The sequence below is a fragment of the Onychomys torridus genome, chromosome 19 (genome assembly GCF_903995425.1).
Source record: "Onychomys torridus chromosome 19, mOncTor1.1, whole genome shotgun sequence".
Lineage (NCBI taxonomy): Eukaryota > Metazoa > Chordata > Mammalia > Rodentia > Cricetidae > Onychomys > Onychomys torridus.
Window position 1 is genome coordinate 59,303,018 of NC_050461.1, and position 144,179 is coordinate 59,447,196.

The 144,179-nt window shown below is 47.1% G+C and overlaps 2 protein-coding genes across 2 annotated transcripts; one reads left to right on the forward strand and one right to left on the reverse strand.

The window, feature by feature from the left end:
• Positions 1-882: 882 nt before the first annotated feature.
• Unc93a (unc-93 homolog A) lies at positions 883-13,611 on the reverse strand. Its single transcript, XM_036168703.1, has 4 exons — positions 13,525-13,611; positions 9,985-10,166; positions 9,302-9,531; positions 883-1,313 (listed from the first exon to the last, which is right to left on the reverse strand). The coding sequence occupies exons 1-4, from the start codon at positions 13,609-13,611 to the stop codon at positions 1,048-1,050; spliced, it is 765 nt and encodes a 254-aa protein (XP_036024596.1). The 3' UTR covers positions 883-1,047.
• A 2,986-nt stretch (positions 13,612-16,597) lies between these two features.
• On the forward strand, positions 16,598-106,602 carry LOC118570314 (sperm motility kinase Tcr mutant form-like). The gene is given in 5 exon segments (XM_036168704.1): positions 16,598-16,632; positions 103,050-103,731; positions 103,733-104,173; positions 105,257-105,480; positions 106,419-106,602. Coding segments are annotated over 5 exon segments (1,566 nt in total).
• Positions 106,603-144,179: the final 37,577 nt, after the last annotated feature.

Sequence of the window (144,179 nt, forward strand, 5' to 3'; positions counted from 1 at the left end):
ACCACATGGGAGTCTGGGCAAGGACTCAGAGAAAAAAGTGAGTGTGGAAAAAAAGGTAGCTGTCACTGATAGAGCTGTTCAAGATGAGAAAGAGCGAAGAGAGGCCACTGGGATGATGAATGTGGACGGTGGCTGTAGTGGATGGTGGCTGTAGGACTATGCATGCCCACGTGTGGTATGTAACACATATGCCATGTCTGATTCCACCATGGCCATAGCGTGAGCACCTGGCAGTGTGTGTGTGTGTGTGTGTGTGTGTGTGTGTGTGTGTGTGTGTATGTGGTGTGTGTGTTTGGTATATATGCATGTGTTTGGTGTGTGTATAGGCTAAAGGTTGACAGTGGTGACCCCAGTTGCTGTTAACCTTAGTTTCTAAGACAAGATTTTCACTGAACCAGGAGCTCCTTGGTCTGGCCAGCCAATGAGCCCCATGGATCTTTCTGCTTCTGCCTCCCCAGTGCTAGCATTACCATTACCACCACCACCACCCACCTTTTTTTGTTTTTGTTTTTTCGAGAAAGGTTTTCTCTGTGTAGCTTTGCGCCTTTCCTAGAACTCACTTGGTAGACCAGGCTGGCCTCGAACTCACAGAGATCCACCTGCCTCTGCCTCCCAAGTGCTGGGATTAAAAGTGTGTGCCACCACTGCCTGCCCGCCCCCCCCCTTAACACGTGTGTCAAGGGTTCACACGGATGTCCTCATGCTTGGCCTGGAAAGCTCTTTACAGACTGAGCTATTTCCCTGCCCCTATCCATGGCCACTGCTTTTCTTCTGTAGTACTAGGGACTGAATTTGTATATGCTAAGCAGGCACACCAGCACCAGGCTACATCCCCAGTCCTTTGCATATACTCTTGACCTCTGTGAGTAGAAAAATGGAGTGGAATTTGTTAAATTGAAAAAAAAATACATAGAAAATACATGTGATCATCAGAATGTCCACATATTGCTGAAACAATCATGAATAACCGAGTCTATCTACTGAATGTTGCTTCAGGGAACTATTCTGCTGATCCTGGCTGAGTTTCTGGCCATGACATGGCTGCACTCACTCTTCTGTTTTCATTTCTTCTTTTTCTGCCTGGATTTTCTCTTCTGTACCCACAGACTTGTTAGAGGTCCTGGGTTCCAGGTACTCAACAATCCCGTAGGCCATCATGGTCACAATCAAGATGCCCAAGAGAATGTAGAGCTTGGTGCTCACACAAAGAAACGAGCTGTACCCAAAGGCGATGGCATACCCTAGGGATTCCCCAAGGCGGTAGTTGGCAAAAGCAGCTTCTTTGTTCTTCTCAAACAGGACACCGTAAAGAGCTGTGGAGCAGATAAGAGTGGAAATGCTGTGTAAGATGCCAAACAAGACCCCAAGGGTTAAGTACCTGTGTCCAAGCATGGGAGCCTGAGCTCTGACTCCCAGGAGCCACAGAAAATGCCAGGCACTGCCTATAATCCTAGTGCTGGGAGACAGAAGGGAGGAATTCTGGGCTTGCTAGGCAGCTGACTCAGCTGAACCAAGGAGAGACTCTGAAAAAATAAGATGGAGGGTGATCAAGACAATGCTGACCTCTGGCTGCCACATGCATGCATATACACACATACACACACATACACACACAGGCACACACAGGCACACACAGGCACACACACACACACACACACACACACACACACACACACCACCCATAGACACCCACAGACATACACAAAGACCTCAGACACAGTCCATTAAATTAATCCTGAACATAGAGATGCTTCGCCACTGCCAGTTTTCTTGGAAAAAAAAATCTGGATATTTTTCTTCTTAAAAAAAACAAAAAAACAAAAAAACACAGCATTATGCTGATAAGTCAGGTGATGTCCTCTGGCAGTGGGCAACACAGAAGAGGGAACATGGGCATCCCAGAGCAGTAGCTGCTGGAGGGAGCTGGCCAGTCCTCACTCTCAGGATGAAGGAAAGCAAAGAGATGAGTGTGTGTAGTGTGGAGTTTGTGACCCCTGGGGAAAGACCACAGATTCAACTCAATCATAATGAAAGGATTTATTGACTAGCTTCTAGCAGGATAAACAATCTCTGAGCCAAATTCGAGATTTCTGCAAGAAGAGTTGAGAGAAGAATTTTTAAAGAGGAAAAGCACAAGCCCTCCCAGAGCTGTGCAAGCCAGCAAAAGCTGGTCTGTTCTGCCGAGTGACGTGGCTAAGGCCACTGGAAACAATCTTTGGGTGCCTGCAGAAACAAGTTACAGTTAGTCTTCTCACAAGGAGATAGTCATGGCTTGCATTTTGGGGAGGGGGTTACTGAGTCGGGGTTATTGGGAACTTATCTTCCAGGAACTGGAGACAAATGGCTGGTGGGTACCAAGATGCATGCCTGGTATAAAATGGAGTTGCTTTAGCCAGGTTAAGATGAGGTAGAGCTCGTCACCCATCCAGAACCAAAGGGTAATGAGTTACATTCATGGAAGCCATATTTGTCCTTTCAAGGGTATGCCCCTATCATTTGGGCAGTAGTAGTCTAGCAGGTGATGCCTACTGCCCAGTGCTTAGAGGTAGCGTCAGTGCCAAACTTTTAGTACTAGCTCTTTTGTTTTGTTTGTTTGTTTGCTAAGACAGGGCTTCTTAGCCTTGGCTGTCTTAACACTGGCTGGCCTTGAACTCACAGAGATCTGCTTGCCCCTGCCTCCCAAGTGCTGGGATTAAGGGCAAGCGCCACCATGCCAGACATGACTTCTCTTTTTTAATGTCCTCAGCAGTCTTTTTTTTTTTTGTCATTTTAAATTGACACACAGCACCTATGTGTGTGTATGCATGTGTGTATTCTTGAGACCTCCTGAGTGGAAGAGCCTGGCAGAGAGATGGCAAGAGAATCCATGTTTGCCGTAATCCCCAGCCAATGGTATTTTTTGTGGGTTACAGAAAACTCGAAACTCGCACAGCCTGATGCTTCTCTGCTTCTGAACAGATGAGTCACTTTTGCTTCTGATGCTGGGCGGGGCATTTTTGACAGATCTGGATGAGAGCAGCAAGAATCCCATTGCAGGACATGGCTGAGTGGCAGGTGCATCTAGGAGGGGATGGCCTGCATCTAGCAGGCCCTGGTGGTTTTCTGTGGTCTGTCCACACCCCGGATTGCTGTGCCAGCTCCTACTCACACAATCTCTCCCTTCACCAAGACCACCCTTGGCCCCTACACCATCCCTAGAAATCCTGCTTGACTTCCCACCATGGGCCAGGGTGGAGGACCCTAAGACGGAGGACCCAGGATAAAGAATGACATGAGGGAAAGCCCTGGGATAGGGTTGGTCCCCAAAATGAAGGATCTTGGGTAGAAAGGCCCAACATGGAGGATCCTAGGATGGAGGACCCAGGATAGAGATGTTCTACATGGAGGGCCCCAGGGAGGGAAAGTCAGAACTCTAGAACTGATAACCAAGGCTGATCCATCTGGCAACTGGACCAGCAGAAATGGCCCTGTCCCTTCCTTTCTGCCAACACAGTTCCATCAGAAGCTACATTCCAGACAGCTGAGAAGCTAAGGATTTGGGTGCATAGCCTGAACTACCTTTTCAGAAGAATCGGGGACCTGGGCAGAGCAACCACCTTCCCTTCACGAATGCCTGTTAATCAGACCAGCCCTGAGGGAGAGGTGTCCACACCAGCCATAACCAGACAGAGAAGGGAGGGGATGATATATCCATTTGTCCACACTGGTAACAACCAGACAGACAAGTGAAGGGAAGGCACATGAGAAAATAGGTGTCCATACCAGCAATAATATCTAGATGGATGGGTGAGGGGGCATGGCAAGCAGGTGACCACCCCTGTATTAACTACACAGACATGGATGCCAAGTGCAGGGTGGTACCCAACACAGGATCTCAGAGCAGGAAATGAAGGCTCATGGTAAACTGGGAAGTCCCAGGGCATCTGCCCTTTGTGAGCCATAGTGAACCCTTGTCCTGATAGCAGCCAACTTCCCCCAGTTATAAAACTGGAAGACTGGACCCTGGCTCTGTGCAGACTTGGTGTTGTCTATGTAGCTTGTCTGTATACATAAGACTCTTGTGTGTTAACCTGTTTACTTACAAAGAAATTTGTTTTGCTGTCAGCATCAGCCTGACCTGTCTGCCTCATCTATTCGGGGCACTCGAGGCTAACATGACTCAGACTAGTCCTTAGATGAGGTGATGTGAGGAGCAAACAGGCATCTCATCTGTTGCGAAGACAGGTTAAACAAACAGGGCACTCAGAAGTCAGAGTCTGTGCACCCGTGAACTTGAAAACAAGCCCCTTCAGCAGCTAACAGGGCAGACGGTATTTTCAGATGAGCATTCTATGTCTTACATGCAGCACAGTGGCATGTGAGGGTTGCTATTGCAACTGCACCCATCTTCCTCCCTCCGCTGGATAAGCAGCTAGGCACAGATTCACTGCTGGGAGGTTGAAACTCAGAAGCCCTCGGGGTGCCCATCCCCAGCTAGAGGAGCAAGTGTCTGAGTCGTATGACACACTACTAAACTAAGGAGTTTGAAAAGTGGTGACTCAGAGGAGGGCGCTGAGCTCACTCATTTCTATGAATTAGATGAGAACATAACACCACGTCCATCCTTTGGGTGTCTTATGTGCATGTGTGTACAATGGGGGGGCCAGAGGAGGACACTGGGCATTCTACTGTCACCCTCACCTTATGCCCCTAAGATGGGGTATAGTCAGAAAGTTTCTCCCATCCCGCCAAGCCCCCCTCCATAGTCCCACAGCCCACTTATAAAATAACCATTCAGAAGCTTATATTAATTATAACTGCTCGGCCATTAGCTCAGGCTCATTCCTGACTAGCTCTTACACTTAAATTAACCCATATTTCTTATCTATGTTTAGCCACATGGCTTGGTACCTTTTCTCAGTTCTGCCTTGTCATCTTGCTTCCTCTGTGTCTGGCTGGTGACTCCTGACTCAGCCCTTCTCTTCCCAGAATTCTCCTTGTCTGCTTATCCCAACATATACTTCCTGCCTGGCTACCAGCCAATCAGCATTTTATTTATTAACCAATCAGAGCAACACATATTCACAGCATACAGAACACCATCCCACATCAACAAGGCCTCTCACTATAACTGGAGCTTTGTGTCTCTGCTAGACTGCCTGGCCAGCAAGTCTCAGCAATTCTCCTGCCTCGGTTCCCCAGCACTGGTTCCATCCTGAAGATCTAAACTGAGATTACCACATTGTTCACACTCTGACCCACTCTGCCATCTCCCAAGCCCCACACAGCACTGCTCTTGAGATGTGGCCAAAGCTACATGCAACTTGTCATGTTGAAAAGGGACAGACAACCATCTGGATGACATGTGGATATGACATGTGGGAAGCTGGGTGGAGCTAGCTGCAGGGACTCAGCGCTAACCAACACTCCTCACTGGGGTGGCCGCAAGCACACACTTTCGAAGAAACTGGTTTGTCTTTTAACAACAAACACACTCTTACCTATACAAAGAAGGTTGGAATTGTTTCATTTTAAGTTAGTGCCCCTTATTCAATGGAGTCATTGTTCAAGTCACTCACTGGACTTGAGTGCTCATGATATATAGACTGGGTCTTAGGTAATTTGCACAGTTTAACAAAAGTACCTTTGTGAGTGGTTTATGTCCATATAAAGAAAAGGAAAGTGCAAGTAACTATATATTCCAGAGAGAAAGAAAACAAAATGTTTTTACTGTGAAAATTTTAAACCTCTGCAGTGCTGGAGTGTGGGATAAAGCAGGCTATCTGTCCAAGTGCCTTCTTTGCTTTGGTAAATGCTATTGAAAATTCAGTGAGTTAAGAAGGTTGTCAGCATGCAGTGGATGGGACTCCATGTGTGTTTCAGTGAACTCTCAGGCCTTGATGCAAGTGTGGAGCTTGATGTAATTTCTCTCTGGTGCTGACTGGATAGACTGTCTAAGATCCCTAGCTGATCTGCCATGTTTATAATTCTGGACTGCCAAGAAAAGCTAAAGTGAGTTTCTGATTACCCTGCCCTCAGCCCCCCCAAATACACACACACACACACACACACACACACACACACACACACACACACACACTGAACTCATATATTCCTAAGCACAGGAGTGCATCCCAGCCCATGAAAAGTCTAGCTGTTTGTTCCAATTTACTGACTTTGGTCAAAAACAAACAAAAAACTAGATGAAGACACCAGCCAAACACACACTTGTCATTTGGGCTCCACAAAAGCCAACGGAACTAGACCCCCTATGTCCAGCTATTTAAAGTTTCTCTAAGGCGATATATATAATCTTGTAAACAGACATCACATGGGGATTACAGCCAGGACAGCTCTGCACCATCTGCAGCAACATGCTGTGATCTCATACAAATACAGAAGAAGTGGCCAGGTCTCCCATCTCTGGAAACCCTGGCCTCAAGCTATTGTGGGTTTTCTTTAACCAGTGTATATGCCTGAATGTGTCCTGAGTATAGATGGAATGGTACTGTAGTGGCAAAGAGGTAACTTATGAACCACATCCATCTCGGGCTCCCTTGGGCTTGGCTCTCCAAGACCTTCCAGATTCCAGATACAAAGCCTGCCCTTCCCTGATCCTTAGCATAATCCAGGCCATTAGGTATTTGTGGGAGACTTAGGGCTGAGGGTTCTGATGTTGGACTCATTACAACATAACTATCACCCAAATGCACTTACCCTGCACCGATGTCAACATCCACACAACATCCTGCGTTCTTCTCTGTGGGAGACTGGCTCCCACATTTACTTACCTCAGGTATTCTTGAGCAGTGAGGGATAAAAGATTTAGATAGAAATATAGAGGAGAGAGACAGTTAGAAACACAGGATAGCCTCGGGAGGGCCTGAGTCAAAACCCACCAGCCCCTTCTGTCTCTGCTAAAGGGCTTTTAAAGGAATGTCAAGGGATAGAGCAAAGATCTCCCCCCCACACACCTGTCCGCCCAGTGTAGCCAAGTGCAGACCATCCCAGACACCTGGTAACCACACAGGTGGTCAAGCCACGCCCTCATGCAGCTCTGCTGGCTAAAGCAAGCTGAGATCTCACCAGGAAACCTCTGTGGACTCCCACACTTCTCACCCTAGTGCCCTCCCTTTGAAAGTCCTCTGACCTGCTCTCAGGGTAGACTCAAGGGCCTCCAACACATCCAGTACAAATACCCTGGCATTTCTGCCACTTTGTCATACCACTGACTCTCTTGGAGTCTCCCTGGTGCAGCCCCTGGGTCTCTATTCCACAGACCACTGGGACAGCAGCATTCCAGATTTGTGCCGCCCTCCTTGCTGTGGGCTGCAGGAATATATCATAAGAACTCAGCTGATTATGGCAAAGTCACTACCTGGAGGGATCAGGGAATTCCTCCAGAGGAAGCCAAATCCCGAGGAGTTTTTGGTGTTACTTGGCTTGTTATATATCAGCTGTATTCTGTTATGAAAATCATGTATGCCTTCATAGTTTTCCCAATTGACTTTTCCCTAAGAAGGGCTAACAGTGTGGACTGATCACTCTCTGGACATACACATTCCAGGAATTTGGAGAACAGCCTCAGGAAAGGCTTTCTCTGGAATAACATATCTCCCTTAGCCACTTTCAAGGACTACAAGAAACACCGCCCAGGTGAGCGCCCAACTTCTGAGGACTAACAATGATAACAGCCCACATGCAAGTCTCCTGACTTAACATAAATTCCACAAGAAGACACCGCCCAGGTAGGAGCCCAACTTTCAAGGACTAACAGTGATAGCAGCCCATATTCAAGTCTTCTGACTTAAATTCCACAAGGGGACACTGCCTAGGTCATGTGGACATTAAGTAATAGCTTTACACAATATAGCTCGGACCCTCCCTTCTTATTCCGGGACTTCCAGGGCATGGGAGAGAAGAGAAAAGAGAATGGAAGAACTAGATGGGTAAGAACTTGAGAGGAACAAACCAAGATGGGAAGAACTAGATTGAAGGGCTAGAAGAGAGGACTAGAGGAACGAGATGGAAGATGAGGAAGAGCCAGATGGAGAAGTACTAGCTGGGTAAGAACAAGCTGAGAAGGATCTAGATGAGGCAGAGTTAAGATGAGAGAATTGAGATGGAACTTAAGAGGGAGCAGAGGATACAGAGAGAAATCAGGCAAGAAAGGAGCTGGGCACGAGAACAGAACTGAAGCTGTGTAGATAGGATGTTATGACAGAGGGATTAAAGCAAGTGGACTGTAGAGCTCGGTGTGCTGAGATTCTATTTCCTGAAAACAGTCCTCACTGTTAGTAGTTCTATCTCCTGAGCCCCTGGGATGTATAATACTGAGGCTTGTATAATACTATACCAGTCCTCCTGGCTAGCCATGTCCCTCATTTGCTGGTCTTGCTGATCTCCTGATCACGCACTCCAACTGGGGAAGGTCTTTCACAGATGGCTTCCACCATGGCTTCTTCATAAGTTATTTCAACTTTCTACCACCAGTCAGCTCTCCAAGATCAAGGGGTCACATTCCCGGGCTCTGGCTCTGGGGGGGAGGGGGGCATTGGACCTTCTCACCTCCATTTCAGATTCTGACTGTCCATCAGGGGCATTCATCTCTGCCCACAGGCATCTTCCACCTCTATGTCCCTTTCTTGACCTTCTATGGCCTCATGTCCACAAGTACCCAGGGTAATATATGTACTAGTGTTCTGTGGCCCCTACCTGGATTATCTATAGATCCTCTTTGGCATCACTTCCTCTGGTTCTTCATCTGTGTACAACTGTGAGCTCTCCAGGAGACCACATTGCTGTATGGAGCCCCTGGTCTCACCTGACCCTCCTTCTGCATCATGCATGCTCAGAGATAAGAACACACTTCAAACCTATAGCATGGTCCTTGAGACCTATCTGTTTCTCATCTCCCTTGGTTCCACAGTTGGGGACTTCAACTAGACATACACAGAGAGCTTGGATTCCACCTTAGTGGCTGCCTTCTGGCCTTGCTACCCTCAAGGATAGGGGTCTGACAAGACGGTTTTAACACTGGTGTGTGGGTTGTCAGTTTTATAGGGAAATAAGCCACGTAAATTCTCAGCAACTCAGGGCCCACATTACACTAGCAGGAGTTGGGGAGTACTCAGTTCCCCCATGACACCTTTTCCCGAGAGGTTCCCCAACCTCCACAGGGTACCTTAGCCTCCTGACTGTTCCCAGACTGGCAGGACCACCTGCCTCCACAGAAGGTCAGGTATATAGGTGGAATTGGGACCTCACTTTGCTCTCATGGAGACCTAACTATTCCCAAGGCCACCCAGCCCTCACTCTTTACCATGAGTGGGTGTCTGGCTGAATACCAGTGAGGAAATCAGATTGCCCCACACTCCAGAAGATTGGAATACAAGAAAGAAGATGCCAAAGTACTGGTTCACCACATCCTTGCTGAGCTTCCCCTCTTTCTTTGCTTGCAAATTTCCCACGATGGTGATGTAGGTACACTGAGACGCCCACAGAGGAGCTGCACCCAGGCCCAGCATAATGGAGGTGGGGATCAGGGTGTACCTGCAAAAAGACCCAGCAGAATAGAGGAAGGGATCAGGGTACATCTACACAGAGGCCCAAGAGGATGGAGTGGGGTCAGGGTGTGCCCAAAGAAGCCAGTGTAATCCCTCTCAAAAGCTGAGGGTACAGGGAATGGATATCGGTCCCTTGCTGGCTGAATCTCCCTGAGAATCATTAGACTGTCTAACCATTAGAACCTTGAGGATGTGTGTGTGTGTGTGTGTGTGTGTGTGTGTGTGTGTGTGTGTGTGTAGGGGGGGAGTGAGGAGAGATTCCCAAGAGGTACACTCTGGGGTTGGGAGCATGAGAAGAAGCCAGCGGGGACACAGGAAAGAGAGAGGGTGTCATAATACTGTCCCTCCATAGAAGCTCAGAGGACAGTGGTCTGCCTGAGTGCTCAAGGCACACACACTAAGGGAGGGCTGGCTGGGGGGGGGGGGGCAGAGGCTGTACCAGGTGGCGTAGAAGTTGGCCATGGAGAAGGTCACGTAGCAGCACATGGAGCCCACCATGGTCCACTTGCAGCCAAACTTCTTGATGAGTAGAGGTGAGAGGAACATGGAGGACAGCATCATACTACAGTAGATGGTGCTGAGTGTCGCCACCCCCAGGCCCTCCTCACTGTAGAGGCTGCTCTGTAGAAGAAAGACCAACCATAAGAGCAGGGGACAGTTGAGGGAACTGTGTGGGGTGAGGAACCAAGGTATGATCGGGTGCTGGGCCCAGGTTCGAAGCCCCCTGAGCCACCCTGATACCAGCCTTCTTAAACAAGGACACTGCAGTCAAGGCAAATAAAGCCAGCTTCAGTGTCAGGCTACCAGGGAGGAGGCAGCCAGGGCTCAGAAATGGTCACTGTGAGGCCTTCAGCTGGACTTGTGCTTCCAGCCTCAAGGTTAAGGTGGGAGGAATCCATAGTGGAGCTGCAGGGAAGACCTGCTTGAAGCACAGACAGTGCCTGCCATCCAGAGCCCAGTGCTGTGCAGCGATCTGTGGTTATCCCACAGGAGTACCTGGCACGCCGCTGATGTGAACTGATCCAAAGGTCAAATCCCTAACCAGACCCAAACAGCTCAAGGGCCACTACTGGACTTTGTGGTCAAAGAAACTAGTAGAACCCTGTCTTCTTCTTCTGTCATCTGTAAGAGAAAGTGAATGAGAGGAGGAGGAAGCGGGGAGGAAGAGGAGTGGGAAGGAGAAGAGGAAGAAAGTCCAGGAAGAGGGGGAGGAGCAGGAGGGAGGCAGAGGAAGGGAGGAATGAGGAGGAGGAAGAGGAGGAGGAAGATGGAGGAATGCATCGGACTGGATCTCAGCTAGACCATCAGACCGAGGGAGAACGGGGTGAAGGTATTCAGGATAAGTGGGATTCGGCGAATGACAGACAGCCATAGACATGAGAGTATGTTGTGAAGCTGTTGTAATTTTACTCAGATCAAGCAGTGAATTTTATACAGTTACTTGAGGAAACACGGCAATCGGCCAGTAGGGTGATAGACATAGAATCAACAATGTAGTCACACACTTTTCTCAGAATGATTAACAGATCTCATGAGTATAGCCTTTACTTTTTCTTTTGTGGTTCCTCATCCGGACAGAGAACATTACGGCCCTAGCTGTAGTTTTCCTTCTACACCTTTGTTCTGTATCAAAATTAAACCCTTCCCATCATTGTTCTAACCATGGTCTCATTTGTGTGAAAATATCTTAACCTTTGCCTGTGGGTGAGAAAGCACCAGGGGGGTCGGTACCTAGCTAATCTTTCCCTGAACTGTAACTTATGCCATTCTGTTTTTATATCATTATGATTCACATATCGGTTCCCATGTACATCATAAACTCCCGTAAAAGGTAATGGTTCTAAATAATTATTATATCTAAGATTAAAGTTAGGGGGTTGCCACCATCGAACCTTGATGAGAAACTCTATTTGTCCCTGAATAATTCTTGTAGGAATGGCTAATTCCTGTAACTGCTTCCTCGCAGCTGCTGTCGGCTGCGCGTGTGAATTGTCTATGAGTGTCTGTATCTTTACTTTTATTCTCTCTTCGCTAGAGTCTTTGTCCTTCTGAATCATGAGTTTTTTCTGTTCTAAATCATTCATGAATTCTTCCAAACTTTAGGGACCCTCTTGAACTGTTGGCCTAAAAGCTTGAATCATAGGTGGGGGTATTGAAGCCATTTTTGAGGAATCATTACTCTCTTTATGGGGCATATCAGGAACATTAAGAGTTAACTTCTTGGAATTAATACATAAGGAAACAACAATAATTACAGCTGCAAAGAGAAGAAGGCAGAGTGCCAGCCAGCCTCTGCAAGCAGATCTGCGTGGTTCCGTGTAGCCTGGCATCTTGATTCGGGCAAATTGATGAGGGGTCGCCGGGGGCATAGACCCGAGGGCCGCGAGCCCCCCTTTCCCATGTAACTACCTTATCCAAGGCATTTGTCACGCAGGTGACATCGTCATGGGCGTGGCAGAGGAAGAGGAAAAGGAGAATAGCAAGAAGAGGAGGAACAGGAGGAGGGAGGGAGAGGGGAGGGGTAAGAAAGAGAGTGACAGAGATGCCCACCCATTGTCCTACCTGTCCTTCCCATGTTCCGCACCCACACATGGCTCAGCTGCGCCCAACAGACGCTGTGGCTTGCTCTAGCCAGTCCCTAAAATCCCTACAATCTGTGTAAAAGATGGAGTTGAGCACCCTCACCTGAAGTGGGGTTGCCTCGGTACTTCGTGTTTATTGAGCAGCTAGAAACATGGTCCAGCCTGGCCCTTTTAGAAAGAGTTTTGAACTGGGCACATCTCACTCAACAGCGGTGAGCTTGCCTGCTTTGCAAGTCTAGTGGAACCCTGACAGCACCGGTCAGTGCTGGGATTTCTCTATCACCCACATTACTGCAGTAAACTAGGGGGAGACATGTGTGACTGACAATTGCTTTTGACAGTAGACCACTGCAAAGGAAGACGGGTATCGATATCTAAGTAGAGCCAGAATTTTAGAGCTAATGTCTCTTTCCATGTGAACACCCACGCTCAAGTGCCTGGGCTGGCGTGTGCTAGACAAGCTCATCTGTGCAATAGACATACAAAGGCCAGCACATGCACATTGCACAGAGTAGACCTAATTACATAAATGGACCACAGTGTCTCAATCAGGCCAAGGAAAGGCTTGGAAGTACTTTCCACTAGAGGGCTGTGCAAGACTGTGGAGACACAAACGTCAAAGCGTCCACCACCTTCAGCTGGTGAACACACAGGAACTGTCAGAAACCACAGAGCAGGCATCAGCATCGAGTGGGTGCTGCCGGTACTACATAAAACCCTGTCTTAAGAAAAGAAGAGGAAAGGAAAGGAAAGAAAAAGAGGAAAGGAAAGAAGAGAAGAGGAAAGGAAAGGAAAAAGAAAGGAAGGACAGTAGGAAAGAAGGGAGAGAAGAAAGAAATGAAAGAAGAAAACGGAAGGAGGGAGGGAGGATGGGTGGGTGAATAGGTGGGTGGATGGATGGATGGACGGACAGACAGACAAATATCCCACTTTTACTGTAATCACCACAGGAAAAATTGTCAAATCCTCCTCAGGCCAAGGGGTTCAGGCCCACATGACCTAATGCACAAGACCCCCAAGCCCAGCCTCTTGGAGGTAGCTGCTTGGTTTTCATGCAGACTCAAGCAAGAAGGATTCCATAACGGTTCAAAATGCAGATGATTTTTGTCAAAGTTCATAGTTTTGCTTAAAGCTTTTTGTAAGGTCGAGTAAGAATTAACAAACATTTCCGCCCGACCACAAAGCCCAAAGCACCTAAAACCCACGGTAGTTTCCTTATCTCTGCTTGCCCCAGGGTCACATACACCCGAGCTCTGGTGTCACTCTAGAGGAACAAGACAGAATCTTGTAAGGCTTCATTTGAAAAAAGAAAAAAAAAAAAAAGAATTGTTCCAGGGAGTGTGGGCATGTGTAGGGTGTGCTGAGGTGAACTGGAGAACATGATATACAAATCTTACCTGCAGATTCTGCAGGCCTCCGAAGGCCGTGAAGTTAAGGAAGAATCCACAAGAAACCACCAGGATATTCCGTAAGTTCTTCTCCATTATGCTGATAGATGTGTCACCACCAGTGGCTGTCAATAGATAAGCATGCTTGTACTTCCCTGAAAGAAACCAATTGGAGCACAAGAAATGCAGTCTGTACCAAGAGGTGATGGGTGATGTTCTGTACGCTGTGAACATGTATTGCTCTGATTGGTTGATAAAGCTGTTTGGTCAATGGAGAAGCAGAATAAGGTCAGGCAGGACACTCGAAAGAGAGAGAGAGAGACAGAGAGAGAGAGAGAGAGAGAGAGAGAGAGAGAGAGAGAGAGAGAGAGAAAAGAAAGAAAGAAAGAAAGAAAGAAGAAAGAAAGCAGAGGAGACACTGCTAGCCACCACCAGGAGAAGCAAGATGTAAAAGTACCAGTAAGCCACAAGCCATGTGGCAAAGTATAGATTTTTAGAAATGGGTTAATTTAAGATATAAGAGCTAGCTAGTGAAAAGCCTGCCATGGCCATATTTTAAAACTAATATAAGCCTCTGTGTGTGCACTTGGGTCTGAGCAGTTGCAGGACCAGGCGGGACATAGGAATTTTATAAGTGGCTGTGAGACCTTGGTGCTAGGTGAGCACAGGGAAACTTCCGACTACAAAGAGGTCCCATTGTCTCTGAGTTGAAGGTTGGCCACTAAAGCTGTGGCTAGTTAATGCTCTAGCATTGCAGGCCCTAGTCCACGTTATGCTTGTTCTCTGGGAAAAGATTATGACTCTCACCAATCAGCTCTTCGTAATGGTTTTCCTATTCCTTTCAGACAGGAATATCACATCTTATATACCTTTGATAGTATCTCCTATCTCTAGAGAAATTGCCAGTGGTACAGAATGTGGACAGTTCTTCTGTCCTAAAGAACAAAGCAGGTAGTACACACCTTTAATCCCGACACTCAGGAGGCAGAGGCAAGCAGATCTCTGTGAGTTTGAGGCCAGCCTGGGCTAAACAGAGAAACCCTGTCTCGAAAAACAACAACAACAACAACAACAACAAGAAAGCAAAAAGCATCAACTTTTAGATACCTTATCCAACTTCTGAAAAATATTTAATGTGATAAGATCCTAGGGCCAAAGCCTTAGTGCAGAGACGTGATTTCACAATGTTGCAATGATGTTTTAAGTGATGAATATGGTACTTCATTACATGTAGAGAACAATTTTTCATGTGTAATAATTAGCATTTGAAATCTTGGACCATCATAAGACAGCAAAGCCTAGGATTTCAGCCCAGAGCTAAGCTGGTTGATTCAGCAGCTGCCAGTCATGTGTGGCCACTGAGTTCTTAAGATACAGCTGCCACTCACCATGGAACTGAATTTGAACTTCACTTAGCTAATTAACATTAAAAATTCACGTGGGCACTTGTTGAACAGGCTAGGACCAGAGTATTAAACAGTGTTCTGCACACTGTACACAAGAAAAATATACACTCCATGCTGGACACGGTGCCACACGCCTCTAATCCCAGCACTCTGGAGGCAGAGGCAGGCATTTCTATGAGCTTGAGGCCAGCCTTGTTCATGTAGAGTTCCAGGACAACCAAAGCTTCATAGCGAGACCTTGTCTCCCAAAATCACCCTTCTACCCAGTTATTAGTAAAGCTTATTTCTTTTAGATTGTTCCCCAAGTGTTGTGTCCTTGGTCATTTCTGCCAAGTATGGACCAAGCAAGTGAATCTTACAGCCTTGGTAACTGACATGACTACCAATAATGGAGAGAAGACTCTTGTAGCTTAACTGGTTCCTATGAAAAGACAAGCCTTGTGGCATACAAGGTTTTAAATATTCACTGAACGTAGGTTGTTGTGCTGATAACAGACATGAGAGCAACATTCAGCTAGCAAGATATTCTAATGTGGGGTCGGGGGGACAAGACTACCCACTTAGTGAAGCACTTTGTAATACCAGGGCTTGGGAGGTGGAAAGAGGACACAGAATCCTTGGGACTCACTGACTAGCCAGTCTAGCTCAATTGGTAAGCTGCAGGCCAATGAGAGAGCCTGTCTCCAAAGAGGTAGACAGCAAGCCTGAGGACGACATCAGAAGTTGGCCTCTAAGCTTCTGCATGCCAGTGCACCTGTGCACACCTGAGCATACAAGCATGCTTTAAAAAAGTGTTCTAACCCTGGAAACAGCCTGGCACCATCACCTGAGCCCTGAAACATCTTTAGTCTCTAAACTTCAGTTTCCTCTCGAAAAAGGAAGCTGTGAAAGTTCAAGAGACTAACGGTGCAGAGAGGCCTGGGACCGCCCTAAACCATAGTAACCATCAGTAAATGACCATAAGACGAAAACGAGCTAGAGTAGTCTGTCTTTATATGTAATACTTAGTGTCACACGGACTATTGCATGCTAACCTTGCTACCAGTTAATGAACTTTTAACCTCATTTAATGACTTTGGAGATGTTTTAGTAGGCTTCAATTCCATCATCCTGTCTATAATTACCCAAAATGTCTTGTGTGCAATGGGAGAACTCCCTGTGTTTTCTTTTGCTTTTAGTTATTTTTCTCCATTAGTTTCTCAAACTTACCAGGACTATGTTCTGGGTTGGCAATTGGCCCTGGAAGCAACTTCTAATACCTGCTGTCTCAGCTCCTCACAGTCCATCTATATCTTCCAGGGACCTCAGTGTCTATAAAAATCCCCCAAGTTTCCCTTTGGCAATTCAGATCCAATGTCCTTTGAGCTGCTCTCCTAGTTGGGAATTGGTTGGTGGCATCAATGTTTCATCATGTTTTTCCCCAAGTATTGTCGTTTCTGTCAAAGGGGAATGTTGAAAATGGGAAACACTGAAGTCTGTGAGAAATGTTTTTCAAGAGATGTCTAAAGCATTGCCCAATCTCTAATGTGAAAATGAGTTTTAGATGTAATCTTCTCATGGCCAAAATAACTGGTCCAGATCCTGACTCCTGCCTGGACTGACTGATACATCCCTGCAGACCTATCTTGGATGGGAGGAAAGAATAGCAAGCTCCGTACCTGGAAGCTGATCTGACCATGAAAGAGAACCGGACCACGGCCAAGCTCCCAGGGTAAGGCACTCAGACAGGGACAGTACAAGTATCGGGCATTACACTGCCTTTCAGTTAGCATCTGTCTTAGGGTTTCCACTATGGTGATAAAACACCATGACCAAAAGCAACTTTGGGAGCGTAGAGGTTTGAATAAGAATGGCCTCCATAAGCACATAGATTTGAATGCTTAGTCATCAGGGAGTGGCGCTATTTGAGGAGGATTAGGAGCTGGCCTTGTTGGAGGTAAGTGTGTCACTGGGGATGGGCTTTGAGGTTTCAAAAGCCCAACCCAGGCCCAGTATTTCCACTTGTGCTTTCTGATCCAGATGTAGAACTCTCAGTTACTTCTCCAGTACCATGTCCGCCTGCATGCTGCCATGCTTCCTGCCGTCATGGTAATGGACTGAACCTCTGACACTGTTAGCCAGCCCAGATGCTTTTTTTTTTTTTTTTTTTATAAAAGTTACTGTGGTCATGGTATCTCTTCACAGCAATAAAACACTGACTAAGAAGGGAGGAAAAGGTTTAGTTTGTATTACAACTCTTGGGTCACACTTCACTAATGAGGGAAGTCAGGCCAGGAATTCAACACAGGAACCTAGGGGTAGGAGCTGAAGCAAAGGCCATAGAGGAACATTGTTTGCTGTCTTGCTCTTTCTGACTTGCTCAGTTTGCTTTGCGAGTGGTGGTACCACTCCAGGGGGCTGAACACTCCCAAATCAATCATCAATCACGACCATACCCAACACCTGTCAACAGGCCAATCTTACGGAAGTGTCTTCTCAGTTAAGATTCTCCCTTCTCATATGACTCCAGCCTATGTCAAGTTGGTAAGCAGACCAATGAAACTACAAGAACTAGAACAACATCCACATGGGACTTAAGCCGTGGTATTAAAGATGTGCTCAGACATGAGATCTCTTAATGAAGAGTGAAGGAATGACCCAGTGCTTCATGTGGACCTCAAGGAAGAAAAGACTTTTAACCTCAGGATGCCAGTGGTAGAATTTCTAGCCACTCCCCCATCTACATGACTGCACATGTACTGTCCAGTAGCCAGGCAAGATGCTTAGTCATCTAGGGCCTTATGTTCTATATAATCTGTGCTCTGTGTGATAATGTAATCTATGTACATGCATGGCATAGCTACTTAAGCCCATATGAGCATGTGAAGGGGGAATTATAAAAGTGGGTTCCATTTACCCTTCCCCTCTCTTCCTGCAGGATCTTTCCATAGGCCTAAGCACCCCTTCTATTTCCTCCCCTTAATAAACTCTTATAGTAGGTTTTTGTTGAATCTCTTGGCTTTTCTTTCATGATAAACAGTGCCGCTTAATAAATAACAGCCAGATGCCTCAACAGCCATCAGAGGCCACTGTTCTGGACTTTGAACTTGACCATCACTTTATTCAGTAAACTCTCTGCTGAGAAGCTAAAGATCACTCTAATTTGAGGAAGTCTGTGCAATGGCTTACTCTTTTAGGGACAGCATGCGTGTGAACAAGCTGCTGTCAGTTTTCTTGGCACTTGTGTTTGAGATCTAAAAGCAGTACCAAATAAGTGTTCATTGATCCTATTAACTCCCTACAGGAAGATGAAACATATTTAGAGGATGAAGATTACTGAATCCTTTAGGAATTCTGGGGTTCTTATGCTCTAGGAATAAGCATACTCCATGCCTCCTCCTTTTCCCCTTTCAATTTTATCAGTGCAATTGCAACCTGGGAAGAGGTTTCCTCTTAGTGTGTATTCCCAAGTGCCTGCAGCCTCAGAGCTGACTGCCAACCCCACCATGTGTAGCATCAATAGCCTAGCTAAACAAATGACCTCCTAAGTGAACGGGGAGCTTGCCTAGACTCAGTGTTTTACCTCAGTGAGGCACAGCAAGAGCTAGTCTGAGCAAAGGCTCTATGATGAGTCTGCAGTTGACAGTGAGGTCAACTTTCCACCCCTTTCCAGAGAGCCCAGACCCGTCTTAACAACAGACTGTAGAAACTGCCCTCACCCTCTCGCTATTGATCAATCCCATGGAGCCCCCAGGTTGGCAGTGGTGGCCCCCTGGGAATCAGAGTCTGGATGGCTGTCAGGGGTTCTAGAACACACTTCTGTTGTTGACATTTAAGTGGCTGGATGAGCCAGCCACTCTTGACTATCAACCCTGCAGAGACACTGACCATGAAATTCAATCCAGCTAAGGCACAGCCACCCTGTACAGGGTCTGGGGCTCAGTTCTACCTTACTCTCTCCCTGCTGCTGCCACAGTGCCTGGGAGTCATTCACTACCCAACTCCCACACTCTAAAGCATGACACCAGGCTCTGCTTTAGGATACAGCTGTGCATACATGCCTACACATCACACCTTTTGTTTTCCAAGTGTCTCCTTTTTCTCTCCAATGCTCCTCCTCTGTGTCTATCCACAGATCCTTCCTGGGGCCGTTCTGCACCAGATGACATTGCAGAGCTGCAGTTGACTGCTGACAGTGTTGTCAGGAGCCTGTGCTTATGGGACAAAGTGCCAGAGGAGGAAACAGACACAAACCAACCAACCAAGCAAACGCAGAAGTCGATGAAGCAAGCTCCCGTGACTGTAAGAGCTGGACCAAAGGGAAAGCAGCCAACAACACATACACATTAGTCTACATCCGCCAGGGCAGCAGAATAAACCCCACCACCAACAGCAGCTCTGATCCACAAATGTCCCCAAGGGCAGATTTTTCTGCCATGGGGAAGGGAAAGCCAGGGCATAGTAACCAGCAAGTGCCATGAGAGGCTAAAATCTGGACAGTTGAGAGACACCTTCATGTGTATCCACGGCACTCCACTCGGACAAGGTGCACACAGCAGTTAACTGAGCTGGTGTTTCCTGCGCTTTTTTGTTGTTGATTACTCTGTCTCCACAAGCAAAGTGGTATTAAATTATTCTGGGAGAGCTCATAGGACCTGTTTGAGCCATGTTCCCACAACTATACTCTGTCCCCATGCTAGATAAACGTCATCCCGAGTCTATTTACCTAGCTTTGTGGCCTATTTAAACAAATGATTCCATTTGATCCTGGACATGCGGCTTCTTTAATCCTGGAGTGTATTAGATCACCAATGAGGTTTCCAGGTTAAATTTTTTCCCCCTGAAACAGGATTTCTCTGTGTAGCTTTCACTGTCCTGGAACTAGCTCTGTAGACCAGTCTGGCCTCAATCTCACAAAGATCTACCTGCCTCTGCCTCTTGCGTGCTGGGATTAAAGATGTATGCTGCCACCACCTACCTGGCTTCCAGGTTAATTTTTTTTAAGATGTATTTATTTATTATGTATACAGAAGAGGGTGCCAAATCTCATTACAGATAGTTGTGAGCCACCATGTGGTTGCTGGGAATTGAACTCAGGACCTCTGGAAGAGCAGTAAGTACTCTTAACCTCTGAGCCATTTCTCCAACCCGGCAGGTTAAATTTTTAATGCACTATTCAGAACCATTGTGTCTTCTCCAAAGTCCAAGGGTTGGGCAACACTGTTTCTGTGTTATCAAATGGCAAAGTCTGTTTGTAAAGTGACACTCTCCTTACAATGATCAGACCAGAACTATTGAACCAATCTTGGGGATGATTTGTGGGTAGACTCCAGAATCAGGGAAATTACCCAATGTTATTAAGGCCATTTATAAAGACTGTGGGGTGGAGAGATGACTCAGCAGTAAAAAGCACTGGCTGCTCTTCCAGAGGTCCTGAGTTCAATTCCCAGCAACCACATGGTGGCTCACAACCATCTGTAATGAGATCTGGTGCCCTCTTCTGGCCTGCAATGATACATGCAGGCAGAACACTGTATACATAATAAATAAATCTTTTTTAAAAAATTTAAAAAAAAAAGACCAGTTGTTGCTCTTCCAGAGGATCTGAGTTCAATTCCCAGATCCCACATAGTGGTTAACAACTGTCTGTATCTCTGGATCCAAGGGACCCAATGCCCTCTTCTGGCCTCAATGGGCACCAGGCACACACAGGGTGCACAGACATATATATATAGGCAAAATACCCACACACATAAAATTAACAGGAAAAAAATACCTGGCTTGAAATATATAGGTAAAGCTCATTTTCATGAAAAATCACATATGTATATATGTTTGTATGCATGAATATTGTTGCAGGATATTTGATCCACTGTGAACCCTGAGATTGCGTTTACTGGAAAATCCTATTTCTAGCTGTGGTGTGGCTCAGCCCTAGCACATACCTTTAATCCAAGAGCTTTCTGCTTGAATAACGTAAACAGGATTTTAAAAAGTCAACCATAGCTCAAGAGGCAGAGCAAGCAACCAGTTGACAGGAAGTAAACATAGGATGATTAAGAAAAATCAACAAAAACAGAGAGAGTAAGAGGAGAATGGATAGAGAGCCACACAGGAAGTAGAAGGGAGGGACATTCAGTTTGAGGAGAGTTTTTGAGGTGGTATAGAAGAGAGAGGATTCTGGGACATTGGCTGAGGACGGTCAGCTCGGTGCTTTCTCTGCCTCCCTGAGCTAGCGGGCTTTCACCCCAGCAACTGGCTCCGGAGTCTTTATTGGTAAAATCAAATGATTGAGATTTTGTTAAAGACAACGGACTATGTTGTAAAAACATGCATCCGTGAGACACATCGCATTGTGTATTTAGTGTGTGTCGTGTCTGTGTGTGCGTACTGTGAGTACCTACCTCTATACAGTGAGTTTCTGGTTTGATGCATCAAGCTCTCCTCTGGGCAATTGAACTTATGTAGGGAAAGGCGTGTGCCTTTCTGTGTGTGATGTATTTGCATACTATTCTATCCTCTTAGAAGACCTAATTTTACAAAGAAAATTATTCTTTTTTTTGGGGGGGGGTGGTTCGAGACAGGGTTTCTCTGTGTAGTTTTGCGCCTTTCCTGGAACCGCCTGCCTCTGCCTCCCGAGTGCTGGGATTAAAGGCGTGCACCACCACCGCCTGGCCAAGAAAAATATTCTTAAGGGAACAATACTTTCAACAATACATTTTCTTTCTGGGTGGTGGTGGCATACGCCTTTAATCCCAGCACTCGGGAGGCAGGGGCAGGTAGATCTCTGTGAGTTCGAGGTCAGCCTGGTCTCCAAAGCAAGTTCCAGGACAGGCACAAAGCTACAGACCTTGTCTCAAAAAAGTCACAAAACAAAACAAACAAAACAAAAAACAAAAACATTTTCCTAGGAAGAACTTTGCAAAGTAAACTAAGACACCCACTGAGTGTGAGCAATCCCTTTCTGCAATAGTCTGCTGGGGAAGGGACAGCCAGGGTCATGCCATAGGTCCCATGTCTGGCCTCTTTCCAACCATCTTACGCAGATCAAGTCACAAGAGTTGCCTTATTTTCATGGGTCACCCATGTTCATGATCTTGTTCAGCCTGCTTCGTGAAGGCATCTGTCCACACCCAAGCCTAGGGACTTATTCAGATGTTGGAAGGAGCATGCCAGCACTGGTTTAGAAATGCTGAAGGTGGGCAGAATCAACCTGTGCTGCCTGGGCCTTACTCTGTATACTGCTCTCCTTCCTGTGGGTCTCCTGGGTCACTCCCTCGGGGCACATGGATGGAAACACCTTTTGGTTGGACTATTTACCTAGATCTAAAAGGAAGCTCCAAGTCCATTTCTGAGCCCAGATGAACCCCGGTAGACAGCTGTGCAGATTGGGACTGCTCACCTAGCATGTGTCTCCTGCATTCTGTGCCTTAGGTGTGGAAGTGGCCTGTCACAAAACCGAGCCAGACCCCTCCTCCCAGCCTAGACTTATTGTTTAGGGACTACTCTTGGGTGGCCAATAAGACTGGGTCATCAGCTGTCTCCTCTAAGGCAAACAAACATACACCTGGCCATACCTTTTGATCTGCCTGTCCCTCTTCGGTGGTACTGCCTAGCAGGGTCTTAAGACTGAGATGGCCCTGAGGGGTCAGGGAGGCTGACACTCCCTCAGATGAGGAAGAAATCAGGGTGAAGCAGGGTACTGAGAATAGGCAGGATTGTGAGTCATGGCGGGGGGGTGGGGAGGTGCGGGGGGGTGGGGTAGGGGAGCTGGAGCTTGCACTCACAGCAGGGATTGGGGGAGAGGCTGTCTGTTGCTAAGGGTGTGTGACTTCCCCATAGTGATGTCAGAGCCCCCAGTGAGACACACTCCTAAATGCTCTCAAACAGTGGTAATATTTGTGGCCCATTTTCAGTGCGTAGAACTCCTCAAAGAATCACAGATAAGCAGAAGACATTAAGTCCCTGTCTTCCTGAGCCAGCAGCTGGCACCTGCTCGCCTGGGCACTTTTTAGTTTATCTTAGAGTTGAGGAGTTACAAACCACTGTGTGACTCGCCCTACCTAGAAGAAAGGGGAAAGGAATTCCAAGCCCCAGGAGAATGGTGGATTTGGGGTGGGGGCTATGTTGGACATGCAGGAAATATTGTACCTCCCTGAAGAATTCAGCCAATGAGGCATTCAGGGGGGTGGGAACTAGAATTTTAAAGGACAGTTTTATACTGAATTGCCACACTGGGCATTTTTTGCTTCTTGTCCTGACTTCTGCAAAACCAAAAATAAATCTACCTGGCTTTGACTACTCAGAGCGTCCAGTGCTTTTACTATGAAGGAGGATCATTTCTCACACCAACTCTGGTCTGTGTCCGAACTGGGCAGGAGTCCTGAAGCTGTGTGAGGACACTGTGGACTCAGTCACGTGACCTCAAGTGAGCCAGATGGTACTTTTAGCTTACCCTGGGTGTTTAGCTAATAGCTGGCATTGACCAGAACGTCTCTGTGGCCAAATAAACCATTGCACTTCCCAGGTAGACCTTGTAAGACTACTTTGGGAAGCGGAACGAGAGCAGGGCTCAATGCAGGGTGGGCACCATGCCCCGTGCCCCTGCCCCATGCCCCATGCCCCAGCCCCATGCCCCGTGTACCAGCCCCATGCCCCATGCCCCAGCCCCAGGCCCCATGCACCAGCCCCAGGCCCCATGCACCAGCCCCATGCCCCGTGCCCCAGCCATTTCTGTGTAGCTCTCACCTATGCTCAGCCTGTTTTCAGATGTTGCCACCTTTCCCTGCCCTGTAGTTCTCTTAGGTTCTAGGAGCTTCTGGACTCATTTTCCCTCTTTATTGAGCACCTACTGTGTGTTAGTCACTGTGCCCGACTGTGTCTGGGGCGCTGAAGCCACCCATCCTCGTAGCCCACAGGGAAATGTGAAATAGAGCCAATGTTAAAGGCACAGAACAGCCCTCCTTGGGTTCTGGAAGGAGGAACAAGTGAAATGCCTGTGCGCTGATCTTGAGATCTCCTTCTACGGACAGTGTTCAAACAGCCCTGGAGACTTGTTCCACAGGACGGCCCAGACTAGGAAGTGTGGAGAGCCAACAGGGTCTGTGCCAGAGCAAGGTGGCCTGGGGTTGCTACTCTCATCAAAGTAGCAGGGATCTGAGGAGTTTGTAACCTAGTCCTTCCATCTCTTTAGACTTGTAAGTGAAGAACAAAACCCAAGCCTACTGTGTGTATGTGTGTGTTTGTCTGTCTGTGTGTGTGTGTGTTGTGTGTGTGTGTGTGTGTGTGTGTGTCTGTCTGTCTGTCTGTCTGACTACATGTGCCTGCATGTACATCTCTCAGTGCAGAGGAGGAAAGGGGTTGCGCACACAGGGCTTTCTTTATCACACCAGTGGGTCTAGGGATCTCTCCACCTGGCCTCTTTGTCCTGTCTTCTACCCGCCCTCCATTTCATGTGTCAGACTTACTCCTTTGCTCATATCTGAGAGGCAAGAAAACCCAGAGCTGGGAGGAAAACCCCATCCTTGAACATTCGCTATATGTTCACTCATAGCCATGCTGACGTCTACTGCACCCAGGCTCCAAGAAAACAGGGGTGGGTATGCTACCAGCCCAGATCTCCACTCTTCTGCTTTGGGGTTGTAGGAGCGGCCTCACCACTGTTGCTCGGGTGGTCTTAGTACCCATGTGTTCTCCTGTCACCTCAGGTTCACAGGTAGTCAGTCCCTAGTTTACTAGGGACAGGGCCACACACCTTTCCTTGTAGCAGGGAAGGTCACTGAGATTAGAACCAGTTGGCCTCTGGAAGTAGCAGGACATAGAGAAGAGCATATCCTGGTCAGCAGGTGCCTGAGCCATCCCCAGTTCTAACCCACCCTTTGCTGCCTGTCCACCACTAGAGACCTTTAGAGGTCTAAACCAGGCTCCTGACATCCTCAGTTTCCACTCACTCTTTGCAGTTCTTGTTTCCCACAGAGGTCTGAGGCCAGGCCATCCCCATTCGAGGTCCTCCCTAACTCAGTGGATCTCGACCTTCCTAATGCTGTGACCCTTTATACAGCTCCTCATGTTGTGGTGACCCCCAAACATAAAATCATTTTGTTGATACTTCAAAACTGTAATTCTGTGACTTATGAATCATAGTATAAATATCTGATGTGCAGAATATCTGATATGAGACCCCTGTAAGGTCACAAGCCACAGGTTGAGAACCACTGTTTGGGCCTAATGAACAGTCACCTGACAGGTTGGTTTTGCCCGTGATATCCCACACATTCACATGGAACTCTGAGAAACAGTGGGGCGCTTTCTAAATCTTAGTAAGAAGGTAGAGTGCTTGTCTCTGAGTCAGCCCCAGCCCTGGTAGGGAAAGGGCCCTCACCCAGGGGAATCAGGAATCTGACTGTCTCCAAGTCCCCCCCAAGTGGACATCCCCCACTCCCTAGCTATGAGGGCCAGGTTGTAGTGCTTTTATGGAGCACCTGCCCCTCTACGTACCTCCCCCCAGACCCTAAAGCCCACCTGTGAGGTTCTTCAGGGGCCATGCACTCTGGGACCTTGTTCTGGAACTGGGTGCCAAGTGTCTGCTGTCCAAGCGAGTTCAGTCGCTTTATCTCTGATCAGGGCCTGGTCATGAGGAGGCTACCTAAAAGAGGCTTCGGATGGCCTCAGGGCTTCATTCATAGGCATGAAGGCTGTGTGTGACCTCCAGGGCTCCTCCCACAGAAATGGCCTCCCCTATCTTCTCTCAGAGAACACTCAGTAATTACAAGAATTTCCTCTTCAGTGGAAATCTCCTGACAGCAAACTGTTTGCTCTCCGGCTTTACTGAGAGGAACAAATATGGCCATGTTGCCATTGATGATGGCTCTGTGCTATGGAGAAGGGAAGTTTCTCCTCTCTGTCAATGAGACGGGATATTCAGGCTTAGGTCACTGGTAAACATAACCAGGACCAGCTTTCCTACAAATCACTGCTGAATCTTCCTAAAGATAAAGTATTTACCATGCCCAATTCTACCCTTAAACAAAAAGTCTCTCAACTCGGTCACACTCCAAAGCAAACTTCTTGGGAAAGAGTAAATGAGGCAGGTCAGGGTCTGTCTGAGCCAGCCAGCTAGCCACAGGTGAAAGTCACCCAGGGCAGGGTGCTCAAAGGGTAGTCACATGACCCCAGGCCTACCCTAGTGGATGGGACAGGCTAGAGGTCTGAGAAATGTGTGTGTGGTCTGGGTATGGTGTGTGTGTACCCAGCCGCTGGGGCTGCAGGGTGGGAAAAGTCTACCATGTCAAGCTTCTTCAAGGGAGGGCCAGAGGGTCAGGCTTCCCTTCCCCAGGAGCCATACTCAGTACTCCCATCATACTTAGTACCCCTAAAACACTCAGTACTCACTCTGTCACACTCAGTACTCCCATTACATCTTTCCAACATGTCCATTTGTCTGTCTGTTACCTGAAACCAGTAGCATTTCCTGGAGTCACATTTGCAGAGTATCTTCCAAAGCCGTAAAACACAAAGTCTGTACCATGTTGGGCTTTCACTGGGGATGCTGGGCACAAGCTGCCGCTGCAAGCCCTTCTGTCACATGGGCTTCTCTGTGGGGCCCTTGTTGGCCTGCTTTGAGCTACTTCCCCGAGTGCTCTTTGGAAGGACACGTTGGCATTTTTGTCGGGCGGCATTTTTTTTTTTTTTTTTTTTTTTTGGTCTGGCAAGGGGCCAGAGGCAAAGCTGGGGACCATCTTGATCTTTGGTTTCACAGACTTCTCACACGGTGGGAGGTGGTGTTACTGGGGTCTCTGTTGCAGCGTTCCTTCCCAATGCAGCTTAAATTAGGTTTGGTTGATCCTGCAGAGGGCTGGAGGTTGGTCTGGGGAGCTGGTGTCTAAGTTAAAACTTGAGGGATATTCCAAGCAGCTGAAGCAATTGAGCCTGGGGCCCATGGCAAGCCAGGACGGTGGCAGGAGGCAGACAGGGGGTTGGATGGCAGACTAAAAAAATCAGCCAGCAGCCTGTGGTAGAAGCCTGGAGAAGCAAGAAGGAATTTGCAAACAGGCAGAAAGCCAAGACTGCATTTTCTGATATTGACTTCTTCTGAGTGGCTGTTTGTCTCTAACTCACAGACAGGCTTTGTTTGTTTGTTTGTTTTTTATTTTTGATAGAAGTTGGATTATTCTATAACTTTTCTGCTATTTGCATTTTAACTTATTAAAATTCTTGGCCGTATCGGGATATGATACAGGCCCGCCTCTTTCTCCGTGGCGCCAAGTGACTGCTGTGCTGTGGGACGCTAACATACTTGCAGCCAGCCCTCTCCTTATCAACATGCTGCTTGCAGAAGCAGACAATCCTGTGCCAATTTTAAAATGTGCATGTAACTCAGAAGAGGCTCATAGCCATGGAACTGCTGAGCAAGTGCCAGCGAGATGCAGACAACTCTGACCAGTTGGCCTCAAAGACTGCTCTGCCTCACTCCCAACCCACAGCACAGGTCTGCTCCCCACATGCTCCTAAGTCTCTGCACTCCACACAGCTCCTTGCAGCCTCCATCATAGGTACCCCTTAAAGCTCTCCACAATTCCCCACTTGCTCTCTGCAGTTCCCAGCACTGTTACTCATGGCTCGGCTTTCTGCCTGCTGATTGGAAGACATAGCCTATTGTATTGTTTTTTATTATTGTTGCTATGTGTGTGTGTGTGTGTGTGTGTGTGTGTGTGTGTGTGTGTGTGTTGTATGTGTGTGTATGTGTGGAGTGTGTGTGTGTGTTTGTGTGGTATGTGTATGTGTGTGCATGTGTGTGTGTGTGTATGTGTGGTGTGAGTATATGTAGTGTGTGTGTTATGTGTGTGTTATGTGTGTGTGTGTGTGGTGTATGTGTGGTATGTGTGTGTTTGTGTGGTATGTGTATGTGTGTGTATGTGTGGTGTGAGTATATGTAGTGTGTGTGGTGTGTGTGTGGTATGTGTGTGTGTTTGTGGTGTGTGTGTGTGTTGTATGTGTGTGTGGTTTGTGTGGTGTGTATGTGATATGTGTGTATGTGTGTGGGTGCATGTGTATGTGTATGTGGGGGAGGTCTGGGTATGGTATGTGTGTGGTGTGGCTGTGGTAATGTGGTAGTATTGTGTTCCCCGAAATATTATGCATTCTAATAAATTTATCTGGGGTCAGAGTACAGAACAGCCACAATATTAAACATGGAGGTTAGACAGTGATAGCAACATGCCTTTAATCCTAGCATTCCAGAGGCAGAGATCCTCTGGGATCTCTGTGAGTTCAAGGCCACATTGGAAACAGCCAAGCATGATGACTCTCGCCTTTAATCCTAGGAAGTAATGGCAGGAGGCAGAAAGGTATTTAAGGCATGAGGACCAAGAACTATAGCCTGGTTAAGCTTTTAGGCTTGAGCAGCAGTTCAGCTGAGACCCATTCGGATAAGAGGCTTCCAGTCTGAGGAAACAGGATCAGCTGAGGAATTGGTGAGCTGAGGTAGCTGTGGCTTGTTCTGCTTCTCTGATCTTCCAGAATTCACTCCAATACCTGGCTCCGGGTTTGTTCTTATTAATACGACCTGTTAAAATTCATGCTACATCTGGTGTCCAACGCTGGTGGTACAAATTCTTGAAAAACCTACTTGCCTGTGGCCTTGCGGCCCCCGGCTCAGACTTGAGCTACCCTCAGCCGGTTGTGGTGAAGCACCCTAGTTAGGTTTGCTGAAGGTGGCAGAGGCAGGAGGATCCCGAGTTTGAGGCCGGCCTATGAGGCTTCCTTGGGAGAAGCTTCGGCCGAGCCACAAACAGTGCGGGTGGGACTATGGAGGCAGCGGCTGCTGCTCCAAGCTGCTGGCTCCTCATCATGTTGGTGGCTATGGTGATGCTGCTACCTGGGACAAAGGGTTTACTGCTGCTTGTTCAGAGAAGAATTTGCCAGGACCATCGTGTTACAAGAAAGCATCAGCAAAGGTCAATTTGGAAAAGTTTGGCAAGACAAATGGTGGGGAGAAATTGCTGTGAAGATTTTCTCTACTAGGGAAGAACATTCATGGTTCCGAGAGACAGACATTTATCAGACTGTGATTGCTCCAAACCACAGAGGAGGCACACACACACACACACACACACACACACACACACACACACACACACACACACTCTCTCTCTCTCACACACACACACACAAGTCTTCAGGGAACCAATGACCACACCTCACAGCGACTTTGAAATCTTCAAAAGGATGATGGGACCCCACAACAATGATTCCACATGGACTACGGTAAAACCATTAAGCTGATTAACACCACAGAAAGATCGACTTTGGACTACAAACTACTCAGGACAGTTTTGAGATGGCTAGCTGAGATGATCCAGCCTGACAGACTACTTGAACAAGGACTTGAAACAAGCCCTGCACTTTCTAATTATGCAGTGACTGAACAAATGATACAAGACTTGACAATTAACCCAAAAACTTTCTTTTCAGGATTCCCTAAAGATGTCTTTACCCCCAGAAAGCAGGAAGTAATTTTAAGAAAATGATGCCCACATTCCCAAGATGTGGAATGGGAGGTTTTGGTTGTTTAGTAAGTTATGGATATTGTCATTGTTTATGGCAATTGGTTACAAGTTGTTAATTGTTAGTGGTCAGGAAAAAAGCTGAACAAGGAGATTATATTCAGAGTTTTTGTTTGAAAAAAAAAGAAAAGGAAAAAAGAGAATATAGCTATGAGGAAGATCATTGAATCTACTCCGAGAAAAAAGATAAATAATAGGATAAATGGGTAATCATTGAATCTACTCTAAAAAGAAAAAGGGGAAGATATAAAAATGACAAAAGGTAGATTATTGACTCTATTATGAAAAGAAAAAAGAGAATATGAAAATAAGATAAAAAGGTCGATTATTGAATTTACTTTTAAAAAGGAACTACTTGTTTTAAATAGGATAAGTAATGAAAATTTTGTCTGAATTTGTCAAATGATACTGGACTGGACATTGTTAATATATATAATGGATTTTATCTGAATCTGTCAAATGTTAATAAACTAGACATCGTTAATGTAATTCTTGACTGTATATATTGTATATGCTTATTGGATATAATTTTTCTTGTATTATAAGCTTTTTAAATTTTAGACAAAAAAGGGAAATGTTAAAGGGGAATATAAATAAGACCTGTTAAAATTTATGCTACAGTGTGTGTGTGGTGTGGATATGGTGTGTGTGGTATGTGGTGTGTGTGTGTGTGTGTGTGTGTGTGTGTGTGTGGTGTGTACATGCAGCTATACACCTATGCTTTTAGAGGTCTATGTCAAGTATCTTGCTCTACAGTTCTCCACATTATTTTTTGACACAGGGTCTCTGGCTGAGCCTAGAACTCACTGGCTGGGCTAGCTGGACATTGAGCCCCAGAGATCCTTCAGTTACTGGCTCCTAGTGCTGGAATTACAGGCCAGCTTCTGTGCTAAACTTTTTTTATATGTCTCTTAGGAATCTGAATTCAGTCCTTATGATTGTGTGGCAAGTACTTTACCAATGAAGATGTCTCCTCTTTTTTCATGTTGTAAATTTTTTTTTAAACTTGAAAATCTTTACTCAACATGGAATTTCTGTTGTGCCATGCAGTAGGGCATGAGGCCAGCTTTATTCTTTTCCTTCTCAAGAAAACTGATTGGAAATGTTTTTACGTCCTGGCACAATGTGGATTTTCTCACAAATTGTGCTTTAAACAACATGCTTCTATATAGGACGTGTTTCAGGCTCTGTTTTATTCACCCTCCTTGTGTGTCCCCACAGCAAGATCATGTTTAAATCACCAAAATCACAATCCTCCTTGTTATGATATACACGTGCTGGTGGGTAGAGCCAAGGTGCCCCATGGCGGGTGAGAGACAGACACACCATGCAGAGAGTGCTCGGTGAAGAGTTTTATTTGGTGGGGGGAAGTGAGATGGGGGAGAGAAAAAGGGAGAGAGGAGGAGGAGGAGGAGGAGGAGGAGGAGGAGGAGGAGGAGGAGGAGGAGGAGGAGGAGGAGAAGAGGAGAAGGAGAGGAGAAGAGAAGAGAAGAGAAGAAGAAGAAGAAGAAGAAGAAGAAGAAGAAGAAGAAGAGGAGAAGGAGAAGAAGAAGAAGAAGAAGAAGAAGAAGAAGAAGAAGAAGAAGAAGAAGAAGAAGAAAAGAAAGAAGAAGGAGGAGGAGGAGAAGGAGGAGGAGAAGGAGAAGGAGAAGAAGAAGAAGGGCATGGGTTTTGAGAGGTGTGCACCTCATGGGAGGGAATCGGAAGAGAGAAATGGGTGAAGTTTTCCCTTAAGAACAGGCTTTTACATCAGGGTATAGGGTGGTGCCAAGGGGGGATCAGAATATTAACACTCCAGTCTCAGCCCCACTCCCCACTCAGTGCTGGGATGACAGATAGGAACCACCACTGCTGACATGCTGGGAGTTTCCTAAGAGACCTCTGCCGTCAGTGAGGGGATGGAAGGAGAGGAGAAAGAATCACCGACGGCCTCTCTCCTTCCTGCTTGCTTGCCCTGCTTAAACAACTCTTCCTGGGCCCTGAGAGCTCCTGGCTGCCAAGGGTCCTTCAGGGTTGACCCTGGCACTCCTGACGTCAGCCTAGATTGTTTCAGGGAGGGGATTCTGGGAAGGAGGAGCCTCGCAAAACACTGATTGGCTCTTCCTAGTGAAGATGCCTCAGCTGACGTCATCATGTAACCACAGCCAGGGGAAAAGGTTGGGCCCGAGAGGCGGCTCTGTAGGCAGGTGGGCATGGGCTGCCTAAGGAAGAAACGAGCGTGGGAACAAGGGCAGGAAGTGCCCACGGTCTTGTTCTAGTGAGGGCGGGGACTGTGTCTTCCCCTTTGGCTGTGGCCTATCTCAGTCTTTCACAACTACTAGTTCCAAATGAAAGGGCGAAGGAAATGAAGGGAAGCTGGAAGGGACTGCTCCTGAGCCACCATGTACTGGGAACACAGTGGGGCCTTTTATAAACAAGCACCAGGTCGGGGGAGATTTAAAAATCTGCATGAAAGTTTCACAAGGCCAGAAGATCAAAGCTGAGGGAGATTCAGGGAACATTGGCCCTCGGTGGTCTAGCTACCTTCGATAGAAATAAAACAACAACTACAAAATAATATTCCCCATAGTGATGCACACCTAAGAAGGCACAATGGAATTCCTGGTTCCACGGTGGTGGACTCTTTTTCCAAAGATTTATTCTGTTTAGAGAGGCTATCATTGTACATATTTTCAGCCTTTACCAAAGCTCACACAAAATTTCCCAAAGGGAAAGGCATTAATAGTGAGAATCACTAATAATAAAGGTAAAAAGGTGCGGGAGAAGTGTGAAACAGAATTTTCTATGACAAGCATGCCACAGCCAGCCAGGGAACAAATTTAGGTAATCCTCCTGTGAGTCAGATAAAGGTTATCTATAGCTTCAAAGATCTAGACAAAGATTTCCATTAAACGGTGTTCACTAGAACTGATTAAAAGTCAGACTTAAGTCAACAAACAGGTGGAGAGCTATTTCTTTTTCTTTTTGAGATTATAGTGCACAAGCCTTTTAATCCCAGCAGAGGCAGTCAGAGCTCTGTGAGTTTGAGGCCAGCCTGGTCTACATAGCAAGTTCTAGGACAGCCAGGCCTATGTAGAGAGATCTCATCTCAAACAAAACAAAAGTCAGATCCCAAACCAAAACAGAAGAGAAAGCTTCTGCCAATTACACAGGAGACCTTTCCTAAAAGTTACAGCTCTTAGGGTAGGTGGTATTGTTTTGGGGGCCTGCCACCTAGCTCCCAAATAAATCACACATGGAGTCTTATTATTACTTATGAATACCCAGCCTTAGCTTGTCTTGTTTCTTGCCAGCTTTCCTTAGCAGAAATTAGCCCATGTGACTTTTGTCTCTGGGCTTTTCCCATTCCCTGACTTCTGGAAATCTTACTCTTACCCCGTGGCTTGCTGTGTAGCTGGGTGGCTGGCCCTGGTGTCCTCCTCCTTCGCTGGCTACTTCTTCCCTTTTTTTCCTCTTCCCAGAGTTCTCCGATTTATTCTCTCTGCCCACCAGCCCCGCCTAGCCTTTCTCCTGACTCACTCTTGACTGTTCAGCTCTTTATTAGGCCATCAGGTGCTTTAGACAGGCGCAGTAACACAGCTTCACAGAGTTACACAATGCAACATAAACAAAAGCAACACGCCTTAAAATAAGATTCCACAACACATATAAAACAGAAACAAAATAAAGATGAGGCCTGGTGTTGCATACCCATAATCCCAAATACTGGGGAGGCTAAGGCAGGAGGACTGCAAGTTCAAGGCCTGCCTAAGTTACAGAGTGAGTTCAAGGCCAGCCTGGGCAATTTGTTGAGATTCTGACTCAAAATTTAAAAATTAAAAGGAGGGTTTGGGTTAGAATTCAGTGGTGGAGCCCTTGTCTAGCAGGTACAAAGCCCTGGACGTAATCCTTAGCAGGAGAGAGGAAAAAGGGATGGGGTGGGGCGTGGGAGAAAGGGAAGAGGAAAAGGAAGGGAGGGAGAGAGGGAGGGAGGGAGGGGAGGAGGGAGGGGAGGAGGGAGGGGAGGAGGGAGGAGGGACAGAAAGAAGGAAGGAAGAAAGGACTATCATCCAAATGTTCCGCATGCTCTCTGAAGGCCATCCCACAGTCTCTACACTCTAACCTGGACAGAGTAATTCACTGCCTCCCACAGCCGAGTCAGCACAACACAGAGACTCCCTTGGGTGCCTCTTTTAATGAGCTGAAGCCCTTGCCCCCAGAGAGAGTTTCCTGGTGGCCACAAAGTCCTTTTCTTCTTGGAGATGGGCAGTCTAAATTCTTCCTCATCATTCACAAGCCAAATTCTAGAGCGGGCATTAGTAGGGATTTGGTTTTTGTTTGTTTGTTTGTTTGTTTTTCCTTTCTGAAACTTGGAAATGGAAGAGAAATACCTGCAACAGCATTCTAAGAAAAGTTTGCAAACACACAGGAAGACAGGAAAAACTCTGCTACAATGCACAGGATCCGAGGACAAGAGAAAGAGGAGACCCTAGTGCTCGGTGACCCCTGGGAGCCCATGCACCAGCTCCGGCTGTTTGCCTCCTGATTTCTGGTTGCTCACACACACACACACACACACACACACACACACACACACACACACACGTGCTGTGGATATCACTCTGTACAAATAAAATGCTGTTTGGCCAGTGGCTAGGCAGGAAGTATAGGCGGGACAAGAGAGGAGAGGATTCTGGGAAGTAGAAGGCTAGAGAGAGACACCCCCAGCCGCCACCATGAAAAGCAACATGTAAAGACACTGGTAAGCCACAAGCCATGTGGCAAAGTATAGATAAGCAGAAATGGGTTAATTTAAGATAGAAGAAGTAGATAACAAGAAGCCTGCCACAGCCATACAGTTTGTAAAGCAATATAAGTTTCTGTGTGCTTTCTTGGTTGGGTCTGAGCGACTGTGGGACTGGCGGGTGAGAGAGATTTGTCCTGACTGTGGGCCAGGCAGGAAAACTCTAACTACACACACACACACACACACACACACACACACACACACACACACACACGTTGCAGTGAGAACAGATGCAGCGCTGTGCTGGGAGTGTACTGTTACTGAAGGATTGGAGTACACCACCTCAGTGTGTACCGCTCTGACACAAGGGTTCGTTTTCAGCTGCTGGCAACTGAAACGGCACACCAGGCTGAGATCTCTGCTCCTCTTTGTCAGGTTCAAATCCTGGTAGTTAGAAAAGCCAGCGCTCCTGAGGAGTTCGTGAAGCCATTCCCTTATCTCTGGCAGAAGGGATAAATGGGTATCTGTGGTATCCATTAGCATACCAACGCATAGGCTGGTCTCCAGGCTCCTCAGTATCACAATACCTGTTACACATTTCAGAGTCCATGTGGTCATCCTGGCTCTGGTCAGCCAGACCCTCACTCTAAACTTCTCTAGTTCAGAAGCCTCCCTCCTTCCAGCTTCTCGTTCTTTTTGTAATCCTGCTCTTCTGACTGCTCTCTTTTCTTCCTCTCTTGACCCTCTTCTCTCTTAGCTGTCTCTTGTCTCTTCCCTTCTCTTTCTCCCCTCCTAGCCAAGTCGAGACCGCTGGCCATGTTCAGTCTACTTTTTCTCTCTGCTCTGGTTTCTTCCCAAATGCCTTCGATGGTTCTCTCCCTGATATCTATAATAAAAACCTTTCGCTTAACCATACCTTGGAGCAGTCATGTTCCCAGTTTATACAGTTTCCATCTGTCCGAACAAACAGTATAAATTCCCTGTTAGGTTGTCCCAGCCGCTCCACTTCCTGACCCAGAAGGGAAAACTACAGCCTACTACAGAGATGAACCAGCAACAGGAAAGTCCGAATAAACAGCCTGACCATCATCCAGCTCTTACCTTTCATCAGTTTGTCCTTGTTCGTATTTGGGAAATAAGAAAAAAACAAACACAGAATAGAGTGGAATCGATTCAACACACATCGGGTAGGATCGAGAAGCCTTTGCTGGGAGGGCTTCAAATACAGCTCCCAGCTGACCTTCTGGACTGGACTTCAGATACCCAGTCACTCCAGTGCAAGGGGGACCTTGAGCCTGGGCCAGACCACAACTTCCTGAAACACTATTGGCCTCTGCTGACCTTGTATTTCACAGATTCCGTCTCCACGCTGCCCAGAGAGGTGTCCACACTCAGGCTGAGAGGACAGCTTGGCATTTTCAGTACATCATTACCCCTGACCGATAAACAGGCCATGTAATACCTACACCCCTCTGTGGCTTAAAGCTACGAAGGCAGCTGCCACTGTAAAAGCCCAGGGCATATTTCTAAAAATGTTTGAATCTATGTTTTTCCAAGTCACAGTCAGTATTAAGCCCAAAGAGATAGAGTTATCTTTGTTCTCAATCAGATTGACTGAATTGCGGATTGACATTTTCCCCACACTTGCTATGTAAACTATAGCTAGAGTTTTCCTGGTCCTGCCTGGCCCACAGTCAGGATAAATCTCTCTCACCCGCCAGTCCCGCAGCCACTCAGACCCAACTAAGTAAACACACAGAGATTTATATTATTTACAAACTGTATGGCCATGGCAGGCTTCTTGCTAACTGTTCTTATATCTTAAATTAACCCATTTCTATTAATCTATAAGTTGCCACATAGCTTGTGGCTTACCAGTATCTTAACATCTGCTTCTCATCATGGCGACTGGCAGCGTCTCTCTGACTCAGCCTTCCTGTTCCCAGAATTCTCTTCTCTGCTTGTCCTGCCTATACTTCCTGCATGGCTACTGGCCAATCAGCATTTTATTTATACAGAGTGATATCCACAGCAGTAAACTATCTCAGGTGACTTAGGATCTGAAGCAGCTAGTCCTAGGTCCACAGACTGAAGCAAAGTCTTAATCCTATTTGCTCAGCCCTATCTTTCCAGGAAATAAATCTGCCTCTCTTCTCATCACCCTCTCCAGAGGCTGCAAAGTGGCCCTCATTCTGCGTTGGTTAAGAGATACAGCCTGGAGACAGACAGACAGTCAAACTTCCAGCCAGTTTGCCTGCTTGTGTGCCTCAAATTCATGCTGAAATCCTGACTCCCAAGGAGAGAATTTGGAATTTCAGGGTTTTGGGAGTGTCTTAGTCAGTGTTCTATTGTTGTGAAGAGACATCATAACCATGGAAACTCTTACAAAATAAAGCATTTCACTGGGGCTTGTTTACAGTTTCAGAGGTTTATGGTGGGGAACATAGCAGTAGGCGGGCAGACATGGTGCTGGAGAAGTAGCTGAGAGTTCTACATCTGGATCTGTAAGCAGCAGGAGGAGAGAGACACTAGGCCTGGCTTGAGCATTTGGAACCTCAAAGACCTCTTCCAGTGACACACTTTTTCCAACAAGGCCACACCTCCTAATCCTTTCAAATAGTGCCACTCCCTGGTGACCAAGCACTCAAATCTATGAGCTCACAGGGACCATTCTCATTCAGACCAGCACAGGAAGGACTATGTCAAGTGGGTGAAGCCTTCTAGGGAGCCATACCCTTATAAAGGGGGTCTCAGAGGGGTCACTTTGCCCTGTGAGGACACAGTGAGAAAACGGAAGTCTGCAGCTGCTGTGGGATATCCTTCTGTATGCTGTGAATATGTGTTGTTCTGATTGGTTAATGAGTAAAGCTTGCACTGGCCTATGACAAGGCAGCTTAGAGGCAGGCAGGAAATACAAGCAGATAGACAGAGAGAAGAAAGGAGAGGAGAGGGAGACAGACACCAGCCACCGCGCAAGGAGCAGCAAGATGTCAGCAGACTGGTAATGCCACGGCCATGTGACAACTTATAAATTAATAGAAACAGGTTAATTTAAGGTATAAGAGCTAGCTAGCAAGAAGCTTGAGCCATAGGCCATCCAGTTCATAATTAATATAAGCCTCTGTGTGTTTACTTGGGTCTGAGCAGCTGCGGGACCAGGCAGGACACAGGAAACCTTCTGACTACATGCAACCCTGAGAAGGATCCTCCTCACAGCTTGGCCACCATGCTGTCACTCGATCTTGACCTCCAGAGCAGTGGGGAGCACAGATCCTTCTGCAAGGCACTCAGTTGTGGTGATGGCCATGTTGTTCCAGCCACAGTTGGCCAGGGCAGAGCATCTCACATCAACAGCCCCAAGAGCCACTCATATTTCTGCCCAGGGCAAGTCTTGCTTTTAGTTACATAAAGAAATGCTCTGTAGTTTGAGAGGCTTGGAAGCAATCATATTATGCCCATCCCAACCTGACTGTGCTCAGCTTACATATTTGCTGATGTTTTTTCCAAGCCTCAGAGCATTTCACTTGAGTCCAAATCAAAAGGAAGATTCTTGACATAAATCTTAAAGAGGAACACAGTGTCTAAGAGCAAAGGGAACACAATGTCTTCATCAGAACTGGACACAACACGTGTGAGAACTTAGGACCAGGAGAATCACAAAGAATAAACACAATAGAGCCTGCATATGACAAACTTACAGGGAACTATCACACTGAGTGGGAGAAAGTAGAAGCATTTCCTCTGTAATCTGGAATGGGAAGAGGGTGTCCACTCTCTCTCCACTCTCATCCAATACTTTGTTTGAATTCTTAGCTACAGCCATAAAGCAAGAGAAGGGAATAAGTGAGACATGGGTAGAATGAACCTTATTGTCTAGTCTTCTACTTGGAGATCACAGAGACTTTGCCAACCTCTGAGATCTAATAAACACTGTCCACAAAATGTCTCTTCATTTGCAAATAAAAAATTCACTAGAAAGTCAGAAAAACAATCCCTTTAACAATATCAAAATAAAACCTAGGAACAGGCATGACCGAGGACACAGAAGACCTCTAACAAGGAAAACATAAAGGAGAGAAAATGAAAATCCTCTAATATGGAAAGACTTCTCATGCTCATGGATTGGCAGAATTAACAGTGGAAATAGCTATGTTACCAAAAGGCAATCTTCAATTCCAATGCAATCTTTCATCAGAATTCTAATGAAATTCTTCAGGAAACTAGAAAAACAAATCAAAAACCATAAAATTAAAACAAAACCACAAATGACCCTAAATAGTTAAAGCAATCCTGTGCAAAACAGTATTATTTGAGGCAACTTAATTCCTGATTTTAAATTATATTATGGAACTACAGTAACAAAACCAGCATGGCACTAACACAGAAACAGTCATGTATGGAGACCATTAGAATAGAAAAGAGGCCCCTACACTAAGTCTACAGAGTTGGAGCCATCTGATTCTTGGTAAAGATGGCAAAAACAGACATTGGAAATAAGACAGCTTTTTCAATTGATTTGGAAGAATTCACAGGGAGAAGAATAACATTCCATGTCCATTCCTCACCCTGTACAGCATCAACTCAAAACGTATCAAACACCTTCATGTAAATCTGAAGCAAACTCTTACAAGAAAACAGAGGGGAAGCATTTCACGATCTGGGCATAAGCAATGACTTTCTGAGGAGAACACAAATAGCTAAGGAAATAACAGCATTCCTTAGTAAATGGAGCTGCGTGAAATTGAAAAGCTTCTGCACAGTAAACAAAACATTGGAGTAAAGAGATGGCCAATAGAATTGAAGAATTCATGTGGCAGGGATTAATGTCTAGAATACATAAAGAACTAAATAATTAAACACCAAAAGGACAAGCCATTCAATATACAAATGGTCAAATCAAGCACTTTTCAAAAGAAGTCACAAATGTATGAAGGGGTCCAGTGCCTTTAGAAACTGGGGAAATGAAGTCAAAGTAGTATCTAGAGTCTATCAAGACAGCCAGTCAGAATGGCTATGACCAAGAAAACAAGTGTTATCAAGGATGAAGGGAAAGGACCATAAATACCCTGGTGTGGGAGTGGAGCCACAGTGGGGACAAGATGCTGGTGTCTGAAATACTAAAACCTGAACAACCGCATAGTCCAGCTATAGCAGTTCTGAGAATATACCCAGAGGAGTTAACATGAGTTTTCCATAGAGACACCTAGACACCTGCATCCCGTGTTTATCAATGCACTGATTCACACCAGCCAAATTGTGGAATCAGCCTGGATATCAGCAGTGAAAGAATGGATAGTAAGAATGTGATCTCTTACAAGTGGAGTTTCATTAAGCCACAAAGAGGAATGAGTGGCATTTGGAGATCATCCTGTTAAGCAAAATCAGGGGTAGGCTATCATGGGAGGCTTATTGGAAAGCATGAGTGGGACCATTAGAGGTGGGAATGGGGGAGGGAAAGAGGCAAGGAAGGGCTGTACACGGGCAAGATCGTTACATGCTATAACAGTTCCTCAGACCTCAGTAGGCTCCCAGACCTCTGCACAACTGATTCCAAGATTAGAGGTACCGTTCAGGCCATAAAACTCAGCATGTAGACAGCACCGCCTGCCAAAACAAAAACAGAGACCTAATCCATGAATGCCCATAGTGTTGTGTGATACTTTGTTTGTGTTCTGATGAATAAAGCTTGCCTGGAGATCAAAGGGTGGAGTAAACCACTAGTTAACCATAGAGGCCAGGCAGTAGTGGCACACACCTTTAATCCCAGCACTTGAGAGAAGGAAACAGGAAGATCAGGAGTTCAAGGCCACCCTGGGCTACCCGAGATTGAACCAATCTAAAAGAGAAACAGAGCCAGGCTTTGGTGGTGGTGCACACCTTTAATCCCAGCACTAGGAAGGTGGAGACAGGAGTATAAGGGGGGTGGAGACAGGATCTCAGCCCCCCATTTGGTCTGATGATTTGTAGAAGTAAAAAGTTTCTAGTGGCTGCTGTTCTGCTTCTGTGGTCTTTCAGCCTTCACCCTCGATATTTGACTCTGGATATTTTGATTGATATGACTAATTAGGTTTGCAATTCATCATAGTTCTGGGAAAGTCTCTGAATGCACTAACCTTGTTTTTTGGCTTCTGTAGTTCTGCTTCTGGCTAATTGTTCTTGTTAACTGAGGTATATCAACCCAGGATATGGTTTTTATGCTTAAAAGCTCACCCTGAGAAAGACTCAGGGCTACACTGGGATCCTGAACACCCAGTGTAGAAAAAAAATAAAGACTTTCCATTGGCTTAAACCCATGTCTGAGTAGTCCTCTTTGGTGGGTACCCCCATAACACTACATGTATTAGAATGTCATGAAATCTCTTCCTTTGTTGGGGGCACAATGGTTCTTGTCCCCGTAGAGCACTAGGGAACCAGGAATGTGAAACTGGAGGGGGCTTCTCCTCCCCTTCTACCCAGAAGCTAGAGTGGATATTGTTAATGATCTGGTGACCTTTATCCTATCTGTGGATGCAGACCTCATCCACTCTTTGCTATAGAGGCAGACTTCGCCTAAAATGTTTATCCTAGACTCTCCCTGCCTAGATCCTTATCTTTAGCTCCCAGTTGAACCCATCCACAGGGTCTATGTCACAGGTGCTTTGTGGCCTGCTGACTGCTATGCCACTATCAGAGATCACACTAGATTCTAGGCCTTTTAGTTATAGAACTCACCCTCATGGTCACAAGTACTTTACAAGGTCATTTTTATGTAGTCACACCTTAAGCTTTATTGTGCACCTGGAATGCCACTGAGTAGACCAATTGTTGCCTGGAAACTTTTTCCCAAATTGTACTGTGATTTAACCATGCTGGCAATGAACTGCCTGGCATCAGACGACCCAAGTCTGATCTGGGTTGATGAAGTCGATCTGCACCAGGTTTTCAGTCTCACCTCTTGGCTGTTAGCTTCCCTGCCTGGACCCCTGCAGGGTCCCCTCAGTTGTCCACCCAATATCATAGAAGGAAGCTGGGTCTGTAGACACCGACTGACTGACCCATACAGCTGCAATGCTGTGGAGAGGATGGACTGGCAGGCCCAGCAGCTTGTTGACTTTTCTAGTTTTAGCTCAGAACAGCTATTTCTCGCCCAGCTCTGGAACTAACCATCTTGTGACTAGTAGAAAAACATCTTTTTGAATCTATTAACTTTAGAAGATCCCTAGCTTCCACTAACCTAAAAGCTCAGATAGTATCACAGGCTTATAGAAAAGTTCCCTCATCTCACTGTACCTGCCTCTGATGTATCCATCAACGTACTTTAAGCTTGCTTTGATTTACGACTTTCTTTGTTCCGTAAAACCTATGAAACTGCTTCCACTTTGGAACACGGAATTTGGAGTAACCTAAATCTGTGTTCCCGGGACGGGACCATGGTCACTCAAATTGACTCTGAAATAAACTCTTACTCCCTTTAAGATGATAGCTGTGGTTTTATGTGGACGGGTCTAAACAAAGATCAATCAGAATGGCAAACTTCTTGAGGATGGCATGTCACAGCTTTGGGGGCAGGGCATCCCACAGGTTCCAAGTGTGAGGTGGGGCAGCGGGGAGGGTGTAACCAGAAAGAAACCACAACAGGAAGTACGTGGGGGTTGAACACAAAGCCTGGTGTGCTCCGAAGGGTGTGACCATGCTGGTGAGGTATGCCCGGCCACACTTGTGCTGATATGTTGTTAAGCCATCTATCCAGCTCCGATAGGTGCCAGGGAGATGCCATTCCATCCCCTCTGACTGCCGGAGTTCCCCAGGGCATGGCTGTTTTCAAGATTTTGGGGTGCTCGCTCTAGTTTCTCATTCTCAGGATGACCTTGATCCTGGGAGGACCGGGGTGAGGAGGTGGCAGGTGCCAAGCTCAACCAGCCCAACAGGAATCTCAGACAATGAACATTCCTGTGCCTTGCTCCTGCATCTCCCCCTTGACTCTCTCAGGCCCTGGACAAACCCACTGGCTCCCACTTGGTGGTTCCTGTGGTTTGGCAAGAAGAACCAGGGCCTGGCTGGCCTTCGTGCCTCTTCTGGGATTGCAGGTGGTAGTGTCGGTGTGAGAGGCTTTGCCTTTTCATCTGGAGATGCTCATCTCTAAGAAGCTGTCACAGCAACTTCCCCCGACTGCTGTGAGAAAAGCCTGGTAATAAGGTTCATTTTGAAGCAGTGTTCCTGGGTACCAGACATCATGATGGTGTAGTCATGGCATGGGCAACTGCTCTCATTATATCCAAAGTCAGGAAGTGGAGAATGAACAGGAAGTGGGGCTGGCCTGTAAAACTTCAAGGCCCACCTACTTCTTCCAGCCAGACCCCACCTCCCAAAGATTTCATAAGCCTGTGAGGGATAGTCCACATTCAAGCCAGGCCAGGCGTGTAGGCAACACACCTGCTGGAGGAGGCTAGCAGCCTTCCTCTCCTTGTTGCCTGCGTGCCTGGTGCAACTTTAGAACGAGAAGCCAGAGCTCAGGGAGGCGCCGCTACGGCTCCCAGGGTCCCATCTAAAGATGGAGCCTTCTCGAAGGGCTGCAGGTCAGCTGAGAATGCTGAAGTGAGAACAGCATATTTGTCAAAACTGAGGTCAGCCTGACCCTCAGGCACATCCGCTACTTACAGGAACTTGTGCTAACCCTCATCCTCTGTTTCTGTAACCACTCTACTCCCCGGTCTAACAGAAACACCATGGGGACACAGCTGTGCCCTGTTCTTATTTAAAGTTCATGTCCTGCTTGCTAACAACCATCACTGCGTCCAAGGATGTAACCAGCATGGTTTTTACCTGTATAAAGTCTCTGCTCGCTCAGCTCAGGTCTGCCTCTAGACTTGTAGTTATGGTGTGTGTGTGCCCTTCATAAAGAGTTCATCCTGGTCTCTTTCTCTTGGGTGAGGACAACCCAGCCACAACAGTGCCACTGGGGAAAGTGTCGACTGTCCCCCTATCCAGGTAGTTTCATGGGTCCTCCCAGGAACCAGCTCTCCCTCCAACCCCAGTGAGCTGGCTAGTCTTATGTCAACTTGACACACAAACTAGACTTATCTGAAGGGCAACTCAGTTTAGGATAATTGAGAAAGGAACCTCAATTGAAAAAAGATCTCCATAAAACCCAGCTGTAAGGCATTTTCTTAATTAGAGATCGATGGGGAAGGCCCAGTCCACGGTGGGTGTTGCCATCCCTGGGCTGGCGGTCCTGGGTTCTATTTTAAAAAAGCAGGCTGAGCAAGCCAGTTAGCATCACTCTTCCATGGCCTCCAGGTTCCTGCCCTGTTTGAGTTCCTGTCCTGATTTCCTTCAGTGATGAACAGTGCTGTGGAAGGGTAAGCCAAATCAACCCTTTCCTCCCCAACTTCTGTTTGGTCATTGTGTTTCATCGCAGCAATAGCAACCCTAACTAAGACGGTCAGTCAATGTGGGGATTGAGACAGGAAAGGTCCCGTGGAGGCAGTGGGAGGCTGGGTAGCAGAGGAGAGAATAAAGAAAGCAGCAGGCTGTCTCCTGCCCTCCGTCCTCCATCATGTACCCTGAGGTTCCGGTTCAGTGCACAGCTGGTCACTAGGGCACAATTTCCTTGTTTCCCAGTCAAAGCTAGAACATTCCTGTGCAGGGAAGGTGGTGTTTTCCTTTATGTCTATTATCCCAGCATCTTTGGCAGGATTTCTGCAAAGCAGACAGGTTAAGGAAGAAACAAATACCTTCATCAGCTGGTGTTGTGCATCCACATAGGAGTACTCAGGTCTGCCCTCCCATTATGTTTCCTGGGATTCAACCTCCAGGCTCAGATGATTCTCCCACCTAAACTTCCTAAGTAGTGGGCACCACAGGTACACACCACTCACTGGCTGCTGTGATCCTGCCTCCAAAAGTGTCAGCAGGTAAAAGCCCTGCTTTTACAAATTTCAGTTAATCCAAAACACCATTATTCATGCTTGTACACTGCCTCTGGTTTAGCTGGGAACCATCTTTCAGCCCCCCTCTCTGCTCATTCCAGACCCCACCCTCAGAAAACCCACCAAGCAGCAGCTCCTCCTCCAGAGCTACTCAAGACCTCGCCTACAGGGCATTTAAGGCCTGGGCCATAGACCTGCCACATGATTTTTCTTCCCCTGAGATCACCCAGGAATGCTTTGCCCAGGAAATCTGGATTTTTTAATGTGACTTGATTTGGGTTATTGCATTGGTGGAGAAACCCACTATCAGGGATTTCAAAATAGTTATCACCTCCCAGGATAAGATGGCGGCTTTGGAACTCTGATTCTAGGGAAATGACTTGCCCCAGCCTTGGGTACTGTGATGGTAGCCACATTAGGGGGGCAGATGCTTAATTTGCTCTGTATAGGTTATTTCAGGTCTGAAGCATGGGGCAGAGGGAAAGACCATGTCACGTTGTCAGGCTTCTCTTTGTCCCACTGTGAAACCTGAACTAACAATCTTATCTAGAGCTAGACATGAAGGACTCTTGGGGGCTGTGTAGTATGGTGGTTATACTGGCTATGGGGTTGTCTCTACTCTTTGCTGGTCATGTGACTTGGACCAGACATAGAAGCTCTTTTAAGGTTCTTTTCCACATTTAGGCTCAAGGCTGCATGTAGCAACAGGCTAACACTTGCATATGTAAGTACCTGGTTTGCAGTGGGTGAGTGAGGCATATGTGTGCATTTGTGTTGCATGTATGCACACACGTTAGTCAACCGTCACTTAAGAAATGTGGTCCCAGGGCCCGCTGACCTGTTTCTCCCTTTAGGAGTGATTCCTAGGTGAACGTCTAATACATAACCCCTATGTCTTCACTGAGAGAAGAGACTCCACTTCCAGGCTGCTGTGATCTGAACAGACCTCTGTGTCTCCTTGACCATGGGGACCCAGCTCTGTGGGGTCCCAGAAACTGTGTGTTGCCACCTTGTGTATTAGGGCTGTACTGCTTCAGTAGGTGATCCCGGCTCCCCTCTGGAAGTCATTATGACCTGCACCCACCTGGTTCTCCTTGCAGAGATGTGTAATTAGAGGTTCTCACAGCATAGGTCCCATCTGGCTCCAGCTGGGACAGACCCTGTCCTGCTGGTAATTATAGGACTGCTGTTGCTACGTGGGGGTTGATGCGTGGATCTGTTCGCTTGTGTTCCCAGGGAGCAGGAGCAATGATGGCAGCTTTTCATCTACCTCTCCCAGGGATGGCCTGCACGGTCAAAGCCACGAGAAGCTGTGTGTATAAACATTGATCCAGAAACAGATGGTCCTTAGCTCCCAAGATGTCAGGTCCTTTAATATTGGCTGACTTGGGAAGGGATATGTCACTGTCCTGCATTACAACAATTGGGGACCTAGGCTTTAGGACACAAGGAGGTGCATTTGTAAGAGTAACATCAGCCACCATGTTGAGCTGCCTTCTGCAAGGCCCTTCAGGATTCTCGGTGTCCCCACCCTTCTTTTGGTCTTCCCCATCAGTCTGGGAAAAAGGAAGGAGAGAGAGGTCATCTATCCCCAGTCCGCAGAGAGCGGAGGCTCTTCTGCTCAAGGGTGTGTGTGACAAGAAACGTTGGAAGTGGTACCCTGCATGGTACCAGGAGGAAGGAAGGTGGGTTTGCTGGACACATCCCAAAGCCCCATACTCTGTAGGGCTTCGCTTCGATCTGTCCATCAGTCACCCTGGACCCATCCTGCTGCTTCTTGGCCTTATTTTTCTGAATCCTGGGGTCCTCTTGGTGCAGAACAAGGACTTGCTGTAAGATGTGTGTAGCCGATGCTGTGCAACCAGGCCTATCAGAAAGAAACAGTACTGTCACGAGGCTGTCTGGCAAGGACAGGAGCTGAGCTAAATGGCTCACCTCGTCCTCCAGCTCAGGTGATATCGGAGAACTTGAGGGAAAGGGGCAGGGTGAAGCTGCTTGTTGCGTGGATGTCAGAGAGGGCAGTTTTAGGGTGCCTTTGTGTAGTTATGGACAGTGTCTTACCTCTTCACAGGCCCTGTTGCTGTTGGTTTTATTTCCCCCTAGGGGGCGATTTCCACTTTTTGGCTGGGGATTTTGAGCTTCTGATGTCAGAAGGTCACAAACTGGAATGGCTGACTCCCTCCACATGTCTGTTCTTGAAAAGCTGGTCCCAAGCCATCCTTGAAAGACAACCATTATACTTCGTTATTTGCATGTGTCTGAGTCTGTCCAGGCCTCGGTGTTTCATTCCCCTCAGAGTGGAGGTGATGCCCTCCATGACAGAATGAAAATGTCCAGAAGAACATGTCTGCACAGGAGAGTGGTGGCCCACGAGTGGTGGAGGGCATCAGGAGAAACCTGCCCTGGCACTCAGGAGCTGAGCTCAATGCCTCACCTCGTCCTCCAGCACAGGTAGTATTGGGGAACTGGCATCAGGACAGGCCTCCTGCCCCGAGGGGAGTGTGTGACCCCAGCTTAGCCTGCAAAGTCAGCTCAGCATGCTGGCTCACACTCTACCCTGCCTCACCTCTACATGGTACATCTGGTCTCTGGCTAACCCTCAGCAGCTTGGCAAGCTTTTGGAACCTGGCTGGGCAGAACCAAAGGTGGAAATGAGCCAAAGCTGGCCTCTCTACCCTGTAGAGGAGGCTGAGCTGGATGATATGATGGGTATGAGAAAGCTGTATGGAGTGACTGCCCCATCATAAACATCTGCTCCCAGGCCTCTGGTCCTGAGTCTGCAGAAGCCTAGGAGGCATCTCAGATGATATGCAGACAACCTCGGAGCTCAACTCTCTGGCAGAAAAAGATAACAGATATAAGTAGTTGCTGGGCTGACTAAAGCAAAGGAAGTCTCTGGTGCAGTTGTCTTGGCTCACTGGCATAGAGTGTGTGTCGCTGGGGTCCTGCTAATCACCACTTTCCCGCTTTCATTTGCTTTTGGGGAATGAGACCTATGCTCACTCTACACTTTCTAAGCAGTGGAGAGAAAGGGAGGAAGAGGCTTGCAAACCATGCCTGTGAGTCCACAGGAGTCTTTGATCCCAGTCAAAGCCCTTTGGAGGTGAAGGGAATTTCAACAAGACTTCTGGACAATGTTTTTCCAGGGGACTTATTATTTGCAACCCAGACCCTAGAAAAGACTTTTAAAAGCTATGATTATGGAAGCTGTCCATGTTGACATCCAGGAAACCACACTGGCCAGTGGTAAGGGAGGACTCTTCTTCTGTCCCTCCCAGGATCTGAGACCATCATCACATCACTGCTGTCATGAGCTCTGACTTAATCCCTGGCTGGGCCACAAACAACCCTGCTTCAGACTGGCCATGTCTGGTTCCAGCATGTAGTATCAACCTCTTCCAGAACTATCAGCAAGGTAAGACTGATACATCTTGGACATTTCCACGCTTTCTTTTGTTTTCTGAAATACAACTCCATTTAAGAATAGATTTAGTCTGGAGGTGGTGGCGCACACCTTTAATCCCAGCACTCGGCAGGTGGATCAATGAGTCCGAGGCCAACATGATCTACAGAGTGAGTTCTAGGACAGTTGGGGCTACACAGAGAAACCCTGTCTCAAAAACCAAAACAAAAAGCCAAACCAAAAACTACCAAATAAACAAACAAACGAAAAAAAAGATCTGGGGAGTTGGAAGATGCCTGAGGACCTGGATTCAGATCGCAGTACTTCTCTAAAAGCCTGGTGTAGCAATGGCTGCCCTTAACCCCAGTGCTGGAAGGTGGAAGTGGGTGGAGCTTATTGACCTGCCAATCTAGCTGGATCAATGAGTTCCAGGTTCAGTGAGAGACCCCATCTTGAAAAATAATGTGAATAACAATCAAGGGAGACACCTCACATCAACCTCCACCCTCCACACCAGTGGTTTTCAACCTTCCTAAGGCTACAGTCCCTCAACACAGTTCCCCATGCTGTGATGACCCCCAACCATAACATTATTTCTTTGCTACTTCATAACTATAATTTTGCTACTGTTATGAATCATAATGTAAGGGCTGGTGAGATGGCTAAGCCGTTAAAGGCTAGGCTCACAACCAAAAATGAATCATAATGTAAATATCTGATATGCGACCTTTTGTAGGGGTTGAGACCCATCAGGTTGAAAACCACTTCTCTATATACACATGCACCCACGTACACACATCTGCAAACCCACCTGAACAGGTACATACATCATATATATACAACACACAAAGAGTATATTTTCCCTATTTGTTCTTGTGCTGGGGATAGAACCAGGGCTTCATGTTTGCTAAGCATATACTCTACCCCTGAGCTATACCTCAGTACCATGTTTAGGACTCTCTTAAACTCTTTAAGCATTTTAGTTTTTAAAATAAAGCCAGGTGGCACATGCCTTTAATCCCAGCACTCAGAAGGCAGAGGCAGGAGGATTTCTATGAAGTCAAAGTCAGCCTGGTCTACATAGTGAATACTAGATCCTGTCTAAACACACACACACACACACACACACACACACACACACACACACACACACACACTAAAAAAGTAAGCCCCATGGAAATGCCCACACCCAAAAAGCGATACTGGAGGTCATTTGTGACTAGCACACCTTAGCTTTATCATCCAACCCCTCAAAGCATCGGGTAGTCTGGTGTTGAGAGGGGACTCAGTCACAGAGCTTTCCTGAAAACATTTCAGCACCACCATTTTTATTGGATAGAGAAGGAAAAGGCATGAAATGTAGCAATATGATGTGTCTTCGGGTGTACAAATGGCTGGGTTCGCTAACTTAGACTATCTGAATGGCTCGGTTGTCTTTCGGCTGGCCGTACACAAAATGTGTCCCTATGGCAACACTTAAAGACAGGCGCTGACTCAGAGAACATATGCAAATCGAATAGCACAAAACAATGAGCAGGGTCAAGTGGAGCCAACAGCAATCTGTTTCAGCCCCCGGGGTCTGTTGCAGGAAAATTCAATGCAAGTGAAGACTATAAAGAATGTGGAAAGACTGGCATTAGCAGTCAAACAAAACAGGCCTGTGCTCCGTGCATGCATAGCTGGGCAGGAATGCCCAACTCCTTTCTAATCATTGTGCATTCCGGGTGCCAACTTCATTGTGACATCACGGAGAGCTGTGGCACTAGCTGTGAGATGCCTTAGTGACCACCTTAAGATGGAACAACATCCTGGGAGGGAAGAATGGAAAGGGGAAGCTGAGCTCCGTGAGATGTGGGTGAGGATGGCTGAAGTTTCAGAAGGGGTTCAGGATCCACCTCATCAGGAGCCAGTTTAGGGGACCCAGGAAGTCAGTAAAGAAACTTGGACTTATTATGAAGTGGTCTGGGGGCTGGAGAGAGAGCTCAGAGGTTAAGAATGCTTACTGTTCCTGCAGAGGACCTGAATTTGATTCCCACATCAGGAGTCCCACAATTGCCCGTGTCTCCAATTCTAGAGGATCTGATGCCTTCTGGCCTCCTCAGGCAGATGTACTCATACGGTGCACATAAACTCACACATGTACATACACATACATTATAAATAAGCATTTTTTAGGTTATTATGTGGCCATTCCCCTCTTCACACACCAGTCATCAACCATGCATGGGTCTCTAGGAGTCTCTTCCTTCACACAACATGAGTCCTCACAGTGAGAACCACACCTAACTAAAGCTTGACATCAAGAGGGAACTCATTTGCATGTTCCTATAGGAGGCATCAGAGCCATTAAAGAGGAAAGATTGGGTTGAGACACCTCCCATTAGGAGATGAGAAGACACTTCAAAGTCATCCCAGTCTGGGTATGACTTGAGGGAATCTACACCCACTTCTTCATGTAGGTGGCCAGGCTGAGGTTTGCCCCACAACATCTACAGAAGGCCTGAAGTATCCCTGGGTGGGTTCCATCCCTTCCAGAAAGCTATGTAGATTTTACAGCAGAGATCCTCAGCTACCATGTACTTCCAAATTACTACTCAGAAGGAGAAAAACAGGCCGTAGAAATGGATGTGAAGAATTCATTTTAGAAAACATTTACCAAGCTCCAGTCATTTTCCTTACACTGTGTCCCTTAATCCTCACAATCTCTCTTCCAGGCCCCAGTGTGTTTACAGTGACCTCCCTCTGGCAGAGTAAGTGATCGTAGGTAGCTTCTCCTTGGGCCATCCAATTTCTTGTAACCTAAAAGAGATCATTAACAGATGAACAATAATTTATGATGATGTAAAGGATCTTTCCTAATTTACAGATAGTTTTCAGGAGTGGCAGTAAAGCTCATCCATTGGTCACGTTCCAGTAAATTAGATAGAAAGCAATTAGTTCTTGGTGAGGGAACAAGCTGAAAGGAAGTTTGGCTGAACTGTAGTGCCCCCTAGTGAGATGTGTCTTAATTGCAGGCAAAGTGTCTAGGCAACGAACAATCCCTTGAAGGATAAACACTAGAGAATTATGACTGATGTGACTGAAAATTTGTTTTCTTTTAAGTTTTGTGTATTGAAAACTAGTCCTCCATGTAGGGTATGGAAAGTCAGGACCTTTATGAGGTGACTGAGTCATGAGGGCAGAGGCTAGGTTAGTGCCCTTTGACAAGACAGCTTGGGAGAGTCTTTGTGTTTACTTCAACTTGTGATGATGTGGTGGGAATCAGGAAGTAGGAACTCACCACACACCAAATCTATCTTCATCTTAGACAACCAGAACAGTGAACAGTCAACTTCTGCTCTTTGTAAATCACCCAGACTATGGTGTTTTGTTATAGCAGCCAGAACAGATGAAGACATAAAACTGGTATTTGATGCTGCTATAATTAATGCCCATAAGTATGGATATGGACTTGCTACAGCATAGTAGATAGAGGGTGGGAGAGTTTCCTATACTGCTAGGAAGAGCCTACATTGCCCTAGAACACTTGGGGTGATTCTGGTGGCCATAGTGAGTCCAGATCTTGACCCTGAAAAGAACGTTGATCAAAACTTAACAGCAAAGGCTGTTCCGATGGAAATGAGAGCAAGTACTGAAAACTGAAAGCCTGTCCTTTCCATGAGATGGCAATGAACCTTGGTGAACTGTGTTTACATCTGGTGTTTTGTGGAAGGTAGACACGTGAGCGATGAAGCAGTATATTTGGTTGAAGACATATCTGAATAAGTGTTGAGGACACAATATAGCCTCTTGGGTGCTTAAAGCAAAAGGTGGGGGAATGTCTTCAGTGTGCGTGTTTTAATCCATAAAGGGAAGCAGAATTTGGAAAATCTCCAGCTTATTCATAGGATAAGAAATAAAAACAAACAAACAAAACAAAATAATACAAAACAAAAAACCCCTGTGACCAAGGACAGCACCAAGTTGAGTGATATGGCCATGGAGTAAAATCAGTGTGGAGCAGCAGCAGCTTTTGGTCCTCCGGGCAGTGGCAGTGATTCCAAAAGTGTATGAGGGATCATGGGGCTGCCCTCCTGTCGCCTAGACTCTGAGGGCCCAGGGTAGAGCAACCGCATGACTCAGCATGCTCATCCTGCACAGCACTTCATGGCTGCCCTGGGGAGGTCAAGGAAGGAACTAGGAGAGGTACGGGCATAGTGGCTGCCTCGGAGGGCACATGAAGTAACTTGGCAGTACCCAGAGGTGCCATCCCTACCTGCTCAGAGTGCATGAAGTGTAGGGGTGTGACTTTCTCCACCCAGATTTGAAGTGTAGCTGCCCCAAACTTCAGACACACAAGGGTCCTAGTGGACCCTTGGAGTGGGTATCAGGTCTACCCTGACACGTGATCCCAGCCTGGGAGATCTGCTCAGTGTGCCGTGCCTAGCAAAACTGGGTGGGCTGCTAGTCTTGAGGGCTCAGCGCCTATCCGCCATGTCTTAAAGAGCTGTAATGTGTGGACCCTGTGAAGACCTGCTAAGTCTTCTTTCTTCTCTAGTTCTCCCTTTGGAGCTGGGATGTCTGGTCCATGCCTGTGTTCTTATAGATAATAAAGACTTTCTATTGGCTTGAGCTGTGTCTAGGGGTCTTCTCTGGAGGATGCCTCACAACAAAATAGCTCTATATATCACAACCCAGCAATTTAAAAAGTGGACAATTGCCAGTGTTGTTACTGTGAAGGTTTTTCAGGAGAAACATGAATGCTTGATGATACTTAGAAGTTCAGCAATCTGGCAGGGCAGTGGTGGCGCATGCCTTTAATCCCAGCACTTGGGAGGCAGAGCCAGGCGGATCTTTTTGAGTTCAAGGCCAGCCTGGTCTACAGCTTTGCACCTTTCCTGGATCTCACTCTATACAGAGAAACCCTGTCTTGAAAAACAAACCAAAAAAAAAACAAAAAAAAAAAAACCAAAAACAAAACCAAAAACAAAAACATAAAAACCAGCAATCTGCATGCTCTCCTTGGAGACTCAGATATAGATTATTTTTTGAAGTTTGGAAGTACTTAGAAAATTATCATAGGAAAATTTGTATTTAAGGGCAGCCTCATTGCTTTCAGTTAAAGGGCACACTTCTGAAGCCCTGGGGCAGATTTGAAAGTCAACACTGTGAAGAAGATGGCGTGGGAGGCACAGGTCCTGTCTCCATGGTATCAGCATGCCTGGATAGCTTAGTTCTGGCTCTGACTCTCACAGTTCAACCCTGGAATTTCTGAAACAAGCAGATCTGTGAGCAGGTGAGGAATATGTGCACACCCAGAGCAAACATCTTTTCTAGAAAAAAATTAAGTAAATAAAATATCAAAAGCCTAAACCCGATCAACCGGCCTAACACAGCCCTTCTCTCTCACGCCCGAGCACTCTCTCCCTCTCTCTGCTATCTGCTGCTGCATAAGGAACCACCCCAAAGCTTGCTGTCTCAAGTACCACTCACTTCCTTGCTCAGGATCTGCAGGTCTGGTTGAGCATGGTTGAGCTGCTGCTTCTGGTTCGACAGGAGCTGAGGCCCCACTTCTGGGAAGTCGGATGCACACAACGGGTAATCAGGAGTGAAAATGTCTTGCTGGGTAGATGCTGCTCTTGCCATGTTCTTGCAGACAACAGCAGCTTGCTCAGGAGGCATCATCACAGAATCTATGACTCAGCTTAAACCATAACACCATGGGAGGTAAAGTTTGATGTATGCACAGTATATAACCACTCCTCACCCTGTACTTGATTAAACGTCTCTGGTATAAACTAGCATGAGATGGCCTATACTTGGAATGTTATTATGGTACGTATTAATTACTTTTCTATTGCTGTTGGTTCCAGAGGGAGAGAATGTCCAGGAAGGCATGGCAACAAGCATCCCCAGCAGGAAGCAGACTGGTCAGATCTTATCTGCACATAGGAAGCAGAGCGGGAACAGCAAATGGGGAGGACTATAAAAATCTCAAAGCACACCCCCTAGTGACATACTTCCCCCATCAAGCCTGCACTTCTTAAAGTTTCCATAATCTCCCCCAAAACAGTGTCACCAAATGAGGACCAAGTAACCAAATATATGAGCCATGGGGGACATTTGTCCTTCAAACCATCACAGGGAGTTTGGCAAATGAGTGTATGGTCTATGTTGAAAATTTTTGCATACATCTTCCAACCTCTCTTCATGGCTTTCTCAGTTCTATTGGTTACGTTGGGTAGAGGTTGATTCATCTTCTAAATGCTTATAGTTCCTAATTGTATCTGAACATGATCCCACTCCTGCCCACATATGTATACTGGGGTTTGCTTTAGGAAATGCAGGTAAGTAGTGGCATACCATCATATCCACTCTCACCCCTAAAACATCTCTGAGAAACAGCTGAGTCTGTGGGTCTCTTAGAGGGAACTCTGCCATTTCAGGGGTCCATCCTCATAGGTAAATTAGTCTGAGTTTATAATTATGCCCTCTGGGTTAATTACACATTTAATAAGCTATGCAATTATACAAAACTCCTGAATGTTTGGCAGAATGTATGCAACCCACAAAATGCCGCCTTCTCCACTCATGCTGACAATCTTGCTCCTGTGTATCTCTTCCAAGCAAAAAGCACACTGTGGCTCCATGCATGTTCTATCCCATATACTAAACTACCGGTAAACAGCAAGGAATTCAATGTGAACCTTTTGATGACCACCAGGGAAAGCCACACTCAAAGATCAATGTGGGTCACTATGATGAGATCTGAGTAATCAAACTTCCTCTGGTTTTTTATTCAAGACACAAAATATGCCAAATATTTTAAGTAGTTGATATGCCTTCTGAAATTGTGAATAAGGGCAGTTAGCCAAAGAGATAAATAGAAAATACTTCCCAACCTCCTGACACTGAGGAATGGTATCCATCCCAGGAGGGCTGCTGTCTGAGAAGATAGTGAAGGTGAGATGCTCTGGAGGAGGGGTGATGGAGGGACCATGCTGGAATCGAGTTTCTGAAAGAAGGTTACTAAAGAGGGGATGCAGGCAGGATGCTGGAGGAGGGATGCTGGAGGAGGGATGCTGGAGGAGGGATGCTGGAGGAGAGTGCTGAAGGATGTTAGAAGAGAGGGGTGCTGGAGGAGAGATGCTGGAGGATGTCAGAAGAGGGATGCTGGAGGAGAGATGCTGGAGGATGTCAGAAGAGGGATGCTGGAGGAGAGATGCTGGAGGATGTCAGAAGAGGGATGCTGGAGGATGTTAGAAGAGGGGTGCTGGAGGAGGGGTGTTGGAGGTTGTTAGAAGGGGTGCTGAAGGAAGGATGACAGATGATGCAGGAGGGATTCTGGAAGAAGGATGGTTAAGGAGAGATGTTAGGGAAGCTGGTGGTGCCTTCCCTATGACCTCAGTCTTTGGTTCCGGCCTATCTTGTAAACGTGTGTGAAGCTCACTGCTTCGAAAGCAGCCTGACAGCAATACTCCTGGGCCCCACCTCAGCTCAAGGCAGGAGTTTGTATTTCCTTCCCCAGGTTGAAAATTTGCCTAGAGCATAGATGGGTTGTCTCTTATTCATTAGTCAGAATGGATTCACATCAAAGGGCGTTTTAAAGTCGATTATCATTAGCAGTGCCACAGAGAAGATCTTTGACAAGGACAGGGAATTTAGTGTGAGCAGCTCATTAGAAACAGTGCGTGTGTGGGAGGCGGGATTTAAAATGCAGCAAAATGCAATCAGTTGTGCAAAGATTCCCTGTGCCACTTAGATGATAATGTTCTTGTCATCATGGTGCTCTGTTCCTGCCTCTCAGTCAAGAGCAAGCAGAGGCAACGGGGCTTTTCAGAGCCCAGAGCTGAGAGACAAAAGCTTGCAGAACCTGTAGCCAATGAGAGACGGACACTTTAATGAAAATAACAAGACATCCATTAACTGCTTCCAAACTGCTGCGTGTCCAGTTGGTGTCTCTCTTGATAGATGCTCTCTGTCCCCTGCTGGAGAGTACAGCATGGGGGAGAGGAATTTAGGCAGCGAGCCTTCTTAGTCAGATTTCCATGGCCATAACAAAACACATGAGGCTACTACTTGTCAAGAGCAGAGGTTATTTAGTGGCAGGACAAAAGTCCAAGCTCTGATGGGGCAGGTGGGAGAGAACATTATCACAACACGTTAAAATGGGCAGGCTCATCTCCTTTAACAGTGCTCTTGAGGGTCTTTGAGAGAGTTCCAAAGACAGACGCAAATCCCTTCCCAGGGTGAGGGTCCCTGTGACCTCCTTTCCGATCTAACCTTTAGATGTCCCACCATTTCCCACTGTGATCCTGAGGGCGGAGCCTCCAGTGCAGGAAACCTCATGTGAACTTTGGAAACATCTCTCAGAGTGCCAGCTCCAACTCATGTCTTTAAATGAGAAAACATTGAATCATCTTGGAGGAGGGAACCTCAACTGAGGAATTACCGCCATTAGATTGGACTGTGGCCAAGTCTGTGAGGGCTTCTAAGGTTTTCTCCATTCCCACCCTGGGAATGAGGTGGAAGTGGGAGACTTCTCAAATCCCTGTTTCTGCACTGAGGTCCAAGTGTCCCCTCTTACCACCTCCTCCTAGAGATGCAGCTGTTATGGGGGGTGATGTAACTGCCATGGCTGGCTTCCTTCATGCTGTGGTAAGACACTGATTAAAACCAACTTGGGGGAGGATAGCATCTCTCTGGCTTACAGGTCACAGTCCACCATCAGGGGAAACCAGAGCAGGCACTCAGAGCAGGAACCTGGAGGCAGGAACCTGGAGGTAGAGACCATGGAGGAGTGCTGTTTAATGCCTTGCTCAGTTTGCTTTACAGCCCAGGACCACCTGGTTAGCACTATCCGTAGTGAGCTGGACCCTCCCACATAGATCATTAATAAAAAATAGAATGCCTCACAGACTTGGCCACAGTCCAATCTAATGGCATTAATTCCTCAATTGAGGTTCCCTCCTCCAAGATGATTCTAGTGTTGACAAAAACTAGCCAGCACAGCAGAAGAATGCTGAGCAGCTTTGGTCAGATGGATAAATACTGCTGTCCTGAACTTACGCCATTTAAAGTAGGCATTCTTTTGAAGAAGGTAACATGAGCAGCCGGCTTGGTGCTCTGTTTCAGTGTATTACAGGTTGTCACTCTGCTACTATAGGCAAGAGAATCACAGCACAATGAACTCAGGCCTGTGAAGCGTGTCTCTAATGCTAACAACCATGTGAGCCTAGCATTTCTTGTCTCCCTGAGGCTCAGTGTCCTCATCTGTGACATGGGTGGTGCTTTTCCAGTGATGACATCTTAGACTATTGACACCAATGCTTCCATCCTCTGCGTAAGAATTATGCACCCCCTTGTCTACATGATTGCCCAGTACCCTCCCGGCAGCCTGGGAGTTCTGGTTCTATTTCTTTACTATGATAAAATACCTTGACAAAAAGCAACTTGTTTTTTTTTTTTTTTTTTTTTTTTGAGATAAGTAAGTACACTTACTGCTGCATAGAGCACTTGCTGTGTTAATATGTAAGCCAGAAGCACTTTCAGTTAACAAATGACATCAGAAAGTGATGTGTATCACAAAGTAATGCACTCCAAGCCTACTGCAAAAGCAGCCGGCTACAAGGTGTTCTTGTTGAGGTAACTGTCTTTGCTTTTCTTGAGTCAAAACAGCATGTAGTTGGGTGTTTATTGTGGTCATTGGAGCCTTGTCCTGACCTTCAGGAGCACACCCTCCTTCTCAGAGACAGACAGCTGTAGCATTCCTGCTTCCCTACCTTCTCCCATTTCCACCTATACACCTGGCAGCCACCGAGAAGTGTGGCTAAGGAGTGAACATTTATCAAGGCTAGCCTTCACTCTGCTGGCCCATTAGCGCTCTCCATCTCCTTCCCTGAGATTCATCTACCTTGATTTTAAAGAACAACGCATTCTTTTAAAAACATCCCACACCTACCCTCTCAAGGAATTTCCCTGTGATGGAAGTGAGGGAGCTTTCAGAACTCAGCACTTGGGTCCCTCTTGAGGTCCCCTCCCTCAGAGCAAAGCTGGGCAGTGCCATTGTGAGGCGTGCCTGGGCAGCAGGGCCAATACCTGCATGTCCTGACGTTCTACCCCCAGCCCCTGTGCACAGGTAGAGTTTGCCCTACAGACCTATGGCTGCTCTGGACCCCCAGAGCTTGCCCTGCAGACCTGTCTCCTAAAGTGCAGGACTCATACCAACCAGAGCATGAGAAATACTGTGCTGAGCATAAAGACACAGAGCCTCTCTGTCTGCAGGGCTTGCCTGGAGGTCTTTCCAGCCTGGCAAGATGCTGAAAGCTAAAGGCCTGAGGTGAGATAGGGGCATGTGATGGACTCTTGGGCCCCAGGCTAATCACAGCAATACATCTTCACACAGTGTGCAAATATCCCACAATGGGTCCCAGCCCCTCCCTTTTTTCTCTGGCACTTTATAACAAGCATTACCTCCGGCCCTGCAGTGTAGGAGCCTGTGGGGAGTCCAGCCCTGACCTTTCGAAGGGTTCTTAGGTGGAGGAGAGAGGGCTAAGAAAATATCAGCTAGAAAGATAGACCTAGACAACAAGGAGAAAGAGAGAGACATGGGATAGCTTCGGTAGGGCCTGGGTCAATACCCAACAGCCTCGTCATTTATTGAAAAGGGCTTTTTATAATATGCCAAGGGAGGGGCAAAAGACCTCCCCCTTGCAAGATTAAAGCACACCTTACAGCCAAATATAGACCCTTCCAAACACCTGGTAACCACGCCTGTGGCCAAACTATCTCCTTATGCAGGCCTGCTGGGTAAAGCAAGCTCAGATTCTCTAACCCCGAGTAAATTCTCACTAGGAAGCCTCTGTGGTCTCCCACTCCGCAGGACATGAGTCCCATGTTGTCTTCACACACTGGGCTTCTGTATGCTGGTCATCGACAGCATGCCTCCAAGTGCCCCACACAGGACTGGGTGGTGAGAGTCCCTGTCCTTTCCATCACACTTATTACCCCTTCAGGCTCCTCCCCTTCGTGGAACTTGCCCCATTGTCAACAGTGACAGGGTAGAGTCCCCACCCCGGGTTGCGCCTCTTTGGGTTGACCTCCTCTGTCAGAGCAGCTTCTGGTCTCTCGGCGTAGCTTGTGACAGTGACACCAGCATCGCACAGATCAAGGAGCCAGGATGGCTGAACCAGCAAGTCAGGCTGGCCCTCGGGCTGTCAGAGCTGAGCCAGGACAAGGAGAATCTTTTCATGGAGGTTCCAGCCTGCCTAAGAGCTTGAAGGACGCTGTATTGGGAGGCCAGTACCTGATGAGTATCTGTAACAGGGTCTCTCCCTTTCTCATTCATGCTCTGAGATTCCAGCCTATGTCTTCAGACAGGCCCTGGGTTCTCTGAGAGATTGCGGAGGGATGTGGCTGGTTCCTCTCTCCAGAGCTTCTAGATGCTCAACCCCAACACCTTAGATGGCTTCCTCCCAGGGAACTCCAGAGCCCCAGCTCCTTTCCTTCTACGTGGTCTGAGTCCCAGCACATCTGAGTCAAGAGTTTACCTGGATGAGACAGTCCTCTCAGAGACAACTGAGGTGGTGTTTAGAGGCAGTGGTCTGGCAAGGAGGAAGTCACCTGGGTTTCTGAGCATTTTTCCAGTTTTATTTCTCCAGTTGAGCAAACTTTATGATTAAAGAAAATCAAGCAGATAGAAATGGTCATTTCTTGCATCAAGTGCTCTATGTCGCTCCAGCCCTCCAGAGTTTCAGCCCTTTCCCAGGGTCCCACCAGATGAACAAGAAGGTGGAGTGGGTGCTTCCTGTCCTGTGAAGGGGACCTCGGCTGGAGAATGCTGAGTGTACAGGATGGCAGGTTGGGGACAGCGGGCAGGCAGGTGGCTACATCCTGGTTGGAACTCTTTCATTCAAGACACAAGCCTGCTGTGACCTACATTTTAATGAAACTAATCAAGTGTAAGGAGACTTTTTGTTGTTGCTGCTGCTGCTGTTTAATTAGGAAAAGAAGGGTTCTACCTTCCTCCTCTGAGACCTTAGGATTTTTAAATAAAAACCATTCTTTAAACAATTTCAATGAGCCCCATGTTTGTGTCCATTTTAATAATTCTTGACGGTTAATAGAACTATACAATTTAACACACAATATGTTGAATGGCGCCTAACACAGTGTTTTAGAATAGTTTTTTTTTTCCACACCAACTGCTTTTTATTATCAAGTTTCAGAAACCTTTCACAAGATGTTAAAAAAAGCCAAAAAACTTTACAACCATGGCTAATGCAATTTTTTTCTATTGTTCCCAGTCAGCTTCAAACCCATTGTGTGCAAAGTCCATTTTTCCATGCATCTAAATGATAGATAAAGGTTATGAATTCTTTTTTCTATTTGTAGCAGCGTACGAAGGTGCAGCCAGACGCGAAGCTTGTTTAGAATAGTTTTTAAAATCTTCCCTCTCAGGGGCTGGAGAGATGGCTCGGCGGTGAGGAGTACTCACTGCTCCTGCAGAGGGCCCAGGGTACCCAGCACCCACATGGGAGCCTACGACCATCAGTAACTCCAGAGCCAGGAGATCCTGTGCCCTTTTCTGGTCTCTGTGGGTACCACTCATGAACTCAAAGCCTCCTCACCTCCGCCCTCATCACCAGGCCCCGTCACACCCCCTTAGGAAGTCCTAGCAAATCTCATTTCCTGTTCGAAGAAGTGAATGGCTATTCTGCTTTCTCACCTCCCTTCTTCCTCCCTCCTGCCCTCCCTTCTCCCTCCCTTCTTTCTCTCTCTCTGTTTTCAAGATGGGGGTCTCTCATTGTATCCCCCACTGTTTGAAAACTAGCTACATAGACCAGGCTGGCCTTGAACTCACAGAGAGATCCTTCTGTCTCTGCCTCCTAAGTGCTGAGATTAAATATGTGCACATCACCACAACTGGTCCCATTTCTGTTTTCTTCAAGAAGTAAGAACAGCTTGGAAAAATCAAGCACAGACATCCAATGAGGCTAATTGTACCTAGAAGTATGTTATTTCAAATAACTTCTCTTTTGTTTGTTTTTTGTTGTTTTTTTTTTTTTTGTTGTTGTTGTTGTTGGTGGTGGTGGTGGTGGTGGTGGTGGGTTTTTGGGGTTTTATGTTGTTGTTGTTTATTTTTTTATTTTTATTTTTATTTTATTTTTTATTTTTTGGTTTTTCAAGACAGGGTTTCTCTGTGTAGCTTTGCACCTTTCCTGGAACTCACTCTTTAGACCAGGCTGGCCTCGAACTCACAGAGATCCGCCTGGCTCTGCTTCCGAGTGCTGGGATTAAAGGCGTGTGCCACCACCAGCTAATTTTTCTTTTTAATGTATTGTGTGCTGCTTGAGAAAACTAGAACACAGAAAGTTTTCTTTTTCAATATTTCTCACACTTCAAAAGTCACAAAAGATACAATTGACCAATTTGGCCGCATTGATACTCCAAAACAAAGGGGAAATAGCACGCATCAAAGTCAAGAGGAAAAAAATTCAAGTGGGAAATAAAAACAGTTGTCCTAGTATCTAAGACCAAAAATGGCCAAGGTGGGGGGGAAGGCCTCAATAATTCAATAGAAAATTGACACGGAGTAAGAACACGTGTTTTACACAATCAACACCAGCTCATAAATATTCAGAAATGCACAGTGCTCAAATGTAAATCAAAACACACAGATGTTTTTAATTAGGTAGATGGGTGAAGTCAGTGGTGTACCACACCATGGACCATGTGCACCAGTCTGTGCTCTGTGGGAGAATGGTGGGCAGGTCTACACCCAGGCAAGCAATCAGCACAGCTCACATATTACCCACACATGCCCACTCTGACTTAAGGTCCTCCCACTCCCCCTGCCCCCTCCCCGTCCCCTCCCGCACCCCTGCTTCCTGCTTTAAAGATATTCTTGTCTCTCTTCACCAAAACAATGTGTAGACAATACCTTTTCTTTGTAACAGGATTTTTCATGGCAAAGATTGGGAGGTATCTACATGTCCATCAGTTGAGCACTTCCCAGCAGGCCTTGCTCTGTCTCCAACTTTCCCTGCAGGTGTTGGCTGCAGGCTTTCACCCACATGAAAAGCCATTTTTGTTTCCTTCTAGAGAGTTCTAATTATAAACTGCAATGCGACTGTATCAAATACCTCTTTTTGCAGTCCCACAGAGAATCCTGTGACTTTTCTTCTCTCATTCATTAATGTGATGAATTGGCAATTTTTCTCACACCTTGACACAATGCTTATCCCTATGTATTATTTTTACTAATTTTAATTAATTTGAAAATTCACGAATTCACTTACAGATGCTTGTCCACTGACGGAGTCAATTTTCTTCTTCTCCTTCCTGTTCTGCATTTCATTTTTCCCCCTCCTGCTCTGCATAGATCCCACTGGAATGAAGCTTGGGGTAAGCAGCCTTAGAAGTTAGACAACTGCTTTCTTTTCTCTTTCTAAAACAACATATATAGAATAATTATCCCTCAAAAGTGAAGTAAGCAGAAATAAATACCTTCAAGAAATGCATTCTAAACAAAAAATTAACAAGATTAAAAACAAATGCAATGCACTACCCTTTATTGTGGCTAGGTGCACATAGCGTTACCACCTCGGTTGTTCTGTGTCTGGATCAGTGGCACTGGGTCGTTCACACCATTGTGCAGCTGTCTGTGCCGTTCCTTCATCTCCAGAAGCGTCCGCCTTCCCAAGTCAAATTTCACACTCATTAGACACCGACTCCCATGTCCACATCCCACCCCCTGCCCCTCCAAAGCCTCCGCCTACCCTAGCCTCTGTGAATTGGGCTGTGAAGTCTCACAGCATTTGGAGTTTTGTAACTGGCTTATTTCGCTCAGCACAGTGTTCTCAAGACTTACCTGCCATGTAGCGTGTCAGAATTTCCTTGCTGTCTGTGACTTCTTTATTGGGTAGATGACAGATGGTCACTCAGTCATCTGTAAGTGGACACTTGGGTTGTTCCTGTCTAGAGGCTGCTGTGAAAAGTGTCCCATGCTGTCTGTTTCTGCTTTCACTCTTTGGGGGGTACGTGTCGAATACTGTCTTCTATGTCCAGTTTTTAAATCATTCTGTTGAAGGGCGGCTCCCTCCTTGTTGGTTCCCTGTCCCTAAATGCATCTCATGGGCCTGGATTGGGTCAAGGAATAGTTAGAACTCCTGTTCTACATCATCTGCAAGAGGAGCATGGACCCATTTACAACTGAGAAGACCAAGGTGTGGGGCTGGTTTGCACAGGTCTCACATCCTGTGTGCAAGAAGGTTGGCTGTACCAGGCTTTTCCTTTTGGGCTGTGAACCAGCTCCCGAATCATGACACAGAGACTTATTAGTTTGGACACTGGGCCTAGCTCAGGCTCATGTGGCTAACTCTTTTAACTTAAATTAACCTGTTTCTGTTTATTGACCTCAGGGCTTTTTCCTTTTCTTTCTGTATATCTCACTTTCATTGCTCTCCTGTCTGGCTGGCTGGTGCCTGCCTGGCTTCTCGCCCCAGCCTTGTCCCCTTATTTCTCCATTGCTCTCTCTTTCTCCTGTTCCTTCTTCCTCCAGAGCCTAGATCTCGACTCCTATGTAGTCTCTTTGCCTGCCAGCCCCACTTATCCCCCTCCTGCCTAGCTACAGGTGCTTCAGCCTTGTATTAGACCAACCAGGCGCCTTAGGCAGGCAAGGTGAAACAAATGTAATGCATCCTTACATCGTTAAACAAATGAAGCATAAGCGAATGTAACACACCTTTACACAGTTAAAGTAATAGTCTGCAGCATAAACACATATAACACATTTTGCCTAGTTAAAATAATAGTCCACAACAGTTGTCAATCTGTGCATTCTATCACACATGACTTTACCACAGCAGGGCAACATTATTGGGAATTGACGGCCGTCTTGTGGGATGAAGAACACCAAATGGCCCACGTGACCAATTATCCTGAATAGCTTTTGATTGCTGGCAAAGGAGCATATTTTTATTCAAGGTTTATTTAGCTCCATGTATCACCACCATCCTTGATGGGTAAAGCAGTTATCTAGAATTGGAAGGGGTAAGGCAAATATACCATGTCTTTTCAGCTCTAGAGCCCAAGTTCTGTCTAGAGCCCTTACTGTGGGATGTCTTTCTGTATGCTGTGAATATGTGTTAAGATCAACCATGAGTCTATTTAATAGGCAATAGGGACTTATTAAGATACACTCATGAATACAGAATGGAGTAGACAACCGAAGTCGTCCTCTGGTCTGACCGGGAGCGAATCCACCTCGAAGGCAGCAGGGAGAAGGGGCATGTCACCCTTCTCCCTCCCTTATAAGAGGTCTGTACAATGGCAGGAAGCACCGCCTCCTTCGGCTATAGCCCAAAGTTGTGGGCAGAGCAAATACCACTACAAGTCCTTGCTGAGTGCTGGGCACAGGAGGATGAATATGCTTCAAGGAATCCACAAAAGGGATGTTTGGATCAGTAATAGCCACTGAGTAAGGAGGCTGCTTGGCTCAGTGAGGACATGGCCTGTGAGGTGGCTGTGTAGTTCAGTGAGGACGTGGCCTGTGAGGTGGCTGTGTGGCTCAGTGAGGGCAAGCACAATCGTGAGCCCATGAGGGTTGGACTCAGGAGCTCTCTCTCTGGTCAGTGCAGGTCAATAGAGGCCACTGGCAATCTAGGATGGCTCTGGATGGCCAATGTAAAGGTCGAAGGAAACAGAGTTGATCTGAGCTGCAGATGGAGAAGACACAGAGAAAAGGAAACAGACAAGGAGGAGCTGTTGACACATCTCATGGAGCTGGGACAGGTGGACCAGGGTGGAAGCAGGAGGTGCTAGAGATGAGGAGGGTGCAGGAGAGGAAGCCCAGGGCTTGCTGGGTGTGGCCTCTCCCTCAGCAAAGCCAGGTGGTGTGCTCATTTGCTGAGCAGAGCTGGAGGGGGCTTGGCAGAGAGCCTGAGGGGAGGGTGAGAGGCTGGTGGTGATCATAGCGAAGCAACAAGACAAACGATGGCATACCTCGCCAAGGTCCTTGCTGGCCTTGGGGTGTTCAGTGGAGTAAGCGTAAAGACTGTTTTTACAATTCAACAGTCTTCATGATAGAGAGCAGAGGTGGCAGCTAAGGAGGTGGGCTCAAGTCTGGGCCTCACCAGGCAGAGCCATGGGGAGTGGGCCATAGTCAATGCCCTCTGCTTCCTGGGTCTTCCTCTCCCTCTGAATACATCGCCAAATTGACAATGACCAGGCTGTGCCCTCTTTCAAAGTTACTTGTAAAGCTAGGAGATAATTGAACCTCATCTCACAGGACAGAGGGCCGGACAAAGCCAAAGAGAGATTGATAAAGCCCCAGGCAGAGACCAGAAGTCAAACCGTGGCCTTGTCTTGATTTGGTCACATTCAAGGATTGCTTTTGCTTCTGAAGCTTTCTGAACCTTGTAACATTGTTAAAGGCTCTGAAAACAACTTTGTAACATTGTTAAAGGCTCTGAAAACTTTGTTGCTTAGTCTTTGGAAACAGAAATTCATGCTTAGCACATCCCGGCTTGGCTCAGTCTGAAGCAGATGGTTGTCCGGGGTCACCCATGGCCTTTTAAGGACAAGGTAAGAGGCTTAGGATACAGTTCAGGGCCGAAAGCGCTCACCCTAGACAGATGGACGAAAGAACCACGGAGACATCTCCAAGAACCTGCTTCAGCCAGCCACTAGGTGACTACTGTCAGGCAGAGGGACCATCTGGAGGTGGCTGATGTTGGTAACTGAAATGGCCACAAGGTGGCACTATGACACGCCATTACAGATGTGTGTTTCCTTGAGAAGCAAGGGGAGATGGGAAGTTGCTGAAGCCGAGATCTTGGGGAGACGTGGGCATATTCACTGTGACTCCAGCTGTCACCTGATTTGCTTACCAAGCTCCTGTGTCAAGACGGGCTTCCTCACATGGCTGGTTGGTCAGCAGGACGTAACCTCACCTGACAGAGGCTAAGTGTCTCAGCCATGGCACTCACTGGAAAGTCTTCCATTGTACTGTGGAGGGGCTGCAGCAGCTGTTGGCTAGTGTTGGGGGGCAGGGGGACAGACAACAGTACTACCGAAGTCTGCCCAAGACCAGGTAGGGCTGCTTTTTTAACTCTCTCTCTTCACCATATCGTTTCCTCTTTGCACTTAATAAACAAAGGATTTTGTTAATGCATCATTGTGAAAACAGAAGATAAAGCACAATAAAAGGCCAAGCAGATAAATGCTGCTCAAATAAGAACTCAGTGGCCCTGTGAACTGTGTGAACCTAAGTAGCGGCGGCGTGTCCAGAGCAGCCCTGCCCTTGTACCCACGCTGCAAGGAGGCACAACCACAGATTAAGAGGCAACAGTTTAAATGAATTATAAAGCAACATTTTGTGTAACCTGATATGTCAGAACATGGCCACTTTGATACTCGGTCACTATAAACTTACAGATGGCAGACCATATTTACCTTCAATCCTGAAGTCTTTTTTTTTGTTTTTTGTTTTTTTGTTTTTTTGTTTTTTTGTTTTTTGTTTTTCGAGACAGGGTTTCTCTGTGTAGCTTTGCGCCTTTCCTGGAACTCGCTTGGTAGACCAGGCTGGCGGGCCTCGAACTCATAGAGATCCACCTGGCTCTGCCTCCCGAGTGCTGGGATTAAAGGCATGAGCCACCACCGCCCAGCTTCAATCCTGAAGTCTTAAGAGGCCAGCAAATACCTTATTCACACTCTGCCTCAGTTCGGCAACCTTGGCTGGCGGTCACGCATGTGGCTGCCTCCTTGGTGTGAAGGGATGACGTCGGCTTGGTATGAAGAGTGTGGTTTTGACAGTGTTATGTGAGGGTCACCTATCTGGCTCTGGGCAGGTTCAGTACACCCTGTCTTGTGCCTGCTCCGGTTCCATAGCAGCCAGGACAGAGCCTATTTCCCCAGACTCTGCCTGGATTTGAAAAGTGAGTTTTGCACCTTTTGTTATTAATGAAGCTAGTCATAGGTCGTAGTTATATTACTGGATCAAATCATGTTGTATAATGGTGGAGAGAAAGAGGTAAAGAGTCAGGAAACCCACCATTGACTGGCACAGCAGTGACTGCTCCAGGGCTCAGCCTGACCCTGTCCCTGACCCTCCCTCTCCAAGCCACCACTTTGGCCAAGCGACTGGCCATCTTGAGTTTGTTTCCTATCCCTTCCTCATTGACTTCGATCAACTGACCAGGGTGGAGGTGAGGGGGGGCCCTGAGACTGGGTCTTGAGGACATTTTATTTCCACTCACGGCTCTCTGTATCTATTAGTTAGGTTTGAGGCGTTTGACTGTAACCTAAGCACTCAAGAGGCTAAGGCCTGGGCATTTTGAGCTCTGCAGAGCCTGGCAACGCAATGCAACCTTCTCTCAAAGAATTAAAACAAACAAACAAATCTCCATCAATGAGAGGATGAATCAGCCACAGTAACTGCTGATAGTACCACAGATGCAGGGAGTAAGGTCACACCCTTGCAGCCCCAGGCTGCCCCACCCCCACCCCTGAGCCACAACACGTGCTCATGATCTCATGCCAATCAGTCTCTGGTGACCTCTCACAAAGCAGAGTTTCAGCCATGGATTTAGAAAGCACAACCATTGAAGGGGCCGATTTTGCACTGTGAGAGAATTGCCCTAAGTCAAGGAAAGACAGTCTTCACAGCGTGGAGATCATCAGTGGGAGACAAAGATATATATTCGAACGAGACCATCCTCAGGACCATTCTCTCTCCCTCCAGAGGCAGGAGGCAAAAGAGACTACTGAGCCCTCTGATGAGAAGGGAAGCCTGCAGAGGAAGGTGATTCAGCCCCATATGGAAGTCCCAGTTGCCACACTAAATTTAGAAGCAGTGATTATAAAGACTTCGAGGGAAAGAATAGAGATGTTAGGATTTCACACGCAGTCAACTATTGTTGGACTTAAGCACAGAAGAAAACTGTCTGACCACCCACGCACAGAATGATTATTCAATGAATAATCACCCACCCGAAAATAAAACACCCGAAGATGGAGAGTTCAGCTCCAAATCCCAGTCTCTTTGTGACTCCCAGATTTAAACAAAAAAAAAAAATGTCCTGAGTGGCATTAGTCTCCCACAATGGTTATAAACAGGGTGTGTTGGTCCAATGAGTCTGGAAACGTGCACACTTCCTTAGCAGTGACTAACGTGATGGCACACCCATTTCCCCCAGCACTTGCCAAGTGTTAACCCACTCAGTTCTCTCAAGGCTGAGACAGAGTCCCTTCATCACACGAAACGGCCTGAAGGTTGGCTGGCTGGTGCTGCTGGGTCATGTGATAAGGAGCAGCTGAGAGGAGTCAGATCACTGTGTCAGATGTCTGATATGATGCAGAGTACCCTAGACATCCCGAAGCCACACCCACCCACACTTACTGTGGCATTGCCTATGTAAGAAAGGACCGTAAGTACCTACTAACCAAGCCCCAGCATTCACCAGCTGTCGCTGGACCAGTGTGCCTCCTGGGGGTGAGGCATTCTCTACTCTGTCTGACTGCTGTGTGTTAGCAGCCGTCTGTGAGTCCGCTAAATAAATATGTGATATTGAGCTGGCACTCTAAACTTAAAGGTCCAAATAAGTTAAATTCAGCAGCATGGGAGGTGGGGGGGGGGGGAAGGCCTGGGTGTGGCCACTTTCTACTTATAGCCAGAGGAGTCCACTAACAGCTCCAACATTCATAAATAAAGACCAACAAGGGAGAAAAGAGATAAACCCATGCATGGTTTCATCATACACTCCACATCCCCTTCCCATCTGTGCCAGGGAGAACATTAGCCGAGAGAGAGGAGTCTTGAAACACCACAGACCAACCTGACCTAGGGGACATTTGCAGCTTGCTAAACCCAGCAGTACAGGCTTTAATTATTTCCAGATGCTCATAGAACATGGCTCAAAACAGGCCACGCTCTGGACTCATTGACCAGGCAGGCCTAAGATCACACAGGGTGCTTCCTTGGACTGGAGGCATGCTCTGTGGTAGAGCAATTTCCTAGAATGTGCAAGGCCATGGGATAGACGCTTGGCACCAAACAGACACATGGGAACTAAATTTGAAATCTGTAACAAAACCCTGAAAAATCCCAATTACTTGGGAGCTAAATAGCACTCTTACATAGCTAGACAGTCAAAGGACAAATCACAAGTGTGTGAGGTCCAACAGCTACACCACAAAGCACCTCTAGGGTGGGAAGACAGAACAGAAGGACATTTTTCTCAGGGCCCCAGAAGCCAGAGGCCCATAACACTTTCATTGGACAGAAAACTGGGTGCTGGTTGGGCTGTACACCTGGACACAATAAGGGAGAACTATGTGTGCTCCCCACCCCTGCCCCTGCCAACTTCTGGTGACTCTGACTCTAGACACCCCTGGCACTAACCATCCCATAGTCTCCATCTCCTCCATGCCCCTGTGGAATCCCTCTTGCTGCCTGTCAGGAGCACGCTATGCCAATAAACAAATGTGTGTCCTTCCACAGAGTCTGAACTTATTGAATAGCAATAAATTCACAAAGCTTAGCAGTTTCAATGGCTGCATCTTGTCATGTAACCCCACTACCTTGTAATCTGGCTGAAGCAGATGTGTGTGTGTGTGTGTGTGTGTGTGTGTGTGTGTGTGTGTGTTTATTTCAATCTTAATTACCAATATTAACTCCTATATGACACAGCACACAGTACACAGTAAGGAACCTGGGACTCTGAGCCATCACTCACGACCACCAGAGACAAGTTGCCATTCTCACTCCAACTACCCCTGCGTCCACTTTGGCCTGGGGAACTATGGGGGAAGGTGCTAACCTTGCCTTTCTTTCTGCAACTTCTCACATAGCCTGAGAAAAGTCATACTGTGGTCAGTGGACTTATTCTGGACCTGCGATGATGATCTGACGCATAAAAACCCACTAAGAACATCTGTTGTAATGATAGAGGGAAGAGAAAGCTTGGTCATCCCAGCAGCAGCTGGAAAACACACTTGTGACCATGACTCAGTGATAACCAGAGACAAGAAAAACTTCAGGTGGTAAGGCACAGCCAGGATCAGATTGTCTAATATGATATCCACACCAAAGACTGGACGTTTTGTAAGTCTAAGTGAGGGAGGGTGCATCCTAACCACTGTGTGTGACAGTGCGTGGCCCAGAGAACCGGACCTATAAAGAGATGGAGAACACACACTGTGGGCTGGGCATGTAGCTCTGCACCAGTACTTCCCTAACGAGCACCAGGCAATGGGATCATCTCAAGAGCCCTGGGGAAACAGTCAGGGTGGGGCTCAGGGAGAAGAAAAATCCATCTGTCTTTGCAAACGATCTGATAACATTGACAGAAAATTCAAGAAATTGCCCTTAGAAAAATCTGTGATAGCTATCAAATCATCTCACAAAGCTGTAGGCTGTGTGGCTGCAACAGCCACAAAAAAATCCATCGTGATGCTGCATCCAAGCCATGTAAAACTTGAAAAATAAAGTTTATAAAAGCATGCACCTGAGCAGAAAGCTAATAAGAAAAAGAAAGAAGAACACAGACATAAGCTGGGAGAAACTGCTGAACTAAATAAGTACTAAGTAGATGAATAGATGAGTGTTGGTCAGCATCTTTAAGATGTGCCTTTTCCTAAGTGGATGTACAGACGGCAAGTCATCCCCACCACAAACACATTCGTGGATATGGGCGCCTGCGTGTGAGCTAACAGACATACACGTATGTGCTGGTGAACACCCTTCATGGATGTGTCCAGACTTTAAGAGATTCTGAGATTTGAGGAGGGATGCGTCTGGAACACGGAGGGTGCTGGGTTAGAAACTGGCCATGGTCATGGTCAAAAGGAAGACAGCCTCCCAATGTGTTCTTAGAACCGAAACCAAGCCCATCTTTACCCAACAGTACCATGGACACAGAACTTCAAAAAAGCAAAATTTTCCTTTTTTTTTTTTGTCTCTGTCCTCCCTCGCAGCAGCATGCCTGGTTCTTCAATGACACAGGTCAGAGATAAACAGAAGAACCAGCAACAACAACAACAATGAGGAGGAGGCCGCCTCCTCATAGCTGAGGACTCCAGGGGACTAGGGAGGAAAGATGTAGACTGAACAAGGGTTGGCTGAGTGCCGAGGACTAGACCGCCCGACTGTAAGCCCGCCAGCTCTCATTTGCAATATGGGGATCCTGTAAGGATCTCACGAGATAAAGGCCTAGCAGCAGCAGTTCTGCAGATTGAGGTGTGGCTTCCTGATTTTACACACACTCAGGACACCTTTGAGAGGGTGACATTCCTCTGCTTTCTTTTGTATTGCTGTCCCGAGAGATTAAATTCTTGCTTTCTTTCCTTGACGATCCCAGAGAAAATGGTTTTACCCGGCATCGTGTGAGCACTAACACTAAGGACCGCTGGGCCCTGCAGACTGAATGGCCTTGAATCTCTCAAGCCCCTCCTCTCTGGGCGGCCCCTCCCAGGACTCCACAGTCAATAGATGGAATCCACGTCTCTCTGTGATTCTTGCCTCAGCAGAGCCACAAAGGCATGCAGCGGGATCCAGCATCTCATTTTTGTTTTCCCAGCCATCTTTTGTGGTGTGGCCTGGGAAAAGCCTTAATGAGCCTACCCCTCCACCACAGAAGTTCTTGTCGGAGGGAGGGGGCAGCTTCTTCCACCTGCGGGAGGGCAGGGAGGGCCGGGGGTGGGGAGAGGCGGGCATCCACTCAGGCTCGCTGGAACAATGCTGCCTTCAGCCGCCAAGGCTGTGGGGATGAGAGGCAAACAAGATGGCACAGAAGATTAAATTGATGTGAGAAAAGATATTCCAAAAGCCCAGCGGAGAAGCTATCCTGCTAAAATTTCAAGGCCAGCAAATGTGAAAATGCAGAGGAGGCCCCCTGAAGCCTGCCGGGCCCTGAAGGGAGGGCCCTGAAGCCTGAACTGCAGCTAGCGTGGGCTGCTAGGGCCATGCATTCTGTCCTCGTGTTCCTAAACAAATGTGGAATGATGGAGTTAATGTCAAAACCCTGAGTCATTGTGGTTTAACCAGCTACAGATGATGAAGGCAATCCAACTTTTAAAGCTGATAGGGAAGCCCACATTCCCCCAAACATGAAATCCCTCTGTGGGATAACCGGGAAATGGAGGGTGGGGACATGAAAAATGAAAGCAAGCTTTGAGGAGAGACAAGAAGTTCAGCATTCACTGGGTTCCTTTGGAATGCTGTGAAATTGCTAAAATTCAAATAAAAACAATCCATTATGTTTGCTGACCTCTAATTTGCTCCTGGGACGGCAGAAGGATGGACTGGGGTCCCTGTGACCTGTTTTTCAGGGTGCTACCACTTCTGATTCCCATGTGTCCACGCTCCCTCATGAGGTGTAACACCCCAAAAATGCTCAGCTGTTCTCGACATATGAGATGTAGATATTGAAAAGTGGGTTTTGCTTTGGGTAAGCTTGGTTTTGAGGGACAACAGAAGAGAAAGATGAATTATATATAGCAGCTTTTCCCTTGATTTGGGAAAATCCCTTCTATGATTTTATTAAATCTATTTGTATTCCTTTAGCCTGAACTCCTCTCTCTTCTATGCCAACGATTCATAGATTTCTTTTTTTGTGTGCATTACTCTTTTTTATTGCATTCGATTAGCTTATCTCACTGGAATCTTTTGCTCCTGCAGTGGGGATGTGAAGACAGGATGGGTGGAGAAGCTGAGCTCCCTTCCCAGGGGTAGGGGTGGTGGGGTGGAAGCTCTGAGTGGGCTGGACAGCGGTGAAGCAGCCAAGGGAAGGAAGCATTTGGCCCAGATTGGCTTAGGGAAAGCCTCAGATGGCATAAGGTACTCGGGCTTTCTGTTACATTTTATCATCATCATCATTATTATCTAAAAACAGTGTCCCACTAGTCGGGAGAAAAGAGCTTTGGGATCCTTTCAGCAGTGTGGACCTCAGGTCAACAGGAACAAAGGTGTTAAGCTCGAGCTTCCTCAAGCTCTCAGAAGGATTTCCCACCCTGCCTGTAAATGTTGATCTAGAGTGTCACCCAAAGACCCAAGCTTGGTCCTGGGCTGGCAGTGCTGTTGGGAGGAGGGACACACTTAGGAGGGACTAATCAGGAGTGTGCTTTTCTCCAAGGGTACTCGTCCTGCCCCTCCTGTGTGCACATTCTCTCTCCCCACTCCTTTGATCTCTCTCTCTTCCTCTCTCACCTCCCTCTTGCTCTTGCTCTCTTTCCCTCCCCCGTGTTTTGCCCTCTGTCTATGTACATCTCTCTCCCCACTTCCCAGCCTCATGAGGTGAGCAGCTTCCTCCTCCATGCGATCTCCACTGTACCTCAGCACAGACCCAGAATCAAAGCCATGCACTATAGACTGAGCCCTCTGAAAGTGGGCACAGAAGGGATTTTTTTCCCTCCATTGTGTCTCTCGGGTGCCTTGTTCCAGCAACAGCTGACTAGCACACCAATGTGCAGGTGCCATGAGGACAAACTGGATCTGTTTACTTGTCATTATTCACTCAACCGAGCACATAGTAAACCCTCCATTAACAGGCACTTTGGGCCATTGAGCTCCTAGACTCTGCTCTCTTCCCGCTCATGATCCACCTGCAGCCAGCAGAAGAAACCCCAAGTCTAAAACGTGTTCTGTACCCTTATCTGCTCACAGCAGTGAGTGTGGGATGAATAAATTTCCATAATGTCTTTTACTGTCAACAGACCCTTCTGAAATGGACAGGTTGAATCCATAGCAGCCTCGGAAAGGCTGGTGGATATCGAGGAACTCCTGGGCAGTAGATTTATGATACATGGTTTGTGAGAGCTGGGACTGGCTGGTGCACTCTAGGCTTTGTAAGTGGATATAGCAGGACAGCACGTCATTTCTTGTCGGAACTCTGAGAGCAGAACAGGAGGTTTAAAAACAGTCTGCTTCACGTGTATCTTGCTGCTTTTTATGGGCCTCACTGTTGAACCTGTCTTAACTTCTCTGAGGTGAACAAGGCACTGATGTTGGCCTTGAAAGGGAAGTCCCATCCTCTTGATATCAACTCCCATCTGCATGGTCTCCAGGGCAGGGCTCAGCTGCCTTCATGTCCCACTGTGAAATGTTACCGAGAGCCACACACAGGGAGTCACAGCCAGCGAGCACACAGCAGTTCCACACTCTTGTCCTCACATCATGATCTGGGAAACTTATGACCTTCGACAGTGCCAAACAGGAGGCTGGGAGGTGAGACGAAGGAGGACAGAGATCTTTGAGAGCTGGAGGGCCAAGGTTCCTGGGCAGGCAGTTAGCTCCCAGGGAGGCCTGAAGCCTGGCTCTAGCCTTACCTGCCTGGGGCCTCACTGTGGGGAGATGCAACTGTGCAGATCTCAAGTTTGCTCTGCAGGAAGGGCCTGGAACTTCCTGGTCCCTCCAGGCGCCTGATTCATCCTCTTAGAAACTATAGGATGTTCTGGGGCCTCCACACCCATAAGATTTCACACATCAACCACACACCTCAGAGAAAAGAATGGTTCTATATGTGTATTCAGGATAAAGGTACAGAGTAAACATCCCCACTGTTGATAAGTGAACAAGCTGGTGAAGTGACTGGTAGGTCTATATGTATATACATGCATCCACGTATGTATATACACATGCACATCCACATCCATGTAGGATGTACGCATACACACAAACACATGCATCCATGTAGGTATTGTGAGACTCCAAGGTAAATGCTGAAGGCTGTTCTTCATGTTTTCACTCCCTAATCATGTTTGTTTGACCCATCTGTATCTGATTACATGTGGGCGGGAGGTACCTGGGCAGGAAGTACGTCAGGATGTATGTTTACCCCTGATTGGGCCTGATGGGAAATTCAGTGAATTGTGGGTTTTGCCTTTTTAAGCTTCTGCAAAACGTGAGTCATGGCCATTTCCTGGAAACCCCAGAGTGGTCCTGGCCAGAGCCAGCCTCCTGGCCAGTGTTTAGTTAAATCTTGCTTCAAATTTGGCATAAGATTATGGTAGTAGTCTTACTTTTGACTGGTGGGATTAACAGCTTACACACATGTACACACACATCTATGTAGGTATACACACATGCATCCATATAGCTATAAGGCAAACGTACACACACATCATATATTCATTTATACATTTACATTCATGTTCATATATATGTACATATGCGTGCATAAAAGTATAAACATATGCACACACTTGCCCAAATATGTAAGTATGCATGTGCACATACATATTCACGTAACAGTTTATGTACACACAACACACATTTGTCTAAGGATACATATCACACAAATGTACACATAAATGCACATACATATGTTAACATATATTCACAGAACAAAGGAGCATTAAATGTTCTATTAGAAACACATGGTGTAGAACATCACACATTCTGCTCTGTTCCGCAGCCAACATCACTATGGGTTTGTCAGGAAAATGCCACCTGAGTCAGTTGTACACAACAGAGTCTGTTCCATGCCGACCTGCAGTTTACCCCACATGCTTATTGTAAGGTGAGCCCTTACTCCTTAGGTGGACAGTTGGGAAGTTTGACCCATATGGGCTTGTGGGTATCCAGGAACTCTGGGGTTCTGCAGAAATCCATGTACTGGGCTTCCAAAAAGAGACAGAGGAGGCTCTGTCTGCAGTGTGCTGAGAATTTCTGTCTGCAAAGACTCCCACTGGACAGAAACAACTGACCCCAACACCCCTGAACTGCCCAGTGCTCACTGAAGCCTGGGAGAGCAGGTACGAGTTGTGTGCCTTAGACATGGCTGCTGTGGATGAGCTCAGTGGTAAGGTGTAGACCTCTCTCTACACCATCCTGGGTGCTCCTCCTGGATTGCCCCTCAACCCTAGGTAGCTGTACTCAGTTGAATCATGTGTCCCCAAAAGACACATCTAAGTCCTAACCCTGGTGAGTGTGACCTCTCTTGGCAGTGGGGTCTCTGGACCTCAAGATGAGAGATGAGAGACTTTAGGCTGAAGTAGCAGTTGTGAAATGCCAGAGGTATCATCAGGAAAATTTTGGCAACAGGAAGCACTAACCTTCTACATCGACCCTAACTGGCTGTAATGAGGAGGGCAGGACAACACAAAGCATGAAGAGTTTGGGGACAAGTGAGCTGTGAACTGACCATAAGCAGAAATGCTTGAGCCCTTTAACCTACTGAGGCCATAAGTGGATATGGTGCTGTGATGGACTCCTGCCGGGGTTGTTTGTGGCTGCCGACATTCCTTTAGGACGTGGTGCAGCTTATGTTTGTTATCCAAGCTCTTAGCTGAATGATTTCTTATCTCTCTTTGCTCTGCTCTGACTTGGGACTAAATTTAGGATATACAGAATTCTGGTCTTATCAGCAGCAGCTAGGAGAGGCACAGGCAGACTCCTGAGCGTCTCTGGAAGGAAGGAGTGTGCCTCTGCGGGCACCATGTCCTATGGAAGAAAAGAGTGTGGTCTTGTGGACACCATGCCCTTTAGTGTGGTCCTGGGAGTTGCTTTGTTATGACACCCTGGGAGCTGGGTACCCTCCAGTGATAACAGCCTTCTTGTGAGGGAGGGAGCTGTCCTGGTTGTTTTTTGTCAACTTGACACAGCTAGAGTTATCTGAGAAAGGAACCTCAATTAGAAAAAAAAAAAAAAAAAGCCATCTACAGAGTGAGTTCTAGGACAACCAGAAACTCTGTCTCAAAAGAAAATGCCTTTATCATTTTTTTATATAGACTTATAGGCAAGTCTACAGCACATTTTCTTGATTAGTGATTGATGTGGATAAGCGCAGCCCATTCAGTGTGGGCAATGCCAACCGTGGGCAGGTGGTCCTGGGGTGTGTAAGAAAGCCAACTGAACAAGTCAGTAAAGCAGTGACCCATGGTCTCTGCCTCAGTTCTTGCCTCCGGGGTCCTGTCTTGAGTTTCTGCCCTGACTTCCCTCAGTGGTAGAGTGTGACCTGATTCCACAACAATCCCCAGCTGGCACACTGTTTTTTTCTCACCCATATCCCTGTGGTAGCAATGGTGTTCTTGCATGTTCATGGGTGTGTCTACACATGTGTGGACCTTTACACACACACACACACACACACAGCCAACTAAGAACCAATGCTACAAAGCCTCACAGGCCGCTACTCCCATCCAGCTTGACTGAGATAGGTAAACTGATAAGTACCACTTCTGTAATCACTGTGGGGCTGGTCAAATCTGCCCATCTCCCTCTAATTCCTGGATAAGATCTCCGGTTGTTACTATCCACATTGCTGTGACTAACCATCTGAGCAAAACAACTTGAGAGAGTAAGGTTTGTTTGTAGTTTCAGAGAGATTGCAGTCCATTGTGGAGTAAGGCTCAGAGGCTGGAGAGGCTCCGTCTGTGGCCACAGGAACAAGAGGCGGGGGTTGTTCACATCACGTCTAAACAAGAAGCGTAGAAAAGAAGGTTGGAACATGGTGAGCGTGAGCATCAAAGGCCTTGATGCCGACTTCTGCCAGCTAAACCCTATCTTCTAAAGCTCCATGGACTTTGAAAGAGTACCACAAGCTGGAAGCAGGGCAGAATCCTATGGGGACGTTGCCAGCCACCATCTCCAGGGAACTCAAACCGCTCTCTCAGGCTTCTCTTTGAGCCCCACCCAAGCTGTGTAGCTATTTCCTCCCAACAGAGACAGTCCCTTCTAGAGGGGAGAGGAAGACTTCAGAGACCCAGGAACTGAATGCAAGTTAAAACCCCAAGAACTGCTGAATACTACAAGATCCACACCATCTCCCAGGTTCTGTGACAGTGACAATTACCAGGCAGAGGAGACTCCACCTGCAGCTGCCTGTGGGGACCCATGAGTCCTAACCCATAGTAGGTCGGTGTTTCAGTGAGAAAGTCGCCTTTGAGTGAACCCCAACAAGATCACCGATTCATTAGCCATCTCTCTGATTTGTCACTGGTGCCCTATCTGGGGTAAAGTTTGTTCACATCTCCCTAGGGAAAGTCATACAACACCCCTCTGCCTTGAGTTCAATGTGCTCATCCCAACCCTTGTCCCACAAGGAGGAGGTGGCTCCTTCCTGGTTCTTGGTGGCCACTTCCTTCACTGTCCTGTGTCATTTAGCTTTAGAATGTAGCATTTACTGACACCCGAAATTCCTAATTTAATTTCTTCTTCCATGTTAAATAGGGGAGGGTGGGTTTCTTGTAACAAGGAGGCTGTTAGGTAGATGAAAGAATGTGAGATGGAGCAAACAAGAACGGTTGGAACTTGAGAGCAGAGACATGAGGCTGGGCTGGCTCTGACCTTGGCCTTTCTGCTGCACTGTTGTATCTCACTAGTGACTGGAATTGCAAATCAATGTCCCCAATCTGGAACTGTATTTCCCTCATCCGCCCACTCAGCTACCAGGCCAAAGGAAACCTGAGGTTCTGTGGAGAGTGAGGAGTGGCAGCCGAGGAGGCTTAAAGGAATGAAGAGACTTCAACTCCTTTGTCCCAATGCATGCAGGACATAGTCCAGAGTCAGATGATCTCGTTAAATGCGGTTCCCTGTTGCAAAAGTAGTTGTTCTAAAGGGACACAGGCTATCTCTATAGGGAGTTAGAGCTGCTGTCGTTTGGAGAGACCTAGGGGTGGGAATTTTCTTTTCAGCGAATGATTCATGGAATACATCTGGCTGAGTCCTTTGAGTTCCAAGCAGGAGCTGGAGACAATGTAACTGCATTTGAAACAGGATTTCATCACTGAAAGACATAAATGGTATGAGTCCACACTAGAGTTAAACTTTGAGCACCTGGATAGAGCTGGCATTGGATAAAAATCCTTCATTGAGCACATTTCCAAAGCAGACATGGAAGCTAACGAAGAAATCACTGTTGGCCAGAGGGTGTCTCCTCAGTAAACAAGTGAATCTGGGTGTCAGCAAACTGTGGACAGAAAGCCTACTCACAGTGACCCCCAGTGCCTGAGCATCAGATGTGCCCAGTGTGTTTGATGCACTGACTGAAAAGGGGGTGGAGCCAAGAAGGCTCTGGGAAACAAGGTGGCAGGCTGCATTGACAAGCACTTCAGCGGCTGGGAAGGACAGTGTTGTGGGTGGCGGGAGAGGGGGTGTTAAACCCTGGCTTAAGGAAAGATATCCACTCCCCAGGATAGGCTGGTACCCACCAGCACAGGCCAAGTCCTTGATTGTGACCTCTATGCAGAGGATGTTGAGATAGCCCCCTTGGGAGGACAGGGCCGAAGACCCCAGCCACTGGCTTTTAAGTGTGGCCTCGGGGTTTGGATTCTGCTTTTTAGTGGGGAAGTCCTGAGGGATCCCGAGCAGAGCCACAAGAACTAACGTTCCTGCAAAGGCTGAGCCATTCTAATCCTCCCCTTCTGTGCCTCTCCTGACCTCCAGCACCAGACCTCTTTCCGGGGCTCAAAAAATCTGAGATCAGTGAGCAAACCCAGAGGACCTGGAGCAGGGGTCTTGGGCTTCACACTCTCTCCCTGCAGTGGTGGACAGCTTCTCCAAACACCCAAGAACAAAGATGGCTGTGCCTCACTGGGGTGGGAGGGCTATTTGGGTCCAAGCCCCAAACTCATGTGATGAGCTATCAAACCCACATGTATCCATGCCCTTGAGAATTCCACTGTGGTGTGCATGGGAGTCCGCTACAGTCACTGCAGCAAAATGCCGTAACCCTGGTAACCTAAGCGGCAGAATCATTTCTCGGGCTGGGTAGATGGGTCAGCACTTACTGTGCAAGCACCAGGACCTGATTTAACATCTTCAATGCCCATGTAAAAAGCCAGGAGGCATGCCAGCACACATGCCTAGAACTACTATTTTACAGAGGTAGAAGAAGAAATACCACTAGGGAAGAAATGGCAGACGGGAGCTAAATGGCTCCACTCTATTCAGAGTAAAACACAGAATAAGAAAAGCAGACAGCCTAAGAATAAAAAACTGAAAATAAACTGATTTTTAATTAAAAAAAGTAGACAGCCAAAGCATATTGCTTAGTTTATACTTTCTTATTAGGTGTGTGCTTTCTCAGCCTTAAAGCTTGGAAATAGCATGGGATCCACTGGCTTAGTACATGCCACAGTGGTCTAGACAGGGTAGGAGAGAGCAGGCACTGGACACACACACATGCTCGCACGGTGATGCCCCAGCCTCTGAGATGCTGCATGGATAGTGAGGTCCCCAGGATTATAGCGCCCAATCATCACAGCCACCTTGGCTTTTGTAAGCACTCACTATTATGCCGGTACAGTGAGCCTGCTGCCCAAGGACACATTTCCCAGAATGCAGAGCGGTGGAGCTGGGACTATTATAGAAAGTGTCCCGCCTCCCAATTCCTCAGCCCTGACTTCTGTGTCCCCTGAGGGTGACTGTGGGAGTGATTTCAACCTGCCACACTGACGGTGCCTCTCTCTGCTCTGTCCACCTGTGAAGTCCCATTTCCACTGTTTCTCCTGTTGGCCTGAAATGAGCAGTCTCCATGAGACTCTCCCAGATTCAAGTGATCTCTCATGGCCTTCTGAAAAGCTGTAAACATCTTAGCTTCCCAGTCTGTCCTGGGCTTGAGGGAGAAAATCAAATATCTCCTTCCCAAACAGATCAGAAAACCTGACATTGGTCAGAATTAGCCATGGTTTTCTGAACAAAAAAAATGTCCTAGAAACAAACAGGATTTCAGGACCAAGAAGGGTTCTGTCCTGTCTCCAGCAGCCAGGGTGAGCCATGGTCATCAGCAAGCCCATGTGTGTCCACACAGGCTACTGGTTAGTTCAGTCCCCCTTTGCCTTATTTGTGCATAATTTAACAGCCTTCAGACTTAGGACCGGCTGAGGGTTTGGCTGTTGTGATTGGCTGAGGCTCAGTTGCTTGGTTACCATGGTAATACTTCATTTGGATACAGCCTGCTTACATATCAAGATAGATTGCAGGTCACTATACGGAGGCCTCTTTGGGCCAAATTTTGTCATTCAAGTATGAGAGGCCAATTTAAACCACATTAAAAGGCTTCCATTTGTTCTTGTTTCTGTGTTTGTTTCATGCATTTTTAGTGGATTTCAGGTTCACATAATTGAATGAGTCTCTATCCTTGATGGCACTTGGCCACCTTGGCCTCTTACATTTCTTTCTTTTGTCATGCAATGGGAGCCAGAGACTCAGACACTACATTTACCTCAAAGTTGGCAGCCACCACCCAGGCTTCTACCCCTCCTCTGTGCCCACACTTCATGGCCTCCTCACCCAACTCTCACCTGTCCACAGGTGGCCCCATCCTGAGGCCTGTGTGCAGTGAATATTTTTACAGAGTTGCAGTTGTCTGTCTCTGTCAGGGTGAGTCTAGCCACGCGTGCGCGATGTTGTTAGCATTTGCTGGGTTTTATGCTTGCTTGTTGTTTGTTTTGTGTTTTGTAAAACTGGAGACTGGCCTGAGGACTGCACAGAGGCCACACAAATACTCCACAGCTGCACTGTACCCTTCTCCATTTATAGTTTTCTTTCTTTCCTTTTTTTTTTTTTTTTTTGAGACAGAGTCTGCTAAGTTACCTAGGCTGGCCTTAAACACATTCTGTTCTTCAGGTACGTCTTTTGGTCAACCTTCCTCAGCCTCCTGGATAGCCACAGGCCTGTGCCACCAGGCCCGACTGTGCTCCATTTCTAAAAGATATGTTTCAAGTCCGTAGAACCAGAGTTTAGTCTCCATCCTGCAGAAGCTGGAGATGTCACCTGCTGGCATGCCTCCACTGAGCCCAAGGCGCCTCCAGTTCAACACCTTGAAGGTTTGGAGTGTTTTTTAGACGTAAGAACCAAATCCATAAGTAATTAGTGTTGTTGTTGTTTTTTTTAATAACATCTTCCCGCATGTGACATAGAAACTCTGAACTTAGATGATCTAGGTTAGGCAGTTTCTTGACTGTGTTGAACTACGTTAAAGGGAATTCTAAAAATGTATTGATTTTGGTTCCCCAAGTTTTTACCCCATTTCTGTTGACCCAGGCTGCTAACCTGGACGTTAATTTTGTTTCCAAACAGTGCACTTGCCTTGTGATGGCTGTCTCCTGACTGGCCAGCCTGGGATTATCTGAGGCTAATATGAAGAGGTAAATTCCAAAGCTTTTGAAAGGCTCACGGGATGAACTTGGCAGGGGTCTACATTTGGGGCACATTTACTGAGCTGTGATTGAAGAGACAGAGTATTTAAATCTACTTTAATTTAGAAATAAATCACTTCTGGGAAGAGAGAGTTGTGGATTAAAGACAATTACAGGAACCCTTATGACTTACACTCTCATGTGATTCATGTAATAAATTGGAGGATTAAAAACCCTCAGATTCCTCATAAATACCCCAACCACGGTTAATAAGAAGGCATCCTTCATGTTGCACACACTACCCAAGCAGTGAAAATTCATTAAACACTCCCAGTTTACCATCAAACTGAAAGCAACTCTGTACCCAGGACTCAAAGTTGCAATCATAATCTCAAAACTTCAGTCTGGCTCAATCAGCACACTCTGAAGACATGTGGCAGAGCCAGCAACAGCCCTGGAGATGAACAAACAGACGAGCTGGAGCTTCTCAATCTACAGTTTCCAGGGCATCATTAACAACACCAACTGTGCAGCGGTTTAAAATACTCTCCTGACCTTTCCCTTTGATGGCTTGGATTCAGCACCTCAGATTAGAAATGTCCCCAAGGTCCGGAGATGTCGCTTATCTCTGGTAAGCTTGCTGTTTCTGGCCTGTGGGGCCTGACAGTGCAGATGGCTAGGCACTCTCTGGCCATCATGACACTCTGCAGATCCCATGCATCTGACAGGATGGCCTTCCACCCTCCATCACCCATCTGATGGAGATGGATGGTCAGCAAGCAGGCAGCTCTTTTCTTCAGAGGCGTCAGAACAGCAGGGGTGAGGCTAGCACAGCAGGGGTGAGGCAGCCACAGCAGGCCAGGGAACAGGCGTGCAACCTGAAGGAGAAGCCCTACCAAATGTCCTGTCAACACACTATTTTCCTAACTTTATTTTCCATTCTACCATAGAGCACGCGAATTCCAGGAACAGTGAGGCACAGTGTGTCTGGTGTAGTCCCATGGCCCTGGAGGACCTTTTGGTTCCTGTGGTCCAGGGTTTTAGCAGGGGGAATGTCCGGAACTTTTGTGTGTGAAGGCACGTAGAATCAGCATTTCTACATGTCCCAATACTCGAGTTGTCTGGTGTGTCTTAAAGAAATCATGATGTGGCACAGGGGGGCTACTATGAAGGGCACATTTGTCAGAGCAAAATGGAACAGGACCTGGACATGGTCCCTTCCTCTACTGGGGTTTTGATCTTGGCATGGAGAGATGGTGCTGGTGACCACATGGTGAGCTGTGGGCCAGTCCAAAGCCTCAAGCCCACAGGTTTCTGATGACTCACCAGGACAAAGGCCTGGAGCTGTGGAAGGAAGAACTCAGTGAACTAGGGCCTCCTTTGGCTCACCTCAGTCCTGTGCTGCGTCCTGGAGCCTTTGTCTCCACTGATTTAGTTATTCAAAGTCAAGGCTCGCAGAAGTTAAATTCAAACCTACTCAAAACAGTGAAACATCTAAATGAAATCCAACCCATGATTTCTGCATACTAAAATTTTCTCCTCAGAAAATAAAAGTGAAATTAGATAAGGTAGCTAAATTTATCAAAAACAAAAACTCTTCGTGTGTGTGTGTGTGTGTGTGTGTGTGTGTGTGTGTGTGTGTGTGTATACACACATGTGTATGTGTGCAGTGTGTGTATGTGCCCATAAAGGCCAGAAAGAGGATGTCAGATCCCTTGGAGCTGGAGTTACAGGTTGTTGTGAGCTGTACAACTTGGATGCTAGGAACCAAACTCCAGTCTTCTGAAAAGACAGAGGAATTCTTAACCACTAAGCCATCTCTGCAGCTCTGCCCAGTCAAATTCGAATTTCAGATTTATAACCAATACACTTTTAGTATAAATCGACCCGTGTAACGTTTGGCGCATGCTTCAGCATGTTGAAGTGTTTTTTCATCATCTGTCTGGGATTCCCAGTGGACAGTCATCTCACTGTGTGGCCACCTGAGGAAGAGTACTTCACAGTGAGAAAGGAGGCCTCCATGACCAAGGAGCCTCCCCTCCACCCGTCACCTCTCAGCCCTCACTCCCGGAGTCACACATAAAATGTTTATAGACAGCACCAACCACAAAGGGAAAGAGAGATCCCACCACAGGACCAGTTTGTCTTTCTCACTGCCACCTTGGCCTCTCAGCTGGGAGAGCAGGGTCAGGAGGCGCGTGCCTGGCCCCTCCTCTCTGGGGGACCTTGTCGCATGTTCCTCTGAGCATGCTCTTGAAGAAACATGGTCTGGTCTCCTCCCAGGAAGCCTTAGTGCACCTTCCTGGAGCCACCGCTACCAAGAAATCCCTGTCAGGAGAAAAGTCAAGCCTACCTGTTAATTTATTAAGAAAGCTCTGAAGTGCCACAGCCAGCTAGCCCTGAATCAGCCTCCTAGGCTGCCACAAAGACCATCCCAGGGGCCTTAGGGCAGTTGAGATCCACCCTCCCAGAGCTCTAGAGCCACAGGCTGAACTGGTGGTAGAAATAGGGCTTCATTCTGAGACTGGGGGAATCCTCATCCACGGGTCAGTCCCAAGTGGCATTTCTCCTTCTTCTTCTTCTTCTTCTTCTTCTTCTTCTTCTTCTTCTTCTTCTTCTTCTTCTTCTTCTTCTCCTCCTCCTTCTCCTTCTCCTTCTCCTCCTCCTTCTCCTTCTCCTTCTCCTTCTCCTTCTCCTTCTCCTTCTCCTTCTCCTTCTCCTTCTCCTTCTCCTTCTCCTTCTCCTCCTTCTCCTCCTCCTCCTCCTCCTCCTCCTCCTTCTCCTCCTCCTTCTTCTCCTCCTCCTTCTTCTTCTCCTCCTTCTTCTTCCTCTTCTTCTTCTCCTCCTCCTCCTCCTCCTTCTTCTTCTTCTCCTCCTCCTTCTCCTCCTTCTCCTCCTTCTCCTTCCTCGCCTTCCTCTCCTTCCTCTTCCTCCCCTTCCTTCTTCTTCCTTCTTCTTCTTCCTCTTCCTCCTCTTCCTCCTTTTTCTTCTTTTGGTTTCTTGAGACAGGGTTTCTCTGTGTATCTTTGAAGCCTTTCCTGGAACTTGCTTTGTGGGCCAGTCTGGCCTTGAACTCACAGAGATCCGCCTGCCTCTACTTCCCGAGTGCTGGGATTAAAGGCGTGTGTCACCACGACCAGCTGCATGTCCACTTCTTATAAGTAGGAAAACGAAACAAAACAAAGAACCAGACATTACTGACAAATGCCATCAGGTGTACATCCTTCTCTTCCAGTGCACAGCTCCAACAAGCACAAAACTTCCCATTGTTTTCTGTAATACAAGGAAGTAAATAGACAACGCCGAGGAAGCCACAGTGATGGATTTACACCTCTTAGCATCTGGGGCCTTAGTGAGCTCTTCTATTTAGTCACAGATCTGTCTGTGCCTCAGTTGCCCACAGGGTTGTGATTTCTCAGATCGTTTTTGCTTTCAGAATCAGGTATTCCTGCCTTGTCACATAACTAGCTTAGGCCCATGAAGAGTAGGGAAGCTCCTCTCCGAAGCCAAGCCACCATGGTGTTTTGGCAAGCCACTGGGTCCCTCCTGTAAGCAGTGGTACCACTGTTTGCGATCTTCATAGATGCAAAGAAGCATTCCAGAAATCATTCTCTTTTGTTCTTTTCTTAGTCAGCATTTGTATTTATGTGATATCCGATGATTTTTTTTCCTTTGGCTAGGGATGGAACACGGGGCCTTTCATTTTCTGGGTGCATGCTCTTCCACTGAGCTCTATCCCCAGACCTTAGGTTGCTTGGTTGGTTTTGCTACTTAGCACAGGCTGGCCTTGAATTGTAAGTTTCTTACCTCACCTCTCTGAGTGATGAGATTACCTACTCAGCTGCGTGTGGTATTTTGATATGTGTACATGGTTTGATAGTCAGTCTAGCCGGGCAGTGGTGGTGCATGTGTTTAATCCCAGCACTTAGGAAGCCGAGCCAGGTGGATATCTGTGAGTTCGAGGCCAGCCTGGTCTACAGAGTGAGATCCAGGACAGCCACCAAAACTACACAGAGAAACCCTGTCTCGAAAAATCGAGAGAAAAAAAAAAGTCAGTCTAAGCATATTGACCTCCATAAATAATTAACACTTTTTTTGTTTGGTTGGTTTGTCTTTGAGACAGGGTCTCACTCTATAGCCCAGCATGGCCTAGAACTCACTATGTAACTTCAGTTGGCTTCAGAACGGCCAGGGCAGTTCTCCTAAGTTAGCATCCTAAATTCTGAGGGTATAGGTGTGAGCCACCACACTTAGCTGTTTATCATTTCTTTGTATCAGAAAGTTTAAAAATCCTTCCTTGCAGGGCTGGAGAGATGGCTCAGCAGTAAGAGCAGTGGATTCAGTTCCCAGAACTCACTTGGCAGCCCACAAGCATCTGTAACTCCAGGTCCAAGGGATCCAACACCCACTTCTGGCCTCTTCAGGCACCAGCCCCAAAGGCAAGGCACAGAAATACAGGCAGGGAAAACATCCATGTACATAAAACAAATGAAAACTTGGAATTCCTTCCTTGTTGCTTTCATGAAACATTCTGCACATTTTCATGACCCGTCACCACCCACTGTGTGGCATCCCTCCAGACACATTTCATCCTACCTGGAATTTAGTATTAATATTGGCTCCTCCACTCCATGAATAGGTGTGTGGGAAGGAAGGGTGTCTGTCTGGGTTTCTTTTTCTGTTTTAATAATTCTGATTAAAATACTCTGACAAAAATACTTAAGGGTGAAAGGGTTTATTTTAGCTCACAGCTCAAGGTAGAGTCCATCACGGCGGGGCAGTCAAGGCAGCGGAGCAGCTGGCCACACTGCATCCTCAGACAGAAGTGGACAATGGATGGAGCATGTTGATTTTTAGAGGCTGCCCATTTGCTGACTTGGGAGCCTTGTTTGTTTAGAATGTAGTTTGGGGGCTCTGGGGAGAAAAGACGATGTCATCTAAAAGCAGTGTCCTCCTTTCCTTGGATACACTAAACATGTGGCATGTATCACATATGTGGGGGGTGGGGGAGGGGCCACAGGGTTGGGCTGATCTTTATGTCATTGGAATAGGGGCTCACTCTTAATTTTATCATTACATTTGTTTTCACAGGTGCTGGCAAAACCAGGTCCCGACATCAGGTTAACGACATTGCTGTAGATTGTTCGATGCTAAGTGTGAGGAAGAAACAGAAAAGCTACTTGGTGAATGGAGGGCCTGGGCTGCTGTGGTGGGCCTCTTTTTAGCCATCTGGTTGATGTCATTTCCCATGATAAACCAGCACAGACAATGCCTTGTGAGGAACTGCTGGTGCCATCTGACCCTTGAAAAGGATCGCGTTTATCTTTTAGTGACAGGGAGCAGAGCAGGGCAGAAGCATCTGTGATTGAAATGGGAGTGATTGGTGGTGTTCAGTCAGCCATGAGATGTGGCAGCAAGGATTTAGATCAAGATGTTGGCTCCAGAATGATCTCTGTCACCTTGGGCAAGCTTCATGGTCTTTCCTGCTCTCATTTCCCACATACAGTGCAAGACTCTCAAGCTTGTACCCAGAACCCGTGTCCTACCTTTGATTTTTTGAGAAACACCATGCTTGCAGGTGGAGTCTCACTTAGAAGGTCCTAGGAAGTTCAGGATGTTAAAAAATGAAGCGTATCCAGATAAGAAAAGGGAAAATTCCTTTCAGATCACCTGATCTCACAAACAGAAAAACCCCTAAACTATACCCCAGACTCTCCACATGTGGACCTGAAGGTGGGTCTTGGCACCCACTCTGCTCTTGGACCAGGTTGTTTGGAGACACCGCCATGGCATCTCAGAGAAGCTTCCGTCTCTAGCTCAACCTTGGCTGCAAACCAGAGCTTTCACTTGATATTAGACCCTGTTAAACACCCCACCAAGACACAGGACTGTTGGCCACGTGGCCAGTCAGCTCAATTAGTAACTCAAATGGCCAGCAGGGTCTTCCTCATGCAGGTGTTGAAAACCATCAGAACAAAATGGGAAGGCCAGGAAAGACCCAGTGTGGGAAGAGTGCAGAGAACTCACCAAGGCTGATGTGTAGAGAACATGTAAACATCAGGAAGCCAGCACATCATCTAGAGGGAAAATGGCAAAGACCTTGAGCCTGCACACACAACCATGAACTCCAAACTGTGTGTGTGTGTGTGTGTTGGGGGGTCAGTGGTGTGGGTGGACTCGTGTGGCCTGTGCATGTTACATGTGTGTGTGCATGGTGTGGTATGTGTGTGTGCCACGGAAGAGAAATGCAAAATAAAACCACAATAAAGCATTCTCAGCAACCAGGCAGGTACAGAAGGAAAGGCTTCACATGGCTGTTTTCCAGATGAAGGGAAGATGGCATCTTACACCCTGTTGGTGGGATGTAAGTTGATGAAATCCTCAGTACCACGTATAAAAGCCTGTAATTTTCCAAGGCCCAGCTCCACTCCTGGAATTATCAATGGTGGCAGCAATTTTCAAACATTTGGGTTCAGGACCACTTCACATTCTAAGAAACATTTCACTCCCAAAAGCTTTCGGTGATATGGGTTCCATGGATATTCACAATGCCAACAGTTAAAATTAGGGCTTTTCCATGTATGTGCACTTGTGGAGGTCAGAGGTCAACCTCCGGTGTTTTTCTTCTGTCTCTGTCTCCCTGTCCTTGTTGAGATAGGTCCTCTATCTCTAAGAGCTTGCCTGGTATGTTAGCTGGCTGGCCGATGAGCCCCTGGGATCTGTCTGGCTCCATCTCACCAGTCCAGGGATGATGAGTTTGTGCCATCACACTCGGTCTGGGTTTTTTTGTTTGGGGTTTTTTGTTGTTTTTGTTTTTCATTTGTTTCGTTGGGGGTGTTTTTTAATTTGTTTGTTTGTTTTTTAAGACAGGGCTTCTCTATGTAGTCTTGGCTGTCCTGGATCTCACTCTGTAGACCAGGCTGGCCTCAAACTCACAGAGATCTTGCCTGCCTCTGCCTCCCAGTGCTGGGATTAAGGGCATGCACCACTGCCAGGCTGTTTTGTTTTCTTAACATGAGTATTAAGAGTTACTCAGGTCCTCATACTTGCAAGACAAGCACTTTCCTGGGTAAGCTCTCTCCCAGCCTTGCTAAAATGAAAAATCTAAAAGATATTCACAATATTATAAAATAATAACTCAGACACATGAAAATACACTGTTAAAAATCAGTGAAAAGAGGACACACCACTTTACACTCTATGGTAATTTTAATGTGTGGGCTAACAGAAGAGAGCTGGATTCCAGTTTGTTCTTGCTTTAGTTGACATCTGTGGGGAGAAGATAAGGCCTTGCTTAGGATTGGAGCTGGGAAAGAAAGCCCCGTGAGGTGGTCTAGGGATCAGCAGGGATGGGCTTTGAGAGGCTGAGTCTGGGCAGTTGGCCATTTGTGAAATCATGGTATCCCTTGCACAAACAGGGTTAAAAGCAAAGGATTGGCAGCCATCCAAACGCTCCTTACAGGGGTCTGGCTGAATAAGTTACAGCCCCTTTATAGAAGGGGATTCTATGCAGTCATTAAGATGGCGCAGCCGCTGTGTATGCGCTGGTGCACACTTATCTCCAAAGGATGTGGCGATGCAGTGTGGAGATGAAGGAAGCGCCGCTGGGTACACAACAGAAAGCCAGCAGGGCCGGCTGCCCTTACATCAGCACCATGCTCTCCTCTGGGCTGGTGTGAGCAGTCTACACACATGCTGTTCCTAGTGTGTCCTTCATTCCTGCTAATTGTAGTGTGTGTGTGTGTGTGTGTGTGTGTGTGTGTGTGTGTGAGAGAGAGAGAGAGAGAGAGAGACAGAGAGACAGAGAGAGAGAGAGAGAGACAGACAGACAGACAGACAGATAGACAGACAGACAGACAGACTCAGCCAAAGAATTAACTAATTAAGCAACACAAGTGAAAAATTTAACCTATATTGCAGGTTATTCTAAAAATGAAGAACATAAGTGCATGGGAAAGCACCCAGCCCATTGAATACACAAATGAAAGCTATTATAATAATGAGGATAATTATTATTATTAAATAACAGAACAGTCCCAGTTCTCTTGTTTAATTTCCAGACCCTCCCCTCCTCAGGGCTCCATATTAGAACAGGTCCCTACTTGTCTCTCTTGAGGAGATCCTGGGCCCGTCTGAAGGGCACAGGGCAGCACCAGCCTCATACCCCCAGTTAAGCTGTTATTATGAACTGTTAAACATCTCCCGTCAGTACGGCTGCTGCTCAGATCACTGCCGACTGCTGTCTTCCTTTTTCCCATGGGTTATGTCATCAACCCCCATTAGAGAAAGCTGTCTCAAGCCCAGGGTCTTTTTTTACTTTGGGTGTGTCCATTCTCTAAGGATTTGCCTCTATCTGGAGGCTCTTACCCTTCCCTAGATGCACTTGTGACTGTCCCATTGACAACGTTAAGTCCCCAGCACACAATAAAGGTCTTGTTCCACTTTGCTTGCTCCTGGTTATTTCAGATCTCAGACAACACAGACGCTTACTCCCACTGTTACGCAACACCCACATCTAAATTTAAGATCCAGTCTGTTGAGGAAAAATGTCACACCCACAAAAAAAAAAATTAAAATTACCTTATTCCACATTTAAAACAGATGAAGCAAGAGTGAGTCTCGGACAACACACCGCTCAATGTACCGTATCCAGACTCGTGTGGGTCCCGCTCGGCTGTGGGGTCCCCACTCCCATCCTCGCCCCTCCCCACATTCTGTCTTCACATTTGTGTGATCCCTGTGACTTCTTCCTCCCCAGAGCCTGACATGGGTAAAATTCATAAGGTTTTGGAATCTGACTTGTTAGTTGCCTAGTTTGTCTGGCCTGGTCCCGTGTGATGTTTGCTGGGACTTTTGGACTATTTATTCTCCAGTGTGCGGTTGTGTACTCGCCCACACACCCACTGACTCACTCACTCACTCATTCATTCATTCATGGTCCATGGTCCATTGAACATCATTCCCTGTGGGTTTTTTTTTTTGTTTTTTTTTTTGTCAACTTGACAGAATGTGGAATGTTTTGGGAGATGGGTCTCTGAGCAGGTCTACAGGGGATTATCTTGATTAATTGAGGTGGGAAGACCTCTGTTCTGAGTGGCACCATTACTTGGTCAGAGTATCCTGGACTGTACACACATAGAGAGAGCAAGCTGGCTGCGTACGAGCAAGGATACATCCCTTGCTCGCTGCTTCTTGACTGTTAAATTTCTGAGGCACCATGAAGAAAGAAGGCCGCAAGAGACCAGAGTCTGAGTTTCAACAGATGGGACTGCGTTTATTAGCACACAGAGAGGGGTAGATTCTCTCCCAGGGAAAATGGAGGGGTCTGCCAGGGGTAAAGCCTGGCTGTGACTCTTTATAGGAGTGGGGTGAGGGGCTTGGGAATAAGGGAGCTACTGCAACAGAGCCCATGTTTCTCCCCTGCTCTCTTCCCCTCCTGGAACTCTTTGCCTGAGGGAGACAGGCCGTCTCTACAGACATTCCTTTCTGTGCTAACCGGCAAAGCTGAGAAAAGTCATGTGCAGTCTCCGAGGAGTCCTGTCTCATCACAGGGGAGCTCTACCTTGACTGTGGTTGCAATGTGACCTGACCCTGTGTGCCTGTCCCTGCCTCTGTGATCACTCTGCAGTGAGGGACAAGTGGCGTTCGTCAGAGTATTTTATCACAGCAATAGTAAGGAAACTGAGATGCTGAAGAAAGATGGGAAGGACGAGATGTGACCCAATGGCAGACTCCAGTTATTCCGACACCCGATTCCCTTCAAGTGCATCCTTTCTGTGGGCTTTTTCTGATAATCATAAAAATTGCATTCCTTTCTTTGGTCTGATCTTGAGTTTAAAAAAAAAAACACTGTTGCAAAAGCCACACAAAAGTAAGGTATTTCCAGAAGAAAATTATCTTGATTTTTGAAAGCTGCATGTGATTTTCTTCAAAGATGGAATCAGCATGAAGCTTGAGTCCATTGATTCTGCGGCTTCCTATGACTCAAGAGCCGATCTCCACAGCAGGTTGCCTGTGCTAGGCTGACTTCAACATCTCCAGAAGATGAGAGTCAGCTTCCTTCAGTGCAGCAGAGGGCCAGGGGCATGTCTACACTCAGGGGAGATGGACTGGAAAGAGAGGACTTGCTGGCAAAACTGACTCAAACGCGTTTCTTCTCTCTGCCCTCTAAGGCAGACTTAGGGGACACTCCAGTCAGAATTCCAATCAGAACCAATTACTCAGCCCGAGAGAAAATTCTTGAAACTCTGAGGAAGCCTTTACAAAGGTTCCATCTTTAAGTGTAGGGCAATGGGTTAATAGAGCCTCTGCCTGTTAGATTTGGACGTCGTTAACCCTGAAACCGATCGATTCATAAAGGAATTATTGTTTGAATAATTAAAAATAGACTTCAAGAACCCATTCTCCTTCGTGGAAAAAATCATTTCTTGGTTCTAGAATTCTAAAGAGAGCCAGTTAAGATCCTTAATGAAACAAAACAGCATTTAAGAAACTCCTAGATTCAGGTACTGGGGACTTGAATCTACTATACAAACAAGTTGTCATGTAGATGAGGCATGGTTTGGAGACCTGCAGAAATTGCCTGCCTAGACTTCCTTTTGCAGAGAGTAATCATTTTGCAGTGGGTTTGACATCACTAGCCAGAGGACATTGCCCCTGTCCCTGTCCTCGTAGAAGACAGCAATTCTCATAGGTGGACAGGGTCTTTGCCAAGTTCCTCTCTTCAGTGGATACTTAGGGAGGCGGTAAGTCCCAGGAGTCTCTCACTGCTGATGAAGAAATCTGGAATTTGCTTTCTCTAGGAGTTCATAGGAAAGGCACCCTGCAGCAGAACAATTGTAAGAATGTGATGTTAGCATTTGGCTGCAGCTCAGGCCACAGTTGTCTGCAGCAGCTTTCTCTCCCCTTTCAAGGAAGCAGACAGGCACCAACCCAGCCCCTCTCTGTGAGTCCTGAGCTAACAGAAGACCCCAGGACCGAGGATCTCTCACCTGGGAAGTGAGTGAACATCAAAAGGGATATTGATTCTGTTCACTCTCTGCTCCCACGCCCTTCCCTGCCTCCAGCCTGGGAATCAGAAAACTTGCTGCCCACTCTGTCTGTAAGACCCCCTGTCCTCAGAGGGCTCAGAAGAGACTCCTCTCCTGCTGTGTGGACTCTGATTCATCTCTGCAGAGACCCTTTCATGCTGTTGCCTCTCTGTCTGTTCATGGCATTAGTAACTCTTCTAATAAACTCCTTAGTCCCCAGTAATCTCTCAGTGTCCCTCTTGAACACCCCACCACCACCACCATCCAAAACCCAACAGTAACTGGCCATTTTCTCGGTGGTTGGTGTTTCCCGGGAGGTAAATAACTGCAGGTAACAGCTAACAGGATTTTGATGTTTAAGAACCAAGACTTGGTGTTAGCAGGGCTAGTTCCTCAAGGGAGTGGCCAGATGTGGTAATGTGATAGGATTGAAGATGGGAAGACACACCCACCCTGGAAGTGCACACCCTTTAGAACATCAGCATAGCTCTAACTGTGGGGCACTCCCTATGAAATGCCAGCTGCCCCTTGTAGGACTTTCTTGACCAGCCACCACCTGGCTGGCTGGCTGGCTGGCTGCTCACAGCCACAGCTGGACTTGACAATGTGAAAAAAAGGAAGGTTTTTCTCAGAAGACACTGAGTGTTAACTTTAGTTGAGCATGTTGGCTGCTGATTCTCTGGAATAATTGGCAACTGCATCAGTTTCTTATTCCTATTCTAAGAAGGTAATGTCAGACTCTAGCTGCTGCTCTGGTCACAATATCTGCAGCAGCCACCTCTCCTTCACAGACACTGACAGGCATCCTGCAGAGTCCCTGTCTGTGAGTCCCTAGCTAACAGACATCCCAATGCCAGGATGTCTCACCTGGGAAGTCAGTTTCCATCATATTAGCAGCCATACAGCCTGCCCTCCCCTGCCTCCTGCCTAGGAATCAATAGTCTGGTTGCAGGCTTGTACTACAAGACATCCCCTACCTTCAGAAAACATGTGAAGACACCCCTGACTTCTGCTATGTAGACCCTAATTTCCTCTCTTCAAAGCCCCCAGCACGCTGTCTGTCTCTGGTGCAGGGTCCTGAAAGATCCTTGGAGTCCCACTTGCTCTTGCCTCTCTGCCTGTCCATGGCTTTAATAACTTACATTAAAAAATTCCTCACTCCCCAGTGACCCATTTCAACATCCCTCTTAAGCTCCCCTCCCTTCATTCAAAGCCTTTCATCTGTTACTTAAAAATCATCACAAATTTAGTCATTTGAAACAACATAAATTTATAGTTTTACAGTTTGGGAAATCTGAAATCAAGTCAAAAAGACTGCATTCCTAGAAGAGGGCTTCTAGAAGCTCTCAGAAGCTTTGGACTTGTGGACTTTCCTAACATCACTTTCTCTTCTTGCTTTATCATGCTTTTGTGCTCTCTCTCTCCCTCCCTCCCTCCCTCCCTCCCTCCCTCCCTCCCTCCCTCCCCCTTTCTCTCCTCTTTTTCCTGTTCTCTACTGACCATAGAAAATGGGATGGTCAATGACTGTCTATAAGACCACCTAAGAGACACACTTCTGGGCATGTCTGTGGTTGTCTCCATTGTCTCCAGAGAGGCTTAACTGATGAGGAAAGACCCATGGCATCCCCCGAATGAAGCAGCACTCTGTGGTCTAGGGTCCCACACTGAAGGGGAAGGGGAAGAAGAGAAGAGCACCAGCACTCTACCCACTCCGCTTTGTGACTTCAGTCACAATCTGCTCTACCACTTTATGCTCCTGCCACCCCGCCTTCTCACCGTGGTCCCTCAAACCGTGGGGCAGGCAAAACAAAGCCTTCCTTCCGTCAGCGGTTTTTCCCAGGCATTTTATCACAGCAGAGATGTGCCACTGAGCCACACCCCAGTCCACAGTCTTTACTTCTATGTGACCCTCTTGTTCTCGTTATTTGGATGCTTGTGATTCTGTTGCCCCACCCACCCCCACCCCAAGATAATCTCTCATCCCAGATGCTTGCCTTCACACAACTGTGGAGCCCTTTCCTCCTCACTGGGCATTGGTGTTGGGCATCAGGGTGAGGACCATGTTCATGGGGATAGTCCACCACCTGCAGAGCAGTTTGCCAGCACCCATCCCTCCTCACCAAAGTCTTCCACCAGGCTCTCTTTCCGCCCTTATTCTCATATAGCTGCTCGAGGTAGATGGAAAGAAGCTTCACATTTCCTTGGCTTTTGTGGGTTAGTCCACAGGTTTGGCAATTGAGATGCAGTTGTGGGCAGTTCCAGCAGAGAACAGATTACAGCTAGTGAGAACGCTGGAATACCTCAGCTTTCATCAGGGAAGTGAAGCTGCCTCCAGCGCAGGCAGTGGGGATTTTCAGATCTGGGGGTTCAGGGACCTCACTGTGGGAGAACTCTCATGTGTTGAAAAGCAGTGTATTTCCTGGTTCTCTTTTGTTTTGCCCTTGCTGCCTTTGGAATGGGAATGTTCTTCATTAGGAGCTCTAAGGGTGTTTCTGGCCAGACTCTCTTCATTTTGCAGGCCCATCCCTGTGTGTCTGGATGCTTAGACTCCCAGGGCTGTCCATTTCCTGTCTGTAGCTAGTGTGAGAACTGAAGGGCCCCACCACATGTTTCTAAGCAAATAAAAACACACAAAATACACAAACATATACGTATACCACACATACACCACATTCATACAGCACTCATAAATCCACACATCAAGTCAGGCATACATACACACACATGCACACCATACACATATATCACATACACAACTACACATCACACATGGACATACCATTTGTACACCTACCTCATTCTACACACATATATGCTAAAAGAGTCCAATGAACATATGCTGTTTGTTGGCCCATTGGGTGATGCTGTGGAGTGTCTTGGTTCCTTGACAGCCCCACCCAGCTGAAATGCTGACTGGAGCTTGTCAGGCCTCTTCCATCTGCAGGTCCACAGTGTATTCCCCGTGAACCTGAATGGTGGCAGAGACGTGTACCCTCACCAGCACAGCTCACTGGGCATGGCTGTCCCCAGCACTTCTCTCTAGGCCTGAGGAAGAGAGCTGTTTGCAGGTGTGTATGGAGTGGGGGTGAGGCTTTGCTCTCACAGGGGGAGTCAGTCTGGTGATCTGGAGAAGTCTGTCTAGACTCCCAGAAGAGCAGGAAGAAGAAGGACGAGTCCAGCTGATTTGAAGACCCTGAGTAAACCTTCTAGCTTCTCCTGCCTGCCCTATTTTATCCTCATCTCCTTCCTGTTCTGTTATGTAGACATATTTTTTTCTTTGGGCCACCATCTCACAAATAACAACACATTTGGTATCTCCTCTGCACCTTGATTATCTCCTCCTACTTCCTCTTTCTTTCTGGAAGTCCCAACTGTCCCTCCTGCCTAGCTATTAGCCATCCAGCTCTTTATTAAATCAATCACAGCAATGTATCTTCACACAGTGTACAAATACCCCACAACATTTCCCCCTTTTTGTCTAAATAAAAAGGGAAGGTTTAAACTCTAACATAGTAAAACTATATACAATGTGGACGCCCATTTTCAGGTTCCTCATGGCTTTACCCAGCAGGTCCGCATAGAGGATGATTAGGGCCACAGGCCCTGAAATGGTCTGCACTTGGCTGTCCTGGGGGAGGAGGTCTTTTGCTCCACCCCTTGGCATCTCTATAAATACCCTGAGGCAGAGACAGTCAGGGCCCATTGGAAAAGTTTCCAGGCCCTTTATTTTCTATCTGTTTATCTACACAATCTAAATCCTTCTATCTAATATTTCCTGCTGCTCACACTCAAAAAAAAAAAAAAAAAAAAAAAAAAACCTCTGGGGAGCTGTGGGGTTGGTGGGTAAACGCCCCACAATATAATAAGAACAATTATCAGGTAAGAATTACATTCACAATGTATTTGTATTTGGCATATTTGGAGAAAATACTCATTATCTATCTTATCTTGAAGAATTTAAAGTTTTATATCTGAACCATTTTTTTATTATAACTTGTATTACCATCCTAAAGCTATCTTTAAAAACCTCAAGACATTTCCTTCAGTGAACAATTTAAGCTTTTATGTATCTCAAACTTGTATACTTTATACCTCTTGTGTAAGTTTCTTTTTTGAATTTGGTAACAAGGAAAGCAGTAACTATAACTATCTGGTCATCAACTCCATCAGAGACCCAAGAAGGATATAATATTACCTGAGTAAACAGGAAGTGAAGGGCAAACAACTTCTAAAACTATAGAAATGACAAAAACAGCTGGCTGCCTGGACAGTCACTCAAGTTTCCTCTGCAATGTTGGGATATCCATCTCCAGCCTACAGGCCTAGAATATCTGACAGACTTTTCTGTGAAGCAGGAATTTTGAAGGGCTGTCCTACCTTGTGTAGGCAAAGTTTGGCAGTTGCCTTCTTTTGTGTCCTGCTTGTTTAGACAGCATACTGTCAGCAGTTGAGGCAAGGGCAGTTTCTTGCCAAGTGGCTAAGTTAGCCAGAATAAAAACAAACTCCATATGGGGATTCTTCAATGTTCATCATCCTTTTTTGAAGTAAATTGGTATTGACAGAAGCAGATGTATTTCACTGTCATGAAAAGCCATATACTATTAAAACATTTAAAATGCCATATTGTGTAGATTTTTGAAGTGTTTGAAGACCACTGTTTTTTTTAAAACATACCTAACATGACTGTAAATTTGATTGTTATAGATGATGAACTACTAACTTGTATTTCTTTATTATCCTAAATAGCTTTTAAGGCCTAGAAATTTGCATTGCATTGTTAAATGAGGTGCATAGGTACAATACCTTAAACAAGGGCAGTATATATATATATATATATATATATATATATATATATATATACAAACAAAAATAACCTTAAGTTTGTATCAATATACAAAAATCCATACCAATGTAAAATATTTGAGACTAGTGGTTGTTCAAAAGTAGACTCGACAATCCACCCTTTTATCCCATCATTTATATACTATACTCCCTCTTTTTCTCTTCAGAAATCACTCTCTGCATCAAATATCCTATGTTCACCTTTTTTTTCCTGACCATGGCCAATAACAACTTGTAACCAAGCCCCCTTAATGATGATGAACATCCATAACTCACCGAATGACCAAAAACCACCCATCCCACCTCATGGGAATGTGGGTATCATTTTCTCCAGACTGCTTCCTGTTGTCTGGGAGCAATGGGAACCTTAGGAGACCCTGAGAAGATTGAGATAAGGGTCAAGTTCTAGGAGAGCTGGTTGTATTATTTTTTGTTTAATCTCTGTGTGGTGTGAAAGTGTAGAACTTATCTCAAGCCTTGGCTGTATAGTCTGAGACTGGACTACTGTGGATATCGCTCTGTATAAATAAAATACTGTTTGGCCAGTGGCCAGGCAGGAAGTATAGGTGGGACAAGAGAGAAGAGAATTGTGGGAAGTGGGAGGCTGGGGGAGAAGAGACGCTGCCAGCCACCGCCATGACAGAAAAGAGATAAGGTACTGGTAAGCCACAAGCCACATGGCAAAGTATAGATTAAGAGAGATGGGTTAATGTAAGATAGAAGAAGTAGATAACAAGAAGCCTGCCACAGCCATACAGTTTGTAAACAATGTAAGTTTCTGTGTGTTTACTTGGTTGGGTCTGAGTGTCTATGGGCCTGGCGGGTGAGAGAGATTTGTCCTGATTGTGGGCCAGGCAGGAAAACTCTAACTACACTGGACCATCTCAGCTAGCAACTTTGAAGTTGTTCCAGATGCAGAATTTTGAGGAAACTGCAACAGAGGCATTCTGAGAAGCTGGATCACCTGGACTACTTGTCTTCATTGGTGATTGGTCCTTTTTTCTTTCTGAAAACACAAAAACTTTTAAAGGTAACATATATATCTGCATTAACACAAATACAGAATGTGCAGTATACAAAACTCAGTTAAAATGATTTTTGTTCTATGTTTGAGCAGGTAAGCACATTTGTCAATGTTATAAGTCCATTTGAACTGAATAACCAAACCTCTATCCACGCCACATGAAAGGATGACATGTAAAAATAAGTCGTGAGGACTCTGTAGCCAATAAGATTTATCATGTCTCATCCAGTCTCAGAGCTGTTCCCATGGTAAAGGGATCATCATACATGTCATCTGTACTTAGACTTACTTGGCTTCTTTTTTCATGTCTGATGCCTAGATTTTCAGGAGGTCTCCCCTAATCAAAGCTGATCTCTTTATTAATTTTGAAGAGAACCATAACTTTTTGTTTTCTGTGGAAATGAAGTCATAATCTCTCACCAAACACAACATATTTTCTGAATTCCATTTTGAAGTTAAGACATTCTTAAAATATACAGGTTGGTGTAATTTGGCAGTTTCCATAATCCAATGTCTCTCAGCAGCTATGTTTTGTGTGCATTAGCATTTAAAAAAAATCCAGATTCAACAAAGTACCATACAGGATTCAGACACTCTGTGTATTTCCCATCTTTATGTGACTTATTGTTTTTATATTACTTTATTCTCTCTTTAAAGACTTTATTATTTTTAAACTATTTTTTTCTATGACTGCCTATATTCATTTTCTTTTCTTCCTTCTGCATCTAAGCATATTTTAAAATATACTGTACCTTGAGTGGTTATCTGTGTCTGGACCTGGTTTTACTAAGTGCCTACAGTGTTCTCTGACTGTGTGAGACAAATCTTAAACTGCCGTGTCAGCCGCTGTGCAGCCCAGCTTGATGCATGGCATGCCATGGCACTGGCAGCTGGCACCAGCCCGTGGGAGGCACTGGGTGTTCAGAAAGGACACAGCACCCCGGGTCCTGTGACCTGACTGTGGTTCACAGTCTATTTTGTCTGTGTCAGCACAGCTGCCCTGTTCCTTCTGGTCACAGTGTGCACAGAGCAGCTGGTCCTCACACATGTCTGTTCCACCTTTGGACCTTTGCTCACCAAAGTGAGCCTTGCACATGGCATGGACTCAGGTCATGTTTTCTATACATCCTGCCAACCACTGTCTGTGGAGAGAGAGAAGAGAGAGAGGAGAGAGAGAGAGAGAGAGAGGATGCAGCAATCACTGAGGAGGCATTTGCTATGTCCTCCATTAACCTTACAGCCTTTGTCCCTCATTCCCTGATCATCATCTTTTGATCTTACTTGATTTTTCAGTGAAGAAATGCTTGAGTTTCTCTCTTCTCTGTGTGATTCTAGTTTTTTTTTCTGTGTCACCATGGAGATTATGCTGGGAATACTAAAAACCCCACCACTCCTATGTGAACTCATGCCTCTTACTAACAGACAGAATGCTGCTCTCACAACCCTGCCCGGCAGCTCCAGGGACTGATGTCACAAAGAGACATCTCTGTGCACCTGAGTCTCGACACTGCTGTTTGGGGGATTGTGACTTGATGTCTCTCACATTTCGGAGCAAACAAAGTTTCGTCCTTTCTAACTGTGGGTGGAGTTGCCTATATGGAAGTTCTTTATTTCCTCTTGAGATTCTGAATTCCTGGGTCACCCCTTTCATCTCATCTGAAATCCTTTCATTCAGTGTTCTTAAGGTTTCACTGTGCAGCCCTGGCTGTCCTGGAACTTGCTCTGTAGACCAGGCTGGCCTCAAACCCTGAGATCCACCTGCTTCTGCCTCTGGAGTTGCAGGGACTAAAGGTATATGTCACCATCGCTCAATGTTTATTTGAGTTTTAATTTTGATGTTTTGGGTTTTCTGGCTTCTTGGTTTGGGCTGGTTTTGATTTTCAGGGTTTGTTAAAGTTCTTGTTTGAAATTTCCTTGTGTTTTTATTATTTTTACATTTTGGGGGATTTTGTGTCGCCTTTGGTTTTCTGATTTTGTTTTGCTTTTCTAGGTTTTCTTGTATTTTTGCTTTGTTTGGGGTTTTAAATTTTTGATTATTTGTGGGTTTTTAAAGATACAGTATTTTTTGAGAATTTCATATATTCATAGAATATATTTTGATCATATTCACTACCCATTCTTCCCATCTACTCCTAGATCTCTCTAACCTCTACTCCCCCAACTTCCCATTCCTCTCTCTCTCTCTCAATATAGCCCATTGGTTCCAATTTGTGCTCATATGTTCATGGTTGTGGGGGCATCCACTGGAGTGTGGTCAGCCTATCAAGAGCCACCTTCAGGAGGAGAAACAACTCTCCCTTCCCCAGAAACCATCAACTGTCAGTGGCTCCTATGGGTAGTCATGCTGGACTGCCTACTGCTTGGTTTTGTGCGGGTCCTGTGCAGACAGCCACAGCTGCAGTCAGCTCGTGAGGGCAGTTGTCCTGTCATGCCAAGAAGATAATTGCTCTGGTCCTTCCACCCTCTGGTTCTTACTGTCTCTTTGCCCCCTTTTCCATGATGGTCCCTGAGCCTGAGAGGAGGAAGGGTACGATGTGGACATCCTACTTTGTCTGAGTGCTCCATTGACACTCTCAATTCTTTGACAAGTTGTGAGTTTCTATGTTAACTTTGCACAGATAATTTCTCTGATGAGATCTGAGAGTTGCTCTAATAAATCTAAAGTTTGATGCAAGGATCCACATATGAATGAGAACATGCCATGCTTGCCTTTCTGGGTCTGGGTCACCTCACTTAGTGTAATGTTTCCCAGTTCCATCCATTTACTTAGAAATTTCATAATTTCAGTTTTCTCTGTAGCTGAATAAAATTCCATTTTGTATAAGTACCACATTTTCATTAGCCCTTCGTCAATTGATGGATGTCTAGGCTGTTTACGTGTCCCAGCTATTGTGAATAGAGCAGCACTGAACATGGCGAGCAAGGGTCTCTGCAGCAGGAAATAGAGTCCCTTGAGTATATACTCAGGAGTGGAATAGCTGGACCACATGGTAGATCTATTGCTAGTTTTCCGAGGAACATCCACGCTGATTTCTACAGTGGCTGCACCAGTTTGCACTCCCATCCACAGTGCATGAGGGTTTCCATCCCCCAAATCCACACCAGCATCCACAGTGCATGAGGGTTTACATCCCCCCAAAATTCACACCAGCATCCACAGTGCATGAGGGTTTACATCCCCCCAAAATTCATACCAGCATCCACAGTGCATGAGGGTTTACATCCCACCAAAATTCATACCAGCATCCACAGTGCATGAGGGTTTACATCCCACCAAAATTCATATGAGCATCCACAGTGCATGAGGGTTTCCATCCCCCAAATCCACACCAGTATCCACAGTACTTGAGGGTTTACATCCCCCCAAAATCCACACCAGCATCCACAGTGCATGAGGGTTTACATCCCCCCAAAATTCACACCAGCATCCACAGTGCATGAGGGTTTACATCCCCCACATCCACACCAGCATCCACAGTGCATGAGGGTTTACATCCCACCAAAATTCATATGAGCATCCACAGTGCATGAGGGTTTCCATCCCCCAAATCCACACCAGTATCCACAGTACTTGAGGGTTTACATCCCCCCAAAATTCACACCAGCATCCACAGTGCATGAGGGTTTACATCCCACCAAAATTCATACCAGCATCCACAGTGCATGAGGGTTTACATCCCCCACATCCACACCAGCATCCACAGTGCATGAGGGTTTCCATCCCCCACATCCACACCAGCATCCACAGTGCATGAGGGTTTACATCCCCCCAAAATTCATACCAGCATCCACAGTGCATGAGGGTTTCCATCCCCCCCAAAATTCACACCAGCATCCACAGTACTTGAGGGTTTACATCCCCCACATCCACACCAGCATCCACAGTGCATGAGGGTTTACATCCCACCAAAATTCATACCAGCATCCACAGTGCATGAGGGTTTACATCCCACCAAAATTCATATGAGCATCCACAGTGCATGAGGGTTTATATCCCCCCAAAATTCACACCAGCATCCATAGTGCGGAGGGTCTCCAACGCCTATATCCACACGAGCATCCACAGTGCATGAGGGTCTCCATCCCCTGAATACACACCAGCATTTGTTGCCTTTTGTTAGCCTTAGCCATTCTGACTAGAGTAAGACAGAATCTCAAAGTAGTTTTAATTTGCATTTCCCTGAAGGACAAGGATGGTAAACATTAATACACACACACACACACACACACACACACACACACACACACACACATTTCTTTAGCAATTTGTGTATCTTCTGAGAAATCTCTTTTCAGTTCTCTATCCCAGTTATTCATTGGGTTATTTCCTAGTGTTTATTATTATATTTTTTTAGTTATTTGTATATTCTAGAAGCTTTTGATGGCTTTGTTATATTTTGTTTTGATTTCTAGGTTTTTAGTTTTTAATGTATTTTGTTTGTTTGGAGTTTGATTTGTTTTTGTTTAATTTTATATTGCTTAGATTTTCTAATTTAAAAAAAATTTGTTTTCATTTTAAATTTCTCCTTTCTTTCTTTCTTTCTTTCTTTCTTTCTTTCTTTCTTTCTTTCTTTTTTACTTTCTCTTGGGTAGCATTTATACTATCTTATGGAAAATATGCTCTTATAGTGAGGAGAAGTCCACAGAGCTTGGATCTGAGTCCAGTCTCCTGGATCCAGAAAGCCTCCACTCTCAATAAGTAGTCTTGAAGACCATTGGCCGAGGAGGCTGTGCCAAAGTAAAAGTGGGCCACCACCACCTCACAGGTACCCTGGTGGCTGTCCAAGTACTTAAAAAAAAAAAAAAAGGAAGCTGTGGTGCTATCCAGTCAGTCATATCTGAGGTAGATATGATGATGATGACCAATCACCCCAACATCATCTCATTCCTGCAAGTGATTGAGTCTGAGAAGAGAACATATTTCATCATGGAGCTGGCTGAGGGACAACAGCTTTATCAATATGTCCAAAAGGCTGGCCACCTGCCGGAAAATGAGGCCTGGGGGATCTTCAGGCAAATACTAAGTGCTGTGAGTTACTGCCATGAGCAGGGAATAATTTACTGGGACCTGGAACCAGACAACATCATGGTGGATGGGAAGGGAAAAGTCAAAATCATCGACTTTGGCCTTAGCACCCAAGTCAAGCCTGGGCAAAAGCTTAACTTTTACTGTGGGACCTACCCATTTGGTGCCCCTGAACTCTTCCTCGGCAGACTTTATGATGGCCCCAAGGTCGACATATGGACCTTGGGAGTAGTCTTATATTTCATGGTAGTTAGTCGGTGAGGTCCCATTTGGTGCTGTCAACATACCGGAGCTTCGGAGGCAGGTTGTGTCAGGGAAGTATCCTGTCCCCTTGGGCCTGTCAGTAGAACTCCAGGACCTGCTTAGCCTCTTAATGACAGTCAACCCCAAGCTTAGGCCAACAGTGGATGAAGTGAAAACACACCCCTGGCTCAGGAAAGACACGGAGGCTTTACCAAATCACTGTGAAGAAATGGTCCCCAGCCTGCTTGACCCTGCAATTGTGAAAGCCATGGAACATATTGGGTTCCAAGCCCAGGATATCAAAGATTCATTACACCAGAGGAAATTCGACCAGGCCATGGCGTCCTATTGCTTGCTGCAAGGGCAGGCTCTCCAGGGGCATGGCTGCACAACACATGCTCAGGCCACGAATCCAGAGGTGACACCATTCCCTTCCCTAGAGAATCCTGTTGCTTTCCCTCTAGCACCAAGGAGGAGGGGAAATGAGCCTGCCCTTGGAGCGTTGCTCAGAGGGTCATCCACTAATGGTCAGGTGTCTGCCTATGGCTAGCAGGCAGGTCAAAGAGGGGGCAGAAGAGCCACTGAGCCTGCTCTTCCTCTCTGCAGGCCACTCCAGAGGACACACTGTAGGGAAAGGGGCTGGCTAAAGAAACCCACTCTGACCCTGGAGCCCAGAACTAGGGAAAAATGGCTCAGATCAGGGCAGAAAGAAACATTGTTTGGCTCAGTGAGATCAGAGTCATCTCTGCCCCTGGCCAACTGACTTGTGAAACTAACCAATCACTGGTTGACTGCACCCCCAAGGCAGCCTTTATAAACTGCCCTGCCTGGTCAGATAAAAACAACAAAACAAAAAAACCAAAAACCAAAACAAAACAAAACAAAAACCTGTTCTCTCCACCCTGGTAGAGGCAGCTACTCTCCTGGACCCCTCTTTCCCAAATAAATCTCTTTCTGAAGAGAGTTTTGGGTGTGAAGATCTTCATTCGCCAGCGTAGAGAAGATCCTTGCTGAGACGTCCCTCAATGGACAGAGCAAAAGAGAGCTGAAAAAGTAACACTTTTCTCCAGAGCAACGTCTTAGGCCAGAGAAGCAGAGCTCTGCTAGGAATTCCCCCCTAAGTGGGGCCTGAGCAAAGCTCAGCTGTAGAGGCTCTCCAGGAGAGGAGCAGGATTGCTATATCCTGCAGGGAGACCATCCACCACCACCTGACTCTCCCAAACAGTCAGGATACCCTTCCCTGCAGAGCTTCTGGCAGCTCCAGGTGTGACTCTCCACAACAGTCAGAAAAACTTGCCTTCCAGGGCTAAGCTATCTCTTTGCAGCTCTGGCTGTCAGAACTGTCCTGAGCTGCTCAAGGTGTCGCTTGACTCCCCAAGTAGTCAAGATACCTTTCCTCAGAGTTGCAAAATTCACATTTTGGTGCCAAAACCTGGGACCAAACCCATGGAGTTGCAACAAATTTACTTACACACACACATTGGACCAAGTCCACCATCATGCCAGGAGTGCTCCCTGCATTTACTCAAAGAGCAGCATCAGTGAGGACACAGAAGACAGCTCATGCTTCCACAGCACCTCAGCAGAGGGCAAGTCCACCCACAGCCAGGGCCAGCGCAGAGGCTTGAGGGCATGGACAAGGAGGATAGGAAATGCCCTCATGAGACTGTGCTGCTTCTTCCCATCAAAGAAGAAATGTCACCTGTTGCCCTCAGAAATGAGGCACAAGGAGGGCGTCTGGAGAACAAGCAGCAGGCACAGCCCAGGTACATTTCTGCATTTGAATGTATCCATTTCACTCATGCCTGTGTCAATGGACAGATCATAATTATATTTATAGGATTTATAGAATGTATTTACAGGATGCAATGCAATGGGAAGCTAGATCTAGATACCATGGGATGGTTAAGTGGAACCCATGAACATATCTAGCATCCCAGAAGACAAATCTCACTCTATCCTGCACATGGGAAATAGAAAAATGTTGGACTAGAAGTCAACGGCAGAAGGGAATTGACCATGTTAAGAGAAGAGAGTGGAGAAGGGAAAAGAGGATGTGATGAAGGAGAAGTGGTTTGTGGGAGGAGCTAGGTATGTGGGAGGAGCGAGGTGATGAAGGACAGAGGTGACTGGGGACAGAGGTTTAGACAGGAGGAAGCAGCCTGGAGAGTAGGGCAGAGCAGGGTGACCACAGTTGGAAAGATGCTCTGTATAGCTGGAGTCACAAGGTTCCCTTTCTCGTGTGTTGTTGCATTTTAAGAGTTCTTTGGAAGATGCAGAACGCCACAATTCTGCAGCCATGGTGTTGGAGAGGACCCATGTATGGGCAGAGACCTGCAGAAAGGAGCCAGGTAGAAAGCCATGATCCTCTGTGTCTGTGCCCTGCTCAGAGGTCCAGCCAGGAAGAAGGGAACAAATGATGGAATCCTGGGCCACAGGAATTCTGCAAAGGCCCTGCTCCTCAAAGGCATCCCTATTCAGGGGGCAGGAGCTACAAACCTGTCCAAAGCTGAAGAAGACAGAGCCCTTCTGTCCACCCAGGTCACATCAGACCCCTCTTTTCCAGGCTCTTCCCTGCCTCACTCTTAATAGCAGACATAAAATTTCTTGATGGGTTTGTCATGAATCTTAGAATAAAAGTGATGTTTTTGAAAGATGACCATAGGAGATTTTCCTGCATCTTCCTTTCACAGGAGAATTGGCCCTGTGGTGCTCAAAAGTCCCAGGAAAAGTAACTTCACTCCCAGCACCACCAAGTCCTTAAAAGTGTCTTTGAAGGGAACAAGCTCTAAGGTACTTGAAGGGAGGAAAACACAGAACCTGAGTGTGGGCTTCGGATCCTTCTGGATCCAGCAGCATTTTAAGAAGGACCAGTGAGAACACTAGGTGTCATCAGCTTGTCTCATTTCCACAGAAGCAAGCATGGTAACTTGATGAATTCCTGTGGAGGTGGCATGGGTTGGATCCCAGAGTTGCTGAGAAGCCACTGGTCCATCCTGCTGTGTTCCTTAACTGTATCATACAAGATGTTCATTCTCCCTGTCATGACATTTTCCTTTTTTAGATCTATAGGACAGGGTCACCCCTCTAAGTCCTAGCCAGGCATGTGTCCTTCAGAGAACAAGTCAAATCTGGGGCAGAAAGATGATGTGTTTTGGGAAAAAGAAATATAAATATTCCACATGAGAAGGCAGCCCCTACTGACTCAGACTGTCACCAAGATGTGCTCTGTCACAGAAACCTCACCTAACAAATGCCAAACCCAAACCCTATCATATTTGGCAGATTACCAGTGCCTAGGGGACCCCATCTCACAGGCACCAAAGCTCCAGTTCATGTGTACACCTGTAGCTCTGATGGTAGGGTCTCATAAATCCCTGAGATGCCCTCATAGCATCTTTCCAGTTGGGCTGGTGTAAAGCTCTCGGCTTCTTTATGATGTCACCGATCTCTTTAGCAAACACCCCTCTCTAAACTGAACTCTTGTGCTCCTTTAAACTCAGCCTCACAGGCTCTCAGGGAATAGACAGTTTGTGTGTGTGTGTGTGTGTGTGTGTGTGTGAGAGAGAGAGAGAGAGAGAGAGAGAGAGAGAGAGAGAATGTGTGTGTGTGAGAGAGAGAGAATGTGTGTGTGTGAGAGAGAGAATGTGTGTGTGTGAGAGAGAGAATGTGTGTGTGTGTGTGAGAGAGAGAATGTGTGTGTGTGAGAGAGAGAATGTGTGTGTGTGAGAGAGAGAATGTGTGTGTGTGAGAGAGAATGTGTGTGTGTGTAAGAGAGAGAGAATGTGTGTGTGTGAGAGAGACTGTGTGTGTGTAAGAGACAGAAACAGAGAGAGACACAGACAGACAGAGAGAATGTGTGTGTGTCAGAGTGTGTATGTGAAAGAGAGAGGGAAAGAGTGTGTGTGAGAGAGAGTGTGTGTGTGAGAGAGAGATAGACACACACACACACACACACACACACAGATATGGGGGGGGGGGCTTTCGGGATGTATTACACCCAGAGCACCCTCTAGTCCACCTCCTGTCAGAATCCTCAATCCCATCCAAACTTTGTCGTCACTCTGGGCAAGTCTCTATCACAATGTCCATTAAGCTCCGTTTAGAACATTCTCAAGACTCTCGAGCAGCCAACATCTCCACACTTCTCCAAATGCTTCCCACAAACACATTGCAAAGGCCTGTGAGCCATGTGCTATCAGGAACACTCCAGCATTAGCTTCATTGCTTCATTAGATTTCTGTTGCTGGGACAAAACACCTGAGTTAATCAAGTGATAAGGAAAAGAAGTTGTATCTTGGCTCACTGTTTCAGAGTTCACAGCCCATGGGTGACCGTTTCCCATGTGTTAGGCCTATGGTAAAGCAGACCATCCTAGCAGGAAGTGCCTGATAAAACAAACTGTCTGCTGCACAGTAGCCCGACCAAGGAAAGAAAGAACTGTTTTTACTGAAGTGTCTCCTTCATGCCATTGAGTCCCAAGTCCATACATGAACTAAAGCCATTCCTGAGGTCAGGCTCTCCACATCCGGTTAACTTCCAAAGCCTCCACTTCTGCTGACTGTGTGGAGGATGGGAAGCCCTCAAAACAGGAACTTCTGTAAGGCCTACAAACCTAATCCTAATCATTCTAAGGCTGTAATAGGAGAATCAAGAGTTTGAGGCCAACGTGGGCTACACAGTGTGATCCATGTCAATAAAAAAAAATAAAATAAAATCTTAATAACTGGCATGTGAAGTGCTTACACCAGCAGGGCTGACATTCTGTCAGCTGCCATTGGCACGTTGTCATCAATACCACTGCCATCTGCCCAGGGGGAAATGAGGTGAGTGTGCTTAGGGGGAGGGGCAGGCATGATGCTCTCACTACCTCCAACACACTGTATTGTGAGCACTAGCACTCCACACGCAAACACTAGATCGCCCGACATGTGACTGACTTGACATGTGACTTGTGACATGTGACAACTGACACTTGTGTCTAGGTGGACAGACACACAGCGGTGGACAAACAGCAGGCAAGATTGCTGACCGGTCACACAGCAGGCGAGATGCAGACCCAGCCAGGCAGTGAACACGGCATGGAGAGAGCTCCTCACGCTGGGCTCTCCTCTCCCGCAGGCCTTCTGGAATCCTCTCAGAGCAGGAGGGAGAGCTGGGGCGTTCTGGCCTTGATCCCACTGTCTGGCACCTGCCCAGAGGTGCCTCCTTAGCTGTCCCCTCTTAGGCCGGAACACGCCCTGGCCCTCCAACTTCACCATCTGGTCAAAGTACGAGCTGTCACTCTGGCTGACCACCTCACTGACCCTCCGAGACATGGCCCATGATCCTCTGTGGGGACTGGTCTGTGAGAAACACAGAGGGGCGTTTTCTTGAATAATGACTGATGTGGGAGGGTCCAGCCCATTGTGGCTGGTACCTTCCCTAGGCAGGTGGGCTTGAGCTGTACAAGAAATCAGGCTGAGCAATCTGTAGAAAGCGAGTCAGGAACAGCATTATTTCATGGCTTCTGTCTTAGTTCTTGTCTCCAGGTTCCTGCCTTGAGTTCCTGCCCCATGTCCCCTTCATGATGGACTGTGATCAGAGTGTGTAAGACAAATAAAACCTTTCCTCTCTCAATGTTTTTTGTCATGTTTTATCACAGCAGTGGAACCCCTAACTAAGACAGGTGGAAAGGGACAGACACCAGGGGACGGATGACATGGCGGACTGTAGGGCCGAGAGAGTTGGCATCAGATGTGTGGGTTGTGAGATATTATTTCAAGGATGCTTTCTGGTACCCTAGAATCTCTTCCCACCAGACTTTGCCTCGGGCGAGAAAATGACATCTCTTGCCTCTTGAGATGCTATATAGATCAGTCAGCTGACTTTGGTCTTGCAAAGCCAGGCAATGATCTGAAAGCTGCCAGTTGCGTTGCTGATTGCGTGATCAGGCTGCAGACTGCACGGGCTTCCCTCGGAACTCCCAGCGCCGAGTTCTGAATGCAGATGGCAAAGTCAGAGCAAGGAGGTGGCCGCTCAGACCGGAGGCACAGTTAGCATGAAGAGCTCTGAGGGACAAAGCAAGCCTCATTGCCCATGACAGGGATGACATACCCTGTCAGGGCCACTCCCCAGGCAGGAAGGCAGTGACCTGGGAAACCTCGGGGCCAAGGACCCATGGCCCTCCTGGCTCCCAGCACAGGCCCTGGGGAGTAGGAGTCTTGCAGAGAAGTTAAGATCAACTTGGCTGCAGAGTCATGGTTATGAAGAGCTGAGGTGGACCCTGTAAGGGGCAAAGCTGATGGCTCTTGTCATCCACAGACACCTCCCTGGACTGGCAGTGGCTGAGTGCCCATGGCCTACCTTCATTCAGGTGGGAGTAGATTTTTCAGGAGTTGGGGAGGTGACAGTGAAGGACCAGGTCCCTCTTCCTGGAACATTTGCTGAAGGATTGGTGTGGCAAGGTCTTGAACAGCAAGTGTAGATCTGCAAACTGATTAAATACGAGCAAATACCACCATGAGCTGTTCCCTCCAGAATCCCACCCTGGGTGCTGTGAGGAGTGAGGAGTGGCCCTCCTGGCCACCCAGAGACTGGTGGGCTCAGGGCAGAGTGTGGAAGCCACCTGCTTCCTGCAGCTTTTCCGTCCTGGGGTGAGTCAAAGGCTTCCCCATCGGGTCTGTTGTGATTGGCTGGGATTTGCACGCCTCTAAGTTTTGAGATAACAAAATTCACAGTGACCATGACAACACCCAGGTTCTCAAGTAACAGCCCAACAGGCAACACTTGCCTTGGAGCCCTGTGTTCTCTGTTTAGTTCCTTCTTTGCCTTCCAGTTTTCATAACTGGGGCCGAATTTCAAGGCAGATAAATGAGGGTAAACATGCATCCAGCAATTCGCCACCCCTGAAAAATTGGCTCCACTCTCTGTGTTTATCTTGAGCCTAGACCCATCTGCTCAAGGTGTTTCTCTGATGTCCCGCTTGCCCTGAACTAGCCCTTCCCTGCACGCCTGGAAAAGAGAAACATTTTTCTAAACTCTTACAAGATGAGAGAGTCAAAGGTTTCTTTCAACTCCCTCATCTTGGGAAATGACCGTGGCAAAGATGGCCCACTGGGGCATTTGTGCGGTGCTTTTATGTTGGTTCAGTTAAAGTTAAGCAAAGACAGAAGGGCACTAGTTCAATGTCGTACTTGTTACCTACTGCTGTGTGACAAGTGACCCCAAACTCGATGGCCTTAAACCTTAATAGTCTTTAACTCTATAGGTCGGGTCTAGTAGAGTGGGCCTGGATGTCAGCCAGGGCTGTGACCATCTGCAGGACTGACAGGGACTGGAAGGCCCACTGATGAGCTGATCCCTGCTCATGGCTACCAAGCTGGCCCTGGTCACTGGCAGAACCTCCCTCTCCATGTGGTCCCTCCTCAGGCTGCCAAGTGTCTGTATGCATGGTGGCCATCTTTGGGTGTGCCAATCTAAGAGATGAAGGACAGAATCAGGAGCCTTTGCTGCCTAAATCCAGTTGTATCCACCCCATTCCCACTCTACTGCTCACCTGGACCCACCTTGATCCAAAATAGAGGAGCATGCCGGTAAGAAAGAAAAAGCGTGCCGTGTGTTAACAATGGTACAACAGCAGCTGTGCACTGCTCCTGTTCTGCAGATGGTAATAAGTGAAAAACTATACCCTTCCTGGCCAGCCACGGTATTTTCTTATGGTGGTAAGTCACTGTAGTTGTCCAGTTTTTGTTGAATATTTTGTAATAAAGTACTCAAGTCTGGGTAATACGTAAACAAAAGAGGGGTTTTTGTTTTGTTTTGTTTTGTTTTGTTTTTTCGAAACGGGATTTCTCTGTGTAGCCCTGGCTGTCCTGAAACCCGCTCTGTAGACCACTCTGGCCTCCAACTCACAGAGATCTGCCTGTCTCAGCCTTCTGAGTGCTGGGATTAAAGGTTTGTGCCACCTCTGCCCAGCTCAAAAGAGGTTTACTTATTTATTTCAGAAGATTTAGAACATGGCACCATCATGGGCTGGCTCTAGTGAAGCTCTGATGTCATGGCGGATGGCATAATGGCAGAAACACATACCGAGCAGTCACTTACTTGAGACGGGAAGCCAGAGAAGTGGTGGAGATTGTCTGCTCTTTCATAACATCTGGATGGAGGTAGCCCTGGTCTGTGAGAACTAGTCCCTTCCATGGCCAGTGTCCCCCATGACCCCTCCACATGGTCCTAGTCTTGACGTTGTACCACATCAGTACCACCACCATGGAGACCAGGCTTCCAGCATGTGAGCCCTTGGGAGACATGCAAAGGCAGTGGCCACTCTAACAGAGGCCCAAAGATAGCTGTCACCAGCTCAGGTGACCACCCATGACTCAGCGACAAGCAGGCCACATTTCAGAGAATCTTTGAATATTATAGGTCACAGATGACAGGATAAAACATTGGGACAACTGACCTTGCATCTCAGTTTATCTGTCAATACCTGTGTACCATACCTGGAAAGGCCAAAGAGAAGAACACAAGATTACATCCAGCTGTTCAGATATTGACTGAAGCGCTATGTAACTGAATTCAAAATGATGGCTCCTATCTGACACACAGGTGTTTTGTCTGCATGTCTGCCTTTCTAAAGAATAGACATTAGTGGGGCTGGAGAGATGGCTCAGAGGTTAAGAGCACTGACTGCTCTTCCAGGGGACCTGGGTTCAATTACCAGCACCCACATGGTGACTCACAACCATCTATGAGACCTAATGCCCTCTTCTGCCCTCTTCTGGCCTGCAGGCATACTGCAGACAGACTATACATGCAGACAGACTATGGTATACATAATAAATAAATAAATCTTCTTTTAGAAAAAGAATAGATATAGCCTCCCCCTAATGACATTTTCTGCCCAGCGACTGGGACAGGGAAATCCCTCTGTGACTGGGAGGAAGGGGATGAGACAGCAGCAGAATCTGGGTACACATGATGTCCCCTAGGCGGCTCCCCATAAGGGAGCCCTAGACCAGTGGCACAAGTGGAGACAGCCGCTGACTGCACCAAGTCAGTGTCACTGGGCATCTCTCATCACCCACCACCCCGTGGTCCTGCTCATCGTCTGCCTTTACTCCAGAAACGGGTCTAGATAGGATCTGTCCCAAGGTCAGCTGTCGGTCAGGAAGCTCCAGCGGTATATTTAAGACACCCCACTTATTTTCCGTGTGACAGCAGATGCTAACCGTTGAAACACAACTTCTGGTGTCTATAACCTCATGTCAAACTGAGTTCAAACACAAGGAAGGGTGCTGGGGAGATAGCACAGTGGTTAAGAGCACTGGCTGGCTTTGCAGAGGGCCTGCCTGGGTTCAGTTCCCGATACCCACAGGGTGGGTGGCTCACAAGCTTTTGTAACTCCAGTTCCAGGAACCTAATGCCCTCTTCTAACCTCTGAGGGCACCGGGTACACATGTGGCACACAGCACGCCTGTAGGCAAACACTCATAAGATGCAAACAACTCTTTAAATACATGCAGAATGGCAGTTCCCACCTGTGACCCTAGCGCTGGGGAGGCTCAGGCTGGGAAGCCACCCTGAGCAGGAAGCTAACCTGGGTCACAGAGGGAGATACTGTCTCAAAACAAAACCAAACAAAAACCTGAAACAAAATGAAGGGGAAGACAAAGAAACAAAGGTAGAGGCGTTCACATACAAATGTTTGCTGCCTGTCTCAGAGCTCTAAATGGGACAGGTGTTGTCCTCCCTCCTTCCTGCCCTCCTTCCCTCCCTTCCTCCTGCCCTCCCCTCCCTCCCTCTCTCACTCTCGTGTTCCTTCCTTCCCTATCCTCTTCCTCCTCTCCTCCCCCTCCTCCCCTCCCCTCCCCCACCCAAGCAGTGCCCTCAGAACTCTTCAGAAGCAATGCCCCTGGCTCAGGAGCCGGGTTTAAGGCGACATTATTTTCCTCATCTGTCCTTCATTCCGGTCTCCTTCAATTACGTATTTTTGCCTTGTCACGCTCTCTATTTCTGCAAGATCCTTTTAGTATTTCCTGGAATGATGGGGAATGGCAACACACAGAGCATAGAACATCCAGGCTATGTTCTTCTGAAGCTCACCAGTCCCCCGTTCTTTGCCTCTCTGCCTGTAGGGAAGTGGGTAGGAGAGAACAGGGAGTCTCTGCTTCAGGATATTCTTTGGGACATGGACCATGCTACTCGGCCATTGAATGTGGAAACCATAAAGAGAAGTTGGAGTTCATGGAAAGAAAAAATGGTTCTGATTATGTTTCAGTTAATTTTTTTTTCTTTTCCCAGAAGAAGTCACTGGAAGCTTGGTGGTCTATGCCACAGCTACGTGCATTGCAGCTTCTGGACTCTGCTGAGGGCCACTCCTCTCAGTCATCATCTCCCTGCCTCCTCTTCCTTCCTACACTTCTTTAAGACACAGAGGCCTCAGCCCTCCATATTGGCCAGAAGGCTGCAAAGCTCTCAGGCCTCAGCTCTAAGATGCACATGACCTTGTTTTGTCAAACTGTGTGGCCAGATGAGCCAGGCTCTGGCTGGGGACCAGGAGGACCATGGCTCATATCTGCTGCTCACTGAGTGAGACAGTGGAGGACAGTGGGCCAGGAACAAGTGCAAAGAGGTGGATTGTAAATAAACTATCCTGTGATGATTTTCCATCTTCACATTTCCTTTAGTAATAGACAAATCGTTTTTCATAAATGTGTAACAATGCTTTCTCCAAGATGCAGTCAGTAAAAGCTGCATCATCACTACACACCAGAGGTGCTGTTTGGTTTCTGGTAGAGTGGACCAGTGGTGGGAAGATCATGGGGCACCTTGTGAGGGAGGTGGGCACAAGAGAAGAAAAGAGAGAGCTAGGGCAACGCGGGCTTGGGACATCCCCCATAAGAGAAGAATCCGCACCCTGCACTAGGGCCAATGGTTTTCAACAACAGTGAAACACCCAAGCAGGCAGCTGGATTGGGATCCCAAGAAGGCCTGGACACAGAGGTTCACACTCAACCATTTCAAAGGACAGGTCAGCTTCAAAAGCCAAGATCAACGATGGGCCACTCAGACTCCTCAGGATGAACCCATTTCCATTTCTACATACATCCCTCACAATGTAAATAAATACCCACTAACTGCTAAAGCTCACGGTGACCTCAGATTTTTTTTTTTTTTTTTTTTTTTGAGACAGGGTTTCTCTGTGTAGTTTTGGTTCCTGTCTTGGATCTCACTCTATAAACCAGGCTGGCCTGGAACTCACAGAGATCCACCTGGGATTAAATCCTGCTGGGATTAAAAGTGTGCACTGCCAGCCGATGCCCAGCTCGACCTCAGAAATTCTAGTAACTTAGGATTGATTTAAAAGAAACATACAGTCAAAGAAAAGAAAAATTACAGCGGGAGCCCCAAGTTCTCAAACAAATGGCAAGTGTCCGTGGAAAATAAAGTAGAAAACGGGCGTAAGAATGTTAGAGGAATTCTCTTAAAGGGAATAGTTGGACAGATATAATGATGAAAAATGTACAAATCAAAATAACATGTTCTAATTCAAGGTCTTTACCGAGGTTAAATGCACCATCACCATCATCACTGTCTCCGTTCTCACTATCACTACCGTCATCACCACCTTTACATAGCCATCACTGACATCACATCATCGTCATAGTGCCCATCATGACCATCACTTAGCCGTCACTACCGTCATCACCACCTTTACATAGCCATCACTGACATCGCCACCATCATCGTCATAGTGCCCATCATGACCATCACTTAGCCGTCACTACCATCATGACCACCACTATCATTGCCATAGTCACCCTCATTACCATCACCACATAACCAGCACCATCACCACTGTCCTCACCATAATCATTTCTCATCGTCATCAGCTCCATCATCCTCATCAATACCATCAATACCACAACACTGTCATCACTAGCATCCTATAACTTTCACTACCATCATCATCACCGCCACCCACCATCCCCAGAAGCAGCACTCTGCTTCGGAGTGAGCCTCCTGTGAGTCATGCATCTGTTTCCACATGAGTTCCCCAAAACTTCTATAGCTTTAACCTGTAGAAGAGTTAGCAGAGATTTGTGGAGACCCACAAAGGTTTCCTAGTGTGAGATCTGAGCTTGTTTTACCCAACAGGGCTGCATTAGAGGATTGCTTGACCATGTACATGGTTACTAGGTGATTGGAAGGATCTACACTTGGCTGAGCTAGTGGGAGGTCTTTTGCTCCACCCCTTCACATTCCTATATTTAGTCCTTGGAAGAGACAGAAGGGGCCGGTGGATAAGGATCCAGGCCCTCCCGAGGCTGTCCTGTGTTTCTATCTGTTTCTCTCCCCTCTATCCTTCTATCTAAATCTCTTATCCCTCTCTCCTCAAGAGTACCCTGTTGCAAAATGTAGGAGCCGGACTCCCAGCTGGAGTCCCACAGAGATTGGAGGTTTTCATAATGGTGCCGGAATCACCAGCAGGCTGACCTTTAGATCTGAGACTGATACCAGAGCCTCAGCCTGACCACTGTGCTCCCCCACCATATAGCAGGCCATGCCAGAGGAAGAGCCCACTGCTCAGAGTCCATGAGAATTGGAGCAATGACAGGAAGCATGTCTTCTGAGAAGATATGGACCTGTGTCCATCCACACCACTCGCCACTCTACCAAATGCCTGATTTTTGGAAAACAACCTACTTGCACCTAAGCGATCTGTTAATAAAAATAAACTCTCACTTATTCTGACATCATGCACAGCCCACTCAAAGTAGTAACTGAAATTTACACAAAATGGTTCACAAATGTTTGAGGATGAGAACAATCAGTACTGATGAGGCTGGATGTACCCACCTGGTTGTTTCCGGTGCCAGCAGAATCCTTCATACCTGTCATCTGCATCCTTCAGGGTTTATCAGGAAGGCTCTTGCCCTGTAATTCATCCAGAACACAGGGGCTTTACTTTCAGAGTGGCAATTAATCCCAGCCCAACTTGGAAAGATATAGGCCCAGAATGCATTAGCACTTTAGAACCTACATACAGAAATCTCAATTAACCTTCTAATCTGCAGGCCAAAAGGAGGGCTTATGGATAAAACATTGCCAATTTCCCATGAACCCTACCCAAATGTGGACAGACTTCAGGTCACTGTGATTAGCTATAGTATCAGGAGAAAGCAAAGGTTGTGTAACTCATTTTTAAAGACCAGTGCTGGATGAAAGGAAGCCAGCATGTACCAGGCAGGGTCTGAGGTGGCCTTTCTAGTCAGCTGCAAAGTCACCTCTGCACTCCTAATAATTGCTCTCTAGTTGACAGGACATTAGCACAATGCAGCCTACTCTACCCAGAGGATAATGGAGCAGTGTGTGTTCAGACTCATGTCAAAGTGTGCACCAGATGACAGTGAATCAGAACACCTGATCATAGTAGGGAACAAGAGGAGAATGGTCCCCCAGCCTCTGACTTCAGCCTTCTGAGTAGAGTGAATCCTTGGGACTATTTTCAGTCAGCCCCATTGATACTAGAACAAAGCAGCTGAAAGCAAAGCCTGCAGGTCCTTCCTGAAGGGAGTCCCCCTCAGCACAGTGGGTGCTCCCTGAGGGAGTCTCCCTCAGCACAGTGGGTGCTCCCTGAGGGAGGCCCCCTCAGCACAGTGGGTGCTCCCTGAGGAAAGTCCCCCTCAGCAAAGTGGGTGCTCCCTGAGGGAGTCCCCCTCAGCACAGTGGGTGCTCCCTGAGGGAGTCCCCCTCAGCACAGTGGGTGCTCCCTGAGGGAGTCCCCCTCAGCACAGTGGGTGCTCCCCTGGATCTCCATTGCTGAGGTGTCCAGACAGCACTTAGAGCCAGCAAACATCTTGCTGCTGCCCACTACTGTGAGGGTTAATCTTGACCGTCAACTGGACAGGATTTAGAACCACCTGGAGGCACACCTCGGTGAAGCAATCTTCAGAAAGGCCTAACTGATGGTGGTGGCGCCGTCCCATGAGCCAGGGTCTAGGGTTTGGGACTAATGAAGCGAGAAGGCCGGCCTAGCACCAGCATTTCTGAGCAGCCACTGTGGCCACCACAGCTACTCCTGCCACCATTTTTTTCTTGCCATGAAGGACTAGACCATTGACACTCAACCTGTTGGTTATGACCTCGTTGGGGGTCAAATGACCCTTACATAGGGGTCACATATCAGATATTCTGCATATCAGATATTTACTGTTTATGATTCTAAACAGTTGCACAATTACAGTTAAGAGGTATCAACAAGATAATTTTACGTTGGCAGGGTTGGGGGTGTCACCACAGCATGTGGAATTATGTTAAAGGGTCACAGCATTAGGAAGGTCGAGAACCACTGGTCTAGACCCTCAGCCTGTGAGCCAAAATAATCCTTCTTCCTGTGAACTGCTTTTGTCAGGCATTTTGGGCACAAAACGAGAAAAGTAACTAATAAGCTCCTAAGCAGAGTCCTATGTGACCACAAAACCCCCCTCCGCATCTCCCCTGCGCCCTCTCCTTCCTGCCCCTTCTCCATCTCTTCAGTGCTCACCCGCTGAGCTGTGTTAGGTGCTAAAAGGATGTAAAAGTGAAAGAGTTTAGCACCTACTTTGATGTGGTGAGCATCTGCATCCTGCACCGGATCTGCATCCACAGCTGCATCCCGCATATGCACCCCTGTCTGCATCCGTGTCCTCCAAGCTCACAGAAGGAAGGGGAGCTTTCTAGGAGTTTGAGAGGGCATCTTTCTGGCCCCATGATGCCACTGGATTCCAGCCAACAGCTGCAGGTCAGCCTGATTCTGCAAATCATTTCGCCGAGTGTCACACCTCAAGCCATCATCCTGACCCTTCAAATAGCCACCATTTTGTCATTTGTACCTTAATAAAGCTAAAGACAACTGATTTTTAAAAGATAAATAAGTAAAGTCTGGCATGGTGGGCAGTGCCTTTAATCCCAGCATTCAGGAGGCAGAGGCAGGCCAGGCAGATCTCTGTGGGTTTGAGGTCAACCTGGTCTACAGAGTGAGTTCCAAGACAACCAGACCTACATGGAGAGACCCTGTCTTTAAAACAAAACAAACAAACAAACAAATAAATAATCTATCTCCTGTCCTTACTAAGCAGCTCTCAAAGAATGTTGAAAAAAATCTATTTTTTAACACAACTCTTAAAAAAAAATAGTAATTTAAAAACTGTCCTTTCTCTCTTCTCCCCATCCTCCTGACACTGTCTGACTCTGAGCTTCCCAGATGGGATCCCTGGCCCAGGTGTTTCCAGGATGTGTGCTCCCTCCTGCCTTGCCTTTCCCCAGGCCAGCTGAAGGACCCAGCACCTCCACATACCCCACAAACTGCTGGGATGAAGCCGGAGATTCCTCTCTAGGAGCCCCCCCAAAGCTGTCCTCCTGACACTGGCAGCTCCTGCAATGACTACAATCCCCCAATGCTTCACAGATGAGTTTTGTAGTGAATGCCCTGCTGTCCAAGGTTGCTGTGGCTGGATGTGTCGGCATCGGGTCTTTCCAAGCAGAATGTGAGTGCCTGGAGAGAGTCCAGTGTCTGTGGAGGATCCTTCCCATGGCACCCCCCTGAAGGGCTTGGGTAGGTAGTCCAGATGGAATTTCGCAGAAGAAAGCCCTCTGCACTAGAGACAGCAAGGGATGCTTGATGACATTTTGTATTCATTCATCCCATCATGGCAAGGCATAAACAATTTCCCATCCCAGAAGAATGTGGGCAGTGAGCAGAACATGCTTCAATTCTCAGACATTAAACACAGGAGATGCAAGAGATTCTGCATGGATTCAGGCTTCTGCTGGGGACGCTACCAGGAGGGTGAGCTGGACCGAGACGCCTCATGTGCACTGTGTGGGGTGCATGCAGCTGAAGACGGCGTTTTAAATAGCATCATGCACATCTGGTGCTGGAATGTGGCTTCGTCCTGGATGAGGAGGTTTTAAATACCAAGCTGTGTTACATGCCACATGGGACCTGCAGTTGGTTTTATTTCAAGCTTACCATGGCATTACATCATAAACACATGTAATATATTTGTCGTCTAATTCCTATTGCAAGAACATTAACAACTGTTAAACTTACTGAACCACCAGTTTCTCCATGCTCATTATTTTAAAATATGATCTTTTCAACATTCTGACAGTATGTGATTGAATATGACACCATGTGATTCTATTATTTTGAGGAGGGGGGTAGTTTCTAAGATCCTACACAGGAACCGTGCCCCTTCGGCTTGAGATTGTAATGGGTCTAGATCACAAGTTCCCAGAGGCAGTCACCATATCTCATTCCACAGCTGGATCCTCCAGCAATGTGAATAATGTGAAAAGCATATCTGCCCATAGGATGTCAGAACTCCTCCCAGTAAACTTCAAGAAAAGCCTTGTAGATGTGGGGACAGCTGTGCAGTGTGAAGGGCCGAGATTGGAGAGTGTGGTTCCAGAAACCAACCCTGTCCTCAGTGTCAGGCCTAAAGAAGTCTCTTTGAGGGTGCCAAGCCTTCATGAGCTTTCTGTCAATTCCCAGGCAGCTGTGGACAGGGCATGAGAAGGATTGGTGAGAAAGATAAGGACCGAGAAATGAATTTCATGAGGCCTTTTTAAATAAAAAGCATTGTTCTAAAAGAACATGGTAGTGCCAAGCCAGCCACCCTACCCCTCCGCTTGGATTGAATTGTTCCATGTATTGAAACATCTCTAAGGTACTTCAGTGACTGATGAATTTGGTCAGAATTCTTCATACAAAAGGGACCTCTGTTTCCCACCTAGATTTCTGCATCAGTGGCCTGGTCTAGTTTGAGGGCACCTAGAACTTCTGCTTTCAGCTTGGCCCTCCTGGTTCAAAGGTCATGTGGTTTCCCCTGGGCTTGTGACACAGGCTTGCCATCTTCTTGTAGCTAGGGATTTTTTCAGTCTTGCTGGGGCCTACAGCCATTCAGACCCAAGTAAACACACAGAGACTTATATTACTTATAAACTGTATGGTTGTGGCATGTAGTTAGAGTTTTCCTGCCTGGCCCACAGTCAGGACAAATCTCTCTCACCGGCCAGGCCCATAGATACTCAGACCCAACCAAGTAAACACACAGAAACTTACATTGTTTACAAACTGTATGGCCATGGCAAGCTTCTTGTTATCTACTTCTTCTATCTTAAATTAACCCATTCATCTACATTTTGCCACGTGGCTTGTGGCTTACCGGTGTCTTTACATGTTGCTCGTCATGGCGGCGGCGGCTGGCGGTGTCTCTCCACCCAGCCACCAACTTCCCAGAATTCTCTTTTCTCTTGTCCCGCCTATACTTCCTGCCTGGCCACTGGCCAATCAGCATTTTATTTATACAGAGCGACATCCACAGCAGTGGCAGGCTTTTTGTTATCTAGTTTTTATATCTTAAATTAACCCATTTTTATTCATCTATAAGTTGTCATGTGGCTTGTGGCTTACCGGTACTTTACATCTTACTTTTTATGATGGCAGCAGTTGGCACTGGAACACAAAAAAATTTCAGTTACATCTTCTTGATTCTATTGATGTGATAAAACACCCTGACAAGCCACGAAGTGCTAGCTCATGCCTTTGATTTCAGCACTCGGGAGGCAGAGGCAGACATATCTCTACAAGTTCAAGGCCATCCTGGTCTATAGAGTGAGTTCCAGGACAGCCAAGGCTACACAGAGACACCCCATCTCCAAAAACAAACAAAAAACAAAAACAAACAAACAAAAAAACACCCTGACAAAAGTGAGAAAGGGTTTATTTGGCTCACAGATCCAGGTTACAGTCCATCGTTGTCATCAATGTGCTAGAGACTTGAAGAAGTCACATGACATCAGGAGCAGAGAGCAGTGAGCTAGTGTATGTATGCCAGCCCGCGGACAGAGCTCTCCTTCTCATGTAACCCACGGCCCAAGCCTAAAATGGATGCCACTCACCCACCTAAGAAACCGACCAACACACGCTTCTGTTGACTTGCAGACCGCAGGAGCACCAAACCCTGCTCATGAGGCCACTTCTCTTGATGTATAAACTGAGCTTCCTGCTTGGTAACAGCGGGACAGTAAGAGCCAAAAGCGAGACACAGGGGAATATTTTTTCACAGAGACTTGCAAAATGTTTAAGAAAACTTTAAAAGCATTAAATACTTGCCACTTCTGTGGTTGGTGGCTTGAGGGTATGACAGTATTTCAAAATACTTCTAACAATCCACCTTCTTGCTTAATATCTCTGGCCCCAAATAGCTAACTCTGTGTGAAAGGGACCATGGTAAAAATAAAATCTCAACCCCCTTGTGTTTAGGAATTCCAGGGCTGGTCTGTGGCTCACCCAGCTGGCTGTGGGCACCAGCTGTTCTGAGTGGCCAGGGAAGGCCAGGGAAGCAAAGCTTTCTGTGGAAGACGCCTCTCCACGGCCTTATTTTGACATCAGCCCTCCACTAGAAGTCCTGGAGTTTTCTGGGAGGTTTGGAGTCCCCCCTAATATTGTCCGAATTTGAGGAAGGAACTTATCTGGACCTAGAAGTGATTTTTTTCATGATACAGACTCAGTCCAATCACAGAGATTCAACATGGGGCTTTGCTTCATTCATAACCAGCTCACAGTCGAGAGAAGGTTTTGTGTTGCTATAGACTTTATCTTTTCTTTATCTAATTAATTATGTTTGAGATAGTGTTTCATGTTTCCCATGCTAGCCTCAAATATAGTCAAGGATGGCTTTGAACTACCTATCCTCCTGCCCCTACCACCCCTGGAACCATGGCTGTACACCACCACTCCCAGGCCGATTTCAAATTTAAATTTCTCACAGACTTCCTATTCCTGCAGAGTGCATCTCACCCCACAGATGTGAGTCCGCCCCAAGGGAGGAGTCAGGAAATGGGAAGGCCTCTGTTAACTCTAGTAGAGAACACAGTGGGGGAAAGAGGGGAAGAAGGGAGGAAAGGAAGAATGATCCACAGACAGAGACCGGGGAGCCTTCGGCCGGAAAAGTAGCTCAGGGGGAGAGCTCTGGCAAGCACTTGAATGGCCCTTGGCTGGAACCTCAGTGCTGGGATGGACGGACTTGGACACACACGGACACACGGACACACACACACACACACACACACACACACACACACACACCACACAAGAGCACCACAGATCTTTGGAGATGGCATTGGCCTATCAGCCTATCAGCAGGCATGTTCAGTCACTCACCATCACTTGAGGGAATTATTTCACACAGGCTTCTCCCCATCCTGTGCGTAAGGAGGCAGAGGCGCGTTCAGCAGGAGGAGAGTCCGGTCAGAGGTGGCCTTTTTCTTTCATGTGTAAGTCACCTGCTCTCACTTTTCTTCTCCAGATATTCTGAAACATCTTTTATTTCTAAACTAAGACTGCACACGGATCAGCAGCTCATCAACTAGCTTCTGAGACTGAGTCCCTTTCCCACTAGAAAAGCCCAAGGTCTGTCTCTCTGGACTATCTCTGCCTCATTGGCTCTCCCCCTCTCCTCCCTCTGTCTCCTCCCTCCGTCTCTCAGTCCTCTCTCTTTAGGGTGGCACACAAGTTACCTCCAGCCTTAGCAGTCTCCTCTCAGGTCTCCTTTTATTTCCCGTTTGAGGTTTTCAGTCCCTGAGTAATTGCTCTATCCTTCGCTTGAACATTATTTTTACATAAAGGAGATGAAAATGAAGTATAAATGCAGTCTGCCTGGTTCCTTCTCCATCTGTGAGCATTATACCATCTGCCCCTTGCTTCGTGCACGGCCTCTCACAGCCGTAGATGAAAGTGCTATGGCCATGAAAGTGGATTGAAAGAATGCAGCAGAGAGCTTTTATGAATTCCTACAGGGAAAGAACTGGCTAAGGAGTCAATTTGGATACCTAGGGCCGGACACCCGGGTTTGCCTGGGCTCTCCAGCTCTGTCCATGGCTGCACTAGCTGTCAGGTACTGAACAATGAGGGGAGGATGACAGAGCCCCCAAGGAACACAGGCCAGACCCAACCCTGCTGACACTGACGTCTCATGGGAAACAGAAGCTTCTGGGAAAAATAGGAGGCGCCTAATCCAGCTATGAGCAAAGATTTCCCCACCGCCCCTCCCTCTCAGGGAAGGAAAGCCAGTCTCTGCCACAGGAGGGTCAGTGCAGAGCAAAGGCCACATACACCATGGTCATGAAAGTGTAGTCTACCCAACATGGCAAGACAAAAGGACAAAGGACAGATAGGACAAGTAAAAGCATTAGCAAGAGCTGGGTGTGGTGGCTCACACTTAATCTCAGCCTTCCTAGTGCTGAGATTAACATAAACTCTGGTACCACCAGGGCCACATAAAGAGATTCTGTCTCCAAAACAAAAAAAAGCTTGTTTCAAGAAACCACATCAACCATCACGGGGAACATAGATGGTCTAAATGTCCCAATCATAAGGCAGGAGTCATGAGATTTGATTAAAAGTGAGGCCCATGTGTGCAGACTGTGGTCATAAACCCACATTCAAAACACCCTTGGCAGTATTGTACAGCCAGACAACCATACTCCAACATCTACCCACGAGGAATGAAACTGTGTCCCCGGGTTCTGAAGCAGGCATGTTCTCAATTAAAGCATCGAGTGCAAACAAGTCACATGTCCATCAGCTGTGAGTAGACTGGTCTGAAGTGTCCCCACCAAAGAATAATTTTTAGAACCCTGAAGCAGGCCCCTTCCACACCTTCCTCATTGGCTGAGTCATCATGAGGGTACTGCCTTACATGCTGTCTTAGTCAGGGTTTCTGTTACTGTGAAGAGACGCCATACCCATGGCAACTCTTACAAAGGAAAACATTTCATGGGTGGCTTACAGTTTCAGAGGTCCAGTCCATTATCAATGAAAGGTTTCTACACCCTGATATTGAGCCTTCCCGCCAACACAGCAAACCAAATCAAACCGAATCAAACTGAATCAAGACAAAGTCCAGGTTTAATGATTAAAACACTCCCAGGTGATTTTCCAGCCCCCAGAGAGGAGACAAGGAGAAGAGACAGAAAAACCACTTGTCTGTTCTCTGAGGGGCAGTTTAAATACCGTGTAGGAGTGGTCTTGTGCATCTCTGTGGGAGGAGCCACCATTTGGTGGGTCTTCTGAGATGAGGCAGGGTTTGGAGGGAGAGAGATGGGGAGGAGCGGCTGAGGTGGCACTTCCACCTAAACAATCATCATGGCAGGCAGACATGGTGCTGGAGGAGGAACTGAGAGTGGAGGAGGAGCTACATCTTCATCACCAGGCAACAGGAAGTGGTCGGAGACACTGAGTGTAGCTTGAGCACATATGAGACCTCAAAGCCCACCTCCACACTGACACACTTCCTCCAACAAGGCCACACCTACTCCAACAGAGCCACACCTCCTAATAATGACACGCCCCCCCATGAGCAAATGGGGGCCAGTTACATTCAGACTACCACACATTTCATCTGGGTCTTAACTTTCTCTCTACCTCTTATGTCTGTCTATTTTTCAACAAAACTATATGAGGGTTCATCCCTGCATTTTACATCCTGCTCGTTTAAAGACTTCTCAGGTGGATGAACTTGTCATATCTATAAGTCGTTAGGCAAGGTTGGTTGTTAATAATTTTTCAATCTAAATTTGGTTTGGGTCAGGGTACCCAGACTAACAGGTGTTGAGAGGGTGGGCAACAGTGTTTTCCTGTTCATCTGTGGCCGGACCTAAGCTGACTCAAGGCACTTTTGAGAATGAACCATCTTTTCTTTTTTCTTTTTTCTTTTCTCTCTCTCTCTCTCTCTCTCTCTCTCTCTCTCTCTCTCTCTCTCTTTTTTTGTGTGTGGTGTTTTTTAATCCCCTGAGACAGGGTTTCTCTATGTAACTTTGGAGCCTGTCCTGGAACTCAGGCTGTAGACCAGGCTGGCCTCGAACTCATAAAGATCTGCCTGCCTGTGCCTCCCCAGTGCTGGGATTAAAGGTGTGTGCCACCACCACCAGGCTATTTTTTATTTCTTATAGGAAATCACTCAGGAGTGGGGTAATACCAGGAGAGCAGACTGCTTTGTGTGCTGTAAATGCTGAGCAGTCACTAGAATAGGCAAGAATAGTTACAGGTAACACTCCTCCAGCAGAGGAGATGAAATAGAACAGCAAACTCCCAATTAGTTCAAATACCACAAAATGTGGAAAAGGGAACCAAGAAAAAATGAGAAGTCTTTAAAACTAACAGGCACCATCAGCCTGGACCTGACCACAAAGAACCAACCACACAAGCTGACAGTGGACCTGGGTACACATAAACATTATTTATTGCATTGGCTGGAAGAACAAGACCCAGCCATGTCCTGCCTGCAAGAAATGTATTTCAAGTGTAAAGAAACAAATGGAGCCAGGTGTGGGTGATGCACACCTATAATCACAGCATCAAGGAGAACAAGGAAGAAAGGGTTGTTGTATGGTTTTGTGTCAACTTGTTACAAGCTGGAGTCATCTGAACAGAGGGAAACTCGATGGAGAAAGTGCCTTTATCTGAGTGAGCTGTAGGCATTTTCTTAGTGGTTGATGGGGAGGCCCCGCCCATTGTGGGTGTGGCCATCCCTGGGCTGGTGGTCCTGAGTTCTATAAAAAAGCAGGCTGAGGAAGCCATGGGGAGCAAGCCAGTAATCAGCACCCCTTCATGACTGCTGCATCAGCTCCTGCCTCCAGGCTCCCGCCCTGCTTGAGTTCCTGCCCTGACTTCCTTCAATGATGAATTGTGATGTGGAAGTGTAAGCCAAATCAACCCTTTCCTCCGGTCTGTTTCGTCATGTTTTATCACAGCAATAGTAACCCTAACTAAGACAGAACATTATGAGTTCAAGTACAGCCTGAGCTACACAGTGAGACCTTCTCTTAAAAATAAAAACCAAGACAAACCTGGTGGCTCAGGCTTGCAACCTCAGCTAATTGGAAGTGAAGACTGGAGGGGCACAAGTTCGAGACCTGCCTAGGAGGCAGAGCTACAAAGCAAGTGTGGGTAAGCAGTGAGACCCTAGTCTTGAAAGATAGAAAAGAGGTTTGGAGTGGCAAGTATTATGAACCCCCCCTCCCCCTGCCCTAGGTAGGTAACTCCACTGATGTATTAAGCCACATACAGCTGAATTAATAAAATCAGGTTTAATTTGAGCAAAGCATTCCCAGGTGGCCTTGGGAAAGAGGGGGAAACCATGGGGCTGCTCCCAAGGAGAGGACCTTAATTACCCTCCAGGGGAGGAGCCTCTGGCTGCTTGGCCGGGCTTTCCTGCGGGGGTAGGGGGTGGGCAGAGGAGTCCTGGAATGGGAGGAGTGGGGCGAGCCCCCTGCCAGGGATCTTGAATGGAGGAGTGGGACTGAGGCCTCCCCCGCCCATGCACCAGCCCCCCAAACATCTGGGCGGGACTTGGAATGGGGCCCAAGCTGGAGATTCCCGATGTGGAGACAGAGGTAGCCCAGTGGTGGAGGCTTGTCCTGACTTCTTGTGCTGGAAAGGGGGTTGTGGAGAGAAAGAGGGATAGAGATGGGGGGTGGGCGATTATGGACAAAATATACCATGCTATCACTGACCACAGAAAGTTGTGTATCCTTAACATCATCAGAAAAGGGAGATTTTTGTAGTGATGTTTGGTAAGAAAAGAGCAATCAATGAAATAAGGAGATGCAACGATTCTAAATGTCCAGGCGCTGAACAAACAGCCCAGGACTTGGTGACATAAAAACTGACGGTTGAGATGGACGAAACAATGGACACTTAGCAGGCAACTGTGAAACACTAACAGTTAATAGATAGACCAGTAATGAAGCACATGAGAACAGCTCTTGTAGCCCACTTGGACTTGTCGGCATTTTGGGTCCCTCCTCCCCCAAGCAGCAGGCTATGCGTCCTCTTCAGCTGCACATGGAACATTCAGGAAGATAGACTACATTTTAACCACACACAAGCTTTGTGCACCTAAAATCATTAGCGTCGATCCAAATGAATGATTCTAGCCACCAGAGAAGGAAATCACAATCAACAACAAAAGATCGCTGGAGGGGGGAAAAAAAAATCCTAAAATTTTAGAACACAAATGACACAATTTAAAATAATCCCTGGGCTGAATGAAAATCAAAAGCAGTGTCAGAAAAGAAAGACTACGAACAAATAATTTTGAAAACACACACGGGCTGATGTGTTTACAATGAATCAGCTTACTATGTTCTACTTTATGGTGGCGCAGAAAGAAAGGGACCCAGGAGAAGCCATTTTTAACTCTGAATTTTGACTCGAGGTTCCCCGGTGAGCACCGTGTGGCGTAAGCACTTTCTCTCGTGATGCCGGGTTGCAGTAGTGGCGCAAACCCCTGTCCACACAGCCCGTCAGAGCAGCATTGTCCTGCCATCAAAGCCAGATGAAATCTAGAAATGGAAAGGAAGTGTGAACGGGCAAGCCTGGGCTCTGTCCCTGGCACCAAAAGCAGCGGCTGGAAGCTCACTCTCCATTACCTTGAGATTGAGAATACATAAAAGGGGCGACGCCTTCCCACAACAAGGGAATACTGTAGACAGTCACCGTGGATGACTCAAAACAGCTGAGAGGGGCTGGAGAGATGGCTCAGAGGTTAAAAGCACTGACTGCTCTTCCAGAGGTCCTGAGTTCAATTCCCAGCACCCACATGGTGGCTCACAACCATCTGTAATGAGATATGGCGCCCTCTTCTGGCCTGCAGTCACACACGCTGTATACATAATAAATAAATAAACCTTAAAAAAAAAAAAAAAGCTGAGAGATAAGAATCACAATATTGTGTTCGTGGAACAGGTCTCAAAACTGTATGACATTAAGTTGGAAACTCGACACTGAGAAGTCTCTTCAATGAGGGGTCCATTGCGCTGTCCCAGGGGCCTGTGTCAGCCAAGGAGCGCAAGCCCAGCTGTGCATCAGTCCCTGAAGGACAAGAAGCTGGAAGAAAATCTGCAGCAGACACAAGGAGCCAAGGCATTGGATGAGGAAAACGGCTGTGACCCACCAATGCTTCCACGGCTCTGCAGCTCTGCGCTGGCTGTCGACAGGCAGCGGGGAAGTTGCAGAAACCAGGGACAGGAGCAGCACTCGGGAAGAGCTGTTTGCCCTTCTGGGCGGGCTGGCTCTACAGGCCGCATTCAGTGTGGCTGGTCTTCAGCGCACACAAAGCACGTGGAGTGGCTTCTTTTCCTTTGTTGGCTGAGACTGGAACTATGGCTTAAGATACACTCAGCACTTCCCGCCCACCACCCTGCAACCTAGCACTTAATTTAGAACATTTTTGGAATTTTTCTCTTATCGACAGCACATACATAAAAACACACAGGCCTAATGATGTATTATTTGTGCAATCACAAGTGTCCTAGTTAGTTTGGGGTCAACTTGACGCAGTCTAGAGTTATGTGGAAAGAGGAGCCTCATCTGAGAAAATGCCTCCATCAGACTGGGGTAAGCAAATCTGTGGGGCATTTTCTTGATTGATGATTGATCTGAGAGGGCCCAGCCTCTGCTTCAGTATCTGCTTGAGTTCCTACCTCCAGTGCCATTAATGGACTGTGACCCAGGATATTTAAGCCAAAGAAACCCTCTCCCGCTCAAGTTTCATCACAGTAACAGAGAGCAAACTCAGACATGTATGCATGTAACAAAAACAAAAAACACAGCGGTGGGCAGCAAATAAAACCTGCAGAACCGGTGTTGCCTCCGGGAGGACAACTGGGATTTGGCGCCAAGGTCACCTACCACTTCAACTAGGCAAGTGTTATAATTGCTTTTTTTTTCCTTTTTTAAATGCATGAGGAAAGACTGAGTAAATAGTAAAATTCTGCAAAGCTGTGTGATGTGCATACAGTGTCTCTTTAAACTGCTTCTGATTGTGATTATGAAGAAGTGACCTCCAGTGTTCTTTTCCACAGAGAAGCATTGCTGTGGTTTAGAACTGGGGTTTCTCCAGAGGCTCTGCCCCCAAGTGGGAAATGGTAGAACTTGTGAAAGGTGGGTCCGAGTGGGAAGAAATTAAGTGCTGCGAGGAAGTGTGCTCTTGAAGAGGACGTCAGGATTCCAGCCACGACCTCGCTTTCTCTGCATCCTGGCCACCACGAGGGGAGTCGCTGCCTCACCAGTTGCTTCCTGACATGATTCACTCTTGCCACAGGCCCAAAGCAATGAGCGAACAAACCATGGGCTAAATGTACAAAACTGAGCCAAACTGACCTTCCCTCTCTCTAAGTTGACTATGTGAGGAATTCCTGACAGTCACAGAAAGCAAGCTAGTAACAAATGCATTTTGGCTGCAGAGTTGGCCTGTCTTCATGTCATGATGGGGGGTGGCATCCTCTTTACTATTTCACTTAGGGCAAGACCCAAGGGTCAAGCTCAGGACTCCTTTGTTCTGACCTCTGGGATGTTCCTAGGTTAGGACTGAAGTCGGTTCTGATAGGAATTTGCCTTGTAGGAACCCCCTGTATCAGCCTTGGGCTGGGCAGTATTCACCACATAAAAGGTCATACCTAATCAAGGGAAAGAAAGGAGAAAAGAAACAGGCTGACTTAAGCAAGGCTACAAACCTTCTATTAGAAAACTAGAGACAGCCGCCATGGTGGCGCACACCTTTGATCCCAGCACTCCAGAGGCAGTGACAGGCCCTCTCTGTAGACCAGCTAGGTCTACAAAGGAGTTCCAGGACAGTCAGGGCTGTTACACTAAGAAACCCTGTCTCAAAAGGAAGGAAGAAAAGGAGGAAGAGAAAAGAAAAAGAACACTAGAGACAACTTGGGACTCACACAGCTAATCTTTAGCCTCTGGCCAGCTTCCTTAGTAAGCTGGATGAGGGGAACTGGGAGTCTGTCCTAGGTGTGCTGAGACAAGCCTCTCCCCAGCCTCATCTACACTCTCTTCTTAGTTTAGCTGAAGCTGCTCGGTGTTGCTTTCAGCAGCTCATACGGCCACGCTGCCTCGCTGCCTCGCATGCAGGCAGGTCCCGCCCTAAGGTTTCCTACTCAGAGGTCTTCATCAGCACAGGGAGGAGAAGCAGGGTCCTTAAATAAACCTCCCAGAAAGAAAAGCAGGATGTTAAAAGTGATTTTCTCTCTTCCTGACAAGATAAAAACAGATAAATAAATAAAGTGAAAATCACATTTTTTTCCCCAGATAGAAACATGTATTTCGGATTGGCCTACTTTCTATTTCTAAGCATTCCTTTAAAGTTGCTTCACCCTTTGTTTGCCACCACCAGGATCTAAAAGTAACTTTCAAATTGTTTTGTTTTATTACACATTTTAAGTGAGCATATGTTCAAACCAGCCCTCTGACCACTCAGTTTTTATCCGGAATGTTCTGTGCCTTCCTTTGGGAAAACTTATTGCTCAAATGTTCAATGCACTTGCTTCTTATTTTGATTATAAAATATACTTGTAACAATATAAAATATAGCTTGGCATAGTGGCAATGGCAAAGGATATAGAAATCCCTTTTAAATAACATGGGCATCAAAAGGCGACCAGCAAGGACATACTTGCTGTATTTCCTAAGACAGTTTTGGTTCCTCAGGTGACATACCTGCCAACAGGCACGAGGCCCTGTGCTCGCTCTCCAGCAAAACCAAAGAACGTGAGACTCAAATGTCTTTCTCCTCGCAGAGCTGCTAGGACGGTCCAATGGGGCTGTTTGTAAAGAGTAAGTTTCTTCACCTGCCTCCACTCCTCCTCTGCTGTAGAGGAAACCAGCCCTGCTTTCTCCAGGCTTAGGGTTCTGTTGAAGGAGTAGACACAGGCCCTCGGGCCACTCCGCAGGATGGCCTTCCCAGCTGTCTTAGTTAGGGTTTCTATTGCTGTGAAGAGTCACCATGACCACAGGAACTCTTATAAAGGAAAACATTTAGTTGGGGCTGGCTCGTGGTTCTGAGGTTTAGTCCACTGTCATCATGGAGGGAAGCATGGCAGCACAAGCGCAGACGTGGTGCTGGAGAAGTAGCTGAGAGCTCTACATCTGGATCCTCAGGCATCAGGAAGGAGAGAGAGACACTGGGCCTGTGTTAATTTGAAACTGCATTCCCACACACCTCCAGTGACACACTTCCTCCACAAGACCACACCTCCTAACAGTGTCACTTCCTATGAGCCTAGGGGGCCATTTTCATCCAAACCACCACATTCTTCCCCCTGGCCCCCATATGCTCATATCAATGTCATAAGGGAGAACTGCATGTAGTCTAATTTCACAAGTCCCCATAGTCTACCATAGTCTCCACACTGTTTCAAAGTCCAAAGTCTTCTGAGACTCACGGCAGTCTCTTAACTGTAATCCTCTGCAAAACCAAAATGAAAGACCAGATCACAAACTTCCAGCATACAAGGGCACAGGATATATGTTACCATTCCAAGAGGGAGGAAAGGGCACAGTGAGAAAATACTAGACCAAAGCAAGATCAAAAACCAGCTGGGTAAACTCCAAACTCTGCATCTCCATGTCTGATGCCAAAACACTCTTCAGATCTCCAGCTCCTTTCAGCTTTGTTGACTGCAGCACACTTCTTTGCTTTGGGCTGGTTCCACTCCCTGATAGCAGATTTCCTCAGCAGGTATTCCATGACTCTGGCATCTCTATCATGTTGGAGTCTCCCAGGCAATCCAGGCTTCAACTTCACAGCTTCACACAATGGCCTCTCTCTCGACCTCCATGAGGGACATGCCTGACACATGCCTGGCCTCAGTGGCTTTCCTTCACTGAGGAGGGAGGTTCCATGACCCCTTTCATGTATCTTTGACTCTGTTAGAAGCCAGGTGCTCCCCCAGTCCTGCCTTTGTGACTCAGGTCCAGCAGGCACATCATCACAGCCACTAAATGCCACACATTCCACCGCCCCATGTCATGTATTCTCCCTGTGTGTAGGCACTGTATCTTTTAAAAGGTCCCTGCCATCTCACTCTCTGTCTGTCTGTCTCTGTCTCTCTCCCTCTCTTGTCCTCGCTCAGAAGCAACTTCTTGCCCTCCCACCCCCAATAAATCTCTTGTGTGAGATCTGTTGTGTGGTGTGATTTCTGAGGCATTCCTTGGCCCAGATCCACCAGGGTACTCGCTCCTTCTGTCGCAAAACTCTCGAACTCAGAGATCTGCCAGCCTTTGCCTTCTGAGTGCTGGGATTAAAGGTGTGTACCACCATACCCAGACCTAAGTTTTCCTTTAATTCCTTTTCTTTTTATTATATTGTTATTATTATTATTATTATTATTATTATTATTATTATTATTATTATGTGTTTTAATTTTTAAAGATTTATTTATTTATTATGTATACAGTGTTCTGCCTGCAGGCCAGAAGAGGGCACCAGATCTCATTACACATGGTTGTGAGCCACAATTTAGTTGCTGGGAATTGAACTCAGGACTTTTGGAAGAACAGCCAGTGCTCTTAACCATAGAGACATTTCCCCAGCCCTTTAATTCCTTTTCACAAGTTGGCAGCTTAGCTGGGTAGGGTCTTGCTCTGAGATCACCACTCTCTTTATTCCACTTAGTATCAGGCTTTTCTTGAATCTGTTTATACTTCCTGATACCCCCTTTTTTTCCCCTCAAACTGTACATTTTGTATTTTTCCTTGCTCATCTTGCTCTTTTTCATTATAGATCTGCATAAAACTGGCTACTAGCCACCAAGCAACACAGTCAATGCTAGGCTGTCTGGAAATCTCCTCTGCCAAAGTTAATCCATAACTCTTCAATTTGGCCTCAGGCAGATGTCTTTGGACAAGGGAAGAAAGCAGCCATATTGTTCACTAAAATAGCACAAGAACAGTTTCTTGGCCACATACCAATACTATTCTCTTTTGAAACCTCTCAAGCTGGGCCCGCCCCCACAGTTCAAATCACCCTCAGCACCACTGTCTTCCATGCTCCTACTAGTATGTTCCAATAATCTCACTTAAAGTATGCAATTCCTTTTCTAGTCCAAAGTTCACACAAAGGAATAGTCAGGCCTATCATAGCAATACCCAACTCCTGACATCAATTTCTGTCTTAGTTAGGGTTTTTATTGCTGTGAAGAGACACCATGACCACAGCAACTCTTTTAAAGGAAAGTATTTAGCTGTGAGTGGCTTACAGTTCAGAGGTTTAGTCCATTATTGTCATGACAGCAGTGTGCAGGCAGACATGGTGCTGGAGGGGTAGCCTAGAGTTCTACATCTGGATCCTTAGGCAGCAGGAAGAGAGAGTGACACATCTTGGCTACAAATGTGCCCGTTTCCCTGTTTCTCTAAGTGGAAAGGCCCAGCTCCCATGTGCCCTACCCTGCTGCTGTTTGTTGGTGTTGGCGAGACTGAATGAGATGGAGGCTGCTGGCCCTGCTGAACCTTCTTCCTGTTCTCAAGCAATTCAGAAACCAATCCTTACCCCCAATTTAAGACGAGCCCTGCTCAGGCTGGTTTCACTACCTTTTCAAAGCCATCTTCACAGCAGCATGCAAGGGGAGGCCTGCATGTCAGGGATGTTGCCCCACCCCATACCCTCCAACCCCCTTCTGAAGAAAGCGGTCCCCTACAGGTTCAGCTGAGTGTCTTAACCAAGGATGGCTTCACTGGTCCCCAGACAAGTCTAACTGTGGACCCACACCAGAGTATCAAGGCCACACTGGGATGACTGAGGGTTCTCTTCCTCCCCACCAGATGTGTTTGTACACATCTGAGTGCCAAGAAGCTGTTCATTCCTCTGAAGCCCTGGAAATAAATGGAGGGTCAGACCAGGGACACTGTGCCCTGATTGGATGATTGTGAGAACACAGATAAGGTGAACCATAAGACCCATCAGGGAAGACCTGTCAAACCCAGTGTAGGAATAACACACACACACACACACACACACACACACACACACACACACACACACGCAAATTGCTTAAAAAAAAAAAAAAAAAAAAGAAACTCTTAATCTGGTTTGTGGTCTGTTGCTGCCAATACTTGACTTGCTTAAATGTTAAGCCAGGGTTTTTGTGGTGGTTGGTTTTGCCCTGCCCCCCGCCAAGCAGCTGCTGCTATACTAATGGCCATCAGCAATTCATCCATCTGCTTTGCGGGCATGAACCTTCCTAGCTATCAGAAAACAACAATAACAACAACAACAAAAACGATGAGACATCTCCGTGTCAGGGATCCCACATACCCTTAAACCAATGAGAGACCCTTCCTTCCACAGTGTCTTCCCACAGGCCTAGGCTGGGTTCCCACCCTCCTCGCAATGTCTGCTGCTGCACGTCTTATTTTGATGATTAAACGGGGGTTAACCGATTCAGAGCAGTTTAGGGATTGCTGAGTCATGGCAGGACTTGGAGGAATTCACTCAGCCCTGCCCCTGTTGGTGAGCGTTGATTTTAGATTCGCTTTAGAAAATCAGGCTCTTTGCAGTCCAGCGCTTACTCCAGCGTTTGCATTCTGCAGGGAAGTTGCAAGAGTGGGGCTGGGAAGCCAGAGAGGATGGGGTGGGGGGCGCTCCGCAGATGGTTTCCAATGGCTGAGCTTGTGGCCCCTCTCTGGCTTGTAGGCTTGAAATATTTCTTCCTCTTCTTCTGAGGTAGATTCACATCCTACAGTTTAATCTCCTGAGAATAGGATAGGTTCGGAAGGATGCCTGTCTCCTGAGAACCACTGTACTGGAATCAGAGGTCTGCTCGACTATAGGGTTCCCACATCAGGGCCACATCTGTCCTGTTACTAGTGAGGCCACCCTGGGCTGGAGAGGTGAGTGGAAGTGTGACCTCCACAGATGCTTTAGTGATGAGACATGCTACTTGCTGTGGGTTTCCTGGGGGCATGGCCAGACGCCTAAGCCATCACCCCATGACTTTGGATGTAGAGACAACACACAATATTTATTTCTAAAATTCATCAGCTGCTTCCAAAGAGAAAGAAATTCCCCATGTGGAATAGGACCCCTGGGCTCATATGAACTTCAAATATTGAACTAGGCTGGTCTCTCATTCCTGTGAACGAAGAGCAGCAACTGTATTTCTTTTCTTTTCTGTTAAAATAAATAGTTACAAAAATCTCAGCTGATCTTGTTTCCTTTCAAAGAGAAAAACAATATTATAGGCAAACTGTGGGGCCGGCTCTAAAGTCATTTAAAAAAAAAAAAAACTCACTTATTTCCTGACACACCCTGAACCCTGACCCGGGCACTCTCCATCTCTATCCTCATTAACTCCTGGCCTGGTCCACACCTTCCTCAGGGTGTGTTGCCTCGGTGGCCCCTGCCCAGTTCTCGCCTCCCTCCTGTGAGCACACCAAGGCATGCTGTCTCACCAGTGACTCCTGCCAGGTTCCAGACCCAGTATTTGATAAATATGAACATAGACCTTGTATCCTAAGACAGTTCCAAAAGACCAAAACTGAACAATGTACTTAAGCATGTCCCAGTCTGGGCTGGGAGTGAGCCCTTAGAAATAACAACGATTCCTACAATAACAAACAACTCACTCACATCCATATTGAGTTTCCTGCTTCAAAAGTCTGTAGGATGGGTGGGGCTTCTGAGGCTTCTACAGGCATGCTGAGAGTAGAGAGGCCAGAGCTGTCCTCTTGAAGGCCTGAACCCCAAGTCAGGGGGAGTTATACCATCCGGGTTGCACTACGAAGGGGGATGAGCCACTATGGAGGGACAATCCCAAGAGAGTTTGAGTCATGTGGGGCTAAGTGTGGGGGCGGGGGTCATCCATGAGATACCAGGCTATGAGGGGTTGAGCCATGGGGTTCTAGGTCATAGGGCCAAGGCATGCAAGGGATGAGCAAGAAGGAGCTGAGCCATGCAAGGGATGAGCAAGAAGGAGCTGAGCCATGCAGGGGTGAGCAGGAGGGAGCTGAGCTATGCAGAGGTGAGCAAGAGGGAGGTGAGCCATGCAGGGGTGAGCAGGAGGGAGCTGAGCCATGCAAGGGATGAGCAAGAGGGAGCAGAGCCATTCAGGGGTGAGCAGGAGGGAGCTGAGCTATGCAGAGGTGAGCTAGAGGGAGGTGAGCCATGCAGGGGTGAGCAGGAGGGAGCTGAGCCAGGCAGAGGTGAGCAAGAGGGAGCTGAGCCATGGAGGGCCTCTGACCCTAGGGAGACTCCTCTCAGATGGTTGTATGGGTCATCCGCAAAGCTCCAGCATATTCGTAGCAGACCTGGCTCCTGGAGGCCCAGTGAAGATACACACCTCACAGGTTCTCTCAGGTGTTTGTTCTTGTGAGGACAATGAGTGCCAGTCTCTACAAGTGACTGCAGGCCAACTCTCACAGCAAAGTGATTCATTTTTTGTCCGAGAAGGCTCAGTGGTGATGTGGATGTAGCTATACGAGGAGCCCTCAGTCTCTGAGTTTCCTTAGCTACTTCGTTTTCCAAGCCTGGATATTATAGTCAAGGGAAGCAAGAACCAAAACAAACCAAAAGCCGTCTTTCCTTGGACCCGACACCCCAAATCTCACATCGGATTGTCTCTGCAAGAGCCAGGGCACCCCGACAGTCCTTCTTCCACACTACTTTCATGGAACCTGCATATTTCCCGGGGTCTGGTGTTTTAAAGTTACAGTAAAAATGCCCACTCTTGAAAGGGTGGCCTTAAAGACATGCATACAATCACATATACTTTATTTTTAAAGACACACAGTGGCAACCACGAAGATATTTAAAATTCTCTTTCATTTGCAGAATTCTCAAACTTTAACAATATTCCCTTATGAGTTCTCCTTTGTGTTGCACACCAGCCAGCCCCATGGCTCCGGTAACTAGTTCCCTGCTCAGCCCTCTTGTTCACAGAACAATGTCGATTTTCAGAAGCGCTCAGCAGTGCTGTGCCCACAGCTCCCTGCATCTCCCATGAGGAGAACATTCATGAGACACCCGTGTTCGCAGGTTTTTCTTATCCAAATGCTTGCTTTCATAGAGAATGTTGAACAACCTCTAAAAGCCCCTACCATTTCAGACGGATGAGACTCTCACTTAAAGGCACAGAATGACTGTTGGAAAGAGTAACTCAGTGGAGGGGTGGCGTGGTACAGGGGACTCCAACCAGGGACATACCTGGCTCTGGGCTATGTAACACAGCCACAGGCGTGTTGTTAATTGAGCCTTTGGTTTCTCGTCTATACATTCCAAACCACAATATCAAGAACTATATGACACAGTATTTATAAATGCTGAAAGTAGATTTAAATATTATATAAGCTTAGGTAACAGGCAGTTGGTACTCAGTCCCTGTACGTGATTTGCTCAGTATGTGCAACTCACAGGTGTCCAGACAGGCCTGGGCCTCTACCTGCTACACCCTTCCTGGGACCACTGTCCCTGCTCTGGGGACAACTTAGGAGGACCCAGGAGTCCCCCACTGACTCTTTGGTGAAGGCCGGCCCTCCCATGGCTAAGTCACAGCCTCTCTCGGGTCAGAGCCACTAATGCCCAGTGCAGGACACTCATCTCTGTCTTCACTCAACTCAACAGCCTGAGTCTTCTCCTCTCCCATATCTGTCCAGAGTCTGAGCTTCGCTGCACAGTGTGCTGTGTAGGGTGCATGTATGAATACGCATTTTTCTTTTTGTCACCGTAATATTAGTTTGTGGAGAATTTTACAAAGAATGTAAATATTTAAATGCCAAGCTACATCCCTGGCTGTGTCCTCACTTTCCATTCTGTTTTTCACACTCACATTGAAGGCTGAAAGTTCTACAAAAATGTCCATTAAAAGGAGGAGTTGCTTGGTAGTCACTAGAGAAGGACATAGGCTTGAGGCCTACCCTAAGTGCCTCTGCTTTGAGAAAGAATGGCATCTCCATGGGCTGAGCTCAAGCTTCAAAAAGCTCTCCTGTGATCTTGTTGCTGCCAAAGAAAATGGTGGTCCAGGTCAGGCATGATGGCAACACCCCTTTAATCTCAGCACTCAGGAGGCAGAGGCAGGCAGGTCTCTGTGAGTTCAAGGCCAGCCTGGTCTACAGAGTGAGTTCCATGATAGTCAGAGCCTCTCAGTGAGACCCTATCTTGGGGGAGAAAAAGAAAAAAGGAAGAACAAAGGGAAAAATTGGTGGTCCAGAATCCCTGGGAACTGGTAATTAGGGATGGAGGGAACCATGAGACTTCTAAGATGCCCCTACATCCCACACTTCATCCCACAGCTGAGATGACATCCCTTCTGTCCCATGAGCATTGTGGAGAGAGGTGGGAATCAGCACCCAGGTCACACCCAGCACTTCATTGCAGTACCTCATCATCCCTGATACCTGTGCCCCCTCTAAGGCCATGGGAGCCAAGTGAGGTATGTCTCTCTGGCACTGTGTTTTAATCATTCCAGGAGTGGTTTTTAATACCTTACAAGGCATTCTCTCTGAACCACAAAGAGAACTGAGTAGCATGTCTGCTTTTAAGGAACTAGTAATTTTAACAGTCTGAGCAATGGAATAGACTTTAAGAGCAACTTATGAAGTCACATACTTAATTCTACGGGGGGTGGGGGGCACAAAGACTTAAAATATGCACTTTTGAAGCTGAGGATTACCAGGTCCTTGCCGGTAGATGCTGCCCACTGCTGAGAACACAGCGCCCAGGATAGCAGCAGCTGAGTGAGATCACGGAGCAAGGAGGTGGCTGCTCTTCTATGTAGTGGCTCCCTTTGGCTCTCGGCCTACCCTTTAACCACCAGCAAAGGTGAGGAAGGAACGGTGACTGGAAGTGATCATCCTACACTGCAATGACTCTCACAAGGCAGGAATACCCCATTGAAGAAAAGCTGGTCAAGGGCCTGTACCACTGTCCTCCTGCCCACGAGGTATCATTGATGCAGACAGCTAGGTCCTGCTGGGCCTGGGCTTTAGAACCGGAGCCAAATGGAAATATGTGCATTTCAGTACAATGCCCCTCCACCCGGATTTTAGCATTTCATATTTTCTGATAATGTCTTCACCTATTAGCAAATTTCAAAAAGTGCAAAGGTTACAACATATCCCCATCCATGCAAAATGGAATGGGTTCAAGCAAGTGGACTTGAGGGTCCCACAGCTCACTGCCTGAGTCAGGGCTGGTATGTGGGGGCCAGACAGAAGCAGATCAAATGGCCTCTGAGCTCTTGCCCACCAACTCTGAGCCTCTATGGCACTAAATCACCCCTCCAAACTTGAGAGAGGAAGTCCAAAGAGTCAGGCTCTGTGCTCAGGCTCCTCAGCAGTGTATTACAACCTTACCAAGGACCACCTAGTCTCCGGAGGGAACAGCCTTGTGTCATCCAGCCTATACTCTGTTTCCCACAGAGGCAGGGCCCTGCAGCCTGTGGCCCTGGGCTGCTCGGCATCAGTACCTCTGACTTTGTGTATCTTCACAGACACTCCATTAGTCAGCTCTCCAGTGGTCTCTGCCGTGTGTTCTTCTCTCTCTGCTCCCACACCATAGGGTCCTGGTACATGCAGTCAGCTCTCTCCAGTCAACTGTACCCCATTTCCCAAGTCCATGCTAAGCAACAGCCACGCAGTATCTTCTCATTGTCTACTATCCACCAAAGTTCTTGAAACAAGGAAGCCCAGAGATGGGCAGGACCCGGTACTCAGCACTCAGGACCCAGTACTGTACTGGGTATCCTAGCATGTCCTGACCAGGACTAGTTTACATAAAAAATGATGCCTGGAAGTTGCCCAGCAAACTCATCCAACCCCTCCACCTTGTCAAGGGCAGCTGCAGAAGTTTGAGCTCTGAGGAAATATTTTTCGCATGACTTACTTTGAAATTAAAATTTTAATGCTAAAATATCCACCCTGCAGCCAGCAATGAAGTGATTCTGAAGAGAGGCTCCAGCTACCTCTAACTTAGAATTTCATACTCACGATGGGGTCACCTTCAACGTGTGGCTGCAGAGTGTGCTGTCACCACTCTACCTCACAGGCGACAGACCCCTGGTGGGAGAGGCAGAGTGGTTCAAGGGACCTGGATGTTGCTAAGAACACTGAGCTCTGAACACAGTGCTCACACTGATCCCCATGGCCCTCCAAACACCCATCCCGTGAGGGCCATACCTCCACTGCTCCCCAAGAGGCCCACCATGGGCACCTACCTGCAATCTGTGTAAACAGCTAAGAAACACAGATGCCACACTAGCCAGTGTGTTCCAAGAAAGAGTGAAACATCAGACTGCTGAGTGGGACCCGGGCCCCACCCCTCCTGGTTGGAGTCGCAAATGGCCAGTTCCCACATGATTTTTACAATCTACCAAATGGCATCAATGCCCCCTGCTCCCATGCTGAGAGGATAAAGGTGCAGTGAATTCTACTTATGGGAAGGCCCAGCCTGTGTGTGGCCCTGGTCCCACTATGTCAGATGTGGGTTTTTGTCACTGTTTTCCTTGGAGTTCACACTAGAATAAGAAAATTGTTTCATTACTAAAGCCATTGCTAAAAGTGACAAGAGTCACCAGGAACAGAGCAATGTGAGCAGAGCAGAGTCAAAGCGCGCGCGTGCACGCGCACACACAAACACACACACACACACACACACACACACACACGCACACGCACTGCACACGCACACATGCACTGCACACACGCACACGCACACATACGCACACGCACTGCACACACGCACTGCACACACGCACTGCACACACACGCACGCGCACACACGCGCACTGCACACATGCACTGCACACACGTACTGCACACACACACGCACACGCACTGCACACACGCACACGCACTGCACGCACACACACACACACGCACACGCACACACACACACACACGCACTGCACGCACCATGTACGCCCTGTCCCTGATGTATGATTTCAGGCATTTTGGTTTCTGCTTGTTTCAGGGAAGTTCTTGACTGGGGTAAGAAGCTGAAATGCATTCACTGAATGTGTTCATCGGCACACACTAGGAATGATGTGTTGCAGTGCAGAAAGGATTGGTAGATAAGTCCAAAGCAGCCAAATGCAGTGCAGTTCATGCAGAAGACTACACAGGCCGAGCCACAGATGGAAAGGCCCACGCAAGCTCCGGCAGGAGACTATTTAGGTCACAGCGGTCTCCATAGGATACAAAGGCACTGCAGAGATGAAACGGGCATTTGATGTCTGAGCAGCATCAGTGTGCCAGAGACGTGTGGTCTTCACCATGGAATGTAACAGTTGCCATCTTGGAACCATGGATGCAATCTGTTCATTCCCACTCTCTGCTTTTGCTCCAGATACTTGTGTACTCTGAAGCCCATTCATTCACTCACCCATGCACCATGTACTTGTTCATCCACTCACTCACTCACTCATCCACTCACTCACTCACTCCATCAATCAGTCACTCATGCACTCATCCATCCACTCACTCACTCACTCCATCAATCAGTCACTCACTCACTCATCCATCCACTCACTCACTCACTCCATCAATCAGTCACTCACTCACTCATCCATCCACTCACTCACTCACTCACTCACTCACTCACTCACTCACTCATCCATCCACTCACTCACTCACTCACTCATCCATCCACTCACTCACTCACTCACTCACTCACTCACTCACTCACTCACTCCATCAATCAGTCACTCACTCACTCATCCATCCACTCACTCACTCACTCACTCACTCACTCATCCATCCACTCACTCACTCACTCACTCATCCATCCACTCACTCACTCACTCCATCACTCACTCACTCACTCACTCATCCATCCACTCACTCACTCACTCACTCACTCCATCAATCAGTCACTCATGCACTTATCCATCCCCTCACTCATTTGCTCACTCATCCATCCACTCACTCACTCACTCACTCACTCACTCACTCATCCATCCACTCACTCACTCACTCACTCACTCACTCACTCACTCCATCAATCAGTCACTCATGCACTTATCCATCCCCTCACTCATTTGCTCACTCATCCAACCACTCACTTATGTGTTTATTCATTCACTCTCACACCCATTCATCAACTAAGCCATCATTCACTGGCTCGTCTTTCAACTGGTCCACTCATGCATTTATTCTCTCATTCACTCTGCTCGCTCTTTAACTGACTGACTCATCATCCATTCACTCGCTCTCTTAGCTCCTCGCCAGGCCACCATCTGGTGCCAGCATCCTCCCCAGAACGCTTCTTCCTACTTGCGTGTTCAGATCTAAGCACGCCAGGTTACAGCGACAGCTCCTTCCTTGCTCACAGAAGCTCAAAAAGACAGTTTATAAAGAAGTAGGTACAGTTGTTTGTTTCTGTGTGAGAGCATAGATTGAGGCATCTATGTCCATCTACGAATGTAAGCCCTTCTGCTTCCACCATCTGCTTTGCTTGAAAAGTGAGATGGGGTCCCCTATCAGCCTCACATGGACTGGTAGAGGGTGGCCAGAGCTTGGAAAGTCTGACCCAGAGAACTGGAAATGTCCTAGGGCTCAGCGAGCAGCCTGGACAGCCCAGGAAGAAGAGCTGACCGACAGAGGAATCCAAGGTCTCAGAGCTGAGCTTAATCAACAATGGACACATAGAGGGCCATGGCCTCAAGCATGGCAGTTATCTTCAGCCAGAGCAGTGAAGAGGGATCAACTGCAAAGTTCTCTCTGTGAAGAATATAAACTTCCTCCCCTGATGGACCTGCCCAGCTATCTCATCCAACAGCCTCATCCCTCTGCAGACACAAAGTCCTCCTGACCACAAACCACCAACCTAAGAGATGTTGAGCTAGAGGACCAGGCCCTGTACTTCCTCCATAAGCTTGACTTCAATACAGAAAGTTCTGCTGTATCATTAAAAAAAAAAGTCAGCATTTACTAAAGCTTATTTACAAATTCTTGATGCAGGGCTGGGCCCTACAGGCAAGGTCCTTCAGGGGTGTTTATTGCAGCTGGATTTAACTTGAGCATGGAGACCAAATGGGATCTGGTCACCAGGGAGGGAGAACTTTCCAGAAAGAATGATCCAAGCAAACAAAGGCAGAGACTAGGGAGCTCAGGAATGTCCAGAAGCACTTGATAGTGGGTCTGACTGGGGAGGAGAAGGGGCAGTTGGGAGACAGAGGGCAGCAGGAAGGAGCAGTGGGGGAGCTGGGAGGAATGGACAGCCTGGGCCTCCTCCAGGAAGGAAGAGATTGAGGCACCCACAGGGAGTGCACCCAGCTGCCCATGTGTAGGTCCTGTGGAGGTCAACAAATAGAAAGCAGGGTGCTGTTGGTGGATCAAGACCCTGGGTCCCACGTGGTCCAATCTTCATTCATCATAACAACATCTAGCTGCCAAAGAGAGGAAAAGGCTTAAAAATAATTGAATTCCCAATTCCGTCTTCACTGCCTCCCACTCCCTCTTGTTCCCGCCAAGACACACAAACTTGGGAGGAAATACAAGTAGAGGCCTCAGCAGTGGCCCCTAAAATTCCTGTTGGCCGTCTCTGCCACTCCCCAAATTCCAAATGCACAGCCACTCCTCAGACCCTCTCTGTTTCTGCTCTTATCTCTTTCTGTGGCCAAGTGGCAGCTAGGAAGGCCAG

Excerpts from the sequence above, each read along its gene's own strand:
- Unc93a (XM_036168703.1), bottom strand. The coding sequence starts at position 13,611 with ATGGAGAAGAACTTACGGAATATCCTGGTGGTTTCTTGTGGATTCTTC. Across the intron at positions 9,532-9,984 it reads GCCAACTTCTACGCCACCTG|GTACACCCTGATCCCCACCT; the intron begins GTACAGCCTCTG and ends GTCTTTTTGCAG. Across the intron at positions 1,314-9,301 it reads CAGCCAGACACCCACTCATG|CTCTTTACGGTGTCCTGTTT; the intron begins GTAAAGAGTGAG and ends TCTGCTCCACAG.